Raw genomic sequence first — 132,174 nt, 5'->3', positions numbered from 1 at the left:
GCGAGCAGCTGCTGTATAACAACTTACGAAGTGGCGTTAAGATTAGTGTTTCAATAGCCTAAATGTACCCTGGAACACTTTCTTTCAGTTTGTTTGAAATCCTAAATGCTTGCAGAACGTAGTCACCCAACACACCAAGTACTGAAATTAAGAGGTCGCAAGTATCTCAGTGAAAAATTACTGCTCTATGCCCATCAGATAACTTGGAAACTCGCTCAAAATATTTTTTCTCTCTTTGCCGGTCTTGACGTTCTTTGATCTCTCGAATTATGTCATTAAGGCCATATAGCCGCTGTTGGCCGGGTTTTCTTCATCAGCAGCATTGAACGCTTTTCGATAGTGACTTAGAAAATAAAGCAACAAAAATAAAGCAGAAATGGAAAGCCTATCTGGCGGGGGAAACAAATCACGCAGTGGCGCCCCATGCTGGCAATAAATATATATTTCGCAGTGGTTCCACACGCAAAGGGAAGAGTGAAAGCGCTTATCAATAGTGTTGCATTGTTTCTTAACTAATGCGTAAGACTTTTATAAAGCGACACAGGTTTATGACAATTAACGCTTTTTCACAGCACACATCAAAGGGAATTTGGTGAAAATTACCAAGTCGCATAACTGACGGACGCGAAAACCAAAACTGCCCTTGTGTCGAGATTTCGGCGCCAGTTGAAAATACCCGGGTGGTCAAAATTATTCCGCAAACCTTCACAACGGCGCTCCTCAAAGCCCAGGTGTAGCTTGGGCGCGGTAAGCCCCACAATCAATCAATCAATCAATCAATCAATCAATCAATCAATCAATCAATCAATCAATCAATCAATCAATCAATCAATCAATCAATCAATCAATCCCAACTCACATGACGTAGGCGTCATTCATCGTGGCGACCGCCAGGCTAATGCCGGTGAGACCCAGACTGGGGGCGTAGGATTCCAACGTCCGGAACATTTCATCGAAACCATCGCAGTTGAAGGTGTGCAGCGCAAATTTCACATCGTTATCGCGTTCTCTCTCTACCACAGCCAGTGGTACCGTGCTGCGCAGGATGGATAGAACTTGGTCAAGTTCGAAGCCCGTCGCAGCTTTCCCAATGGTCAGCTTGTAGCCCACACCTGCAGGTTGGGTATAAAAAAAGAGAAAATGTAGGAAGTCTTTGGATTTTGTTAGCACTGAAAAGGGGATAAAAAGTTAGTTAATCTTTTTGTCACGGAAAATGTTGGCGGTGCGGTTGCGATATCTGTTCCGATGCTATTTCTTTTTGTAACCCCCATGCGTGTTCTGGTTTTTGAATAGTGATATGGTGTGGAGCTAATGAACGAGGAGACGAGGCGTCGCACGCAGTTTGCCCTAATCAGGCGGCGCGCAGCGATGCCAATTGGCAAATGGGCGTTAGCAGAGGTGCCTCGCTCGCTCGCTAGTCAAGGCACAATAGGCAGTTCCGGTTGTCATGTTACTGCTGGCGTTGGAGTTTTCCGCGATACGTATTTTTAGAAAAGCTATGTACTCCAAGCATATACTTTATACACGCGAACGCAAGCCCATGCAGCAAGAGGGATTTTTTTTAACGAAAGCTCTACTATGCTACGTATTTCAAGGTCCTTCACCACGTCCCCAGTGACCTCCAGCCGCCGGCGTGCAAGCTGCTCCTTTCGTTCTTTTAACTTCGCCTACTGGGAGCCTCCCCGCTGCACTATCACGTGATTCCGCGAGGCTGAAACCACTGCTTCTCCTACGTTTGATCACTCAGCGCGGCTGGGCCGTCAGTGCATGCACACATCGAGCGGCCGTGGTGCATGCATTCAGCGCAAGTAAACCACGTGAGTAGGCGAGGGTATAGAAGCTGCTGCTCCGCCGCTTGGTACCTGAGTTTTGCCGGTGATTGCGCGCTGGCTGGCCTGTCTACGAGTGCCACTCAGCGCTAGGTCAAGGCTGAATCCAGAGATGCAGCAGATTAAATAGGTGGCAGGATGCGAAATGTTAGGCAAACTTTCACCAAACACTGTGTACATAGTCCTGGGTTCCGATCGTCGCAACAAGACTTAGAAGGGTTAGACCTGAGCCATTGGTACGGTTAGTACTGTTCCTGAAGTGGATAAGCTGCAGATTCCTCCTTAAAAAAGGCGGAGTTTCGTAAGCAATAAAATATAAATGTTTAGTGTCAACTAGGGAAAGGTTTGAGAGTAGCCACTTACGGTATCATGTGATATTTAGTAATCTTTGTATATGAGGGCAGAATACCGCCACATGCCTTATGAACTAGGCACTGTAGACTTTTAGGATACAGGAAATGAAATGTATTAAACGCGGAAGAATGTGTATCTGTTTGCAGAATATTGCTGGAATTTCATATAAAGATCTCCGTGTATCAACGTTCTGATTATCTCAACGGGGCCTTGAAGACAAATTACAAGTTTAGTTCATCAAAAAGGCTACTTTCTTAAAAACATAAAAAAATAACGACAAAAATCAGACGGCCGCGGGATTATCTGCGACGTCGCATTGTCTCACTTCTTCGATTGAAGCCACTGCCACGAAACATGATTGGACGATTTCAGTGAGGCCTCTAGTTACACTTGGTATTTTTACTCCAATGTTAACAGGCAGTTATGTTTTTAGGGCTGTGGTTTTAGTGCTAGCCCATATTACCTTCATCCTGACAACTTTACTTCCCTCTAGTGCAAATGTTAGTGCAAGTTTCCTGCGTGTTTTTGGTTATGAAACATATTTCCAAGCTAGAATGTGGTTGTGGGAGTTACAAGAGGCAAGTTATTTCGTATTGAACAAATTTGTATATTACAAAGACCCGTCTGAGTATTCTGTTGCTTACTCAATACCGTGCCGATTTTCTCTGCGAATTCACTGTTGCAAAGCCACTGGATCGGCAAGAAAGACGCATTTTTGTTGCCGCAGCAAATGGCTAAAATCCAGGCGTAGTTCGTAGGGAAATATCGGCCAATTTAGGTATGTGGCAATTTGCCTCAGCAACGATCGTAGATCCTTTTGGCGCCCGAGTAGCTCCGCAACAGCGAATTCGCGGGGAAATTTGCACCGTATTGAAAGGGCTTAAGTCGTCCGGAGATTCACACCCAGTGCCGCATGAGACACGTGGCGAACGCTCACCGCACGCGTTCTTCAGAAAGGTCGTTGAGCCGCTGCAGATGACCCGGCCGGTGTGCATGACGATGATCCTATCCCCGACGGCGTCCGCTTCCTCCATGTCGTGCGTGGAGAGAAGGATGGTCACCTTGCCTCGGAGTTCGTTGATGATCTTCCAGAAGCTCTTCCTCATCTCGGGGTCCATGCCTGACGTCGGCTCGTCGAGAATCAGCAGCTGATAGAAGAGGGGCACATCAGTTGATCAGTACGTTAGCGTTGAACCTATAAATATTTCGACAACCACATTTAACCCTCTGGTCGATATGGCGCCCGTTATTTATAATTTTACTTATGTACACAGTGAACGAAATTTGTCGATAGCTTATTTTGTGGCTGACGTATCCGTCTAACTTTTTATCATACTATGTGGCGGTAGTCTAAACCTTTAGTTCAAGTGCAATACGTGACCGATAACAAAATGCGATCCGCTTTCGCCGCCACCGCTTCAGCTAACTGAACAACATTTCGCTACTCTGCTGTAAGCTAAGTTCATTTTGTTTCAGCCTTCGAAAACCATATTTTTACTCATGTGTTCCTTGAAAGCGACATTTTGTTTGTCCATAGACAGTCCTACCTGGGTATTCAGAATTTTTAATACTCCCATTTCAGGAGTAATAATGCCTTATTCATAAATCACTGATGCGAATAAACGCACCACATATTCCTCAAGATTTTCGTCCAGAGCTCCATATTTCGTCAAAACCATTCTCACAAATCTGGCAAGGACGGCTGTGGCAAATGATCGCCACTTTGAAAAACAATTTTGTAGTTATCATTTGTGTCGCTGAATTTTCACCGCCCGTGTTTATGTCTTTCTTTCCTGCTGTTCCGCATCTGTGCGCAGTTAGTTTTATGGTTGGGAAGTTTGAATAATTGCCAACAAGCGCCCCGAGGTAAGGCGTGTGGTGGAGTGGACGTAGGAATTGCAGCAGGGCCCCCACGTCATCCTTAATCACCCTCAAAGCCGGGGGAAAGTTGTCCGGAATGCATTCGAGCTTCAAGCTCACCTCACAGAAAGACCAGAGGACGAGACACCTCCGCCGCACATCACGTCATTACGTGCTTCGGCCCATCGGCAGGGCATATCAGCATCACCGCAACGAACGGGTAAATACAGCAGTCACCTTATCCTACAATTCAATGGATGCCGACCAGCTGGGTAACCTCCATAGCTTTATTTTGCTATTAACGCCGATAGTTTGTTTCTCTGGACCTTAGGCAGGCACCAATATAACGAACAAACTGACTGTCGTCAATACCTGTGCGCTTTTGGTCTACCTTTCTCTTTAAGGCGTTCGTTTGGGAGACGTTTAAAATGATTAGAACACGGTTTGCAATATTTGTACCGAGTACGACGACTTATACGACATAATTTGGGTGCATACCGCGTTTTTAAATACTTAAAACATGGCAACTGTTTTACTCATACTTTTTAAGGCCTAATTACACAAACTTTATTATTCACTGTGGCACTTTTAGACCATTTTATGTACGCTGCGTAATTTAATCAGCGCGGGAAAAGCGCCAAACTTCGTCAAGCTGACTATTAAAAAGTGCCTCCAATGTAGGACAATCTAACACTTATTTTTATTTTTCCGATGAGCTATATCTGTGAGAGAAACGTATCAAATACACCTAGGGCCATGGATCGGTTCAACGGGTAAGGCGTTGTACGGCTGACACAGTGCATTATATATGTGCCGGTAGAGGCATCTGTCATTTATATGAATGCTAAAACAACGCATTTTTTGGAGATTTCGGAGCTGGTTTAGGGCACCCGAGGGATCAAAATCCACAAGCCCGTAATTCAGCGTAGAATAGTGTTCGCTTTTTACCCTCTATTCAGCGAAGCAGCTTCCCCCACAAAGCTCGAATTTGATTTTAAAATATATCATAGAGATACCCATAAAAGCCAAGTGCCCGAAAGGACTTATCAAAGCCACCATACCTTTGGTGATGACACAATAGCTATAGCTACGCTGAGCTTTCGTTTGTATCCACCCGACAGCTGGTCAGGAAAATTTTCAGCTTTGTCCTTCAGCCTGAGCAAGTGCATCATCTTGTTCGCCTTCGTTATAGGATCGTTGACGCCTCTCAGCTGAAAAACAACGGAGACGGTTGCACCGTAATTAAACCCGCTGCAAATTCGTTAAAGGTATTTTGAAAAGTAGCAACACTGTTCGCGGTGAGAAGTTCAGCGGCAACACTCTTTGGACAGCTATATTTTACAGTGGAACACACTTTTCACGTGACATTGGTATTTTCTGGCCACGACAGAACCTTCCTTTTATGCGTCAGCGTTTTCACCCGCGGTGCAAGATATCGTGCCGTGCAAGGTGATAGCGGTCGCTATTGTCATCTTCGTCAGCATCGTTATAACGTCCCGTAAAAACCCGCGTATAATACGAGGTTTTTGTTCCAAATTTTACTATGTAAAATTTGTGCCTCGTGTTATATGTGGATCCCAAAGTTTTCACTACAAAATTTGTACTTTCGGTTTCGGTTTCAGCGGAGGGTGCGCCTTCTTACGGTGGCGTTAGCTGGCTGCTGCTTCTCTCAGGCGTCGCCATTTAGATTGTTTTGACCACGCGAAGGATCGGCACGTTCACCACAAGTCTATCACGATGTTGCGTGCACGAAGACAGTATTCGGCTGCAATGAAAAGTTATTTTATGTGCCGATACCATTAGGAATTGCGCCGCAGGACGGCAGTTCGGCGTCACCGAAGGCAGCATTCACGGGTGGAGAAAACAACTGGTGCTTCACTGCATAAAGTCTGTGTGGTGTCGGCGGCCTGGAGCACTATTGGGGGTTCCCGTCAGTGCTCGTGTTGGACGCCTTTCGCTGCCACCTGGCCGATTTCGTAAAGAAATTGTTGCGCGAACCCCGCATTGAACTCATTGTCATTCCAGGAGGAATGACATCCCAGCTGAAACCGCTAGGCGTTTGCATCAACAAGCCTTTCAAAGACTGCACCAGGTCCTGCTACCACGAGTGGTTGAGGTCAGAAGACCCGTAAGTGACAGCTACCGGATGGCTGACGCGGGCTTCTCCAGCGGTGCTTCGTGGCTGGATCGCGGATGCGTGGGCCAGCATCCCAGAGGAGCTCGTCAGTCGCTCTTTTAAGAAATGGGCATCTCGAACGCCATTGATGGTGAGAACCACTTTCTGTGGGAAGACATTTCCCACAAGGCGACTTCAGGAGACAGTGGCAGCGAACCTGACGATGACTGAACGGACGTCGGGGGACAGTACTAGCGTGAACTGACAATGACTGAAAGGTAACTGCAGTGCAAATAAATGTTTTCTGTGCTCTTTACCTCGCATTATATGTGGATGAAAACTTTTTTTCTGATTTTACTGTCCTCGAATTACACCTCGTATTATACGCGGGTCCGTATTATACGCGTGTTTTTACGGTATATAGCAACTTTATTGAACGCACCTTTAGCGCCGTCTGCCATCAGCAACTACTAGAACCTTAATCACTGCTGTTATCCCCGTCGCCATAAAAGACCGAGCAACGGGTTAAACAAAAGCTACCATAATTGCGACCCCGATATCAAATGGCGGGTAGAAAGCCCGAAGTAAACATCTTTTTGTTGCATTGCTCAACGCAAACGCGCTACGTGAAGACGCATAGCGTTTTAATGCACAGTCAGGTATGGCCACTGCACTCGAGGTAGCGTTTTCTTTTCGACCTTACTTCAACGCAGAAAGTTGGGCCAGTTGGTTAGAGCACTTCGACATCGCAAAAAGCGCAAAGAAACTAGAACACAACAAAAAAACTTACACCGGATGTTTTTCGCGCTTTTTACATGTCAAAGACCTCATTTCAATCGGTACAAGGTCACATGACTCTAGAAAGATTACGTTACACGATAGAAACTTTAGTTTGAGCGAACATAATGTGTATTTGTTTCTGAATAAGTGTATTTTTGCGGGCAATTCCGAGGCATTGGTAATTTTTTTACACAATTTAGCCGCCCCGCATTCTTCATAACTAAGCCACCTATGCCAGATAGCACATGATGTAGTGTATAAGTGTTTAGTAAAAACATTAGTGTGCCGAGTCGCTCTTTGCCATGACTGGATGACCAGTGAAATAATTTCCCCGACGCGGTGGCTCAGTGAATACGCCGGTGTTATACTGAGACCAATGACACGGTTTCAATACCGGCCGCAGTAGCTGCATTTATGATGGAGGCTAAAATCCAAAACGGCCTTTAGTCGAGATTTCAGCGCGCGTTAACAATACCTAGATGGTCAGAATCAACCTGAAGCATTCCACCACAACGGGCGTTATAGCCACAGGGAAGCTTTTTCGAGAAAACGTCATAATCAATAAAAAATGCATGATTCACAGTTTACTTTTTCAAAGCTGTACTGAACACGTACTTCTTATAGTATAGAAAAAGGAAACGTAGACCGGTAGCCACCTCTTCACTCGGAAAACCCACCTCAGCGCCGCCTTGCATACTTCTACGAAGCCGTTGGGTCACAAAAAAAAAGAGAAAAATAAAAAGCACGAAAAGGAAGTTTTATTTATAAATGGGACTTCTTTAGCGAGCAAGACATCCCAAGAAAGACATCGCTCAAGACGAAGGTAAAATTGCTCTAAAAATAAATATCAGCTAATTTTGGGCTGAATTTAATGTATGCTCTCCTGAACTGCGTTTGGAGCGCATCCCCAACGCACGCTACGCCGCATTGTTGGCACTAGTCAACTAGAAGTGAGGGGAGCATCCCAAGTGGGACCTGAGAAAACTCTCTTAGGGGCATTTAAAGATGACTATAAGATATTTTAGCAACCCAATTAGGGAAGCACCTAGTTTCTCCGCTTACGGTCCTTTGTGTTGGCATGCAACTGCAGTGCATTTATGCCACATCTGATAAAACCTGCGATCGTACGGCGCTGCTGGCAGAGATGGCAAATGGAAGTTCGCCAGCCGCTATAAAACAGGGAGGGCGAAGATCACACAATCGGAACGCAATAATTTTGCTTTCGCAGAATTTGCACAGAACTAGTGATTATGATTTCAACACACGATTCGCCGAGTGTAGCAAGCATTTCTATGCCACCCGGCGACGCTGGAGTCTCCAGTAATCCAAGGGTGCAGTGCTTGACTAACAGTGACTCAAAACGATACCTTGTTACTCATTCGATCACGTATTCGACTCCGTAATTTTTTGTAACCATTCTATAGCAAAGACCTTCGGGTTACTGGTGAGGGCGGAGTTGTCCTCGTCATTGCTGAGAAATCTATCAGAACTCACGCCCGCGTAGTACACCACATGCTCTTCAGCGGTGAGTTCATCGAAGAAAACGTCCACCTGTGGGCAGTAGCCCACCATTCCGCGGGCAGCATCGGTGTGCACGTCGTAGCCGGCCACGGTGACTTTCCCTGCGCTGGGCATGTATAGCCCTGTGCGACAGAACAGCACGTGTTAATACTACAGTGGTTAAAAAAAAAAACCTTCGAATTGCGAAAACAATACCGACAAAGGCACTGGTAGTAATGTGTTGCGGTGGAAAATCTGGTTTATAATTTTAAAGGAGGAATAGACAGTATTGTCCCATGTTGGACGTTTGGTATCATAACCCGTGCTTTGTTCTTCTAAATCAAATTCTTCGTTCGACGTGAAGATCAAACAAGAACAACAATGACTTTAAATAAGTATAGGCCCAGTAAGGGGCAAAACTGTTTCTTGAACCCACTCCGCACGCTTACTACACGCATACAATACATCGGCTGTAGAATACGGATACTGTAAGGGCTTAGGATGCAACATTGCTGTTCTTCTCATAGAGCCCCCCTCTCCCTCCCCCATGATCGTCAGCAGAAAATCAATCCATAAGTGACATTTGCAGCGTTCCTTCATAAAAAAACTCATGGGTGCTTTTTTGGGGGAAATGAGATACTACATCCACTGCAGGAAATGAGTAACGACGGTCGTGCCATTGCAAACGAAGCTGTCGTAGGCTTACAGCGCTTTAAATAAGAGATGTCACAAATCTTCAAGGGTCTAATGCAGCGCCGAATGGCTGTAAAAGAAAACGCCTCGCGTTTTCTTGCGATTTGGTGCCGACTGCTTTACCTTTTGCCGGTAGCCAGTCATACGTTGGAGCTGGACTCAAAAAAGCTGAAATGTTCACTTGGGGCATTCGAAACGCACGCGTTGGGAGCAGTCAATTCGTCACAAAGTTCTCGACCTGCGCTAGAAGCGCGCTCTCAGAAGCTCATTCTAGAGCGCATTTCAATAAGCATCGGAATTGTCTTTCCGCTGTACTTTGCTGTAGCTCCAAATGGGATCACATATCCATGAGCTGTTATATGAAACCGCGACGGTGTTTGCGGTTCTGTTCCAGCGTCATGGAGTGCTATTTGAAACAGGTATTGACTTGTTCTGCAGATCAGTTATTGCATCGCTGTCTTGTAAAAAGTCTTTTCCGAGAAATACGTCATAGGAAAAGTTAGGCAAAATGACAAACGGAGCAGGGAATGTGGTGCAGTCGGTGGTGACGTGCGATGTGAACTTTTCTCTTGGCGTTAGAAAACGGGCTGCTGCTGTGCGTGTGTACGAACCACCATACATAGTCCTAAGTTCCGCTTCTACGAGGATGATCCGCTCATTACTGAGTATTACGCTGCCGTGCCTATGAGGGCGACTACATTAAAGCTGCAGATTGGCACCTGGAAGTTGGACGCCACCTTCCTCGAGTTGCGGGTGCATCGGAGCATCGTATCTTGGCTTGTGCGTGTTGACTGTCGGGCATACGCGTAATCGTTGCCGTCTCTTAGCTGCAGGCTCGGTCATGTCGGGTACGCGTCATGTTGGGTTGGCATCGTGTCTGCGGGTGACGTTCGGCTTTTGTCGGGGCTTCGGTTTGAGGGCACGTCGTGAATCACGGTCTTCGGTGCCTCGTTGCGTTATTGGAGGGTTTACGCTTTTTCGCCATAGAGCAAGTTCAGCCCCAGAAGTTGCTGCTTATATTTTGTCCTACGCGTGCTGAAGGGTCTCCTGCACGTGAAGTCTGCGTTTTTCGACGGCGTGGCGATAGGTATGCGCAGGGCGACGGCGAACGGTTGAAGCGTGCTGGAACCCGGTTGGTTTTGGATGGGTATTTTTCTAGGTCAGTAGGGCGGTGGACATGTGAAGGGCCTGGTACATCGACGATGAACCCTGCGAACCGAGCCTCTTGTACGGGCAGCGACGGTAATTGCGGTCCGCCTCTCGGCTGTGGTAGAACAGCTGATGATTATCGGGGGTTCGCCATACGTCGCTCTTCCAGGACGTCTTGTTTTGTGTTACAGCGGGTGGGGCGGCGACAGCGTACGGTGGTACAGCGGGGCTTTCTGATGACGACTTGTAGCTTGGCGGGGTCGGCAGTCAGCTTCGGCGGAGCCCTTAGCTTGTGGCTCACATGGTGTTTCTGACGCCGTAGAAATCCCCAGTGCCTGTTGAACTTCCCGGACCATGTTTACCGGGGAGGCGATTTTGGGTTGGGCGTTGTTGGGAAAAACTTTCCGCAGTTCTTCGCGAATGACGGCGCGGATTGTTTCCCGTATATCGTCCGTCGCGAATCCGGGGGCGTTGGTGGGGATCGCCAAAAACGGGTTAAGTGGTCGATCGTCCAGTGTCGACCGCATGTTCAGAACTGAGGGACGGTTTGCGGAGGTTCCGAAGGAGTCCAGCGAAGAGATGTTTAACGTCTCACCCCACAAAGCGCAGCTTCTTGTCTGCCATTCGGTGTCACCTCGTCATAACAGCACATTCGTGTCGTCAACGCACACTAAAACGCCTTCGTTCGCGTGTTGGATTCGCATTTGAACAACAGCACAGCAAGATGTTTACGAAAGACCATTGTGAACGTTTTCAAATATTCTGTTTTCACGACGGTTCAAGGTGTTTACCAGTGGTCGCGATTTTCAAGCCAAACTGAGCCCCGTTCAAGCCGATTTCCAGAGGGAAAAAAACTTTCCTCGAGGTTTCTTCGTCATCCTACCGGTGGAAAATTTGGACGCGCTACAGCTTCTCCTGCCGCTCTCCGGTGTCTTCGTCGGAATACCGTCTGAATGATGTGGGTTCCCGAGGTTGCTAGAGAACAGCGGGAGGATTGGCTTGGCTGACCGTGGTGCTGGTCGCGACGTCTTACTTCATCACTTTAGCAGCTAGTACACAGAACTGGTGTGGGTGGCTTTGCTGTCGGTGTGTAAGGCTTGCTTATAGACAAAGAAGGTTTAGGGTGCATGTGCCCAGCTGCTCCACTATATATCACGTATCCAAAGAAGACGGAGGGGTCTTGAAGGAAAAACAAGTTTATTGAAGCGAACATTTGCTCTCATAACAACTCAAAGAATACACAGGCGGCGAGGTAGCAGACAACAAAGTGACGTGCGCAGGTGAGTATCGGGAGTGACATATCGTTGCGGCTGCCTAAAGAGCATCTATCTTGCGTCGCGGTTGTTTCTCTAAACATCTAATTACAACGAGAACACTGCAGATCAAAGAAGAATATTCGAGGCTAGTGACCCAAGGAGCAAAAACTCCCTATAAAATAAGACAGCCATTCCCTTATTTAAAAGAAACCAAAGGATACATGCAGTTGAAACACCCCATGGGAGGGTAAATATTAAACAGGAGTATAAAAAAAAGATACATGGTTCGCGGAATACGTCATCTTCAAGCTAAGCCCTGCCTGCTGAGTTGCTCATCAAACAGAAGGCTGCAGAGTTTTTTTTATGCCGTGGTGTTTCGGGATTGCACAGTGCGAGACTTCCACCCCGCTTGCTGCGCTAAGTAGCGGACTGGATGAAAATTAACGCCTCAGCCACGTACAAAAAACAAAACGCGCGCGTAGTTCCGAAACAATTGTGCAGTGGAAAGGCAAGCGATTTTTTATCCCAAACGAAAGTGCATCACTTCGAACACCCTAACCCGCAACGGGTTTGCTGATAGCGCACTACAACTTTCATAGTGTTAATGTTTAGATCTACCGGCCAGACGTGTCCCACCAAAAGAAATGCTTAGAACCACGACAGTGCGCCGTCGGGCAACACACTTTTAACTGCACGGGAAATTAAAAGTATTTAACGACTTGCCCCCGCTCTAAACAACAACTATGTGGGAACTTTCCTACGCCTTTACACGGCTTTTGAACCCCGCATTAAAAACGATGGAGTTATTTGGACACGTTACGTAGTATCACGTTTAGATACCATGCGTCGCCAACATTTGGCCTACGGAAATTTTAGCGCAACATAAAAACTCATTTCCATCCGTTTATATAGATATTCCTTGTGGTTACCCATTCATACAGAACGCCAGCTTCCTTATCAGCTTGATGACACATACTCCACAAAAATTGTTTGTTTGTTCCTTTGCACTCAAGAAGGAGGGAGACGGGACGCCACCAGTCGTTCCGGGAACATGACCTCCACCTCTTTGTTATATTTTTTTATTTGATTGTTTATTTCTTGGCAAAAACCAAGGGGAGGCTGAGACTAAAGGCGAACGTGACCTCACAGAGGCCTCAGCCACCCGATTTACAGCGTACATAACAACACATCTGTTCACAAATTTAAGCATGATAGCACTATCGTAATAGAGGAATAGCAGAAAGCAAAGTCATTACTACACTTCTTATGTATTATACAAAGAATAGGTCTCAAATTCACAAAGGGATCACAATGTACACATAAACGCAGTAATTCGTACGCATGAACTTTCATCAGGTACACTACTATGTCACAATTACGTATTAATATATTTTTGTTTGTAATTATTTTTATTTCCTACCTCTAGGGGAACATGTAGACACATACTTCGAACCCTATTTTATATATCAGTATTGAGAGCGTTCTGCTTAAGTAACACTTCTTTGGCCTGTTTGAAACTTAAGTTAACTGGCGTCAAATTATAATTTTTCAGCTAATTTATTTAATATTTCAGTTGACTGCTACCGGAAAATTGCTCACCATAGTTTGTTCTTACTTTAGGAGGTGTGCCGCATTGTATGCCTGAGATGGTAGCCAGAAGATTTATTGTTAACTTGATTGTGGGTCTTTTGCTTATAAATGGTGTGCAGAACCTTCATGTAATACATTTTGGTCAGCTCGAAGCATAGAATATTCAGTAAATAAAGGAATTGTCCTCAAATCTGCGTAATCTAAATATATGCGTAAAATGCTTTTTTGCAATACAATGGCCCTGGTATAATTAGTTCCAATTGTGGTCCCCCCCCCCCCCCCCCCGAAAATCCCGTAGCATAGTTTCGAATAAATGAGAGCATTGTATTAGTTTTGTTTCAACCATAGTGGTATCAAATGGCCGATTCTATATATGAGACCTATACTTTTAGAGAGTTCGGAGGACAGGTGAGCAATATGCGTATTCCGCGAAAGTTGTTCTTGAAACCAAACACTTAAGAACCTTTGTTCTGTCACTCGGTTTAACTTGGTTCTGTTGAATATAATGGGGATTTTTTTTCTCACAATTTTTATTGTACGGCCTAAATATCATGTAAGTTGTCTTTGTAGCGTTAAGTTGCAAATTATTATCTGATAACCAATTTGATAATTGTTCCAAGTGAACATTTACCATTGAGTGAAGTTTAATTGTATTAGCAAATGTGAAGAAAACGTTAGTGTCATCCGCATACATTACAAGTTCTTGCGGACCTTCTATATTTATGATGTCAGTTACATAAACTATAAACAGTAACGGGCCTAGCTTGGAGCCTTGCGGGACACCTTGTTTTAGCTCTAATATGTGTGATGCAATGGAGTTTAGTTGAATAAACTGCTTTCTTTGAGTCAAATAGCTTTTTTAAAGGTTACCTGCCACGCCACGTGTTCCATACCTCTCCAATTTATTTAGCAAGATATTATGATCTATCGAATCAAATGCTTTTTAAGGTCTAAAAACAGTCAAATTGTGAACTGCCTGTTTGCAATGTTTGCCAATATTTTATCTTAATGTACAGTATTGCTTGCTCTGTTGATTTATACTTTTGGAAACCATATTGATACTTCAATATTACATTGTGTTTAAGAAAGAAAGTCGATAATCTATTACATATTACTCCCTCAAATACCTTGGAAAAAACTGTCAGGACAGATATTGGTCTGTAATTTGATACATTGTCGTGTGCTCCCCTTTATGAATCGGCGTCACTCTAGCAACTTTAGGTTCCTTGGGAAAAACACCAGTGGATAGACATAGATTAACAATGTACGCTAACACGTCACTTAGTTCTAGTGCCACGCGCTTGATCACACTCGATAAAAACCCGTCAACTCCTGCCGCTGCATAATTATTTATTTTTTCGATAAGGTCCCGTACTTCGCTATCGTTCGTAAGTTCAAAAAAGGTAGAGCTGGACAATCGTGGAATGACAGTCGCGCTGCGGCCGCCGTTATCAGTGTGTGTTGGGTGCGCACCCGCATCAATAAAATGAGTATTGATACAGTTGGCTAGCTGAAGGCTCTCTACCGGCTCTCCCTTTAAATGCGTGAATTATGGCTGTGTTATTGTTTTTCTACTTGTTGTTTTGTTAAGTTTCCAGACTTTCTTGGGCTGTCCTCCTATGTCGAAAAATAGCCGTTCGTAATATTTGCTTTTCGCTCTCTTTAAATCGCTCTGCAGCTTGTTTCTATACTTTTTGTACGCCTTGCATATTTCGGAATCCTTCGTTTTTATAAAATTTTGTAACATAGCATTTTATTTTTTATGCGTTTATACAGATCTGGATCCACCCAGGGTGTCGCACCTTTTTGGTTCTTTTACTTGCAGGTTGTAGAGGAAAGGCTGCATCATAGCATTCTCCTATGGACTGCGGGAAAACAGTACAAGCGACATTCGCATCGCTCACCCGATAGACGATTTCCCAATCTAACGATTCCACTCGTCCTCGAAAATGTTCGATTGTGCGATTGTTCACCTCACGGAAAAGCGCGGTTGAGGGGATAGATAATCTATAACAGAATGAGTCTCGTTAAAAAAGAAAACTGGAAAATGTTCACTGATATCCACAGTCAGAACTCCTGTCGATACATCACAATCACAAAAATTCGATATACAGACATCCAAAAGTGTGGCACTGTTAGTGTCAATTCTAGTTGGTAGCATTATGTGATTAACACAACCATGACAAGATAACAAGGTTTTCAGTTCAAGAGACGCTCCTTTTTCCAAGGTCATATCGATGTTCAAATCCCCCATTATAGTGCACGATTCATTGCGTGAACAAGCATATGTCAATAACCGCTCGAAGAAGGTGTAAAATGTTCATTTGTTACCCTCAGAAGGTCTATAGATTACACACAGTCATTTCCCGTACGTGAAATGCCAAGCATTCGAAATCATCGGTAATTTCCGAAAATTCTTCAATACCCATCAAAATAATGGCGTCCTTTATGAAAACACTGACGCCTCCACCTCTTTTCTTTCCCTTCTCAGGTGCATTGAACGGTACCCGTCTAGCAGTGGTATCGGGTCACTCCCAGTCAACCAAGTTTCAGTAAGATATAAGATGTCTAATTTACGTGTAATTGAGGGTAATAACATATCCAGTTCATCTATCTTATTTCTAAGACTTCTGATATTGATATGCACACCAGAAAACGAGTTATGATTTGAAAATTCTGCGTTTAAACTCTTAATGTCATAATAATTACCAGTTTATTTTGAGCTTGTCATACCAGGTTGTGGAATCAGATGCTTAGCTAGAAATTCGCACGCCGTTACTTACTTGTTGCAGGGAATTGATTTTGGACTCAAGCACTAAACGTAATAAAGGCACCACTACGGCGACAGTTATACATAAAAAACAGTTGGACTATCCTAGGGAACCAACTTTGGAAGGATCACTTTGTAACGAAACGAAATTTTCCACGTACTGCAACGTACGTAGGTTATTCCTGCAATTAGGTGTGCACACGGGAGAATGTGAAGGGTTGAGGTGGGTTTCACAGCTAGGTCTAGTCGGTTCTTCGCTAGGGGAGCTCCATTACAACCAGGATGCGCTGAAGAATCTCTTTCTTCTTCTGGAGGTACACCGAGCACTGAATGGTATGGTAGGCGTCCTCTTCGGTCACGTCCGGCAGCTCAAGGCAGGAGGCACAGCACTCTTCTGCTGCATTGCAGTGTTTAGAGTAGTGGCTCCTTGCACACCGCACACAACGAAACTCTGCCTTGTCGGCCTGGCAGTAGATTTCCGTGTGTCCGATCCTTGCACACTTCAGAACACCTTGGTTCAAACGTATTATCGAAGACCGGACAGCGTGTCCAACCGACGTAGAGATGCTTCTTTTCATTCGTTTGCTCGTATGCTTTCTTTCCAGTTTTGATGACCGCCGTTCTTCGGAATTTTCCCTTCCACGTCTTCATGAGTTCAATGTCTTCTTTTCCAGCATTGATGTTGTTTTGGCCCACTATCCTTTCGACGATTTCTTCGTCTTCGATGTTATCCTCGATGCCGACGATCTTGAATTTCGGTAGTTGCACCCGTGGCTTTCTTGCTGATACGTCTCTTAAGTTCTTATCTTTGGTGATGTGCTCATCAAGCCGTTTCAGCCCTTCTGCGGATGTAAAGGACACAATCACTCCGTTCCTCTAACCTCTTCCTCTACACATGGTACCGAATATTCAGTGAAGGAACCGAATTTCATTCCCAAATTAGGAAAAACTGTAAACCTAAGAGCACTTCGTGTTCCCGCGAATGTTAGCGGGGCGGAAGCGTCTTGCTATTATTACCTACGTTTTAATTCACACTCAGAAACTTGCTTATTGGGATTCTTCTCTTCTGAACATAACTTCGCGTGGTAACTTCAAAGGTGCATCTTATTTTCTAGTAAGGGTTTGCTAAACTAACCAATTGTGACACTTTTACACATGAAATCACATTACACTATTCATCACCAGCATTATCCGGTCTTTTATTGAGGAATCTTATTTTCTTCAAGAGGTATTTTAGCCCTTTTTGAGAAGGCTACGATTTGCCACGCCATATATTAGGTCGAATTTAACTATATTTTAGACAAGTTGTGAATGTTTTGCTTACTGCAGAAATCTCTTTCTAGTGCAAATAAAAACACAGGCAAAAATGAGGAACCCTGGGAAGCATCTCACCCGTCATTATGCTGAACAGCGTCGTCTTTCCAGCTCCGTTGTGGCCGAGCAGGACGGTAACCTGGTCTTGGTGAATAGTCATGTCGACGCCACTTAGCGCGGCAAAGTTCCCGAAATACTGCGCAAAGTAAGCACAACAAGAAGCGCAGTGTCATTTCGCCCTGCTAATATCGTCTACCGGCGGAGCTGTAAACATCAAGGTACAAGACCTTCGATCTTCGAGCCACAGTGATACGTAAACTTCTGTGAATCACTCGCTGACTCTTAGTAACGATAGTCACAATGGCTTTGTGGTCGCCCCGATAAGCGGTGCTCGGATACATGAAGCTGCCTGCACATTAGTGGGTAATGTTTAATCGATGCAGGCATCCCTATAAGTGGTCTGTCATGATTAAGGGGGCAAAGATGACGTGTCATAGTAGAGCCAGAGGCCGACGAAGAGGAAGACGAAGAGAAGGCAAATTTCCCGCGAAGAGAGCCGACTAATCACGAGGCGACGCGACGGAGGCACGTGGAGAATTAACCAATGTGGTGGTGACCCGTGCGGCGGACACGGGCACAGCGAATGCAAGAGCGCCACGACGGCCGGGCAGAGGCTATTTAATCCCGGGGCACAGGCCGAGAGAGAGAGATCAGAAGAACGCCACAGCAGGAAGGTCAGGTGGCACGAGTCCGAGGAACAAGCCGGTGGTACGAGGCCACGCCATCGACCAGAGCCACGTCAGCCTGGGCCGGAGTGGACCGACGTTGCATCGGCTCCTACTTCCTCGTCGTACCACCAACCTGCGCTTTGGTAGCCCCAGCGGCGACGGTCGGGCGTCTGCGTACAGCGAGCACGCACCGTCAACTAACGCCTTGGAAGTCCCCACGCGGCGACGTTCCCGGAGTTCCCGGTGCTACCTGCTTCCACGGCGACGGCCCCGAGGCCAGGGGCTGCTTCCTGCTACGAGGGCTACCACGAGGAGTAGCTGAGAAGCGGTGCACCGTGTGACTACCACGCCCAACTACGTCGGTACCACCACCACCGGCACTGCGGCAGCGGACAACTACGACTACCAGCGTGTCACGGCCACGCTACGGGTACGACACGTCAGCGCCGGAGACAGCGGTAGACCCGTCCGCTAGGGACTTGGGTATTATATGACCCTCATTGTTAAGATTGTTAACATGGACGTTGTATAGAGATAAACTAGGACTGGTTGCATTATTAGGGACTACATTGTAGTGACTTTTGGTTTGGTTTGCTGGCTTTTCTGGGTAGTTGTTAGGAATTAGTATTTAGGAATTTATTTGGTGGAGTTCTTTGTTTGCTTTGTGTTTACTTTGCTTAGGGGTTGTAGTGTACAGGTGCCCCAAAAAGTAAGCGGAGCACAGCTTCGTTAATTTAGTATAGTTTCTATTTTATGCGGCTGTCAGCATAAACAAAAGATGTGCGGCCTGATTTTATTCCAGAACGACTTTCTTGAAAAATCATTTAGAGGTCGCTGGCTTGGCGTATAGCGGAGAAATTCCCTCAAAATCTTCAACCCGTGCTCCGTTTACTTTTTGGGGCACCTGTACATAATAAATGTGTGCTGTGGTAAATATGCCAACGACTCTCCTGTGTCCATTCTTCTGAGCTGGTCGAGACGTGCCACAAGACGTGACATATACTTGGCGAGCCTGCAAGGATTGATTTATCCTCAAACGGGATATTTCCATCGGGCCCAGTCACGTGTCTAACCAGCTTGGAGAATGGATTTGGAGAGGTTGTTGACGCTTGTTCAATCGCGAGGTTTGAACAAAAGGCAGTTTTTTTAATTGTTAGATGAAGAGAGTCGCCGAGCGGAGGAGGCGTTTGAGATAGAAAAAAGAATATTTGAACCGGCCGAATCAAAGCGGCGGCTGGTGGAAACGGAACGCACAAAGAACGGTGAACGCGCCGCACGTGAGCCTGAAGGCAAGCGGGTCGCTGACCTCTATGAGGCACGTGAGAAAGAAAGCGCGCAGATCGCAGACGGCGAAGGAGCACGTGCGCTTGAAAGAACGCATGTCGGAGATCGCGATGAAGCCGCGAGTAAAAATGAACACATAGAAAACGATTCTTTATTCAGACAGGAGAAAGGCGCGTTCGAAACGCAAGGACGCGAACAGACCGGGTGTGGCAGAATCGCAGGCCAGGCGCTTGGTGATGAGCGCACCGAGAACACGTCGGGCGAGGACAGCTTCCCGACGCCTGGTAGCGCTGGTGACTCAGATGGTTTGACTGACTTTGAAAGTTTAGTAATTGAGACTGAAGCACCTGCCGCTCCGCGCGCGGGTACGAATTGCATCCGGCCAGAAGGCAGGAATCCTGTTCCGTTGGAAATGCCTACGGTTAGGGAGAGTAGCCTCATCACCGAAAAGGCTAGCGCAAAGTGTTTAGAGAGTGAAGCGGGCAGCTCAGCATCTGAGATCGTAAATGTGGCGACGACTGCGCAGCCAACTAACGGGATTTCAGACCTGCCAGGAAAGCGCCCTCAGACCGAGATCTTTGCTGTCGATGAAGAGCCAGAATTAGAGCAGTGTGACAGCGATACAGGACAGGGGCTGGTTCAATGCGAAAGACAGTTGGAAGCGCCGAGTGACGTAGCTGAAACACAGGGGCGCGAGGAAGAGCGTGCACTTTTGTACAGGAATGGGAAGCGAATGAGGAAAAGGAGCTTAGCTCTTAGAAGGGTTCGCGGGCGTGAGCGAAGGTGTGCGAAAAGAGCTAGGGTAGTTGGAAAGTTAGCCGAATTAGTGCCAGCTACCAAGATGATGTGCAGACGGGCTAACACCCGTAAGAGAAACGGATGGCTTTATTGTAAGCACCCCAGCCAAGGTCGTGTGGGCCCCGAGCTGGGCATTGAGTTCTCTGGGAGTAGCCAAGGTGCTAACTTCAGAGGAGAGCGCAAGCGCAGATGGCCAAATAAGGCAAAATCAGAGAAACCGTGCGAGTCTCGTAAAATGCCGAGAAAGGGTGTAATAGGCAGAGAAGAGATACGTGGTTCGGGTCAAAGGTCAGAAAGACAAGTGAAAATTGGCGGTGATTCGAACAAAGAGGACAGTGGTGTTAAGGGTACTGAATGGTTGAGGCGGAAGAAGGTGAAGATGAAGACATAGCTCAACGAACCCGGTTGAAACCGTGGCGCCGACTTGGAAAGAAATAGGACCCTTTACGGAGACGAAATAGGTTTTGTATTGCGGTGCAGCATTAGTGAAATGAAACAGTTATTGATGAAGCTCGGATTGAAAAGAGTGGTGCCGAATATTCGACATAGAAGTGTTTGATGTGATGATGTGTTGTATGAGGATATGAGTATGGTGGTGTAAGTTCATATAGTGTAGGAATAAAGTAGGAAGCTCAGGGTAAAGGCGAGGTTATGAACTATAGATTGAAAAATAGCTTCAAAGTGCCGATTGAGGAGCGAGAGGAGAAAAGACGTTTTTGATGTGTATTGAGAAAAAGGGTTGTTGAATAAGAGATCATTGAGGTGTTTGATTTTTATGATGTGTTAGAGAAGAGTGAGTATTTCGGTGTTAGAGAAAGTGATGCATTGGTGTTAGAACTTGAACGGGATGTGCGCCGATGTGTGTGTTCTGTAAACATGAGTGAACTATAGAGAAGAGTTGAGAAAGTGATGGTGTGGTGAAGTGTGAAGCGTAGTGAAACGTACGACTAAAGAAGTGAGAAGGGGTGGTGAACAGCGGACTGCATGAGTAGATTGGTGTGAGACATGATTACTTAGGGGTTTGTAACGTGTTGAAACCTGTGAGGACAAAATGTATATTATGGTGTGTAGATAGAGTGAACTGTAGAGTGATGATAAAGTGAACGGTGGTGTGTGATAAGGTGGGTTGTGTGTGTGTAGTGAACAGTAGTGGTGATCTGAAGAGACATCGGCGACATGTGAGCAGTGTTTTGGGAAAAAAACTCTTGAAGAGGGGACCCATTGTCATGATTAAAGGGGCAAAGATGACCTGTCATAGTAGAGCCAGAGGCCGACGAAGAGGAAGACGAAGACAAGGCAAATTTCCCGCGAAGAGAGCCGACTAATGACGAGGTGACGCGAGGGAGGCACGTAGAGAATTAACCAATGTGGTGGTGACCAGTGCGGCGGACACAGGCACAGCGAATGCGAGAGTGCCGCGACGGCCGGGCAGAGGCTATTTAATCCCGGGGCACAGGCCGAGAGAGAGAGATCAGAAGAACGCCACAGCAGGAAGGTCAGGTGGCACGAGTCCGAGGAACAAGCCGGGGGTACGAGGCCATGCCATCGACCAAAGCCACGTCAGCCTGGGCCGGAATGGAACGACGTTGCATCGGCTCCTTCTTCCTCGTCGTACCACCAACCTGCGCTTTCGTGGCCCCAGCGGCGACGGTCGGGCGTCTGCGTACAGCGAGCACGCACCGTCAACTAACGCCTTGGCGGTCCCCAGGCGGCGACGTTCCCTGAGTTCCCGGTGCTACCTGCTTCAACGGCGACGGCCCCGAGGCCAGGGGCTGCTTCCTGCTACGAGGGCTACCACGAGGAGTAGCTGAGAAGCGGTGCACCGTGTGACTACCACGCCCAACTACGTCGGTACCACCACCACCGGCACTGCGGCAGCGGACAACTACGACTACCAGCGTGTCACGGCCACGCTACGGGTACGACACGTCAGCGCCGGAGACAGCGGTAGGCCCGTCCGCTAGGGACTTGGGTATTATATGACCCTCATTGTTAAGATTGTTAACATGGACGTTGTATAGAGATGAACTAGGACTGGTTGCATTATTAAGGACTACATTGTAGTGACTTTTGGTTTGGTTGGGTGGCTTTTGTGGGTTGTTGTTAGGAATTAGTATTTAGGAATTTATTTGGTGGAGTTCTTTGTTTGCTTTATGTTTACTTTGCTGAGGGGTTGTAGTGTACATAGTAAATCTGTGCTGTGGTAAATATGCCAACGACTCTCCCGTGTCCATTCTTCTGAGCTCGTCGACACGTGCCACAAGACGTGACATGGTCGGAAGGGCTGAAGGTCAGTCTCTCCCAAGCAAATGCACTGGAGCGCACGTATGGAAACCAGCATAAGCAGGCCATAACCGGGACACTCGCGCTCCAATGCCTCGCGCTACAGCGTTTCATCTCCGTGGGCAAAAACGCGTACTGAAAGGTCACCGTGAGACGCTCGTTTTCCTATGCCTAGTGCTAGAACACTTCGCGCTTGAAAGACACCAGACATTTACCGCAAATCTGTATGCCTCTACCCCGCACCAGTTCCATCTGCGGGGGTAGAAACGTCAAGGAGCCTAGAGCACATACACTGCATGCTTCGCCCCTCCTCGCGTTTCACGTTAGTGAAAACGGCCAGGGATTTTTCTCGGTTCGTTGTGGTCAGTCCTTGGCAACTCCCATTGGGGTAAAGGACACCTCCCGTGGTCTCGACTGTGTGCTTGGATAGGATACCTTTAATGCGAAATTGTTATTTTGTTACGCTCGCAAATGCACGCACCCGGATACCATCCACAGAGCGCCCGCCCGCCCAGGTATCTTCCGCAAGAAAGTGTCGACAGCTGCTAAGCCTACGCTAACGCGTTTCATTCCGTTCCTTAGATTTTATGGCGCGTGTACCTCCCAAAGAATACAATCCAAAAATATATTCAAAGGGCTTTGTTCTATGGCATAGATCAGAAAACATGAACAGGAAGAATCGCTTTGCGGGCAGAGTTGCAGGCTGCGCGTCAAAGTAAATAGGAAAATCAGGGAGAAACAGTAGGCGAGCGGTCAAGTGCCATTGGATGACTGCGCATAGCAAAATTAAAACTAAAAAACGAGCATGAATAAAAAATGTCTCCTGGAGTCTTGGTTGGCCTTCAGCTTCTGCGGAGGCCGTGTATCGGCCGCATGAAAAGTGATTTTAGAAAAGTAGCTTCGGTGAGTCCGATGCCTAGGTTGTAAGTTACATCCGTTTAGTCAGTACGACAAACCGAGCCCAATGAAATGTTTTCGCAAAAGAATACGCTGCAAGCTCCTGGAACATTTTTGCGTAGTACTTTTAGTGAACATATCGTACGCAATGGTATCGGTTGCGTACAGCTTAGCAAGCCTGGCTAGTGCACGGTAGAGGCAATTTGCTTTCACCAGGTTCCGTTGCTTCGGTACGGGTGCAGTAGCTCAAAAAAATATCCCGAAACTAACTGTGCTTCTAGCAGCAAGCATTGACCGTGGATGGCTGTCATACCGACGTTTCCCATTTGTTGGACTTGCAATCCACCTCGACGGAGCTCCTACAAGAGTGGCGCTCAAGATATGGCGAAATGCTTTAGCAGCTGGAGAGGTAGTCATCAATTAGTTCACCCTTCTCTAGAAGAAACATAAGGATTTCCACAAGAACGACGGCGTCTTCACGCAGACAACGGCCCTGTTACAGCTGCTCTTTAAGAACAGGAGCCTTCCCTGTGAATGCTTCCACGTACACAGACGATCTTCACGTAATAAGAAAGCTTCTAGACGGAAAGCGAAACTCGACAAAGCTTCGGTATGTTTAAACGAACGAGAATATGCGGAAATAAAGAACGTTAGTCGAATCAGGCAGATATGACAGCAGTGTGATTTGAACGTGCACATTAAAGTTTGGACAGCTATGAAAAACGTGTACACTTAGCCGGCAATTATCTTTGCTCGCCAGTATTATAGGTAGTGACCGGTAAAATGGGCATTGAGTGGTAAGACCGCTACAATATATTCGAGCAGGCCCACAGTGCGGTGGTCGCAGGCACACTGCGAGCGAAGCGAAGCTGCCGTCTTTGATGTTTATGACGATGCAGTGGTGCCTTTTCCTTTGAAGCGGCTGCTTGTGGATTAAACAGAGCCCCACCTGGCGGAGCGCGCCGTCTCTAAACGGCAGCCTATTTTCACCGTTCTCCTTTTCTACATGCTTTCGCAGCAGCCTTAGATTGACATAAAATGTGAAATATGCGTTTTAAAAAACAACATCAGCGGAATAGATGTTTAAGGTTTCTTTTGTGCACGCCGATCGTTAACAAAAATTTACGCCCACCTCTCCTCGCGGGAACCCTGGTGTGATGCGACGCTGAGCTAGCGGAGAGCGCTAGCGCTAGCGGAGAGCACCCGTTCAAGCGCTAGTGGAGAGCAACCGTCGACCGAAAGGCCGCCGGAGAGCGGCACACCGGTTATATGCTCAGCGCGCCCGAAGGAGAGGAGACCGCGGAGAGAGCGAGTACTGCACATGAGCAGCACAACGCGCAGCGCCGCCCACCGGCGGAGTGAGAGCGCGCTGGGCCGCACCCCTTCTCACCTGGGCACGCGCCAGCGCCAGTGCGTCTGCCGCGGCTATGACGCAACACAATCCAACACAATCCACTTTAATCCAATCCAATCCAAATCCAATCCAAGTCAAGCCAAGCCAATCCGAGCGAATCCAATCCAATGCCCCTCGCGAGAGAGTGTTCGCTATCGGAGAGGAGAGCGGGAGAGTGGCTGCGGACAACAACGGACGCACGCGGACAACAACGGACGCACGCAGGAAGGTCAGGGCCGCCGACAAGAGATGCTCTGAACGTCGCATCTAAAAACATTTAGCTCAGCAAAGTGTCGAGAGGGAAAATTCTAGTTCAAGAAGTACGAGGCAAAGAGGCGAGAAGGCAAGGAGCCCTCCAGACGCTGTTGGGTAGTGCGCGCTAATCCACCCTGTGTGGGTGGTTGAAGAGCGAAGTTGTAAGCGATACCCACAACAGTTACCCTTGCGACGCCACTTGAATTCACACGCGTGTCTCCACAAAACGTGAAAGCACCGACAAGTGAAAGCTCTTAACCACGCGCTTTATTTATTCAAGAAATATTCTTTGCTAAGTTTAAATCAATGCAAGATTCATGAACGGTAGTTGGCTGAGTTGTACTGGTGAATTAGAATGAGAGACAGTTGGGCGAGTTGGAATGGGTTCATATTCAAAATTTAACTGCGCGAAAGACGGATACAAGAAAGGACAGGAACGAGCCCAGTCTCACAACTGCAGTTTTATTGAAAAAACAGAACATATATATGCGCAGTCACATGACGCTTCATATGACGTTGTGGGTAACCGATCAGCCAAGGCCACTCAAAGAACAACAAAAAACAAAAAGGCACGTGTTCTACATACACTGGTCACTTGGCTTAAGCTTATTTCTTTTGCATCTACCGCGCAGGTAGACATACTCTTTATCACTAAGTACAACCGACGTATGGCTCACGCATGCGCTACCAAGTCTCTTAATATGAAAGGCCTCTATAATCTCCCTTTTCAGCTTGCTTTCTTCCCTCGCTAGTACAACAGTATCGGCAAACACAGGTTCACATGAATCGCAATCATGGCAATCGCGCCAGTGCGTGGCTAAGGACATCTTTCCACCGAGAGAAAACTCATGTTCACGGAGCCTCTTGTTCACACAGCGTCCGCTCTGACCTATGTACGTTTTCCTACACGTAAGAGCCAACATGTAGACAACCGCTACTCTACATGGTGCGTAGTGCGACTCGTGCATTACAACGCACTTTTAGCGATCCTCCGCAGTGTTACCCTCTATTTTTCTCCGGACCTCACCGCACACCTTGTGCAGCTTACTCGGTGCCGTGAACACCATCCTCACCCCGTATCGTGCGCCAGCGTTTTTCAGACCATGCGACAGATTATGCACATACGGTATCACAGCAATTTTTTTCGTTTTCTTCACCAAGTTCCGCGCGTGACCTCTGCATTCCACATTTTACAACCGGAACCAGCTTTTGGTACGCGGCATCTATCCCATATTTAGGATATCCGGACGCTGCTAACCTGTCGACCTGCTGGTTGAAGCTCTCTTGGATGCCGTGGGTGCAAGATATAAACAACGCCGATCGGATCACAGAGAAGGCTATGCCATTCTTAATAATCTTGGAGTCCGTGTCCTCGTCCGTGTCCTTGTATCCGTCTTTCGCTCAGTTAAATTTTGAATATAAAAAACTGGTGAAGCACATGAGTGCAATCAATATTTATAAAAATAGGAAGCCCAAATCCGGTGCTAGATGGTCTCATTTCTCTTCAGTATCTGTCGCTGCCTACGAACACGTCGAGATCAGCGGCAGAGACGGAGGAGATTTGAGATGCCATGCGTTGGTTTAGCTTCTGTTTCGTGAAGCTCATGTGGCATTCAGGAATAACGCAGGGGTTAAACACGCAGATGTGCAATGTGAGTGCACCGTCTGTCTTCCCGGTCTTTGCGGGTGTCTCACAGCTCAATCGGTAAAAGAACGTGCTCCCACTCAGTTTCTCCACTCCTCCGAGGTTCGATGCCCGGCGCTGCCAATTACTTCTTTTATTCGCCTCGGCGAGTTTTTTTTTTTGTCGGTACCAACGGCCGCAACAAAACCCTTGTGCGGTTGAGGTAAATAGCTTTGCTTTAAATATCTGCAGAAATTCATACAATTGTCTACTAATTCCTAGCATTTTTATGCCGCTTGTCTATATCGTGGGTTGTTTAAAGCCAATTTTTTCGTTTTTTAAATTCTGTTCTACCAATTGTTTTCATTTACGCTAATAGGACGAATTCAAGTGGAGCATTCGTTATATCTGGAATCTCGTGGAAATGCAGGGTGCTACAGGGTTCTCCACTTCTCGCGTTTTTTCCTATTATTCCTATTTTTGGTCCTTCGAAATATCGGTCGATCAATTACATCTATTTACGCTATTGTAACGATTCCAGGTGGCGCAATTGTCATATCTGCAATCTCGTGGAAATACAGGGCGCTACAGGGTTTGGCACTTCTCGCTTTTTTTTCTATTATTCCAGTTTTTGGTCCTTGGAAATATTGGTCGGTCAACTACATTTATTTACGCTATTGTAATGATTACAGGTGAAACTCAATCATGGAACTCAGATTGCCTGAATCATGATATTTTATTAGATAAAGTTGTTCTTAACGGTAATCATAGAAATCTATTGTCGTTACTCTGATCCTATTTAACCAATAGGGAACAACGGGTATGTATCGACGGCCATAGTTTACCCTTTCTACCCGTAAGAAGTGGTGTGCCGCAGGGTAGTGTATTAGGGTCAGTGCTTTTTAATGCATTTATTAACGACATAAACGACACAGAAGCACAATTTATATTGTATGCTGATGATTGCACGATACTGCTGTCTTGTGAATGCGTAGATAGTTTACTTTTAACATGTAATAGTGTTCTTTAGAAGTTGAAATTTGCGTGCAAGTCAAACATAATAAATAAAAACCCAGTTAAAACAAAAGTAGTTATTTTCCGAACAAAACAAAAACCAGTTAAACTAAACTGTGTAATTCAATATTTGAATTATACAATTGAAATTGTGCAAAAATAAAAATTTAAGAGTAACCTTTCAAGAATGCCTAAGCTGGGATAATCATATCAATAACATTTCCAAAAAACGTTCTTCAGCAACTTAGCATTAGCCCACACCCAAAGACTCCCCCCGAAAAAGTAAAAATAAAGCTATATTATGCATTGTTTTAGACCCACCTCAACTACTGTAGCTTAGTCTGGGCAAATACAACCATAAACAAGCATACTGAAAATTCGGAGTCCAGAAAAAAAATATGCGTCTAGTTTCAGCTACACATTATTTATGCCCAAACAGAGGCATCGGAGTCATTTAACAACGTCTAATTTGAGCATATGCACACGTTTTGCATATTGCGTTCTTTTTATTTTTATTTTTTTGCACTGCGACAAATCAATTTTTAATATCCACAGAGCAGCTAGAAACTTCGAATCATATACTAAACACCAGCAACACTGACGCCTAGCGCAACCATCCTTTTCAACCATCGTACTAACTACAAATTTCAATAATTGCAGCACAATTTTCCTGTCATTTTAAATACAAATCAACAGCTACAAAATTCTTCATTGAAAGAATGTCGAAATTATTTTTTGCGGTTAGTACTTCTATATGGTACTTGAATGATGTGTGTTTGTTCAGTTTAATAGTTTTTGTCATGTCTCTGTTTTTGGTAGTTTTATATTTTAGGTGCTAAAATTTCATCTATTTCCTGCTATGAGTAGTAATTACGCTAAAGTATATCTACCTAGTCCTTAGATGCTGGCTCATGTGTTACCTATTGTATAAATTTTCGCTATGGGGTATGTAAATTCCTGATTTTGTTTCTAATACTTTGTTACAGTATTGTCTGATGATATACTGAAATTTATTGTACTTGCTTGCTTTCCCCTCGGTATTCCTATATGAATTGACAGTTATAGAATCGATTGTTTACAAGCTACGCATTTCTGCTATCATTGAATTTTTCCCCCCTAGCATTGTATGTCACGCCATGTGTTGGTTCCTGGGCCTCAGTAACGCTGTGAATATCGGTTTTTTGCCAAGGAATTCATCTAGATATATGCAGAAAATAAAATGAATTAAATTGAATCCTTTTGTTCCTTCTGGCTTTATTTTGCGCGCAGACATCTTAATTGGTCACAAAGAGTGAAGCATGCGCCTCACTCGCCTACATTCTTCAGCATCCATCGCCCATGTCAAAGGTGTGATGGTGAAGACTTGTGAAGCAGCACGGACCGCAAAAACGCACTATGACCAAACGCTGCGGCATTAGATACGCGAAATCTCGAAGGGCGCGTAAATTTCTTGGCTGCCTCTGAGCTTGTATTTTAGATGAGCAGTAAGCAAGAGTTTGCCCTAATAAGCTTTGACTGCAACAATATTTTTGTGTCATCGTTGACTCATAACATAAAATTGCAAGTGCATGCATGCACGCACGTTCCCGCGTTTGCGTGTGCCTGTACGGGTGCATGTCTGCGTGTGCCTCTTAACCTCTCGAAAGAATTTGGGTTTTCAAAAATTCATTACAATACAATGAGTTGTAGTTTCCCCGGTTTTCGCAACAAGGCCTGACGCTTGGAAATGCAAAGCTTTTTTAGTGATGCAATACGAACGTATAAAGATACTACGACCATGTGGCAACAGCGGCTCACCTTTTTCAGTCCTCGACACTCTATAACGGCTGGATCATCTGGCGGAGGCTCGAAGCGCTCGGCGTTCAGCGCAGTCGCTGTCTCATCCTTGCTCAGCTGAACCCGCCATGGCATCCAGTACCAGGGCTGTTCAAGAAAGTAAAAAATTCAACAGCTGAGAGGGGAAGCACGATCAGCAAAGAATGAGGTATCTATGAGAAAACTCACCTGGCCCACGAAAATCAACAAGAACAGTGCCCTTCCCAAGTTTACCTGTCCTTACAGTTTACGTCCTTTGAATAAGTGTGGCAAGATGCGGACATGACCCAATACTCTCCTATGCCTACATCTGTCATCAAGGAAATCGGAATTTCAATACTTTTCAACTGGTTACGGCCACTGACACGAGCACCCCTAAAGTAGTTGCGGAGGATGTGGCTGTTTCCTTTGCCCTCGTCTGTTGAATAACTGCCCATCTCATTATATCCGTCTCGCCACATGAGCTACCAAACAATTCTTAAAATGTCACCTGATTACCTGCCCTCCAAATTCTTCAAAATTAACCGCCCACCTAACCAGTGGTGGTGCGGCGGACACCAGTCTGCTCCGGCATGCCCTAATCAGGCGGCCAGCCATCAAGCCAGAGCCTAGATGGTTAAACACGGCAGCAGTCTGCTAAAATTTATTTATTTATTTTATTTATTTATTTATTGCAAAATAACTACAAATGCCCTCCGGCGAACTCTATTAAATAGGGTGTACATCACATCACGATAGTAAAACAATTAATGAAAATGTGATTAAAACAAAACACAACGCAAGATGGGTAAAATAAGTGAAAGTGCATAACGTAAAAAAGAAACACTCGTAGAGAACACGCACACAAATAAGAACAAAAAAAGTCTGGGAGCACCATCTAAAAAAAAATTCCCCCGCATTTCCCCGAGGGGGAGAATGCACGGTTGTCGGCCCGCTTGCGGCGCTTGCGCTCGGCCCCCGCAGCCCATCGCCTCGCCGCCTTCTCTTCCATCTCTTCCATCGGGTTTGTAGTATCACGTGTACACCACGCAGTTATCAAGCCGCTATAACGCCGCCGAGTCACCAACGCACGCCGCTGACGACGTAGTTTGAATGCGTTAAAGATATAAGGCGCGTTTCTAACACTGATATCAGCGTCGCGTCCGTGGCTTAGTCGGTAGAGCGTCGCGCTGCGGCCGCAAAGTCCTCGGATCGAAACCTGGCGCCGGATGCTGTTTTTTTTATATAGAGAGGAGGACTGCGGACGCCGCCACCGCCGCCGGTGGTGGAAGGTTTGGGGTCGCTTATAAAGTGCATTCGCACTTAAAATTAGCACAGCTTTACAAGGACGTTTTCTAGCGTGTGGAAAGAAAGATGAACAATAAAAAAAAAGCCAAACATACATTTACAAATGACACAGTGAAATGGTGTTAGGTTTGCGTGTTTCTGTATAGAGCACCTGTAAATTGAGAGAGGTCGTTTTTAAGACAACGTGTGATGGCAGATTATTCCATCCTATCATGGTTCGAGGTATGAATGATTGAGCAGATGGGAGGGAATGACACCTGATGCGTTTGACTTTGTGTGACTCAGGACGTGGGAAGATGGCAGAAAGTTCACGCATAAGACCAATATGAAGAGACGCAAGATATTAGAGTTTGTCAAATAGTGTTAAAGGAGATGCACAATGACGATGACCTAAGGCTTTAATCTCGGAGCGATTTTTAATGCTCTTACACTAGTGTGACGGGAATAATCCGAATAGATGAAGCTTGCAGCACTGTTTTGCAGGGCTTCCTAATCAGTTATTAGGTCCCATATGGCTGAAGAGTACTCTATTTTAGGACGTAGTAGTGTTGTCTATGCCAACTTGCGTAAGCGTGCAGAAGCATGTTTGATGTTATGCTTCAGCAATCCAAGAGAACGGTTTGCAAATAGAATAATATGGATAATGTGATCATCCCACGTCAAATTAGTGGTTAGGTGAACGCTAAGGTATTTGTAGAAAGAAACCAGTTCCGCACGATTGTTGTTTAAGAAGTAATATTTAGATAGGGGGGTGCCTGATTAGTAAAAGATAATTTTATTTTGGCAAGGTTTAGAGGCAAGAGCTAGGCGGAATACCATGCGTTTACAGCGTTAAATTGGATTAGACGATGTCATGATCACAGTTAGAAAAAATATTGCGATATATTGTGCAGTCGTCTGCAAATAGCCTGATATCATACTTAATGCCGTCTGGGAGATCATTAATATAAATTATAAAAAGTAGAGGCCCCAGTACGCTTCCCTGTGCTATAACAGATGTTACGGGGACTAGAGATGAGTTGTGATTGTAAGCTGCTGTAAATTACATCCTATTAGAAAAAATTTCTTTTATCCATGAGACGAAAGCAGCCTCAATGTTCAGCTCACTAAGATTGTGAAAAAGCCGATCATGGTGGCAATGTGAAATGCTTTTGAACAATCTAGGAACATAATGTCTACTTGCACTCCGGCTTTTATCGATGACTATATGTCGTGAATTAAGCCAGCGAGTTGTGTTTCACAGGAATAGTTTCTGCGAAAACCGTGCTGATACCTAAATATGAGGTTACGTTGTTCTCGGTGTTATCATTTTGTGAGTACAATAAGCTCGGACAATTTAAAAGGGTGCGTATTAATTAAATGGGTCGATAGTTAAGGGGTGAGAAACGATCAACGTACTTGTAGAGTGGTACTACCTGGGCCGCTAATTAAACTCGGGGTATTACGCCTTTTGTTAATGACTTCGAAAACAACACCGAGAATACTGGAAAAATGCTTGGTGCGCAACTTTTTAGGACTGTTCTATTTAGGCCAGTATTGTCCGCTGTAGATGAAATATTGATATTTATAACGAGAGAATATATTCCAGAATCAGCAATTAATATTACCGTTATAGAAGAGGCAATGCGAGTGGTGATAGTGGCCAATTGTTTACGGGTGTTCAGGCGTGAATACCAATAAAAATGTGGTGAAATATTAGGGTTAATAGTGCTGAAGTGCGCGTATTACTGCAACAGATATTATCTGGTGGAAAAGGGTGAAACGTGTGCTACTTCTTTTAATAATGGTTTCCTTTTCCTGAATTCAAGCTTGTTCTTTCATAAACACCAAGAGCCACTCACAGTATTGGACTTCACGCGCATTAGATGGTGCTTGATAAGTATATCGGGCTTTCAGGACTAGTTGCAGGATCTTAAAACTCCAATTTGGCGTTTTCTATTACAAACAAACCACGATGAATAATATCTGCGGAAATATTTTCTACCTGCCGCAACACTAGCCGTACCTCTCTAATGAATTCCTCACTAATCTTCCTAGCTTGAAATATTTTGTATGGCATGTTGATTGCGCAAAATTCAGCAAAGCCTTAGATTTTCAAGAACTATCTGGAGAGAATCATGCGCTGCACGTTGTCTTGTTTGAATATAAAAATAGGCGAAAAGCACAAAGAACACAGACACTTTCAGAAAGAGCGTGCCCATCGAATACGGGGTAAGTTCTCTATGAAAAGGCATTCTTACACACACAATGGGATATTTTATTTCAGTTGTCTCAAACCTATATTTGTAATTTAAGGACCGATGTAGTTAAGCCACCACTACTGTTTTTTCTATAATAAAGGTGATCAAGTCCCCATTCCATGTTAGGTTGGCTTGCTATAAGCAACAAGAACACCATCTTCAAGGCCATCTTTTCAAGGGCTTCATGTAGAGAAATAATACAAGAACAAGAAATACGTTATAACGGCCGTATTTCAGTTCCGTTAAAATCTGGTACACTTTTGGTGAGAAGCTTGGGTTGAAGCATCGTCCTAATCTGGCAATACTGCTTGCTAATCCGCGAAGGCCCTGCTTTTACGTTCATACACGCAAACCTCCTGATGTTCTGACTGCAGCTTTTTACACGCAAGAACAAGCCCGAGGATCACCGCCTCCTCCCCTGGTCACTACCGATCCCCTCGTTCCTACAATTGCCTGAATCAGCTCACACGTGGGGCGCCTCCTACACACACATTCTCACTGCGCCGGGTTCTGGCGCGGACACTGTATCACATTGTTATCCCAATACTCCCATGCGAAGAATAGGACCTTGTTCAATTCGCTGCATGAATACTCGCGATAAATATTCGCCCTCATTCAGCCACCAGGCTCAAAGAAGCTCAAAGAAGCCACCAGGCGCAAAGAGAAGTACTAAGAAAAATTGACTGACGACAAGAGCCCTCGAGGTCGCCGAGGCCCTCAGGCTTCTACCGTCTCACTCTGACATCTCATAAAATGGGTTTTTCTTTTTATACTGGGCATACAACGATAGCTATGTAAAACGTATCTTCTCTGGTGAATGAACAGAAAGAAGTTAGCGTTGGTTCACCTTTTCCAATGCCCACTAAATCATGATCACCGAATTTTCATTCCTCCCTTGCCAATGTCTTATGAAGCCACCCGATACGGGAAACGAAAAAAAACTTATACGCTCTGCGCCACCAGCCGCACAAACGTTCCTACAGAATCTGAGAAACGGTTACACGACACCTGAGAACTCAGAAAGTAACGAGAAAAATCGGTGACATGCCAGAGAAACATACAGTGGGTGCTACGAGTCGGTTGGTCTGGTTGGAAGTTTAACAAATGCAATTGCAAAACAAATGTTTTGCCGCTTTCAAAGGCGGCCTTGAGTGTTCGATCGAGCGGCACTGCCAGGATCCATCCGTCTCGAAACGCTGAACAGCAAGGTATAGGGCGCGGAGCGTATAGGGCTACGTTACTCAAACGGCCTAGTATAAGTGGCACAGACAGAAATATTTCGGGTGGATATTATCGTCCGACATTACATAAAATAAAAATGAGCAGATCGTTCATTCCAACCGAAGTTTGGTCGCGTTTTCGACTTTGCTAAACCTACACCCTTCTTTTGTTTTTACATTACAGTATATTGAGTTGGTGTTTAAGGGCGTAGGTGAAAAAAAGGCCGAAAGAGAAAACGAAGGCGGGACACGGCACTCAGGGAATTCCATCGGGTGTTTTTACACCGAAACACGCCCCTGGCTACGCCCTTCCATAGTACAGAACAATCGGCTCTACCTCAGCGCATGCTACAAGGAAAGCTTTACTAAAGATCAGTTCATGCAAGGTCATTCATAGCGTCTGTTAAGCACGAGGACGTGGGTTCGATTCCCAGCTGTGGCGGCCGCTTTTTGATGTCGGCGAAAAGCGAAAACGCCTGTGTGTACGAGATTTCGACGCACATTAAAGATCCCCAGGTGGTCCAAATTAATCCGGAGCCCTCCCCAACGGGGCGCCTCATCACCTGCGTTGCGTCGGCGCGTTAAAGCATACAACCAATCATTGATAGCGTCATAATAAACGTGAGCCGTCGGAGGCGCAAATAAGGCACTGGTGGCGTCATGCCACGTGATCCCTTGCAGAGATGCGTCGCGGCTGATCCCGCAGTGGAACCTTGCCGCTGCGGAACCACTTGCGTACGCAAAGAATTAACAGCTGCTTCGCTGGCTCCTGGTCATTCCTCGCGCCCTTAATGGCTTGCCGCCACCGGAGCGGAAGTGTGGCAGGTGTTACCTAACTTTCATAAAACACTGTGTGCACAGCCTCTAAGAAACCGGAGCTAAATAGACCTTCTGGTTGTGATAACTGGATTTACAAGCGTTAAGCCTGACCCATTTTATAGCAATGGCATACTGACCAGCAGTGGGAACAGGGGACTCTGAGGAGTGGCCGATGTCCATGGCAGCACTTGGGACAGGTACCAGAGGAGGACAACGGCTGCCAGCGCCGTAGCCCCCATGACGCTCCACACTTCCAGGATGGTCACGTTGTCGCACCCAAGCGCGTGCTGCGCAATCACGTTCCATCCCACGTTCACTGCACCAGGGCACAGAGGTTAGGGAACGTCACCAGATAGTGAGGCTTCGTGTTGGCTGGCCTCTGGTGAAACACCTGCGTCTAGGCAATAAATCTTGCACAGTTTACCTAACAACCACTATGCTACGAGAAGAAGTGCCGCAGCTTATACTAACTGTTATGTACGAATCACACGTATTTTAGAATACAGTAATGTGGTTTAACGTATCCGTACAACGGCAGCGCCTTGCCCATCGGTGCGCTCAGACGAAGTTTGTGTCTAGTTCACTTCTTAATGCAGCTGAGGGACTTTCCCTTTAGCCAATAGCCGTTGTTCTTCTAGTCGCCGCCGGAATGAATCGGCTTTACATTGCAAAGAAATCTCTACGACAGAATTTCGCCCTTGTTCTTAGTGCGAAAACGTGTACAACTCGCAATATATATCGATAATACGTCCTTTGTGGGTCCGAAATATTCGAGTTCAATTCAGGGATTTAAAAAATTTCTCGGCGCATCAGCTGCCGCAGCTGCAAATGTCGAATGACTACAGTCTTTCACCGCCTCTCCCACGGAGCTGCCTCTTGTGTCTCATCCATCCAGTTCTCACACTATTCCATACCAGTCTTGGTCCACCTGTTAGAAGTTCCAAAAGTTAACTTTTGCCGCGTTAGCACTGCTTTCTGGCCATCTGCTGGGGATGTTACAATGTAGCGCTCGGGCAACGAGTGCGAGGCTCGGGTGCCAGCTTTGTAATTCCTGCTTAAAACACTGTTTTCGGCAGTTTTTTTTCTGTAAATTTCTCTCGAAAAAGTCCGCTCATATTTACCTTCATTAAAAAGACACTGCCTACACCAACGATCTATTGGTGTGTTCTCTCAAATATGGGGACTCTTACACTCTTAACGAAAATGCTAGCAAAAAGGTAGGAACGGGTTGTATTTACGAACTACTTACTCACTTAACTACTCCCAGAGTCGAACCTAGGTCCTACCACTAAGCATAAAACCTAAATACCATCGCTACTGCTCTAGATTGTACACCGAGTTACCGCTGCATGTTTGACACTAACATTTACGGATAACAACAAAATGCTATAAATTATTGAACATAATAACTACAGCCCTTTTCCCGTTCCGTATCACTTCTGTTTCGCCAATCTACATGCTGACTTGTACAAGCTCATATTTAAATGCATGATTCTAAACTTTTCGCTCAAAAATTTTATTTTTGCGGCAAGGGCACTGACCCTATCAGAGAACTTTCCCCTGCTGGCTATAAAAGCCAGAAGAGCAGATGTGTTTCTGAGGTAACTGAGGACGCTGAGGATGCCGGGTACACCTAGTGGATACTGTAACAAGTAACTGGTTAGTGTTCCCTTAGTAAATGCCGCGACTTTTTACTGCAAAGCAGTATATGTCTAACCCCGTGACCCAGCTTTTATTACGGTGTCACCGACCTACCCGGCGCCGCTCCGGGGCTCCTCCTCACCACCGCTGACAGCTCTGACACAACTATTTTCCCCTTCGCGTCAACCGATGCCCGTTTAGCAAGTTGCGCAATCGGCAGCTAACGGCGGTAGTGCGGTCATCTTATGATTGCGGAAAATAACCCGAAGCAAGAATGGGCGTAAAAATGCGCAATGACGATTACTACACTCTCTAATGTAAACTTTCTGTGCAGCGCGAGCTGCAGTCTTCTCGGTCGGCGCGCATTTCTGCAGCATCTCAGAACTCCTAACTCGCAGTGCGCCGCCGCCGCCGGCCAGCATGTATCAAATCGTTTTCGAGCATCCCGCGCAGATAACACGTGGTTCGGATTAGCCCGGCACAAGGGAGCAGCGAGCATGTTGTTGCATATCGTGTTTGCACCTCCCGCGGAAATGTCACGTGGCTTGGATTAGCGGATAATGAAACAGTGTCTGGGGAAAGTGTCAGAGGGAAGGCGCTCTTTGGTGGTGAAGCACGATACATGTGTGACGGAAGGACAGCGAGAGAGATGACGCCGTAGCCGCACGTGTCGTGCTCCACTTAACCATTTACCATACGTTCCTGTCTATTTTCATTCTTTCGTCACTGATGCGCTCACTCACTCGGTTACACGGGCATAAACAAACGCGGCTCCCGCGAAGCCCTGGTAACGGCTGCCAAAGGGCTCCCCCTAAAACCTTCGAAACCCGCCGTCCCCGTTTCCGCTCAAAGTCCACTTCGCCAAGTAGCTGCGAATCCCTTCCGGTAGAAGAGAAACTTCTCCAGTTGGAACGCCGTCTTGAGCCCATATTTCTTTTTCAGCTTGGGAGGCCTTCCGAGCGACATTTTCGCCGGTGTCGTTGACGCCTAAGTATGCGCCATCACCGGTTGCCGGTTTATGCGTGCACGGAAAGCTAGGCTTCACGTCACTACAGATAAAATGCCGCTTGTGCTAGTGGGCGATTTAGATGTCGAAATTACATGGCTTAATGCGGTTTGTCGGCTTTTTTCCTTAATCAAGTGGTTCGGGTGTAGGGTGATGTCTTACACAGACATCTTACACACCGAGTAAGATGCGTACGAGGGGGAAGGAAAACAGAAAGTCGCATGTTTGTACGCGCGAATAGCGCTCAAGGGCTTCCCGGTTTTAAATACTTATGGGAGGGATCACTCCTTACGAGGGCTTTCAGGGGATATTTTCGAACGCCTCTGTCACTTCTAAGCACGCGCACATGACAGGTCCCCGGTTTATGTGTGCGCAGGTTTCCAGTAGAGAATAGTGGGAGGGAAGAGAGGGGCGTGCACGCGAAGTTATATGTTTCATGCCCGTACTAATGGACGGAATGTTCGTTGAGGTTTAAACGCGAACGTTAAACAGCCAAATGGGACAGGTCCAGTGGTAGAGCGGATTGGTTTGGGTGTTAGGCTATGTTCAAAATACCGACGGTAAAGCCGTATAGTGAGCTGTAGACATAAAAAAGGGGCATGTCACGCAGTTCGGTTGGCTGAGACGTGAAATGACGTCATTCTTATGTTATTACGACAAGTTATCACGACAGCTGCGGCAGCGGTCTGAACCCGGCCTTACCCAAACAGTAAATTGCTTACGACGCGTAAGGGACACAGGCAGTTTCATGTTTATCTGCAAAAAGAAAGCTTGGGTCCTTCGGAGGTTCATTCCGATAATGGGCTAGGAAGTATGCTCGATCGCAAATTACGATAAAAATGACTTGTTTTGTGCACTTGGTGGACTGCGTCCAGCTTTATAGGTCATCCTTCTTCACAGAAGGGAAGGACACTCATTTTTTAAGGGTGTATTGTTTTGCTGAGAAAAGTGTGCAAACATGGATCAATTTTTTGCCTATAATATCGTCTCGCTCAAACATTCTTTCAAATTTTGCCGACGGCCGTATCGAGTGAGAGACAGACAGTAAAAGGTTCACCTTTTGAGTGGCCCAAGAACGACTGTCGTCTTTAAAAGTAACCCTCCCTATCGGTCCCCTAAATGCGATTTACGATTGTGAATTCGCTTTATAAATTTGCTACAAAATTGTTTTAAATAAATATACTAAAGGAAGAGGTTTCGCTCAGTCTCATTAAGAAAATATCTGCACGGAGATTTCGCAAGATTACATTCCGGGGAAAAAACGCAGGCTACAATGGTTTGCGCAAAGCCGTCTTCATTCTTCATGAGTGCAACGCAAATTATACACCCACACTGTAACTAATGATTCCACCAGAATCTAATGAAACATGTCTTCTGCTACCCTTTTCCCCCCAACCCTACCGTTTTCCTTCACGATCTTTTTTTCCATTGGAGTTACTGCAACCAACTGCAACTGTTCGGCTGAGTGTTTATTGTGCGTGTCATATTTTTCAATGTTACTTCTCTATTCTTCAACTTTCTTTCTTAGTGGTATTCGTTGTGAATAAAATATCATTCAGGAAACTGTGTTTGCAGTGATAACAAGTTTTGACCAGCACATTGTTTGGCCAGGATTTATATTTCGCTACCATAAACAGTTCCTCGCCAGGTTCTGACTGGATTAACATGCCCTTGTTTACCTCTGGCGAGCGGACATGCCCAATGCTTTCTTCAGATTTGTATCGCACTAACAACAGTGATGCAGCAGCAATGTCCTTCATTAAGTTCGCTGCATGCTGCTCCGAGATCGTACACGACTATGCAAAGACATGCGGCCTCTCCTGCTCGCGGAAAAAGTCAGAGCTCCTAATAATAAATCCGCGTAGAAAGAATTAGGAGCAAGCGAAGGCGAGAATTACTATTGACGAAAAGGGCATAACGTCGACGACGCAAGCTCGAATCCTAGGAATAATCTTCGAGAACAACGGCAAGGTAGCACCGGCGCTGTGAAAGATCAAGACCACCACGGAAACGATCACGAACATAATCCGAAGGGTCACAAACAGCCGAAAAGGACTGAAGGAAGACGACGCGCTCACGCTGGTCCAGGCCTTCGTGACGTCGCACATCTTATACGCGGTGCCATGCCTACAGCTGCTGAAGAAATACACAGATCAACTGGACACGATCATAGGCAAAGCAACGAAGACGGCGCTGGGTATCCCGTACCACTCGTCCACTGAGACGCTCATGGCCAAACACCATACGGTGGAAGATTTGCTGGAAGCCCACCTGTCTACCCAGAGAGTGCGGCTCAGTCAAACCTCGGCAGGCCGAATGGTACTGGCCACGCTGGGCCTGCAAAAGGCCGACCACAAGGAAACGGGACCTTTACCGAAGCTTTCGGCGCGGAAAATCAAAAACAAGCCCCTGCCCGGCCGCAACGATGGGCGCAAAGCGGCAAGGGTCAAGGACCGGATCGAAGCGCTACGACAACAAGAAAATTAAGAAGACGCCACGGGTTCACCTTGTACACGGACGCCTGTCTACCCAAGGTTTCGACGCGAGCCATCATATTGGTCACGACGCAAGATGCGCTGGTAACGTGTGCCTCTGTCAAAACGGCGTTCCCGCAAGAAGCGAAAGAGGCGGCAATACCCGTGGCGCTCATGCTGCCTAAAATGAGCAAAATAAACTAGGGCTCACAGAAAGCGTATGACAACTATAGAAAAGCGCTCGTGTCTCTGACGGCACTCAGAATACTCGAGGGAGGAAAACGACGTATACCCTAGCAGAAAGTCGAACTTATATGAACACCGGCTCACTCCAGGCTTGAGAGCAATGAACTAGCGCACCAGTTCGTAAGAGAACTTGAACACCGGGCCGACGAGCAAGACCGACATGCCATAACGAGTTACACGAAATACAGGAGCCACTACAGGGAAGGCAAATGGTGGTACCCTGAACCAAACAAATCGCTCAGCACAGCGTAGCTAACAATCTATAGGAAAATTCTAGCGGGATCCTTCTCGCACCCCTATCTCGAAAGCCTAATGTACCCCCAGAGATACAAGAAAGGGTAGCGCTTCTGTGGGCAGTTGGGCACGCTGCGGCACGTCATTGGAGAGTGCGATTTCATCGAGACCATCCCCCGCCCCATTACCCAACGATCTTTACCAGCCCCCATCCCTTACCAACCACCCTTTACCCAACCACTCCTTACCCAGCCCTTCCCACTCCCCATAAAGAGCGATGGGAGACCTTGTCAAGCAGACCCACATTAAAAGGTAGAACAGTTCGTCCTGATCTCCAGGGAGGAGGTGGATGCGCAAGCATATGTGTCCATGAAGAGGGAACCTGCCCATCCGGCACGTAGTCACCTTAGTTTTGCTTGGCTCAAAAAAATTCTCGCTCTCTCCCTCTCGCTTTCTCTTTCCAGTAACAAAACTACGGCGCCAGAAACGACAGGTTTTCTACGTAGATTTCTTTGGGTGCTCCTTTGTGCAACAGCGCACTTTCTTAAAGAAATATATTTATATCTGTAGCTTTTTCCATTCTATGGTTAGGTGATACAATGGGCAATTGCGAGCCCCAGCTGTCGTAACGAAGATCAGATAAGAAAAGTAATATTGGTGCCGCGGTAGGGAACTTTTTCAGGTCGACTTTATTGTCCTCCAGGGGACGCGGGATTCATGTGGGCTGCAGCACGGGTCAGATCAGGGGGCCTGTGCTGAGCAAATTTCAAGCTTTTTCCCGCTTGTTACCATTGAAAAAAAGTCGAGCAGTCATAGTTCTCAACGACTACTAACAAATAGAATAAGCGTCAGAGGCAAACTTAATGATTTCACATTCAGTTAACAGTACTCCGTTATTTATTAGACAGAGGTAAGGGAGCCCGCGATTCTCGCTCACATTCGAAGTCGGAGAAGATGCCAAATATCTTCATGATGATATCCATGGCCGCATTAGGGTAAACGCAGCGTCGAAGCTTGGTTATTTTGTCTTCTGCCAGGTAGCTGCTGAGGGGAATTGGAGAGAAAATACTTATGCTCGTCCGGTCGTAAGATGGCAGGAGCAGAAAGACGCCGAATCCGAGGAGCACGGCCCAGCGACCTGCGATAATGTATTAGGACAACAAGTAAGCAGGAGGGCTCAAGCTTGAAGTATTTAGAGCAGCCGCCTAGTTGTAGAATTATTGATTTATTTTTACATTCTGTAGCCTAATGGGCTATCACGGCTATCACGAAAGGGGGTGTGTGCATAAAACGCCCAAAACCCTTTTTCCGCCATCAACACAGTAATGATTCACAACACATTAAAACTAGTGTATGTTTCCGAGAAGATTAGACACACCAGGAAATAAAAATTCAAAAAGCCCAAATAAAATGTTGCAAAAATTCCCACAACACAACCAATTTAAATTTTGTAATTTTTGGGGGTATTTGATGAGCTAGATTCATTTGGTAACAACTGTGATTTTTCAAAGTATGGGTTCGAAATACTGCAAAGTTAAGTGTGTGGGTATTTTCTAGTAGATTTCCCGTTATCAGAAGACAAAAAGTTGTTACCTAAGAAGTAGCGCAGAGTGATCGTAAGAATATCAAAAGGTTTAAGACAGTCGCAATTAGGGTGTTCGGACAGGGGTTGTAATTCTATTGTAGCAAGGTGGGTTGATGGCGAAAGGCTTCAGTCAAAATGGAGGAAAATGAAACGTCATTTATTTTTTACTGATTCAAGCGTGTTCCTTTCTGATACATTAGAAGGGTTCCAGATGGGGCAGCGGTAATAACGATGGATCCTCGAATACGGCTAATGGTAATGCCATTTAAAGTTTTGCGATTTTTAATTAAAGATATATTTATTCAAAAGAAAAAAAGAGCATTAAAGGTGGCGGTCTTCATCCAAGGATTCGACTGGCCTCCAACGCCGATGAGGTTGTTTCTGTGAGCCATCCCTGGTACGAAGGAACACCGGTGCTTGGGGTGGCCTCCCACTGCTTCCTTGATGTGTTTCTGATTAGGTGTATTGGTGTGTACTGGCATGCCCATACCGTGTGCTAAGTGTCCAGCCTCTCCTGGCGAATATAAGCGAATATAGGGTGAGGCACCGGAACTGTTCCTTAGCCAGTGTGGGTAGTGTGTCTGTCTGTATTTCTTGAGAGGGTACTCTTCTTTAGTTAGGCTTTTAACCTGTAGAGGATACGTTCATTATTTGACCTATTGAGCCCTAGTATGGTTAAATGTTCAGGGGTTATTACATTCCCCCGATATCCATAGACTGGGGTTGGTACAAAGATGGGCCAAAAAAGAAGGGCTCGGGCTGTGGCATCGGCGGTGTCCTTTCCCTTTGGACCCATGTGTTCCGGCGTCCAGATGATGAGCACTCTTTCCGGTGGGTCTACAGAAGGAATTCGATGAGTGAGTTTGAAGACGTCCTGTACAAATGTGTGCAGGCCTCGTGCAAATCATTTACAATATTTCAATGTGTTGGAAGCGGGCGATGCCTGCATCTTCATTCTGGGCGGCGAATTTCGTGTTTACGGTAGCCGAGTTTACAACTGTTCGATCTGGTTTTGTGACTGCCGATACCATCTTTCCCTTTTGAGGTCCGGCGCTATTCACATATAGGGTGTTTCGTGAATATTTCTAGATATTCGGCTGATTGTAATTTTCTTTGCAAACAGTGTCGAGATTTTCGAGCAAGCTGAAAGATCACCAGGACGTTAAATTTATTTTGGTGCGTTACCCTACGGCGCGCCTCATAGCCCAGGTATAGCGTCTCCCTGGTAACATGAATAACAATCATTGTTTATTGTCAAGGAGTACATACAGAAGCAAAATAGGGCCGCCAAAGCCTACAGGTGGGCTTGTGCGGCGTCGCCCGGCAGCAAAGGCCTTCACTTCTGTAAAAAAACACTTATTGACAGTGGTAACTAAAAAGAAAGGTAAAAAAAAGACAAGCAAACAAAAAAAGGGGAAGAGAAGAAGAAAAAAAAGAAAAAGAGAGAAGGCGAAAAATAAAGAGAGGAAAGAAAAAAGGAACGTAAACCACAATCGGCCAACAGAAGAGACGAAGACAATGACAGATACAATATATCAACATGGGTTTGAGCTACATGGGTGGCATGTTCCTCATCCCAAGAAAACAATAAAACAAGAAAGAAATATCTATCAATCACCGCATGCACATAAATACTTCAGCATATTTCTAAAGCCAACGCACACGCAAGTGTTTCGGTGTTGTTGATGAGAACAATTCGTCAGGCAATTCGTTCAAGATAGCAGGAACAGAATATGACGGCGCTGCCGTTCCGTAATCGGTACTGACCCTTGGCGACATATATCGAGGTATGTGCCACGAAGGTATAGGTTTAACATTGGGAGTTCGGTAATCCGCACACCAGAAATATTTTAGCGTGACGATTTGCTTAAACAATGTATCGAATGACGGTAAACCACTTGCCTTAAATACACTGTCCGAATCCGGCACGTGTGACTTATAAAGAACTCTCTCGGCTATGTTTTTTTTTAAATACTGTTAACTCTCTTTTTTCATGTAGCGGATCAGTTGAAAAAAAAATTCGGCCCATCTCCCCGCGAGGGGGACTCGAGTAAATGCGTCGCATAGGGGGTGGGTGTATTGCGTTAACGTTTAGTGTTTGGGGAGTTGGTGGCAGTGAATGCGTTGTATCAGCAGCTTCTTGACGTAGTTTGAATGAGTCAAGGATATAAGGCGCGTTCGTAGCCTCCCATTCTGTGTAGGCTTTGTGTCGCAGTGGGTAGAGCACCATGGGCATTTCGTTCCGCCCGCAGTGTCGAGGGATCGAAACCAGGCGCCGGATAGTTTTTTTTGTATGTGTAGGGAGAGGTGCGGACAACGATGGTACGGACCACGACGGACGTCAACGCGGGTGACATCGTGAGTTACTGAAATGCTCTGCATTTAAAACAGCACATGCCATAACGAAGAACACTATAACCCAAAGATAGAGCTAGTATTTTTCGAATAGAGAAAGACACAAACACTTTTAAGTTGTACAGCGTACAGACAGTCGTTGTGAGCTTTTTACATATGTGAGCCATGTGTGTTCCACGAAAAATCCCCGTCAAAATGTACACCTAGGTATTTAACAGACTCGACACAGAAAATACGGGCACCGGAACAAGATGCACAATTTGATGAGTGTATGTAATGAAGCAGTCGTTCGGCACGGTTTTTTGCCGATTTCGGAAACAAACTAGCCCACTTGTTACAGGGTTGATTGTTATTAAATTTTCTTCGACCAATCCGCTACTCTTCTGGCATCGTCTTGAAGATTTGAGACATCGAGAGAATAACCAGATTTGCCAGATACCAACAAAGTGTCATCAGCGTATTGATAAATTTTCGAAGTTTTAACAACAGTAGCTAAGTCATTTTATACAAATTAAAAAGAAGAGGTGACAAGATAGACCCTTGCGGGACACCTCTCCTTAGTCTGATACTAATACTCCGCACCGATCCAAGTGACACCACTTGAGAACCATCCCGAAGGTAATTTTAAAGGGGTCCTGAAATACCTTCCGCCGATGCATGGATGTACATGTACCCAAATAAAGCAATGTATTTGCAATCTGCTCCCTAAAGAATTTTGTTAAAGCGATGAGTATTAGCTGAGAAATCGTAAATAAAAAACTGCGCATTATCGTCGCTCCGCGTTTCCTCCTCCTTTCGACTTACTCTCCGCTGTTGACGGCGCGCGAGCCTTGCCTCCCATGATGCTGCGCTCCGCAGCGGTGACGTACTTCCGCTATTGCGCTGCTCAGACTGTCGTCTGCTACGGGCAAGCTTTGTTGACACCATGAATCCCGCACTCCGCTCAAGGCTGGAAAAGCGAACGAAAAATCTGGCCGCATGTATGCGGCGGCCTGGCCTTGCCCTTTCGCGGTGTACGTTGCTGGCGGCACATGACTTTTTATCGGCGGCGAACTCGCAGCCGCACGGGGAGGGTTGTGCGCTCGTTCCCTTAATGCACCGCGCACTGTTTATCCAAAAAGCGCCGTATCAGATGTGGCCTCGCTGGTGCCGGGTCTTATTTTGCGGCGGTGGTAATTCCTGCCGGCGGCATGTGAAAAAGTCATATTAAACCAATGCAGAACCTGTGCACAAAACGCTTCAATCATGTGACCAGTTCAGCTTAGGGCGATGCGTGGTGGAGAGCGGCAACGTTGGCAAAACATGCTCCGCCGTGGCTCTGAGCTTTCTAGCGCTGGAGCGAGCGCCATTACTTTGACAATCTCAAACATCGGTGCCTTGGTAACAAGGCACAAACCACTCCAGAAGTCAGTTACAGTTGCATGATCCCGGTTCAGCTTGGGGCGCCACTTCGCGACATTTGGGCACTGCAGGCGTATCACTCATTCCTATTGGGAAGTGCGAGATGCGTTTGGCATTACAGGAGGCGATGGTGTGTGTGTTGTGGACGCCTTTGTTTCGCGATGAAATGCGACGTTGTGCTTCTGCGGGTGGATAGTGCTTCCCATGGTCTGGATTATCTTTCTCGAGCGACGTACGACTCAACCTCGCATGGGGTATGTGCAGTGTGCGTGGCTAAAAGCCATCGGCTTGTGCGCCAGAGTTAAGTGACTTGCTGTTCGTCCCCGCAAACCGCGCGAGGTGAGTACCGAATTTACGACGGGCACGAGGCAACCCATCCTCTGTCAATCGTGGTTCAGACTTTCAACGCATGTTGTGACGTTGTGTTCGTTAGAAACGCATCTCTGGATTGTTTTGAAGTTGAATAAAATGTATGCGTCAAACCCGGGCATTCGGCTCAGGGCGTTCTCTGCGATTGCACGAAAGAAGTGCCACGGGGCTTCAACGCTTTATTTATGGAACGTACTCAGGTAAGAGAATATCCATGTCGTGGTATGGCCGTGTTGCATTCAATACAAACGGTTAAGCGCTTGTTTTACACTTGCTTCGTTTGTCGTAAAATGCCCAAGCACTCCGGCACTCCGCTGGCAGAGCAGCCGGCGAGCCAACGCTGAGCAGACGACTCATCTCTTTGCCGGAAGTGCGTGCAAAAGCCGCCCAATAGCAGGATGTCTAGCTCATGACGAACATCTGGGAATCGATGATGTAGAAATGTGAAGATGGCGGCGTCCAAGAACACGAAGGGAAGGGTGAGAAAAAAACGACAAACTTTGCAACAAAAGTGTGTGCTTTCCGCTGCGCGTAAAAGAGTAATACTTGGCACAGAGGACGTTGACGACCCAATCTAACGGTTGCGCTAGTTCATTTAGTGTGCTCAAAATGCCTTTCAGGGCCCCTTTAAAGCAGAGATAGAAATGGTCCGCGCTAGCCATAACGATATAATTTGTACAGAGTATGCCATGGTTTACTGTATATAACGATTTCTTAGCATCAAGAAATAACGCAAACGAAACCTCATTCTGATCTATGCTGTTATGAAGGGTATCGGACAACTTTTTATGTAACATCTGCGTGCCCGCGCCGGAGATGAACCCGTATTGATGTTCACTCAGTAACTCATGTTTTGTTACAAAGGAAGTCATGAAACCCAATATGTGCTTTTCAAGAATTTGAGGAAAACAAGATACAACTCATACAGGGCGGTGTTGTAAAGGGTCCTTTTTTGCGGTTTTTATAGAGGGAAACCACGCGTCCGCACTTTAGACTGTCTGGCCAACAGCAATGTTCAATGAGGTTGTTCAGTAAAACAAAATAACAAATTTTAAATGCCCAACACCTATGCAGAGATCACCTATGTTTATGTTATGAAGCACTAATGATTTGTTGCGGTTTAAACTACTGACTATGCAAAGGAGATCAGGCTCTGTCAAAAACGGGATAAATGCGGACCATGACACAAGATTTGGTAGTATATTGTTACTTGCACACTAAACTCGATAGTTTTGTCCCAAAGAAAACGATTGACTGAATTTGTTGGCCAGGTCGGAAGTACCGGAACCAAAGTTGCGTTCTATTGTGCTTTTTGTAGACAGGCGTTCGTTACCTCGTAATTGATTTACTAAGGACCAAGTTTTAGTCATATTGCGACTAAACGCTTTGAACTGTTCGCGACAGAATTGCCTCTTTGACATACGAATCTGCGCGGTCACTCTCTTTCTCACCATACGGAACTGGTCGCGCAGCACTGTGTTGCCAGGGGCTCGGGACAGGGCCTTTCGCATGCCAGGGGCTCTCGCCCGAAGCATTTTTTTTTATTTTATCAGTGCGAAAACACCAGGGGTAATCCATTGATGCTCAGCCCTCCGTTTTTTTAGTACTACCGTTTTCTTACACGCCTCCTTCATCTGGCTTTACGTGCGAACGAAATTCTCATATGCAGTGGCATTGTTATTATCTAGAATGAAATAATTCCAGTCAAAGCTAGGAATTTGTTTGTCAAACTTTTTTTTATCTAAGATGCTGACAGTATGAGTATGATCCGATTGTAAAGTGTTGATTTGGTTAAATCACCCACAACAAAGTAGTAATCTGCTAATTTCTGCATAATTACAGCCCCGGCCGCACAAGACTGGTCGGATGATCGCACGTTGACATGATCGATACATGTGAGGGTGAGTATATTTTTAAGGAACTCCTCCCTTGTGGGTTCCCAGATAAGAGGCTCAATACCGAATTCGGAAAAGACGTTCAAGTATTGTTTAACAGCTGACCGCTCGCTTCGCAGCAAGTCGATGTTGAAGCTCCCAATTATGCACAAGTTTCCTGAGCTGAACGTTTTCCTGCGCACCTCCGCATTTCTTCTGTAAAACAAAGCGCACTTTTGGAGGGAGGATGATAAACAACTAGTAAACGAGTCACAAGATCCTTTTTGGTTAGATCAAAAGTCAGAGCTTCTGCCGATGAAAATGCAGTATTAATATTTGAAACTAATAAACTGTGAAACTGTGCCTAATGAACACGGCAATACCACCACCCCTGCTATTTTTGGCGGTGAGGAAGTGTTTGCTGTAGCCAGGAAGGCAGAAGGTGCTGGACAGGTCGTCAGTGACATTAATTTCAGCGAGTGCAAAAACGTCAACCGTGTTTGAGAGAAGGTTCGAGATTAGGCAAAACTCATCCCAATGTTTTCGAATGCATGGAATATTGACGTGCAGACCAGTGCATGAGCTGGAACAAAATGGTTGGAAAGCCTTGACAAAGGCATCAACATTTTGAAATGACATTTTTTTCTGCCTTAGATTAGTACTTAGAACATGCTAAGTGTCCTTTACAGCTTGCCTGGTTTTAGGTGGGTGCAGATGATGGTCGTGTAGGGTCCCCTCGAACGGTTTGAACTGACAACTTTCGGGCCACAGGTTAGGACTCCAAACACCCAAAAAAGTCATGCACCCCTTCGTCTAATGACGATGATGGTCAAACGCAATGCTTTCTCGTGACGGCCTCTTTAGTAGTCGTCTGTGCATCATGCACCCTTTTCCAAAACCGAACCGCTTCAGCCATGGCAAAATGAAGCAATCGGATAGACGCCTGTTTCACGGCGCGAGGGTGCGCAGGTTGAATTCCGGCCACGGAAAGCATTTGTTTCTACTTCACCTCACCCGTGATTATTCATCATCATCGTCAGAAAAAATGGCTTTCCTTCCGGGCGTTTTTGCGTAACAGATGCCGTCAGTTAAAAAACTAAAGCTTCGCTTTTAAATGGTATGTAGTGGTACAAAATACTGTACAGTGGAATCGCTGATACGGAGAGTTCCGCTGTCGGAACTGGCCATATGTACGCAAAACTCAAAATGTACTCAAAACTTAAAATGGACTCCAAACTCAAAGTGTACTAAGAATAAAAATGTACTAAAACTCAAAATGTACTCAGCACTCTTCAAACTCAAAATGCACTCAAATGCATAATTAACTCAGAATGAGCTCAGAAGTCACTCAGTCTCAGGCGTACTCAAACTCAGTCATGCGCAAACTCACTCGGGCTCACTCTGGTAAAGCTCACTCAAGCTTAAACTCACCATGCCACGCCAGCCCCTCGCTCTCTCAAACTCACGCGTGAGTTCGAGTCGAAATGAGTCTGAGAGTGGATTCATGAGTGATTCCGCCAAGCTCTGGAACTGGCGCTCTTACCCAAAGGCATGACGCAGGCGATCAGCAGCCCAAGCAACGTGTGGCACACGTGGAATAGGAAGAAGGCGACCACTAAGAGAGACGCGTCCAGGTGGCCCAGGTATGGCACGTCGAGAAAATCACGGCTAACGCGCACGTGTTGGAGCTTTTCGTCTGAGCCATCACGGTAGTCGCGTCCGTTGAGGGCTGACCACGGTGCAGTCATCCCGCGTTGAAAGGGGGCCCGGTACGTGGCCCGCCTATTGTAATCGGTAGACGCTGTTGTGTCCTCCTTCGGGGCTGCGAAGTCTTTGACGCTGAAGTAGATGATGCAAATTACCAAGCCACCTTGAACGAGGCCCAGTATAAGCGCCGCCAAGAAATGCCCCAGCCAGAACTGCAACAGGGATAGACCCATGAGGTGCTGCTGTTCCTGGAACAAAAAGTGCAAGATAAAATATATAAGTGCGGCAGCAAGACACTCCTGAATCCAACGTGGGCAATATCACACCAAGGAAAATACTACCGGCAGTTGCACAGGGTCTAACTCACTGTACGAAATATTGAAAATAGAGAATTAAAGAACTGCGTTGCCCCGTCTTCTGAATACTTCGTTCGAAGAACACTATGACCCGTTTAATCTGTTGACGAGCCACATTACCTAACAGCACCAAAGTTTGCTTCCCTTTCATGTTCTTTGGCGGTGCTCAAAATTTGTGCGGGGGATGTCTTGGACATATCTGGTAGCGTAACATGCGTAACGTAGCGCAGAGAACTCATCTTCAGGCAGTATTATCTTTAGGGTAACCTGGCTATAACTTCACAAACCATTGTTTAAACATCCGGGCTTCATTTTTTTATGTTTGGCGAAAGTATAACATAGCCAAAAAAGAAGTATGATTTCAGAGTAAAACGAAACGCAATAAACAGCGGATGAGGTGTTAATGTGTCCCCAACCCCCAACATCAGAATTTGCCTGCTGTATGCGGTTCGAGTCAAATTGTGTGCGATTGGAGGATGTTGGTGTGGTATGATTCCGTCGACGTTGTCGTCTGCTTTACCGACAGTTGTTGTTGGCCTCTTTTGGCGCAGTTTCACTGCCATTGCGCGCTTCCTTCGCACGGCTTGATTAACTTGATCGACAGTACCACCGGGGTAACCCGAACCCAACGGAATTAAGGGTTGGTTCGACAAAGATACGCTGAAGATTGCTTTGCACGGTGGGAAGAAAAATGTAGAGACGGCATACAGATATCTGGGCGCTAGAGAATCTCTACCTTTTGTGCACCGCTTGAAAAGAATGGGACTCCTTTTTCTAAATTGGTGCGTACCGATCGGTTGTGTTTTAATAGGTATTGCAAAAGGCCAGAGGAGCAGCTGGTTCTGATAAATAACGAATATAGGAGTTCCCTCAGCTGCCTTGGTATTCTCAAACTTACTAGAGTATCTTGTTTAAATCGGTATAAATGAGAACCACTAAGCTCACATGCCAACTTGTTTCGGCGCCTGGGCTTCTATCGCGTGGTGTTGTAGCCAGGAGCTAGCACATCAAGACCGGTAGGTTATGCTGTCTCACCATTCCAAAGACGCTCCTCTCCGTTTTCTTTCTGCTGACCCATGGCTGGGCTAAAGTGACGGCTTGGCTACAGCGATGGCGTCCGCCGTGTAGCCCGGCCGGGGCCGACGCTGCTGCGTTCGGGACGCCGCCCCTTCGAATTCCAGGTAACGGCTGCCCGAATATGTGTTTTCACCCTTGGCAGAGGCACGTATGTTATTTCAAGTATTCGCATGGGCAATGGTTGCGGATTCCGTTTAATGATTTGTTTTCCAGCCACCTTCACGGCATGAATTTGAGCCAATTTTTTTCTAGAGGGTTTCCAACCTGTATCGGTTTAGCTTCCATGCAAGATGTGTTTTTAGGAAAACTTTAGTAGAATTTTCAACAAGGATATGAGTTGGCGTGCAGTTGTTACGGTTTTTTTTCTAGATTTATTCAAACCAGTTTCGGTTTCAGTTCCGTGCACCATGTTCGTTTCTTTAGGGTAACCTTTATTACTATTTGAAATCAGCATATGTGCTGGTATGCAGTTGTGGCTTATTTTGCGACTATATTTCAAACCTGTTTCAGTTTAGGTTCGTTAAAACATGTTTTGTTTCTTCAGAAAAAACTTTCGTAGCTTTTGCAAAAAAATTTATCTGTTCGTACGCAGTCAGCGTTTATTTTTCAAGAGTTATTCAAGCCTATTTCGGTTTTGGTTTCGTACAACACGTCCATGGCTTGCGGAGTTATCTCTGGTCGCGCATTAGCGATACCTCAGGAATGCCCATGACCGTCTTTTCTCGCGATGTAGGTTGCAGAAATGGACTGAATATTGTCGCGAATAAAGGTAGAAGAGCAGTATTTACTGGGCTTAAAAGACCTACAGACGCCACCAAAGCTGACGCACAACCAGAGCTGCCATGGTAGCACCTTAGCCTCTTCGTCTTCTCAGACCCAATGTTCAGAAAGACACATACCCAAACAGGGAGATTGTTTCAGACATGCGGCATTACCCCCTCCCCTGAGAAAGCATCGTCCCGATGCATCGTGGTGATTGATGGTCCCGAGAGTCGTACGGCAAACAGCAGTTCAAGATTCAGTCAAGCGGGTGTAGTACGGCTTCATTCGCGCTACGCGGACGACGTCGGACTGTGACGTGGTGCGAGGAGAACTTACAGTGCCCTCAGGAAGAAATTCGTAGTTCACGTCGCTTGCCTGGCGGAGAACCTTCTAGGGTCCAAAGTAGCGACGCATCAATTTTTCGGAGTAACCCTTCCGGCGAACAGGGCTCCACACCCAGACGAGGTCTCCAGGTCGATATGTAACCTCCCTGTGACGCGCATTATACCTCCTGGCATCATTTCCTTGATGGCATCGAATGAGCTGGCCAGCCAGCTGCCGTGTGGCCTCTGCACGCTGTGCGATTTCTTCGGCGTCTGTGGTGACAACCGAGCAGTCGTCAGGTGAAAGCTTGAAGTCCAACATTGTCAGGACGTCTCCACCATGCACCAAGCGAAACGAGGTAAACCGTTTTTTTCCTGCGCCACCGTATTGTAGGCGAAGGTCACGTATGGTAGTATAGCATCCCAGTTCCGGTGGTCGACGTCAACGTACAGGCGGTCACAGAATAAACCGGACCAAGCGAGCGGTGGCCGAAAACTATCGGCGCGACACCTTCCGGCCCAGCGCCTGCTGTCGAGATAGCGGAGGGCGCATGCGTGTCCCTCCCTATAGTTTGTGCATGTCAGTTTCCTTGATTTCGGCTGCAGCACTTCGTTCCTGTCGAATGCGACGCGCGGCGGCGCCTTTCCCGGCGCACCTACCCAGCGGGCGTGATGCTTAGCAGCAGCCGGCAGCGTGCGACATGCGCTAATACCACGTAACTGTGCGTTCATCTGAAAACGTTTGTTCGGCGCTCTTTTTATCATTTTATTGACTCGAACGCTAACTGGCGTTAAAGAAAGGCTGCGATAAAGATTCACACATGACTGAACCAGTGCTGGTCGTTATGCGACGAACACACAGTTGATAGCAAGAACTGAAAACAGCGATGATTTATTCGCTTTCTGAAAAATAAACCGAATTACACAACTGTCGGTGTGAGTGAATTGCTATCGAAAAGCAATTAGGCGTTTCCTTCTATGTCACCCATTGGACAGTGATAGCTACGAAGCGTATAAAGCACGTAACCCGTCCTGCATGGCCATATTCGTGAAGAATGCCGTCCCGCGTCCCAATCGAGCAACGGAGGCACATCGTGCGACTTTTCATCGGAGGGACGACCCGTCTCCTCCCGCTGGACAAATGTTCAATAAAGTCATTTCTCTCTCGCTCTCTCTACTCAGCGGGAAATTTGCCGCCTCACCGGGAGGACTAGGACTTCTGTAAGCCGCCTGCCACGCAACTCCCGAGTCCCGCCTCCTTCAGTAGTCTTCGAATTGTCTCGCAAGAGACATTCAATGACAGCTCCTGTCGAATTTATTTTGCAGACAAGAAGGGATCTGCCACAGCGGCTGCGACAATCAGTAGTTCCTGCTCCTCACTGGTGACTTTAGGCCACCCGCTGCGCTCAGCGTCAATAAGTCTGCCCTGATCATCCCGGTAGACTTGAATAACGCGGCTTACAGAAGTCCTAGTCCTCCCGGTGAGGCGGCAAATTTCCCGCTGAGTAGTCCCTTCGATGAAAAGTCGCACGACGTGCCTCCGTTGCTCGATTGCGACGCGGGACGGCATTCTTCACGAATATGGCCATGCAGGACGGCTTACGCGCTTTATACGCTTCGTAGCTATCACTGTCCAATGGGTGACATAGAAGGAAACGGTTAATTGCTTTTCGATAGCAATTCCCTCACACCGACAGTTGTGTATTTCGGTCTATTTTTCCGAAGCTAATAAACCATCGCTGTTTTCAGTTCTTGCTATCAACTGTGTGTTCGTCGCATAACGACCAGCACTGGTTCAGTCATGTGTGAATCTTTATCGCAGCCTTTCTTCAACGCCAGTTAGCGTTCGAGTCAATAAAATGATAAAAAGAGCGCCGAATAAACATTTTCAGATGAACGCACAGTTACGCGGTATCAGCGCATGTCGCACGCTACCGGCTGCTGCCAACCATCATGCCCGCTGGGTAGGTGCGCCGGGAAAGGCGCCGCCGCGCGTCGCATTCGACAGGAACGAAGTGCTGCAGCCGTAATCAAGGAAACTGACATGCACAAACTATAGGGAGGGACACGCATGCGCCCTCCGCTATCTCGACAGCAGGCGCTGGGCCGGAAGGTGTCGCGCCGATAGTTATCGCGCGCCGCTCGCTTGGTCGGGTTTATTCTGAGGACGCCTGTACATAGAGAGCATATCGGTAATGGTCTTGTTTAGCTGCTCCGTTAGTCCGTTCACCTGCGGGTGGTAGGCGGTTGTCCTCCGGTGGCTTGTGCAGCTGAGATGTAACACTTCTTTAAGAAGTTGTACTGTGAACGCAGCTGCCCTGTCCGTGATAACAACTGTCGGGGCACGGTGACGAAGGACGATGTTCTTGATAAAGAACTTGGCAACTTCTGTGGCCGTGCTTCGGGGAAGGGCCTTTGTTTCACAGTAACGCGTTGAGTAGTCCATAGCGACGACGATCCATCTGTTGCCAGAAGATGACAAAGGAAAAGGCCTGAGAAGATCCATACCGATCTGCTGAAACGGTAATTTTGGAGGGTCAACCGGTTGGAGTAGACCGGGGGGCTTTTCGGGCGGCGTTTTCTGCGTCTGGCAGTCTCGGCAAATTTATACGTACTGCTTGACATCAACCGCAAGCTTCGACCAGTAATACCGTAGTCGTATGCGGGCTAAGGTACGGGCGAAGCCGAGATGTCCGGAAGGCGGTTCATCGTGACATGCTTGGAGAATTGCTGCACGTAGTTTTCTTGGTGGAACGAGCAAGTATGCGGTTTTCGTGGCATCAAATTGTTTTTTATACATGATGTTGTCACGCAGACAAAATGATGTATGGCCGCGTGCGAAAGATCTTGGTAGCTGAGAGGTGCATCCTTCGAGGTAATGGATAACTGGGCGAAGCTCCGGGTCTTTTCGTTGGTCTTGAGCAAGGTCAGAAGGAGTGACGCCTTCAAGAAAGCCGCCATCATCGTCTTTCTCTGTAGACATTTCATTGATTGGGGCGCGGGAGAGGCAGTCTGCGTCGCTGTGTTTACGGCCGGACTTGTAGGCGACACTGACATCGAACTCCTGTAGCAGGACACTCCAGCGAGCGAGACGTCCAGACGGGTCTTTCAGGTGGCCAACCAGCACAGAGAGTGATGGTCAGTATCCACTTTGAAATGTCGTCCATAGAGATATGGCCGAAATTTGGTGATGGCCCACACAACAGCCAAGCATTCCTTCTCGGTTGTAGAGTAGTTGGCTTCGGCGTGTAACAGAGTACGGCTCGCATAAGCGATAACCCGCTCTATACCATCTTGCCACTGTACAAGCACTGCACCTAACCCGATGATGCTTGCGTCAATATGCAGTTCAGTTTCAGCGTCCTCGTCAAAGTGGCCGAGCACAGGTGGAGTCTGCAACCGACTTTTCAGTTGGTCGAACGCTTTCACACTCTTTTGGGCCCCAACTGAACTGCACATCATTCTGTGTTAGGCGAGTTAACGGCTCCGCTATATCGGAAAAGTTCTCCACAAAGCGACAATAGTACGCGCAGAGGCCGAGTAAACGGCGTACTGCATTTTTGTCGCTTGGTGTTGGGAAAGCGGCGACAGCAGCAATCTTGTCGGGGTCACGGCGGACGCCTTGGAAGCTGACCAGGTGGCCCAAAGTGGCACTTCTCTGGTTTTAACGACAGTTGGGCGGATCGGATGGCCTCAAGAACTGCTCTCATATGCACTACGTGCTCTTCGAACGTTCTAGAAAACACTACCACGTTGTGCAAATATACAAGGCACGTCTGCCACTTTATTCGAGATAGAACAGTCTTCATCATCCGCTGGAAAGTGGCGGGGGCGGAGCGCAAACCAAACGGCCGGACCTTAAATTTGTGGAGGCCGTCCGGAGTAACGAAGGCTGTTTTTTTCACGGTCTCATTCATTTACTTCAATTTGCCAATTAACCACTGCGCAAATCAATAGACGAGAAAAATCTAGCATTGTGCAACCCATCCAACGAGTCATCAATCCGCGGCAAAGGATAGACGTCTTTCTTCGTAAGTTTGTTAAGCTTCCGGTAGTCAACGCAAAAACGAAGAGTACCGTCTTTCTTCTCAACACGGACGACCGGGGATGCCTAAGGACTTCTCAACGGCTGGATGACATCGTCTCGGAGCATGTCTTCCACTTGGCGACGAATAGGCTCGCGTTCTTCCATTGAAACTCGGTAAGGGTGTTGGTGAATTGGTCGCTCGTGTTCGTCGGTGATGATGCGATGCTTGGCGATGGTTGTTTATCGAACTTTAGACGTTTCAGCAAAGCAGTCGCCAAACAAGTCGAGAACATCGCGAAGCTGTTGCTGTTGGGACATCGGAAGGTCAGGGTTTACGCCAATTTTGGCGACCTTCTCCGATTCCTTCTGCGTGGACAAGCCTCCCAGAACAAGATTCCTTTCCTCGTCGCTTACTGCGTCCAGGTAAGCAACTGCTGTTCTGTGTGATCAATGCTGGTGTTCCGGACTGAAGTTCGTAAGCAGTATTTCTGTTGGTTGGTTGCTGATGTCCACGAGGCCACGGGCTCCGCAGACCTGTCGGTCGAGCAGCAGAAAAACGACTTGTTCGACGATACCGCCACTGACAGGTGATTTCTCGCACTCAACAGCAACGCACATACTGCTTCGGGGAGGTAAAGTAACAATCTCGTCGCAAATTCGAAGCGCAGGTCTGGAGAGGTCCCTCTCGTCATTGACTGACAGAGGGTTCCAAAATGTAACCAAAAGATCCCGCAAGTAGATCACGGCCCCGTAATCCCGGAGAAAGTCCAAACCGAGTATAAGTTGTTTCGAGCACTCCCGCCACACGGAAAAATATCCGGGGAAAGTTGAATCTTGAATTTGAATTCCGGCGGTGCACACACCAGTCGGCACAACAAGGTGGCCATCAGCTGTGCGGATTGCCGGTCCACACCATGGCGTCGTTACTTTACGCAGCTTGCACGCGACTGAGCAGTTAATAGCAGAATAGTCAGCGCCGGTATCGACGAGAACTGTTACCGAGTGGTTGTCGAGGAGGACCGGGATGTCGCCAAAAAAATTTCGTTCGCTTCAATAAACGTTCGATTTCGGTGGTCGTAATGTAGATGTTGTTGCGTCGGTGGAGGTTCTTGAGCTTTAGGCGCAGCGTCCTCAACCATGGAGGTCACTGGGTATAGTTTCCCCAGTGTGGGCTCGGAGACCGGTTCCCACCACATCGAAGAGAGCCGGGACGGCTCGGTGATGAGTACTTGCGAGGGGTAGGCGTTCGGGACGGATGAGTAGTGGGCGAAGTTGACGTCAGCTCGTAGGCGGAAAGGTACTCCTCGATTTCTCGTGGTGGATCCCCGTAGCGCGGACGAGGTGCGTTCGGCGAGACCCGCGAAGTCCCAGGCGGCGGTAACGGCAGTGACGGAACACGTGGCCTTCTTCACCACAATGGTAGAACAGGGGCCAATTGTCTGATGTGCGCCACACGGTCGCTTTCCGTTCGAGACGTCGTGGTTCTTATCGTGTGGCCGGGTTCCCCATGCGCCCGAACGGCTGTGTCACAGTTGGTAACACCTGGGGAGGTGCCGAGGTCAGCGTGCGCAGCACGTCCGTGTAAGTGCGACGTTCCACTGTTGGAGCCAGCATAGGACACACACCCGTGTACGTTCGAACAGGCCTTGCAACATCAGCCGGTGCCGTGGGTGCCATTGCTCGCCGAACTTCGTCTCCAACGACGTCGGTAAAGGCAGCGAAAGTTGGTCAACAGTCACTCTGCTGAAGAAGCCGCAGTTCCTCACGCACGACGCTCCTCACGAGCTCTCGGAGAGCGTGTTCATCGTTGACCGCTGAAGCGCAGGCGGCCACACTGGCTTGACGCCCGTACTGCATGTTGCGCTGCTGCAGGGCCCGCTTCATTGAGGTCGCTTCCCGAACGAAGTCAGCAACCGTTTTTAGCGGGCTGCGTACAAGGCCAGCGAATAGCTAGCTGTTCCTTCACACCGCGCATCAGGTTGCGCACCTTCTTTGCTTCACTCATAAGAGGATCAGCTCGACGAAACAAGTGCGTCATGTCCTCGACGAATATAGAGACGCTCTAGTTTCGTTTTTGCGCGCTGGACTGTAGAGCAATTTCCGACTTTTACTTCCGCTCGCTATTTTTGAAGTCTTCGAGCAATTGTCGCCGAAACTCCAACCACCTTGTAAATGTAGGCGCGTGGTTTTCGTACCACGTCTGTGCCGGCTCTCTGAGTGAGCAGTAAACGCTTCTCAGCTTACGTGTGTCGTCCCACTCATTGAACGCAGCGACTCAATCGAAATGATCGAGCCAGTCCTCGACGTATTCGAAGATGTAGCCGTGGAACGGCCGCAGTGTGTGCGGCATGCCGATGCACCACCAGCGGGAGAAGGCTCCGCTGCCCTGATTGGTTTCGCGAACCGTAGTGGTTGTTATGACGCGTGGAGGCTTCACCAGCAGGCCAAATTCTGGTGGTAGACCTCGAATACGGCGACTTGACTTGTGCACTGGTGTTGTCTCCAGAGGACGCTCGTGTGGGTCGGTAAACTCGCCTGGTTCGAAGTACATGGAATTACCCCGCACCTCCACCGCAATATACCTATTCCCGCTCCATACTAGTACCGCTCCTAGACAAGAGGTTTCAAGAAAATAAAAAGAGCGCAAAGGACGAGGACAAAGAAACACAGTAGACGGGACGCGCGCTCACTACCAACTAGTTTATTTCGAAAACCCTTCCCACATTTAAATGTCAATACATCAGGGGCGCGCCTGCGCACAGAAGACCTAAAAAAGGCAAGCCACATGCGCGCTACCGATTACGGCACAAAAGGCGGAACTCACTCTCGCGCAAATACACCGATGTCTGGCTGACACAATCTTTGCCCCTTTTTTAATATGGTATGCCTCCAAAAGTTCACGTGCCACCGTATCCCTGCTGCGGCCCAGTATCTTCAACTGATTAAAAAGAGGCACGCATTTACATTCTGCGCAGTGCGCCGGAAGGTTCGCACCGGAATCCTTTGTGAGGGACAGCTCATGTTCGCGGGCCCGGTCATTGACACATCGGCCGGTTTGTCCTATGTAGGACTTGCCGCAGTCCAGTGGCAACTCATATACTGCAGCCACTGTGCAATCCACATAACGCAGTGCGGGCTTTTTACCACAGGCAGCACCTTTTCTGGCATCCCCAGGGATGCGCGCGCACAACTTTGCCAGCTTTCGCGGCGCTGAAAAAACAACGGGTACATTGTGCCTGTTCGCCACTTTCTTAAGGTTATGTGTCACCTTGTGGATATATGGAATCACCTCGGGCCTCTCGGAGCTCTTTTGCCTTTCTTTTTCCCTCGCCGTGCCTTTTAGTTTCTGCAGCAGGGATTCCACAGTCGCCACCAAGATGATATTTGGATACCCTGACGACCGCAACCTCTGAATCTGTTGTTGAAAACAAAGGATTCCGGTGCGAATCTTCCGGCGCACTGCGCAGAATGTAAATGCGTGCCTCTGTTTAATCAGTTGAAGATACTGGGCCGCAGCAGGGATACGGTGGCACGTGAACTTTTGGAGGCATACCATATTAAAAAAAGGGGCAAAGATGGTGTCAGCCAGACATCGGTGTATTTGCGGGAGAGTGAGTTCCGCCTTTTGTGCCGTAATCGGTAGCGCGCATGTGGCTTGCCTTTTTTAGGTCTTCTGTGCGCAGGCGCGCCCCTGATGTATTGACATTTAAATGTGGGAAGGGTTTTCGAAATAAACTAGTTGGTAGTGAGCGCGCGTCCCGTCTACTGTGTTTCTTTGTCCTGGTCCTTTGCGCTCTTTTTAATTTTCTTGAAGCCATGAACCAACTCACCCAACAATCCATTTTATTAAGACAAGAGGTACCGTTGCCTGCAGTGACGAAGGAAATTCCGTCGCATACGCAGTCGCTGGACGCCCTCTGCACAATCGGGGATGCTCTACTGGTAGCGTTTTTCCTGTGCCTTCGCAGCCCGACTGTCTCCTCTCCGTAGTAACAGTCGACCCAAAAAAAGGCGCGCACAAAAGGTGGAGAATTGGTCGATTCGGGGAAAAGAGACAACGCCTGCCCAAGATCAAACCCGCAGTGTACATGCTACTAGCGTTGTGCTCCACACGACTGAGGTGAGGGAACCCGAATAGCCCGGTACTATTACTGGTTAAACGGGGATATAGCGAAGTTGGCAAAAATTCGCAATTTTCGGTTACACGCATGTCTTCGCTACATGCGTGTGCCGAGGTAAGGCTCGCGGGATTGATGCAGGAATGAAACTAAAATGCAGGACATAGTGAGGGTGAACTCACCCGTAAAGGATTTATTTCACGCTGGAAAACTCCCTGATGTCCGCTTGGTTCTCTACCACAACCTTAGTCACTACACGGCTCCACAAAGAAGCAAAGTCAGTACCCCTGCATTCACATACGTAACTTAGGTATCACTTTGGCGTTTTTACACTTTCAATTGCCTTAACCTGCTTCACGGAGAAAACTTATGCTGAAATGGTGGATTTTCGCGAAATTGAAGCTCATTTCAGCATTCGAAATTGTTTAGTGGGTGTTAGCTGGCATACTGTCTCGGGCAGCGGACTTCTTTCTCACCGGCGGAGACAGCATTTAAAATTGCGAGCTTGTCCTGAAAAGACACAACTTTTTGTCTCCTGGCAACAGAACTCATCATCGACAAACCGGCACCAGAGGAACCAGTGAAGACGCGTGACTACACGATGACAGCTAAGAGCCAGGCCTACTAGCATCTAACCGATACCGCACTCACACTACAAACGCACTGTATTTTGCCGTGAGGGCGAAGTTCAAATACTGCAGTTCTTCATCCGATTTTTCAGAGAATGTGGAAAAAACAATGGCCCGTTATCGTAGTGAATTCGTTACATCAATAATAACCGTGGCAATGCATTCGTTACATAGAAATCGCAAGCACATGGGTTTCAATGGGCTTGGCAATAGGGAGATGAAAATTTTCGTTAAATCCAGGAATCCTCTAAATAGAGATTTGTGACATCCAGGATTCGTGACATCCAAGATATTTTTTTCACAACCCATCAATGAGACGAGGCCTCAATTCACAACTATCATACCACTCATCACGCATTGATCACCAGCATAAGGTTGCCATTCCGTTTTCCCGCACGAAATTCTTTTCAGCAGCATTCTTACCGAAAACGTGTGCCGATTGGAACCACCTTCCATCTTCCGTTCTAACGATAACAGACCCTTTGTTGTTCAAGACTGCGATTTCTCAGGAATTTTTGTAACTATACGCAGTTTCCATTATCTATCTTTGTCTTTTATAGGCTTGAATTCTTATTACATACACATTCTTTTTTTCCAGTTGATTTATCTTGCCTTCGTAATTTGCGCTTCTCAGACTTGTTTCTTTTCTTTGTTTTTTTCCTTGTCTTTATTTCATTGTGTGTTATGAAATGTTGTATGCACACCCTCTGTAATGCCCTACGAGCCCTAAGGGTATTCTAATAAATAAATAAATAAATAAATAAATAATAAATATATAAATAAATAAATAAACAAATACAAAATAAATAACCGCTAAACTTACCGAGCCCTACCCTGTCATGTCGTACATCGCTCTTCTCTCGTTGAATTGCAGCACTCTGAGGTGCTAAGAGGAGCATCTCGTGAATAAGGCTTGTGCCGTATGCTTTCAGAATTATAAATGCTTTCCGGCTATGTAAATATCTGACCACCAGCGACTGTGCTGCAGACGTTCCAATCCCACCCCTCTCACAGTGCGTCATTACCTTCCGAGTGCTGCCCCTCCCGACTTCCCTCAATATTCCGGTGATCTCCCCCTTCCCCCGCTATATTTTTATTCCCATCGTTAATCACAAGGCCCTCAGCCAATAATCTACGTGCCCACGCTGCCCACGACGTTCCCACTGCAACTTAAACGCAAACGTGAAATTCTAAGGGTGATAAAAGATGATTGTCACGATGGACCATTATTCGAACTGCAGAACACTGTCATTGTGATCAAGCGAGAATTGCAATGGACGCCAATTAGGGAAAGTATGTACTGTTTTGTTGCGCATGTTATATCCACAGAAACAAATCCCACATCACGCGAGGAGAAATTAAAGGTTTTACCGCTAGAAGAGTGATGGTATTAAGTATGAGCGCTTACAAGCAGGCCTGAGTTTATTTCTTTGGCGACATCACCAATCCTGAAGATGAGTGGCAGGCAGAAGGCGATGGAAAGCGCGAAGAAGAAGGCATTGCGGTAGTCCTTGACATCCAGAAACGGAGGCACCATGGGCATCTCGCGGTACAACACCTATAAGGAGTGCAAATCACAGAATCGCCATTACTACAACAAAAAGACTTGAAATAAGGTAGTGCACGACATACGACACGTTTTCCTTTTGAAAACAAGACGTGTATCTAAGAGCAGATGAAAGAGCCAGTGTCAGTATGAGAACTGTTTAGGCATTCCGCCTCATTTATCCTTCCTTCGGTTTCAACACTGGTACTGGCAAAACATAAATATGTCATTAAAAACTTCATCATTCGCTCAAAACTTCACGCGAAACGGTACGGTATTGTTGAACAAGAATTATCGAAGCCGTCCAATTGTTTTGGTGTCAACATGCTCGGTAGACGCAGGAGATGCGGTTCCAAATGGAGTAAAAACAGGGAAGCAGCATTGCTCTCGCGGCTGCTGAGATGTTCTAATGTCAGACAATTTTGTAGCTATCACAGCTGGATAAAAATACATGATTCTGATAGGCTTTTTAACGTTTGATACTTGTAGGAATGCTCCTGAAGCTTTCAACAATAAAAAACCACGACTTAGCAACAATAATTCGTTGTTCACTGGGGTTAATGCGTTCGGGTAATAACTATTACGAACCCATTTGGTCACGTAACCCAATCTAATAGCTTCTGGAAGAACATCAGGCGGTATACTTAAATGGCCTATTTAGGGGGCACGTCACAAAGGGTGTTGCAAATAAAGAGGGAGAAGCGCTCCACCAGCTTAGTCAGTGCGAGGTCATGTCACGAGCGAGGCAGTTGCCTCGCTGGCATTTGGATAGCCGTGCGCCGGGCCTTGTGGTTCCTCTCGCCAGACAATTCCTGGTGCCGAAACCCGTTAGATCACGCCGTCTCGCGCCATGGACGCGCTTCTTCGGCGCCGCAATGTTCTACGCACCACCGTCACGAAGCAGATGACCGCCCTCTACGCTTTGCGGCAGAACGGGGCGGCACTGATCCTCGACTTACAGGCGCATCTCCACATTATTCTGGACAAGCATAAGACTTGGACAAGGTGGGCATCCAGATTTAGGCGAGCCTTACGGACGATGAGCTTGACGCTGACGTTCTTGTCAGGATTGAGAACGACAGGCGTATATACGACCTTCGAACGCGCGTGCGCTCCGTCACCAGCCCGCCGACCTCAGCCGGCAAAGCTGTGCCTTGCGGGTATGCAACCTTTATAACCGGCACTTGGCATCCGGTGTATGCTATGAAGGTGCACGAAACCAACCAAACAATCGGGATGGTAATTGTGCGTATACAGAAGGTCACCACTAATAACTTAGTGGCACGCTTGACACCGTAGTGCCCGAGATACTGAAGTGTTTGATGGGTCTGATAGGCAGTCGGGCAGATAAACAATCAACGGGTCTTTTCGTTGTTCAGCCAGCATTGAGTCGACTTCTAGGGGTGATGCAGAGGACCAGTCCTAGTTAGTTTTACTAGCCTCGTCTAGCGACATCGGAGCAACAGCGTCGTGATGCTAGCGCCCCGAGTGATACACCACGCGAATGACGTAGTGATGAATGCGGAGCGCCCACCGCACCAGTCGGTCAGATAGGTCTCTCCGCGTTCGTGAGCGTTCAGCTTGCGTATACTACCACCTACTCGTCGAATCCGGGCTTTCTTTGAGCGAGAACAACACCCAGGCCTACTCTACTCTCATCGGTGTGTATTTCGGTCGGGCCCACTCCTTCGACTACGAAGACACCCACCACTCCATCTGGCACTGCCCCACCCTGCTGCTTCTTCCACGACCCAACCTCCTACCCTCCCCCCCCCGACTCCTGGCTGTCTACCCTCGCGCGCTCGTACGCCCAGTCCCAGCGCACCCTGGTCGACAGCGCACGGGCCTATAGAGCTGCGCTTCCGCGTCTCCACCGTACGTACTAAGCCTGGCCAGGAATGAAAAGTGTTTCTCTCTCTCTCTCTCTCTCTCTCTCTCTGGTCGGGGCCGACGGATCCAAATGCCGAACCACAGGCGGGGACGTAAGCAAGGGGCTTAGCGTTGTATATGCCTTGTCGGAAGCTGCTCACCTTGCTGCAATTCCCGTTTTGTTGCTAACCAACAGCATGAATGGAGAAATGACAGAGGCGATGTTACGAACGAAGCGACGGAAATAGTAGCATAGTTCAATGAAGCTGTGAAGCGCTTTGATCGAGGTCGGCTTCGACAATTCCGCTACAGCCCGAAGCTTCACTGGATCGGGGATAACGCCATCAATGGACTCGACGTTACCAAGGATTGTTGGCTCGCGAACAGTAAATCGGCATTTCTTGAGATTAATTTGCAGTCCTGTGACTTTCAGACATGTAAACACTTGCCCAAACTGGTAGAGATGTGTCTTAATGTCGGAAGAAAACTTGACATCATCCAGGTAGCATAGGCAAATGTTCAATTTTAGACCCCGAAGAATGCCGTCCATCATGCGTTCGAACGTAGCACAGTCCGAACGGCATGACAAGCCGTCCAGAGTTACGAAAACCGTCTTCGGGCTATCTGCTTCCGCGATCGGCACCTGCCAGTACACCGAACGTAGATTTAGGGATGAAAAATATTCTGCTCCTACAAGACAACCCAGTGCACCACCGATGCGCGGCAACGGGTAGAGATCCTTGCAGGTTATTTTGTTTAGGCGGTAGTAGTCCACGCAAAAAAGATGGAACTGTCTTTTCCCGAACAAGTACAACCGGTGACGCCCAGGGATTGTTCGAGTGCCGAATGATGCCGCGCTGGAGCATGGCGTCCACTTGCTCGTCAATTACGCGCGTTTGAAAACGGGCGACGCGGTAAAGCCGCTGCCGTATAGGCGCATGAGAGAAGGGCCGGTTGTGTGGCTGACTGTCGAAGTACCGCCAAGCGCCGTCTGCGCACACTCGAAGGCCGAATGGAATTGATGAAGCAGTCTGGGAAGCATGTCTCGTTGGTTCTGCTGCGTAAAGTCAGCGTCGATAGCACGACCAAAAAGTTTACAAGACGGCGGAAATGGAGTGGCAGGAGGTGAGCAGAGTCCGTTGAACTCATGTTGCATTCGATCCTCGGAAACTTCGGCGGATACGGTGAACTCGACGTGTCCAACGCATTCTCCGCGGAGCAAGGAGCACGGGCTTGCCCCAGAATGGCAAATCAACATGGCAGTGTGACCATCGCGAACAGTGAGGACAGCATAGGGCAGCAATAGACATCGACGTTCGTACAACAAATGTGTAGGGGTGAAGAGTGCACTGACGTCACAAGGAAAATGGCAGAATGGGGGCACAAGGATGGCGCAGCATGAAGTAATAGGCGTTTCTGCGGCAACAAGAAGCTTTGCATGAAGCGCTGTAGATAAATATTCCAGTTGCGCATCACACAGCGCAGAGTACTCAACCTCAGCATGGGCGCAGTCGATGATTGCGTTGTGACGAGAACAGAAATCCCACCTCAAGATGACTTCGTGAGAGCATCAAGAAATAGCGATAAACTCGATAATGTATACAGCGTGTTGGATGAGCACCCGCGCCGAGCACGAACAGACGGGTTCCACGGGATGCGCTGAAACAGTACGTTATGAGAGGCCAGAATAAGTTGTCATAACCTTCTTAAAACGGCGACAAAGCTGCCAGCTTATGACAAAGTCCAGCTCCAGTATCGACTAGCGCGTGGATAGTGACGCCCTCAATGAATATGCCAATGACGTTCGTGGGTAAAACGTTAGGCTTTGGAAAGTTCGAGGATGACGCAGCTATTGCCTTCGGAACTGTGGCGTTTAGTTTACCGCTGCGTGAGTTGAGGGACGCCGGCGCATTGGTGACAACAAGCAGCGTCTTGGAGATTGCGAGTGACGGTAGGCGGTGTCAGAAGAATCGCTAGGGTAAGACTTCACAGGAAAACTAGGTGGCGCACGTTAAGTCGGCTGCGGCGGAACATGCGGGAAGTTCCAGGAATGCTGTTGTGCAGCCGTCATGGTCCTGTGACGGCAGTAACGCGCCACATGTCCGGCCATTTTGCAATTAAAGCAGGTGGGGTGGTTGTCCTGGGTGCGCCAAGCGTTGGTGGGATGGGAAGCTTCAGGCCGTGGCCCCGGGTGTCTCTGCACCACGTATGGAACCGGCAAAACCCTCCTTGAGCAATGAGGTCATCCGGCGGCCCCACCGTAGTGTCCTGGCATGACCTGGACGATTAGCAGGCTTGGCATAGCTTCTACAACGGGCCTTGTGACGGTTTCCGCGTACGTCAGAGGCCCGGCAACGGGCAGAGGTGGCGCGGTGGTCACATAAGAGGGGAGCCGCTGTCGGTAGCGCTATGTCGGTACCGATCAAAGAAGTGGCCACGGGAGCGTGTTGGCAGGAGCCGGGGAGTGCGTCTGCCACTTGCTGCTGTATAGCAATTCTAAGGGAAGGGGCAAGGCTGGCGTCAGGCATGGGTGTATAAGAGACCAAAGAAAGCTGACGACCAACTTCTTCCCGGATGAATTGCTGTATGCGCGCTGACGAGGGGCTGTTGTCGGTCTCAGCAGTTATGCTCGACCATGACCCGTGCTTGGCAACGGATCGCCGCGTCAGAACTCGCTGTTTCCTGAGTTCATCGTAACTGTGATACGGGGTTTATGACAACGGCAAACGTTTGTGGATTCTTAGCGAGCACCATTTTAAAGGCGTTGTAAGAAATGCCGTTGCAGATATGCTTGATTTTGTCCTTTTCGATCATCGTCACGCCCACCCTCCTGCACAAATCCAGAACAGACTCAGTACCTTGGTGAAATTCTCACCAGGCTGCTGTGCACGTTCGCGCAAACGCTGCTCCGCGCTAAGGTTTTGTACTGCAGGGCGGCCGAAAACTTCAGAAAACCTTGACTTGAATGCCGAGCACGTCTGCATGTGCGGGTCCTTTTCGTGGTTGCCGAACCTGCGACATCAGTCAGGGGAAATGACACGTTGTTGAGCTTCATCTTGTCGCCCCAGTTGTTGTGCGTGCTTACTCGCTCGTATAAGGCAGGCCAGTCCTCCACACCTTGTTCATCTGTGCCATTGAAGAAAGCTGGATCCCGCTGATGAACCAAACCGGCGCAGGTGATGGGCGTCGGAGTAAGGCAAGGCTCTCTCTCAGCCTCACGAGGGGCCATGGCTGTGGAGAGCGTCCTGTTGCGGAGCTCCAGCGTAGAGACGTCAGTACCACCGCAACCTCCACCAATTCTATGGGGTGTGTTGTTCAAAGCCGAAATATCAGTGGAGAGGCAGGAATCGAGCTTCAATGCGGAGCCGGTTTAAGCTAGTGCACTCATCGCTAGCGATGCTGAAGGCTAACACTCATCGTCGTCGTCGTGCACGCTGGTTGTTCACCTGAAACTCGTGATGCCGCTTGCGCAGCCACTGCTCATGGTGCACAGCAGTTCGGCTGTGACTACATTGTGCACCGTTCGTCCTCATTACAGTATTCACAGCCCTCAATTCAGCCTCCCGGCCAAAATATAAACGAATACTTCAACGCAAGGGTTACATAAGGAAACATTTTCCGAAACCACTAAATGCAGCACCATCTTCGTACTTCTGAACACTGTTCCGAAAGAAGGAAACATTAGGCAAAAGGTCAACACAAAAAAAATATTTGCAGGGTTCTCCTAAGTAAATAGACATGGCTGCTTTTTTCCCAGGGTATGAAAGAAAAATTGCGCGCTGAAAACAATGTTTTGGCGCCAAAATTCAAAAAAGCGCTACACCCGTTGTTCGTGCCTTGTGGCGGCAGTGTAAGTTGTCCCACAGTAACGGAAGGTTCCAGTCTATGGCGCGTGAGCAGCGAAACTCTGAAACATTGATTCACTAGAGCGAACCATCACCGTGTCTATCGTCCGAGGAGCCAGACGGGAGCGAATAATCCAGACAGGTGGACGGAGGAATAGAAGGGAGGCATTTACGTGGCAGCGGCGGCACGACGCTACCACCTTCGGTGACTTCTGCAGCAAAGAAACATACGCGGCCAACTTTCTACCACGAATAAACACCGCACACACACCTTGTAAGGCATAGACTCACTCTTCGACTGCAGCTTCAAGTGGGCCGAGTCGATGAGGTCCTGTGCCAATAAGACACTGTCTGTAAATAGAAACAGCAACGAGCGGTGAGCGCGTAATTCTTAAAACCTAATATGAGCCATTTCTAACTCTTGTTTTCGATCAGACTTCAGTGAAGAAATACAACTTTATTCTGTGCCGTTTGCGCTGATGTGGCACACCACAGACGTAATTACCCAGCTACTCAGCATTCTTATAAAACATACTCTACCGAACGCGATCTCGGCATACATTACAAGTGAGTTCGGTTCCAGTTAGGTCAGGGTCCCAGACATTTTAAAATAAACGCTAAGTTTTATGTTGGACAGAAGTCAGCAAGCTTGCTTCAGACCATTCCTAAAAGAACACTGATCAGACGTGTTTCCAGTGTTAGCAAGCATGCGCCACCATAATAAAGCAGACAGGAGGAACAATAGTACCTGTATGGAGACTGCTATCTTGTCCACTTAAAATGACATCTTTTCAGCCGCCATTTTTCCCCTCGTAATTCTCGATCAAACGCTCGCACTCGCATTACGTTTACTACAGCGGTACCGTAGTTCATAGGAGAAGGTAGCACCATAGAATGTTGTTGTAATAACATAGATCGCAATTATATATATTCCGTTATAACAACTATTTCGTTTAATGTGGCATCAAAAAAATAAAGCGCTAAATTCGTGAGCCCGAGCTTGAGTTCAGTTTGCTTCTAAATAGGGTTAGAGGTCTCCCTACGCGGACTTTCCAAGCGAGGTTGAAAGCACACTGAACGACTCCGGTCAATGTGGTTTTGCAGACGACTGCTTGTGGTGGAAACCAGCAATCCTAGCCTCTTCCGCACTAAATTCCCCCTGTCGGCGCACCATCTTAGCCTCCTTGAGTGTGCGGCCTGGGAGCACCCCCATTCCCGTTAGGCGCAAAAAACAGACCCCGATGCGGAGGCTGGCGATTATAGCAGTCTTTCTACCATCGTCTGCTCTATGGTTTCTTCTTTACTTTAGTTTCGAGTGCTCTAGAAGAAGCCAAAAACTGCACTCCACCGCTAATAAATGTTTCTAATCAATTCGATTTTCTTGAGTTACCATAAAACCCCCTCGCAATATCCGAGAGAGCTGATCTAATCCCTTCATTGATATTGGGTACAAGTTGTATAAATCTTTACACGGGTATAAAAAACGTATTTGTTTTGTTGCACCTACTATTCGCTATTCCGGACTTCGTTATAACCAGTGTTCGTAGCAAATGTCCCATTAACAAATTTAGTAGAAAAAAAATGTTACCGTGAAGCTTTTTAGCCCGAGTATTATCCGTCTGTCGCACAAAAAATGTCGAAGTGTGAGGGAAAGTGTTGGGAGTGCACGCCTTAAAAAAACTAACACCTTTTCTCCCGGGAACCCCTGTGTAGATGCGACGCATAGGGGGTTCACGTTGCAGCGTTGGACAGCGGAGGAACGGCGCTGGAACGATGGAGCGGAGCGGCGCAGGCACCGCGTTTTATATCGCGCATAACGGTAAGTGGACGCCCCGGCACCAGTGCGTCTGCCGCGGCTATCCACTTTAATCCAATCTAATCCAATCCAAGCCAAGCCAAGCCAATCCAAGCCAATCCAATCGAATCCAATCCAATGCCCCTCGGGAGAGAGCGTTCGCTATCGGAGAGGAGAGGGGTGACCGGCGGAAAGCGGCGGAAAGCGCAGCTCCCGCGGCGAGAATGGGGAGGGGCGGACGCCGACCACAACGCCGACGACGCCGGATGCAGGGACAAGGCGAGTGAATGAGATGCAGTCGCATCTAAAAATCAGCGCCCTTCCACTCTGTGAAGAAGGACTTGTGAAGCTGGAAGCCGTCCACTGAATGAACGAAGCAAAACAAGTTCGTAATTTGCGATTGAGCATGCTTCCTAATCAACAAGCCCCGCAAAACTGGGAAGGACTGGATATATATTCTAGCACAAAAGATGATCTATCGTTTTGCTTCTCACTTCTTAGGCAGCTTACTATCTGTTGAACCACCCAGCTCAATCCGCTTGACCACGGAGGATACTGGACAGGTCGCATTAGGGCGGTTTTACGTACAAGTTTAAATCCCTCCTGCACAACCGAAATATCATCAGTGAGGGTACAAAATATATAGCTGGCTTGCAAGACCCTATTTTTCCTTTCATTCCCAACATTTTTACGCATAAAGCAACAGCCGGTTATTTGCGTGTGTTTAAAAGGAAAAGCTAGTGCCGAAGATGTCACTGGGAAAGATCGTCCGGCCGAACAAGAGATCTTGGGTCACGTCGGCGTTCCAAGACTTCATCCAGAAGAATGCGCAGCTGCTCTACGAACTGGAACTTGCAGCGACAACGTCGGTGACAACGGTTTTTTTTTTGTTTGCTTTCGCGCCATTTTGCCCATCTGTTCCTTGAGACGCTCCTTCAATTCCCGGTGTTCTTGCTATGAGCGAACGAAATACGTATGTTAAAACATGAAACGACTTGAGTTTTTTTTCTACGGTGCAAACATGTAACCGTTAGTTTCCCTTCGCGTAGCAGCACCTTACTGGCGGTGTAACACACTAACCCAGACCAAAACCGCTCGACCCTTAAGGACAGCCGAAAGGTAGCATTGAGCTGTGCGATTTCCATGTTTAAATCAACCACCAGCCCAGGGGCATGTCATCGGGAGCGGCATGAAGCCTGTTAGTGCACGCTCCCTGTTTCCTTCCACCCCATCCCATGCACGCACAAACCGGCAGTCGGTAATGGGCGCTTGCTAAGGCGAAAAATACACGGGTGAAAATGTAGCGCGGAAAGTCTCTCGTGCTAAGGTACATTTATGGGCTCACGCCGGCATTCCAAGCGGGCAGGTTGCTCTCGTAACGGCTCGTAACGCCGCTAGCGCCAGTCAACCAATTGCTCAACTTATAAAAGAGGCATCGGTGTTGGCCAAGGAAATAACAGTTTCGAAAGAGGCGTCGGTGGTGAGAATGAGAATGGGTGCCGTAGCGGCGCCGAGTAAAGCGGCTTCACCGGAATTCAAACGGGGGGGGGGGGGGGGGGGGGGAGATTTACTTCGCCATGAAAATTGTTCGCGGGTAGTAAGCGTGCCCTACGCTCATCGGATTCGTAAACTTCGTTTTGAGCACGACATAATATGCTCGTTTTTTTCGCGCAGTGGTGAAGCGGGTCCACACAACCCACATCGCTTTATTGCGCGTGATGCAGCATTGCTTGCCTGCTAACCGGAAAACTCACGATAACGAAAAGCCCGCACCACCGATCGTGCACCTCTTCATCACGCATATACACACCCCGATACATACTGCCAAGGGTGTCAGGCGATGTGTTGATGCATGCTGCTGTAGATTTTTTTTTCATGTGAAGGCATTGAATGGTGGCGCTCGCTTAATTTAAGCGATTTTGGCGGGAAAACGGAGTTGGAGCCGTTGGACACATTGGCTGAAGAAGGCACTTGGTGAGTCGTGCCTGCCTGCCATTCAAGTGTGTACAGTGCGGAGTTCAAGCTAGTTTTCTTGTGGTGCAAACGTGGTGGGTAAAAAATACAGTGATGGTTAATTTGACATCGACTGGTCCGCGTGGTGCGCCGCACTGCCGTTGCGAGAGCTCCGAGTATGACTGCCGGAATTTCTAACGCGACAAGATGCTCTTCAGTGTGCACTCCATCTTTCCGACCGGATGGTCTTCTTACAGTGGGTAGCACACTCTCACGCACGGCCCCCTTAGATATCCAGGTAAGCAAATTAATACCGAACTATTTTCCGAACAACGACATTTTTAGTGTATTGGGTAGAGATTTCTTAACCTCAGGAATTCGGATCATTGTCGGGCCCAGTCATCTATGTAGCGCCTGTTCGACACGGGTCATTCGGTCGACCGGGAAAGATGAGGAGAAACACGAAAAGAGTGCGTTTCTCGTTGTCTCGGCTCTGAGTCATTCCTGTCTTTCGGCGTCAAGTGTGCGCCTGTTCCGGCGTCTTGCGCTCGGCATTTTTAACTCATTCGCAGTACATTTCGCTGCCGCGCTCGCAATTTGCGTCGGTGGCCATTCTCTGGGGCGGAGGCGCAACACCGCCTGTGATGGCGCCGCCTGCTGTTTCCGTCCTAGGCAGGATGAGGAAAAATGAGGAAAAATATTGCGTACCTTAAATTTACGCAGCCGACGCGCCGTTTATGAAGCGCAGAAAACTGCTTCCCAATCTACCCAACTTCCGCTTTAGGGCGGCAATACGGCCAAATTCCAACTTTAAGGCCAACTTCAGCTTTAAGGCCGCGTGTGCGGTGCACATAGGGGCTGAGGTTCGCATTGTTCGCCGGTGTGCACTGTATTGAGCGACGCGACGCAGTTGGTAGGCGGGAGAACCCAGAAAAATTGTAAAGCTGCAATCGGGCGCGTCGCTGAAAAAACGTTGTAAGCGCGTGCGTGTGTGTGCGTGCGTGTGCGCGCGTGTGTATAGCTGTGTAGGTGCGCGCGCGTGAATGTGTGTGTGTGTGTGTGTGCGGGTGTGCGTGCTTGCGTGTGTGTGTGTGTGTGTGCATCTGTGTGCATGTGTGTGTGCGTGTGTGTGTGTGCGTGCGTGCGTGTGTGTGTGCATGTGTCTGTGTGTGTGCGTGTGTGTGTGTGCGTGCGTGCGTGTGTGTGTGTGCGTGTGTGTGCATGTGTGTGTGTGTGCATGTGTGTGTGCGTGCGTGCGTGCGTGTGCGTGCATGTGTCTGTGTGTGTGCGTGTGTGTGTGTTCGTGCGTGCGTGCGTGTGTGTGTGTGCGTGTGTGTGCATGTGTGTGTGTGTGCATGTGTGTGTGCGTGCGTGCGTGCGTGTGTGTGCATGTGTCTGTGTGTGTGCGTGTGTGTGTGTGCGTGCGTGCGTGCGTGTGTGTGTGTGCGTGTGTGTGCATGTGTGTGTGTGTGCATGTGTGTGTGTGTGCGTGCGTGCGTGTGTGTGTGCATGTGTCTGTGTGTGTGCGTGTGTGTGTGTGCGTGCGTGCGTGCGTGTGTGTGTGTGCGTGTGTGTGCATGTGTGTGTGTGTGTGCGTGCGTGTGTGCGTGCGTGCGTGCGTGCGTGTGTGCATGTGTCTGTGTGTGTGCGTGTGTGTGCGTGCGTGCGTGCGTGTGTGTGTGTGCGTGTGTGTGTGTGCGTGTGTGCGTGTGTGCGTGTGCGTATTAGGAGAAGGGCGTTTCCTATCCGTCATCGTTCAGCAGTTGCTAGAATACGTTCCCATAGCAGTTACACGTGATGGTATCGACAAAATTCCATAGGCGTAAAAATACCAAGTAATTTCTACAGGAAAGTACCCTTTGTTTAAAAAAGGGCATAGCAGAGTTTACGTGCTGCTTAAATAGGCATCAAGATTTTCTTAGTAGCCTCTTCTAGAGGTCTTGTTTTTTTCTCGCATTTCTGCATATGGAAACATTCATAGATGCAATTGTAATAAAATGTTTAACTCAAAAGGAAAATTCACCAACAGTTTCCCTTCTGCGTTGCCTCTGTGGTTATATTCAATATTCCAACCTTTGCCGCAATGTTCCAACTTCACAGATTTCCTCACAATTTTCTGACAAACATATGTGCAGTGGTGCCGTAAAAAATGCACATCACAGGCTTAATTCCATAGGTATCGCTTCGTTCACTTGCAAAATGATTTATGAACCTTTGCGTTGGATTGACTTCAACGGCACCTGGGTTTGCCTTAACCGAAGTTAGGAGGCAATGGTAAACCTTTTATTCTGGTAAATCTGCTAAGTTCGGGGCCGTATATAAAGAAGAGATAAAGGCGCAATCACATGTGAACCTTGCTGATCCGTGACTGCCGAACTTGCTTGCGCTTAGTGAAGGTGAAATAGAGGATTCACACTCACTTGATGCGGCATTCTCCAGCAGTGTGTAAGATGCATGTCAGAATTCTTTTTTTTAAATGCTGAAAGAACACACTATTCACTGTGCCGTATTTACGTGCTGAGTAGCATGGAGCAGCCACCAAACCTATAAATACGACACAGCAAACATTGCCTTTTCCAGCTTTTCTTTTAAATTATTTCTGTTGCTCAGGCAGGCGTTTTATACACAGCTTGAGAATGACGTATCAAGTAAGTACAAATTATCTTTTCCACCTTCACTACTAAATTAGGTAGGTCGCCAGTCGCGGATGGAAAGCATGAGCAGCTGGGCGTGGTCGCTCACAATGATCAGAGCGAGCGTGCAAAAAATATCCTTTCTGACGCTTCGCAAACGTTACTCATCGCGCGAGTGACACTTAAAGAGCGTGATTTTTTAGCGTTACAGCACATCACGCTTGGAAGCAGCATGCAAAAAATCGTCGACACTCACACTCGCTAACTCCGAACAACTTTAGAGTTTCCAAAATCACGCTTACCGATCACTCGCCACTGAATACTGTAGCCACTCTCTCCAGCCGAGTCGTCACCATACTTGGCGAAATACGAAACGACGTCCAAAAATGCCTCGTTCGGGAGGAACGCCTTTGGAGGCATGTGATTGACTAGGGTGTAGGACAGGCTGGCATTGCCGGCCTGCGTGGAGTGTTGTAAACTAGAACATCTGTTCGGTTCTCCGATGTTTCCTGATAGCTGACCGAGCGGTAGCTCACCTTTTGTCCCGTGAAATACACACACATGACTTCGGTGCTAGAGTAAGGTTCCTTCCATGCTGAACGAAGCTGCACGAGGCACTCCTCGGCGACTTTCTCTATGGTGGGCAGCGCCTCAGGGAGTGAAACTGCAAGTAGAAGTTTGTGTGAATATTCCACGCTATAGCTAAAACAGCAAATACCTGCGCTTGCTGTTCAACTTTCGAAGTCTTGTGGTGTTTTAAAATTCTTCCAGAAACCTTGCGGTCTAGAATGCTAATGGGGCCATCATGTTTGCGCTCTTAAACGTTGGCCCTAGGGCTTTTCAGCCTATCAGCAGAAGCCTAAGGCATCACATCCACTCGGTCATTACAATGGCTCGTGAACCATTAGCGCAATTACGAGCTGCAATCCCAAGCTCTCCAGCTCAAAAATCAGCCGCTCAGGAACCTAGCAAAACCAGAGCACACATGCGATATTTGACACGAAGCAAAGTATCTGCCTAAATGCATACATGGTGTACCGGCCAGCAAAACCAGCTGCGCGCGCACCTTTTCTTTTCGGCCCTGTGCGCCTTGATTCTCCCTCTCTCCCCCCTCCGGTTACCCTCTCTTGATGCCAACGCATATAATCACGCTTCTGAGAATAAACGCCGTGGTTGACTGGCCTACCATCGTCCATGCAGCTGCGCTGCACACGCCTGTGTTACTACAGTGGCGACGAGCCCAGAAGCCGCCCATGCTACCTTGAAAGTTGAAGCCAACGGCCTGCCGAAACAAGTACCGACGACCATGACCAGCCTCCAGCTCCCGGTCTTCGACTACACAAGAGATAAGTGGAAAGCGTACCTTATTCGGGCTGAAGCGTATTTTGAAGCAAATGCTATTACTGACTCCAAAAGGCAGAGAACACTTCTGGTGGCAGCACTTAGCACGCCGACTCTGCAAGTGCTAGCGGGGTAATTGCACCTCGGATGCCGACCTTACTTACGCTGAAGCGGTCGCAGCCTTAAATGACTACTACGATTCCAAGCGTCACGAGATAGCAGAAAGCTACAAGTTTTTCGCCCGGTGTCAACAAGGACAGTCGGTGCACGCAGTCCTAGCTGAAATACAGCGCATAGCAGACAATTGCAACTTTGGAAGTGCGCTAGACCGGATGTTGAGGGACCGGATTGCTTGCGGCACAGGAAAAAAAAGATTTACAGGAAAGCCGTTACAGGAAAAAAGAAAGATTTAACCCTCGAGGAGGCTGAAACAATGGCCATTGCAGCCGAGGCAACCGACAGCGATGCGGAAGATATAAGTGCAGAACCAACGACTGTTCTAAAAATGCAAGCCCATCATCGCTCATGCTCTCGAGGTAACCGTACACGTTGCAGGTCGCATGACTGCGGCCGATGTGGAAGCACGAAGCACCACGATAATGCCTGCCGCTGGGGTAACGCACGCTGCTATCGCTGTGAGCGACGCGGTCATTTGGCAAAGAAATGCTGCAGTGCTTCCACTGATGCAAAGATTGGAAGGTGGGCAGCGATTCTAAAGGCGCTTACAGTTGAAAGCGCATCTAGCAACGACGACATGGATAGCGCACTCGTGTGGACGTTGATTTCGGGAAGAAAAAATGGTTTGGAACCACCCATACGCCGCACGTTTCGATGAGGCGACGTAAAACTGGCCATGGAAGTGGATACTGGTTCCCCGGTGTGCGTCGCATCGCGCCAAGTGTACGATCGACACCACGCACAGTGGCCGCGCTTACAACCACCACGAATCAAGCTCTCGTGTTACGCGGGACAGCTTCCGGTGTTGGGTGAACTCGAACTTCCCGTGAGGTAAAAAATGTAACTGTGCCTTGTCCGCTGATCGTGCTTGACTGTGGAGGACCCAGCCTATGTGGCCGCGATCTCATCGCTTTGCTTGACAAGACGGGCGTTCCGATTGGAGACCTGACTGCGCTGGACCTTACAACAAGTGCGGACCCAAGCGACCATATGCTGAACCAACTGCTCGGCGAGTTGGAGGATGTTTTCTCAACATACCTTGGACTAATCGAAGGTCCACCAGCCATCTTAAACTCAAGAAGTCGGCGACACCAATAATTCTGTAAACCCAGATCTCTTCCTTACGCCCTCCGCGATAAGGTCTCTCGTAAAATTCATCGGCTGGTGTCACTTGGTGTTCTATCGCCTGTGCATCATGCAGAATGGGCAACGCCTATTGCGGTCATTTTGAAAAAGGACGGAAGCGTGAGGATATGCGGGGACTTTAAGGTCACCCTCAACCCGGCATGTGAGGTAGAGAATTACCCTCTTCCGGTGATAGAGGACATGTTCGGAAGATTAAACGGAGGTGAATATTTCAGCATCTTGGATTTAAAGGATGCATACAATCAAGTGCCCCTTGACGAAGCGTCCAGCGGGCTGTGTGTCATTAACACGCACCGCGGGCTTTTCCGGTATAACACACTTCCATTTGGAATAGCTTCCGCACCGGCTATTTTTCACAGAAAGATTGATGCAGTACTCGGCGGGCTGCCGGGTGTCAAAGCCTACCTTGACGACGTGCTAGTGTCAGAAGGCAAGATTGATAACGGAGAGCAGCTGAAGAGACTGTTAGATCTGTTCCGAGAGCACAGCGTTAAACTTAGGATTGACATATGCAAGTTTCGGCAACCTTCCGTCTCTTACCTTGGCCATCGTATAGATCGGCAAGGCCTCCACCCCATTGAAAAGAACGTTGACGCCATCATGCAAGCGCCGCGCCAACGTAACGTTAGTGAATTGCGCTCGTTCCTTGGCATGCCTACGTTCTACGCCCGTTTCCAGCCCAATATGTCGACTGTGCTCAACCCCTTGTATCAGCGCATGGAAAACCGAGCCCGTTTGCAATTGCGGGAACCGCAGCAGTCAGCGTTCGAGAAAGCGAAAGAAATGTTGACGAATACGCAACTTCTCGTTCATTTTGATCCCAAAAGGAACAGAAGCTAGAATGTGACGCTTCCCCGTATGGCGTGGGTGCTGTTCTGTTTCACTCTGAGGGAAATGAGCACAGACCAATTGGGTTTCGTTCCAGAACGTTAACAAAAGCGGAGCGGAACTACTCTCAGCTGATGCGAGAAGCATTCGCACTGATTTTTGGCGTTTCTCGCTTCCGTGACTACCTCCTAGGTCGGCAACTAACCCTGGTAACCGACCGTCAGACACTGCTGGGACTGCTCAAGCCTGACCACCCAACTCCGCCGATGGCAGCCGCGCGCATTCAACGATGGGCACTCTTCTTGGGAGGCTACCAGTACAAGCTACAGTACGTTCCGGGGAAACAACTACTGACAGCTGATGCCCTTATCAGACTACCAGCCCCGACGGCAGCGGAACCGGTAGCTGAGGGGACCCTCCCGAGTACGTACTGTCGTTGGAAGCCGTTGACTAAGGTATAGTGATGACGCACGAGTTGCAGGAGCTCACTGCCAAAGACACGCATTTAGCCCGTGTCGCGGAATACATCTTGCATGGCTCTCCTCGAACCACAAGTGGAATGGCGCCCGACTTGTTGCCGTTTTTTTATCGCAAAATGAAGCTGTCGATGGCTCACCGGCTGATCTATTGGGGCAACCGAGTCGTCATCCCACGGAAAGCGCAGGAAAGGATGTTGCATCTTCTACATGAAACACACCAGCGCTCCTTGTCAATGAAAGCGGTGACGCGGTCATTGTTTTGGTGGTCGGAGATGGACAGGGAGATTCAGGAATTGTCGGCGCAGTGTGTCAGCTGTGTAGAAAACCTGCCCATGCCTGTGGCAGCACCACCAGTCAGTTGGCCGAAAACGGCCGAGAGGTGGTCCCGGGTCCACGTCGATTTTGCGGGCCCGTTAGCCGGCAAGATGATACTTGTGGTGGTAGACGCTCACACGAAGGGGATTGAAGTATTACCCATTTGGCATGCGAACACAGCGGGTACCATTCGCTGCTTAAGAAGTATGTTTTGTCGGTTCGGTGTGCCACGCACAATCGTGTCCGATAATGGCACACAATTCACGAGTCAGGAGTTCGCCACGTTTGTAGCAAGAAAGAATATTGTGCGCCTGCGTACAGCGCCTTTCCATCCTCAGTCAAACGGAGCAGCAGAAAGAGCAGTGCGAACCATTAAAGACGGCTTGCGGAAAATGCAAGATGTCCCACTGGAAGATAACATCATGCGCCTGTTATTTCATTACAGGAGGACCCCGCAAAAGGAAGAAAAGTCACCCTCGGAAATGCTTCTCGGCTACCAGCTCCGTTCCCGTCTTGCCACATGCCTGCCGCCCAGCGATGACAACTTGTCGCCGGGCGCTGACGACTGGACCATCGCACCAGGCAGCAGCGTCTACGTGCGGAACTACGGTGTCGGCAAAAAATGGATGCCTGGACGTGTAAAATCTGCTTCGGGGGCGAGAATGATAGCAGTGGACACGCCAACGGGGTAGTGAAGCATCATATGGACCAAGTCCGCCGCAGTCGCGAATCGACGCCGGAGTCTGCATCTGCGGGAGCGACTGAAAGCGCAAAGGCTGAAGGTGATCCTGACAGCGTGACTACTCCTGTCCCGTCTCCTGCTTGCAACGCACGTCCAGGCGGAAGGAGCAAGAGCGAAGCCCAGAGCTACCGGCAACAGATGGTAGGAGTGGGTTTCCCACACCAGCTGCTACGGAACCTCTAGTCGTTACGGGCGAACACCCTCCTGAGGCGGTCCCACATCAGCCGACGCTGAGGCGATCGACCAGAGTTAGGAACCCGGTACAACGGTTCCACTTTTAGGAGGAAAGAAATGTTGTACTCGTTCGTTTTGTACAGGGTTTCTACCAGCTGCAGCGCACCTTTTCTTTTTGGCCCTGTGCGCCTTCACTCTCCCTCTCTCCCCCCTCCCGTTACCCTCTCCTGATGCCAATGCATATAATCGCGCTTCTGAAAATAAACGCCGTCGTTGACTGCCCGACCATCGTCCATGTTGCTGCGGTACGGGCGCCTCTGTTACTACACATGGTAAAAACGTTATTCAGAACTATAAAGACTATTTGTCTAAACCGTTCTCCGCAGTTACTGTTCATACATCTTCATGAAATAGTTTCACCGCCCTGGAACGTGTTAAAGCAGTGTTATTACCTTGAAGTTACGCACACGCCAAGATTTCGGCAATAGCAGCTTTGCAAATATTCATTGCATTTGCCTAAATAACTGCGGAATAATCACTTCTAAAGTGCTGCGATGAGCCGGAAAGCTGCACAGAGGGATTGTATATGGAGAACAGTCGTAATACGGGTCGGTTGACCCGCCTTCGTTGAGCATAACAACGACTTTGTGTTTGTCAATTACGCGCTGCCTAGTGACTGAGAAAAAAGCCCACGAAAACCAAAAAGGGGTCATGCGCAGCGCTGACTTCCAGCTGAATGCATACTAACAGGGAAACCCCTGTTTACACGTAAAAAAAGTCGTAACAATATATTACAGAAAAGAAACAGAATAATGCGCAGTACAATTAATCTATGCGTGGGTGTCGCGGGGCACCCACACGTGCTTTGTTCAATTGTGCAATCTCCGTTGTGATCAGCGATACAGATGCCGCCCTGTGCGCCCACACTCTAACCAATGGGGCACATGTAATTCTTCGATGCATTTGCGGAAAGAGATCGAATGAGGCCAAACGGGAAGTTATAAAAGCAGAGAAGATTATACGTTCAGCTAGCGATTCTGTTAGTGTGGCTTCTCATTCACGTACCGCAAAGGAGCTTGCATGCTTGAACGAAGCGCGTGTGGGCGCACGACGGCAGCGGCTGACGAATTAACCAAATGCGGCGTTTTTTAGATGCCGAGCATCTTGTAGTCTGGGCATGTCCCGTGTCCGCGTCCGCACTCACACTGCGCATGCGCCAATCTCCTCCTTCTCTCTCTCCTACAGCTGCGCGATGTACTACCGCCACTTCTTCTCTCGTACCAGCTGCGTGCACTTCGCTTTCGCTTTTCCAGCGTTCTCGCTTCTGCTTTCGCGGCGCATGCTCGGCGCTTCCGCATCTCTCCTCCTCTCGTCTCCTCTCCTTCAACCTTGAATGTAAATCGGGTAGCGCGCTTCGCGCGTCCACTTCAGCGCTTGCTGTGGTTGACTCCACTTCACTCCGTTCTTCCGATGAAGTTCTACGAACACAACGGATACACAACCGAAACCCGATGTGCTCCGCATCTACTCAACGTTCCCTTCGGGAAGATAGGGCTAATTTTTTTAAAGCAAAGCTTTCTACCTCTACCCCCCAAGGGTACTTTCGCGACCGTTGGTGTCACCAGAAAACTCCCGCAAACAAATAAAAGAACTTACTGCACCGCCAAGAGTCGAACCTGGAACTAACAGGGTAACAAAGCAAGAGCCCGTAGTCTTACCGATTCAGCTACGAGCCCACGCGGGGACGGGGAAGACAAGTGGTGCACAGACCAACCACATCTACGGGTTTAACCCTTGCATTCTTGCTAAATGCCACGCGATAGCGATAAAGGAAGCTGACACCAACCTATGGTATCTCACTTCTAGTACGCCAATGGGCCTGTGGCTTCCAGCGTTTGCGTAAAAAATATCTGCTCCTTGTAGTCTACCCTCACGCCAGACAATACATCAAGGAACACATTCAAATGCTCCTTAATGGCCAGGCCATCACCCCAAGCCCCAGCATCAAAATTCTGGGCCTACATCTTCAGGCCAACACCAAGAGTGACATATCCTTGCAGTGCCTCAAACACAGCATCAATAAATAAGACATATCATCAGGTGAGTTGACGCTAAGAAGCGAGGCCTCAAGGAATCCGATACCTTTCGATTAGTTCAAGCTTTCGTCCTCTCGATAATTACGTCAACCCCCTGTCTTCTTCTCGGCAAGGAGGAAATAAGATGCTTTGTATAATGATTAGAAAGGCTGTGGAGCAAGCCATTGGTCTTCCCATGAGTGCGTCAACATAGAGGCTGCTTACCACAGGGACCTACAACACGGTGGAAGAGCTGATAGAGGGTCATCTTTCTATCCAGAAGCTCCGAACGAGCAGAACTGCGGCGCGTCGCCGCATCGTTCACCAGATTGGCTGGGCAGCACGGAAAGTCACTCCGCTTGATGTACTCCTGGGCTTTTGGCGACAAGAAATAAATATGCTCCCTTTGCTTAGAAGGATGAAGCCCTCAGAAGCACGGCAAGCACGGGCTCAAGCGCTCAACACCACTCTCGGTGGGTATCACGCAGTTATCTATACAGACGCCTCCAAACATAGAATGCGGCATTACGCCATCATCGTGGCTACCTGGTCCTCCCGCTCCTCCTCCGTCTGTGCCGCCGGGCCAGTAGCCACCACCTGCGATGCAGAGACGGAGAAGTGAGATCGCCTGACACCGGGTTTGAGCTATAATTTTACAAAAAAAAGCTTCCACTCAGGTGCTACACCAATACCACTCGACCAACCACCATTCATGCATCATGCATTATTTTACCCTGAGCAATAATATCGCTTTGAAATAATAGAGGGTGTGGTTAAGTGCATTTCACTTCTCTCTGGTTTCATGATTTGTAGAGCGACGTGAGTGAATTTAAGTGTTATCGCATGGGTAAACGTGGGTGCCGCTTATAGTTTTGCTTTCCAACCCCATTCGCAAAGTGGATTGGCGCCAATTTTTTTGTTTCCGTCTTTTCTGTTGCGCCTTTTGCTCGTTTATAACGGTTTCTTTGTCATTACGTATTCATTTGGAAGTCAGCGCTGCAGATGTCCCATTTTTTGTTCTTCGTGTGTTTTTTTTCTCAGCTGTAGTGTAGATAATGCATACGCAACTGCGTATCTCTCATTTTGTTTGCTCTTGGTTTCATGTCTTATGAATGAAGCCTCACGGGTCGTTTGCCATGAATATCAGGAAAGTTTCTCATTTGTGGGGTACGGCACCCGCCTGTAAGATTCGTTAATTGGGGGCTCCCCGATCGTGCGGCGTGGTGGTTCCCGTCACGTTTTACTACCGTATTTGAAAGGACATTTCTAAATATTTCCCCTAATCACTCCACTTCCACAAGATAACATCACAGCTACGGCAAAAACAGTCACTTTCCGGGCGTGCTGAGTCATAAGGTCTTTGCCTTAAAAATTGCCTAAGACAAAATACGTTTACATCAGAAAAAAATGGCTTGTCCCTATAGCAATGATATCAGTTTTGTCTCAACCTTCGAACAAATAAAAGAAATATTTAGGGAAACAGCGGCAGAAGTGCCCACTCCTATGACACTTTCCCGCGATTTCTCGATGAAGTAACAGAATTCTTTTTGTGCGATTAACGTGCGCCCAACGAATTCACTGCCAAGAAACATGACTGGGAGATTGAAGGGGGCTATACTCTTGCTCGACCGTGTCACCAAGGATGACTTGCGGTTAACACGCTGGTCGAATTGGTTTCGCTGGGCCACCTGACGTACTTCACAGGGAGGAAGTGACATGTCACTACTTCGGGAATGTTTGCAAATATTCTCTCCGTTTTCTCAGTTAAACAGCATTTTTTGGGGCTAAAATAAAACTCGCTACGTTACCGCAAGCCAGTTTATTGAAACCTAACCAAGCTGTGTTTGGCCTTCACAACTCCTCTAAAACTGCAAAAACTGTGTGCTATGTAGTCCCGGCTGGAACAATTCCTCTATACAGATGTCACAGGATGCTACTTTCTGTGGCGCAGCGGTATTGATCGTGCTACTGTGCCCAAGGACGCGGGTTCTTTCGCAGCCGCGGAGGCTAGGCTGCTTTTTTGATAGAGACAAAAAGCGAAAACGCCCGTGTGTTCGAGGTTTCGAGAAACCTTACAGATCTCCAGGTGGTCAGGATTCTACCGGAGCCATCGATTACGGCGTGCCTCATCGCCTGTGTACCGTAGGCGCGTTAAATCAATCGAGGTTCTCTGCGGGAGAGGAACCCTAGCGGCCCCTCTGCTCGCACGTCACATGTTGGGGCAGCCACTTACAAAATTGGGGCAGCCCCTTACAAAAAATTTTTCTTACGTTTGACGCCCCCAAGACACCGGTTTTCACGCTACACAGACCCTTAAAGGGGCGCCTCACCGGCAGGAGAAACTTCCGGCACATGGCTCGTTACACTCAATCTACAGGAGTTGCTGTCGATTATTTATCCTTTAGCTTGCCACAAACGTGAGCATGCTTGCGCCAACTTCCATTCACTTGTCAGATTTAGTTCACCGTTGGGGTATAACAATTCAGAGATTCCTTCAGCAGTCAGTAGAACTAAGTTTACGGCGAAAAATGATCGCATAAAATATCTGCACTCGAGCTTTGATGGAGTCAAAGCGTAACAAATCCAATACAGTGCGTACCATTACTGTAAGTTTGACACCTTTTCATAAGTAGTTTGCCACCGTGGAGTCTTAGGCAACTACGAAATCCTATCCGCTCTCTATACATTGGCAGCTCCTGTAGGAGTATGGTTACAGAGCATGGCTGTGCCTTGTGTCTTTGGGGAACCATCTTGAATAAATTTACTAGTCGTTGGATTCTCAACCAACTACATAAACATTGAACGTTTCGAGGCAGCACATGTAATTGCTAACCATCTGTCGCTGTTTTACAACGCGTAATATTTAAACCGCCACTCGTCAGCCCCTCCATCATCATCATATTACGCGCGCACCTGCAGACGCACAGCCCCTTGTTTCTCGGCCAGGGCGCAAATGCGTTTCTCAAAAGTTTAATTAGAAAATTAACTTGGACGTATGCTAAACTGGAACGAACAAACAAGCATGCCTTTTTTCTCGTACGCTTTTGGCCAGTGCACCAGACAGCAGTGTTTTGTTTTTTCTCTTGCTTGGCTTTGCTGTGCAATCACGTGCATACCTTGAGTTGCATACGTTTCCTAGTTTGTTCATAAATGTAGTAAACCAGCGGCCAGAAATCTGAGACAATTCTGCAAAGTGGTTGTTCAATGCCTATAAAGATATTGCATGGGTGCATGAAGTCTTCTATAAAAATATGCACATAAACTTGGGTAGAACGACGCGGTGGACAGCTATCCATCCCAGGGTGTCCTAAATTTCTCAGAGCATGCATCAGTGTATTGTCACTTTTCCCGCTTATCGCATTTACTGTGTCACGTCTACTTCACCAGTGCATGGGCAGAATTTGTTTGAAAGTTACCGGACGAGAAAATAACTGTCATCATGGAAATATAAGTTCATACTGTTTTCATGTAAGTGCTATTACTCTTCCGTATCGCGTGAATAATGGTGGCTGCTCCGTTTTCTTATCGTACTGATTGGCACGGAGATAGGCGTCTGGTTGTGTCGTTTTGTACATGTATCCTAGAACTATTTGGCTGGGGCGACAGTTTTCTCGCCTGTCTATCGCGCACATACCACCCTGTACTTTGGAACTTTGGCTTTGCATGCCAATCGAACACTCCGCTTGATATTTCCCTTCTTCTTAAAGGCGCAAGCGATATTGAGGGTCCCTGTCAGTTGGTAGTTCATATTTCTCGCAAACCAAAAAAACAAACCGCGAACAGAGTAAAGGACCACAAAAAAGCCTCCTTGAGTGCCCGTTTGCGGCCCTTTACCAGGTCTGTTGTCTCCTTTTTGCGATGTGAGAATTAAAGCAGACAGAAGAGCCCTTTTCCGTGACACCTAAATGTGTCGGAACAGTGAAGTGGGTGATTTCGTCATTACCACCAATCTCGTCTATGAGCTGCCTGGTGTAGTTGCTTGCCGGGCCATACACAACAATCGGGATAATGTCAGGATTGGCAGGGGGTCTCGGCTTCTCTTTGGGTGAAGTCACGTTCTGGTCCCTGTTGAGCTTCTTCACGTTCTCGGGGTCCACGTGGTCGTACGTGAGCACGAAGCCGAAGGAAGCCAGTACGAACAGGACCTCTGCGGCGAGGAAGAACGGGTGCCGACACACCGTCTGCAGGTACAGCCGGCGCTTGGCCACAAGGTACGTGTTTGTGCCCAAGCTGCACAAGCACATGGCCTTTTCTGCGTGTGGAAAAGTGTTGCTTGCCTGCGAAAGAAAAGAGTTGCGATGGTTAGCCCGTTCCTGAGACAGCAAGTGGCAGATGAGCAATTGACTGCTCAGCCGCCAGTGGGATGAGGAGTGTTAGCGCACTCGATACAAAAACAGCGCTCAAAATGGGACACAAAGAAAGAGGCAACACATACACAGCGCTCACAGCGCTGTATCTGTGTTGCCTTTTCCTTTGTGTCCCGTATTGAGCGGTGTTTTTGTATGAAGTAGGAACCAACGAGCCCAAACACTTCCATTGGAAGCACTACACATTGGATACTCCCTTTTTCAACAATTTGTGAAGTAAAATGTACGTTTATCACGGACACAATCACCACTACGTCTATCAGAAGGTATCCGGCAAAGAGTGCACGGGCCTGAATTTAGGGTGCGAGCCCGGCCCGAGCCCGCTTCGCGAAGCCCGAGCCCGACCCGGGCGCATAACACCTAGCCCGAGCCCGGCCCGGGCACGGGCATTCATAAGTTAGATTGGCCCGAGCCCGACCCGGCTCCGCCATCTTAAGCCCGGGCCCGGACCGGGCCGGTAATTTATTTTTTTGGCCTAGGGAGGGCCCGCGGGTGTGTGACCAGGCCCGGTCTTTGACGCTGAAGAATGTGTGTTTATTATATTCCGGGCAATCAGACGGAGCATCTACAGGATTTCCCGCTCAATATAATCCAAATGCCAGTGTATATAATCCCAGCGCCAGTGAATATAATCCAGGCGCCAACCAATATAATCCAGGACCCACGCAGTGCACAACACATGACCGCGCTTTGCAATTTAGTAGGCAACTACTGCAAACCCGGGCGCAGTGCATTCTCATCCAAGTTACATGAACTAAGTTACGCGACCAGTTTAACCAGACGACCTAAGAACTGCGCAATAAATCAGTCACGTGACTATCTAGCACTCTCGCCTAATTACTATACTGAATATGAGGATTGTGTCATGGGTATGAATTATCGCATTTAAATTGCTCGCTTAATCGAAATTTTAGGGAAACTCTCGAAACCAAATACGGGCACGAACGTGAGACAGACAGGTGGCGCTGCTGGCGCCGTTCAACAGCGCCACCCGCGGAAGAAAATCCCAAAAATGGTAGGGACTTGCCCTGGCGTGTGGGCGTGGAGAACGCGTGTTTCCATGCTGTTTAAAGGGTCAACCTCTCGTTACCCTGATGATGTTAGTCATACGAAACTCACTTTTTTTCTCAGAAATTAGGTACGAGCAACACGCGTTCTGTGTAATTAATTACCTCATACATGTACTTAATTCATTATTTGTTAGCCATTGATTTGGACAAAAGTCAAATTGATGTAACCAGGACTTGTGAGGTGCCAAATTAAACGTCTCGATAAGGGGAATCACGTGGGAGAAATTAAAAATTGCTTCCTGCTTATAGTCATGAGACAGTCACGTAAGTCATAGATGGGGTGAAATGCCACAAGGGCTTGTGAGGTTTCAAATTAATGGTCTCCAAAAGTGGTATCACGTGGGGGAAATAAAACATAGCTTCCCGGTTGCAGTCATGAGAGAGTCACGTGAGCCCTAGATTGGGGTAAAAGTCAAAGTGATTGGACTAGGGCTTGTGAGGTATCATATTAAAGGTCTCGATGAGAGAAATCCCGTGCAAACATTAAAAATTGCTTCCTGATTAAAGTCATGAGACAGTCACATGAGTCATATATTGGCTTAAAAGTCAAAGATATCTCAATGTGGCTTGTAAAGTATCAAATTAAAGGGCGCGATGAGCGGAATCATGTAGCACAAATTAAAAATTGCTTCCTGGTTTTAGTCATGAGATAGTCACGTGACTCACAAATTGGGTTAAAAGTCAATGTGACGTCACTAGGGCTTGTGAGGTACCAAATTAAATGTCTGATGAGGGGAATCACGTGGGACAATTTAAAAATTTCTTGTTACTTAGTCATGATAACAGTCCCGTTATCACAAAATGGGTTAAAAGTCAAAGTTGCGCCACTAGGGCTGTGTGGTATCAAATTAAAGATCTCGATGAGAGGAATCGCGTGGGACAAATGAAAAATCGCGTCCTGGTCATAGTCACGATATAGCCACGTGAGTCATAGATTGGGTTAAAAGTCAACTTGATGCCGCTAAGGCTTGTGAGGTATCGTATTAAATGTCTTGATGAGGAGAATCGCGTGGGACAATTTAAAAATTGCTTCCTTGTTATAGTCACGAGATGGTCACGTGAGTCATAGATTATGTTAAAAGTCAATCTTAGGCCACAAGGGCTTGTGGGGTATCAAAATAAAGGTGTCGATGAGGGGAGTCACGTGGGACAAATTCAAAATTGCTTCCTGGTTATAGTCACGAGATGGTCGCGTGCGTCATAGATTACGTAAAAGTTAGCATGATGCCACGAGGGCTTGTGAGGTATCAAAATAAATGTCTCGATGAGGGGAGTCGCGTGGGGTAACTTAAAAATCACTTCCTTGTTATAGTCATGAGATAGTCACGTGAGTCATAGATTGGGTTAAAAGTCAACTTGTTGCCGCTAAGGCTTGTGATGTATCAAATTAAAGGTCTCGATGAGTACAATAGCGTGGGGCCATTTAAAAATGTCTTGCTTGTTATAGTCATGAGATGGTTACGTGAGTAATAGAATACGTTAAAAGTCACTGTGAGGCCACAAGGGCTTGTGGGGTATCAAATTAAAGGTCTCGATGAGTAGAATAGCGTGGGGCCATTTAAAAATTGCTTCCTTGTTATAGTCATGAGAAGGTTACGTGAGTCATAGAATACGTTAAAAGTCAATGTGAGGCCACAAGGGCTTGTGCGGTATCAAAATAAAGGCATGTGACCTGTGCAAGCACCGGAAAACCCCTTTCCTTGGGCCCAGCCGGACTGCTCCAACCGATAGAGATTCCTTCAGAACCTTTCTTTCGGGTCGGTTTCGACCTGCTCGGCCCTTTTCCTCTCTCTCGTTCGGGAAATCACTGGATCGCTGTTGCGACCGATTGCGCGACCCGGTACGCTATTACGCGTGCTCTCCCCACCAGTTGTGCCACCGACGTTGCTGATTTCTTGCTTCAAAACGTCACCCTTTCTTTCTTTCTTCCGTATATTTAAAAAATATATTAACTTCATTAACTGTACTAAAAAAAAAGAGCCTAACCACACCCCTATGCCTCCTTTGGCGTTGTAGACTGCCGACTTATGTTTCTGTATTTCCCTGACGAGCCCCTCATTTCCTTACTATATTATTCCGCGAAAGCCTAGCGAGGGTCTCGATTCTGGCAGCCTTGATGCCTAGGTAGCATAAGAGGGCTTCCCGCCAGTTACCCACTCATGACAGGCTGTAGACATTCTAGTCACGCCCCGGGGGTTGAAAAGAAGGTCCCCTTCTCCCCGTGTAGTCTGAGTGGCGCTGGCTACCACCCTCAAGCTTCAGATACACTTCTAGTAAATATAAATAGCCCAGAAAGTGAAGGAGAACACAGTCGCCCAGATAGCCGAATTGGTAAGGGATTCGAGATCTAATCGAAAGGCGTGGGTTCGGTCCCCACTCTGGGCGCGTGTTTTTCTTTCTTTCTTTCTTCCGTATATTTAAAAAAAATATTAACTTCATTAACTGTACTAAAAAAAAAGGGCCTAACCACACCCCTATGGCTCCTTTGGCATTGTAGACTGCCGACTTATGTTTCTGTATTTCCCTGACGAGCCCCTCATTTCCTTACTATATTATTCCGCGAAAGCCTAGCGAGGGTCTCGATTCTGGCAGCCTTGATGCCTAGGTAGCATAAGAGGGCTTCCCGCCAGTTACCCACTCATGACAGGCTGTAGACGTTCTAGTCACGCCCCGGGGGTTGAAAAGAAGGTCCCCTTCTGCCCGTGTAGTCTGAGTGGCGCTGGCTACCACCCTCAAGCGTCAGATACACTTCTAGTAAATATAAATAGCCCAGAAAGTGAAGGAGAACACAGTCGCCCAGATAGCCGAATTGGTAAGGCATTCAAGATCTAATCGAAAGGCGTGGGTTCGGTCCCCACTCTGGGCGCGCGTTTTTCTTTCTTTCTTTCTTCCGTATATTTAAAAAAATATATTAACTTCATTAACTGTACTAAAAAAAAGAGCCTAACCACACCCCTATGCGTCCTTTGGCGTTGTAGACTGCCGACTTATGTTTCTGTATTTCCCTGACGAGCCCCTCATTTCCTTACTATATTATTCCGCGAAAGCATAGCGAGGGTCTCGATTCTGGCAGCCTTGATGCCTAGGTAGCATAAGAGGGCTTCCCGCCAGTTACCCACTCATGACAGGCTGTAGACGTTCTAGTCACGCCCCGGGGGTTGAAAAGAAGGTCCCCTTCTCCCCGTGTAGTCTGAGTGGCGCTGGCTACCACCCTCAGGCGTCAGATACACTTCTAGTAAATATAAATAGCCCAGAAAGTGAAGAAGAACGCAGTCGCCCAGATAGCCTAATTGGTAAGGCATTCGAGATCTAATCGAAAGGCGTGGGTTCGGTCCCCACTCTGGGCGCGTGTTTTTCTTTCTTTCTTTCTTCCGTATATTTAAAAAAAAATATTAACTTCATTAACTGTACTAAAAAAAAGTGCCTAACCACACCCCTATGCCTCCTTTGGCGTTGTATACTGCCGACTTATGTTTCTGTATATATATACATATATATATATACATATTTATTTATATATATATAGCCTAGTAGTCATGACAGAACTGTCATGAAGAGTTCTACATTTGTGTGCTTTCAGCATTCGCGAAACCAGGCCCCTTTTGCCCTTTCAAATTGATGAGCCTGAAATCACGCACTCTAGCAAAAAAAGAGTATTTTCACAAATCACGTGAAGAAACCATTTAATAGCGTTATATTGGATATATAGGGTGACAGTACGCGTGCCGTCATAAGACTCATGGTATGTCACATTACATATTCATGATAATTAGGAACCTTGGCATATCATCTGTAATCACGTAAACAAGAAAAAATTTTGACATCACATAAGCAGCAATTGAACAGCATCTATTTCATACCTATGCTGTGATTCCTCGTGGTATAATAACCTTACAACTCCCATAAAAAATTTATGATCCATAGGTGTGATGTGAGTTCTAGGGTAACATGTTCACAATAATAATCTTTTTCTGCACATCACCAAAACAAGCAATTCAACAGCATTTATTTGACACTCATTATGCCAGTACTCGTGATGTAATACACCTCATAGTGTGTCAAGTGACTCATTCATAATACATTGGAGTCATGCGTCATTATAATGAATCATATTCACTATGACAAGTTTGTCGTACACATCTAGCGTGTGTTTTTTCGCCTCTTTTACCTTTGTCTCTGTTTAGTGTTCGCTAGTAGGATGATTTCCTTAGTAACCAACTCGCCCAACTTACCGCCTTAGTGGGCGTACACATCTCGAATGCAACTAATTAAACGGCGTTTTATTGACACCCATGTTGTCAATACTCGTCGTGTAATAAACCGCATAGTAAGCCACGTGACCAATTCATGATCCATAGGAGTCATGCAACATCAAAAGGGGACATTTTCACTATGACAAGAAGTTTTTGGGCATCACGTAAAAACCAATTCAACAGTGTTCTTTTCATACCCTTGATGCAAATGCTCGTGATGCAATTAACCTCATGGTAAGTCACGTGACTAAATAATGACGCATGGAAATCATGCGACATCTTTGGGAATAATGGTTGTGAAGACAAATTTTTCTGCACGTACCACAAACACGCAAATGAAGGACAATCATTTCATATCCATGATGCTTTTACTCGTAAAAATAAACGTCAAGGTAAGTCACGTGACTGATTAATCATCTGTAGGAGTCACTCGACATCATAAGAAGTCTAATTAACAATTTTTCAACACACCATAAGCGTCTTTCTCGCATATGTAACTTTCTTTATTCATTCGCGTGGGCGATAACCAAGCTCTAAGGCATCACTTTGACTTTTAACCCAATCTATGACTCACTACACTATCTCATGCCTCTAAACAGCAAGCAATATTCAATTTGTCCCACGCGGCTCCCATCATCGAGATCTTTAATTTGATACCTCACAAGCCTTAGCGGCATCAAGTTTACTTTTAACCCAATTTATGACTCACGTGACTATCTCATGACTATAACCAGGAAGCAATTTTGAATTTGTCCCACGCGACTCCCCTCATCGAGACCTTTATTTTTATACCCCACAAGCCCTTGGGGCCTCACATTGACTTTTAACGTAATGTATGACTCATGTGACCATCTCATGACTATTACAAGGAATCAATTTTTAAATTGTCCCACGCGATTCTCCTCATCGAGACCTTTAATTTGATACCTCACAAGCCTTAGCGGCATCAAGTTGACTTTTAACCCAATCTATGTCTCACGTGACTATCTCGCTACTATAACCAGGAACCCATTTTTAATTTGTCCCACGTTGCTCCCCTCATCGAGACCTTTATTTTGATACCCCACAAGCCCCAGTGGAATCAAATTGACTTTTAATGTAATCTATGACCCACGTGACTATCTCGTGACTATAACCTTGACGCGATTTCAAATTTGTACCACGCGACTTCCCTCATCGATATCTTTAATTTGATACCCCACAAGCCCTTGTGGCCTCACACTGACTTTTAATGTAATCTATGACTCAGGTGACTATCTAATGACTATAACCAGGAAGCATTTTTTAAATTGTCCCACGCGATTCTCCTCATCGAAACATTTAATTTCATACCTCACAAGCCTTAGCGGCATCAAGTTGACTTTTAACCCAATGTACGACTCATGTGACTATCTCGTGAATATAACCAGGAAGCAATTTTTAATTTGTCCCACGTGACTCGAGACCTTTATTTTGATACCCCGCAAGCCCCAGTGGCATCATACTGACATTTAACATAATCTATGACTCACGCGACTATCTCATGACTATAACCAGGAAGCAATTTTTAATTTGTCCCACGCGGCTGCCATCATCGAGATCTTTAATTTGATACCTCACAAGCCTTAACGGCATCAAGTTGACTTTTAACCCAATCTATGACTCACGTGACTATCTCACGACTATAACCAGGAAGCAATTTTTAAATTGTGCCTTGCGATTCCCCTCATCGAGACCTTTATTTTGATACCTCACAAGCCCTAGTGGCATCATACTGACTGTTTACGTTATCTATGACTCACGCGACTATCTCATAACTATAACCAGGAAGCAATTTTGAATTTGTCCCACGCGACTTCCCTAACCGAGACCTTTATTTTGATACCCCACAAGCCATTGTGGCCTCACATTCACTTTTAACGTAATCTATGACTCACGTGACCATCTCACGCCTATAACAAGGAAGCAATTTTTAATTTGTCCCACGCGACTCCCCTGATCGAGACCTTTTTTTGATACCCCACAAGCCCTTGTGGCATCACATTGACTTTTAATGTATTCTATGACTCACGTAACCATCTCATGACTATAACAAGGAAGCAATTTTTAAATGGCCCCACGCTATTCTACTCAACGAGACCTTTAATTTGATACCTCACAAGCCTTAGCGGCAACAAGTCGACTTTTAACCCAATCAATGACTCACGTCACTATCTCATGACTATAAAAGGAAGCGATTTTTAAGTTACCCCTTGTGACTCCCCTCATCGAGATTTTGATACCTCACAAGCCCCAGTGGCATCATACTGACTTTTAACGTAATTTATGACTCACGCGACTATCTCATGACTATAACCAAGAAGCAAATTTGAACTTGTCCCTCGCTACTCCCCTCATCGAGACTTTTATTTTGATACCTCACAAGCCCTAGTGGTATCATACTGACTTTTAATGTAATCTATGACTGACGCGACTATCTCATGACTATAACCAGGAAGCAATTTTGAATTTGTCCCACGTGAGACCCCCCCTCATCGAGACCTTTAATTTGATACCCCACAAGCCCTTGTGGCCTCACATGGACTTTTTAAGTAATCTATGACTCACGTGACAATCTCGTGACTATAACAAGTAAACAAATTTTAAATTGTCTCACGCGATTCTCCTCATCAAGACCTTTAATATGATACCTCACAAGCCTTAGTGGCATCAAGTTGACTTTTAACCCAATCTATGACTCACGTGACTACCTCATGACTATGACCAGGACGCAATTTTTCATTTGTCCCACGTGATTCCCCTCATCGACACCTTTAATTTGTTTCCTCACAAGCCCTAGCGGCGTCAATTTGACTTTTACCCCTTTTTTGTGATTCACGTGACTATTATCATGACTATAACTAGGAAGAAATTTTTAAATTGTCCCACGTGATTCCTCTCATCGAGACCTTTAATTTGGTACCTCACAAGCCCTAGTGACATCACATTGACTATAACCCCATTTTTTTAATCACGTTACTATCTTATGGCTATAACCAGGAAGCAATTTTTATTTGTACTACGTGATTATGCTCACGAGCCCTTTAATTTGATATGTCATAAGCCATAGTGCCATATCTTTGACTTTTAATCCAATCTATGACTCACGTGACGATTATGGTGACTCTAAACAGGAAGCAATTTTTAGTTTCCCGACGGGATTCCTCTCATCGAGACCTTTGATTTGATACCTCACAAGCCCTAGTACCATCACTTTGACTTTTCACCCAATCTAAGGCTCACGTGACCCTCTCATGACTGCAACCGGGAAGCTATTTTTATTTCTACCACGTGATACCACTTATCGAGACCCTTAATTTGATACCTCACAAACCCTTGTGGCATTACCGTGACATTTAACGCAATCTATGACTCAGGTGACTATCCCTGGACTATAAGCAGGCAGCAATTTTTTTTATTTCTCCAACGTGATTCCTCTTATCGAGAACATTAACTGGTACTTCACAAGCCCTGGTTACGTCAATTTGACTTTTATCCAAATCAATGACTAACGAATAATGAATTAAGCACCTGTATTACGTAATGAATTAAACCGAACGCGTGTCGCCCGGACCTAATTTCTGACAAAAAAAGGTGAGTTTCGTATGACTAATATCATCACGGTAACGAGAGGTTGAACCTTTACACAACACGGAAACACGCGTTCTGCACTCCTACACGTTAGGGCATGTCCCGACCATTTTTGCGATTTTCTTCCGCGGGTGGCGCTGTAGAAAGACGCCTGCAGCGCCACCTGTCTGTCCCACGTTCGGGCCCGTATTGGCTTTTGAGAGTTAGGCAATCTGGCAGTTAGCCCGAAAATTTCGGGTAAGCGAGCAATTGAAATGCGATAATTCATACCCATGACACCATCCTCGTATTCAGTATAGTAATTAGGCGAGAGTGCTGGATAGTGACGTGAATGATTTATTGCGCAGTTCTTAGATCGTGTGGTTAAACTGCTCCCGTAACCTAGTTTACCCAACTTGGATGAAAACACACTGCGCCCGGATTTTATTGGTTGCCTACTAAATTACAAAGCGCTGTCATGTGTTGTCCACATCGCGGTTCCTGGATTATATTGGTTGGCGTCTGGATTATATTCAATGGCGCTGGGATTATATTCACTGGCGTTTAGATTATATTGAGCGGGAAATGCTGTAGACCTTTTGTGTGACCTCAATGCACTAAGTCGTCGAAAGAAAATTGACGAATTTAGAGGAGACCTTCATGAACTAAAGTATACATTTTATATTGTTGCTTTTTCTAAAACTTTGTACTCGTAATATGCCGATATCACCCAGTTGGCTTTTTATTGGGCGTGTGCGAATATTCGAAACTTGCGAACATTACCCGAATACTACACATGTTTTATTCGTATGCGCTTCGCAATCTATGAATTCGAAACATTTCGAATATTCGGAAGAGTTTGAGTAATCGGCATTTATCGAATTTTAGGATTGGTTACTTGAAGGAGGGGACGCGGCTTTCTACTTTGGAAAAAAAAATGACCAAAACATGTTTTTTTTAAGCCACATATTTGCTTCGATGTTTTCTATCCTCTACGTTTGCAAAGCTTTCCCGCCGGAAACTGCGGCAAAGTGGCTTAAAAATACTTTTGGCAGCAGCGGTGACAATATGTCAGCGCAAAAGGGTAAAAGAATGGCAATTCTCGGAGCGCTGTATCTCCGCTAGGGTGCCACCGGGCGCGGCCATTTTGGTACCATTAGATTGGCCGACCACGCGGAGTTTCATACTGTATGTTTCATGCTCATGTTCTTTCTGGTCCTGGCCGTCTGTTTTATCTTCGCTCATTCCCGAACGCACGCACGGCAGAAAAATTGGCCTTCCGGCCCTCCTGATTGGGCGTCGCTGCGGCAATGCAAGGTGGCGGCCGCCTCAACTGCGTAGTTCGCTTTTGTTAGTTCATTTTCGCAGCTTCTCTCGGTCAAGTTTCAGTTCAGTCATTTTATCTGCTGTGGTGATCAACACGGACCTTATCGCGATGGGAATGCCTGGGATCACAAGCCAGATTATGGGAAGTTGCGTGGCTCGAAAGGCGAAGATCATCGAACGCTTCGGGGTGCACGTGACTTTATCCCGGAGGGTGAAACGCGGGATCCGCGCTTGTGATAGTGGCAGTGTTGTACGGAACAGCGTTACAAGGAACGGCGTTCCTGGAACTAGTTCCTTTTTGGAGGAACAGAGGAACGCCGCCCTTCCATTAAGGGTCGGTGGAACTGTAACGGTAACTCGTTAGGTTTTTGAAGGAACGGCAGGAACGGCGTTCCTGCCGCTACATCGGTAGGATTTGGCTGTTTTTGATGCCAAGGCTCGCGTACAAAAATCCTCAAGTCACTACTGCGTTTCTCTTCCTATAAGCTGGTCAATGTGCCCGCCCTTCAGCCGTAAGTGCTTCCTCGAAGGTCAAAGGCAGAAGAATAACCACGCAGCAGGCCGCAGCTTGTGCTTGCTTTCATGCTGGTTGAACTTACGCGGCCTTCGAAGGGTGAATAGCGTAGCCGCGAGAATGCTCTTTACCTTTCATCGTTTGCCTGGGGAGGCCAGGACGCGCGTCTGGCCGATATAATTGGTCCCTGGGGGGGAAAGATTGTCTAATACGGTATCCGGAGATTTCGGTGTCGGACCTTTAGGTGCAGCACGTTTCAGTGCGGACATTTCTGTGCACGGACATTTTGGTGCACGACGTCTTGGCGCAGTCATTTTGAACCACGGATGTCCCAGGCATTCTTTGAACATTTTAGCTTGAATATTGTAATTGTGTGACTTGATATGATTTTACTTTCGAGACTAGTGCTCGCGCCGCCATGCGTGGAAACTAACGCTAAACCCTCGCGGAGCATTGCCACGTAAAACCCAATTTCTGTAGTAGTTGGTAAAAATTAACGTTTTTAATTTGCAGGCGTTCAACCTTTTTTTTTTATTTTAACATTCCTCTGAACAACCCTAATACTTTAAGTGTTATCAAAGCGCTTTGCTTTCATTTCAAGCAACGGTGCAAGACGCTGCTACTTTTAGTCCGTCCTCCCCCCCTTCTTCCCCCCCCCCCCCACACACAGCAAAGCATTCGCGAAAAACAGCAACAGAAAAACGAGGTAGTAAGCGCGTGTGCATTCCGTCTTATTTATTTTCTCCGTCAATGTCGTATTCGTTACATTCGGTGTCCGTTCAACTTAAAGCTAACCAACCAACGATCGCACTTACGGTGGCGTTACTTAGGGGAGGGTAAGGCTGAGCCTCGCGGCTACAAGCCCCCTTGGTAGAGAGAGAGGGGTGTCAATTGTGGTTCACCATTGCGTCAACTGGACTTCGAAAACTTGTAACAAGGTAGCGAATTGGGCGAGTTGGATAGCGTTCATGGTGGTCAGCGCGAACGAAAACAACACTCAGAGAAGAGAATAGACGACACAGGCGCTGTCTAACAACTGAAATTTTATCAGAAGAACACGTGTTATTTAAGCAATAAAGAAGAGATAAAAAATTAATGAAATCATACACGAGTCACCACGTGCGCACTTTCCACACACGACTTGTCAAGAAAATCTATTTCCTCATCTGTTAGTGCGACAGACGGGTGGCTCACGCACGTGTCGCCGCTTTTTATAATTTTGTACGCTTCCGGAATTTCCCTCGTCCGCTGGCTTCTGCTTCTAATCTCCACGACTGTTTTTTCAAAGTCGGGAGCGCAACCGCATTCCTTGCAGTGGCGGGACAGGTGTGAGGACGACACTCCCTTGAGAGACCCAGCATGTTCTCTCAATCGGACATTTAAGCACCGCCCCGTCTGGCCTATGTGTTGGCCACGGCATTGAAGCGGCGGGATGGAGCGCACAAATCCGCAGATGCATTTGGTGAAACGCTTTTCGTGGTTTATCGAGCACTTATCACCACGGGCTGCTCCCCCGTCCTGCCCCTTTCTATCAATGCTGGCACACACACTCCCCAGACTGTTGCCTGCCCGAAAGACGACGTTCACGTCGTACTTCCCGGCAATCTTTTCAGGCGGTGTGAAACAGCATGCAGATGGGAATAACGGCGAAGCGTTTTCTCTTATCTGAAAGCGGTGCTACCACCTACTGGCCAGTGTTTTGTTCTCGCTTCATGCGATGAAACAGTCTTTGCGACACAGAAGCAAGAGCCAGGCGCGAGAAACCTGCCGCTTCCAATTTGGCAACTTGGCGCAGAAAAGCTGCTTGCATGATATGCGCACAAGACTGCTTTAGTGCTGCGCGGAGACAAGACGTGACCAACCCATTCTTTACAATTTTTGATTGATTCTAGGGTTTAACGCGCCGACGCAACGCAGGCGATGAGGCGCGCCGTAGTGGAGGGCTCCGGATTAATTTTGACCACCTGGGAATCTTTAACGTGCGCCGAAATCTCGTACACACGGGCGTTTTTGCTTTTCGCCTCCATCAGAAAAGCGGCCGCCGCGGCCGGGAATCGAACCCGCGACCTCGTGCTCAGCAGCGCAACGCCTTAGCCACTGAGCCACCGCGGCGGGTATCTTTACAATCTTTGAGTGTGCGGAATGAAAACTTAACGGAACATCTGAAGTTCCAAAAAAAAGGATGTGTTGCAATTCCTAGACTTGTCCTTGCCGTTCCAGAAGGGTCTTGTTTGCTGGTCATATCTCCCCCGATCTGTAAAGCCGTTGTGAAGTTTTCATTCCGCACACTTAAAGATTGTGCGAAATTATGTGGCCATTGTGTTCTCAGCGGCTTTTTGGGTGGCTTTTTGTTGCACTTTATACAGGTTTCGTGAGCTCCTGATAAATGTAAAGCTTTTTCCTGTATCACTGCGGTGAGGCTTCGGAGACCGTGAACTCCGCCACGCCTGTAGGATTTTAAGGGGAAACCGTATACAATATGACTGAAAAAGAAATCTGAGATTCGAGCGTGCAGGTGGAAAGGGGGGGGGGGGGGCTAGGACATAGAAATAAAATGTGGTGAATGTAGGCATGTAAACATAAAATGAAGGTTGGTTTTGCAGAACAGGATGGGTGGAATTTGTATGCACAACCCGTACGCCCTTAATCAACATTTAGGACATTAGAAGCTCCGGCGGTTTTCCAAAAGGCCCGTTCTTCCTCCCTGGCAATATCCTAGACCATTGTTCACAAACTTATTTTAGCTAGGCAGCCCAGCCTAAGTAATACCCTTCATAAGGTTTTCTGCATTCTGGGGGGCTAGCTAATGTTTACGTTTTGGTTATTGAGAGTGTGCATGTAATTTATGTAATTTTGGGGGTGTGTAATTTTTAAAAAATACCAAAAAGGCGTCCGACCATCGTAAACACCGGTCTTAGCTAATAAAGAGCGAATATAAATTAACAATCATTCGTAAATGAAAAAAAACGTCTGCTAAAGAAATAAATCGGCTGCATAAAAGGTGTCCCCAGGAATAGGTATTAAACAAAAATCTATAAATGTAGAATTTCTAAACATACCTGGGAAAGATCAAACATGGCATCAATCAATAAATAAATTCACCGCTTCAGATTGTTTTTCATCACCCACGTTAAACGGAAACAAAAATGTAACGGCTCTTGCAAACAGGCAAGCACCGGATAATTTGGTCGCCGAAAAGTTTGCAAACCGAAATGTCCACACACCGAAATGTCCGAGCACCGAAACGCCCGTTCACCGATATGTCCGTACGCCGGAATGTCCGTACACCGAAATTTCCGCACCGAAACATCCTGCACCGAAATGTGCTAGCGCCATCTGGAGTTTGTCCGGTGCTCCCTGAAAAAATTCGCCTAGGAGATTTTCTTTTGATTATTTCTGTCTCGAGATAATCTGCTGCCGGCAGTGTTAATTAATATCCGTATAATATACGTAGTTCGATGTGGGTTTTACAGTTCTCACTTTATTTCGCCCCAAGAATATCCGAAACTATATTTTATTTAAAAACCGAATTGTAACGTTAATGTAACACCACATTCCGATTTTCGAAGTGGAACTGGAACGCGTTCCTTTCGCAATAAAAGAACTTGTAACGGGAACTCGTTTCAAAATTGGCAAGGAACGAGGAACGAGCTTTCGTTCCTATTTTAGAGGAACGTGTACAACACTGGATAGTGGTGGTTTGGGAACCATAGCTCAGTAAAACGGGATGCCTCTCACTCACACTCACTCAAAATATATATTTATCCTAACGCACTCACTCGCACTCGCACTCACTCTCGCCACTCCGCCCTTACTGCTCACACTCACTCGCGCTCACGCTCTCCACTCGTCCCCACCACTCGCACTCACGCTCGCCACTCGGGCCTTACTATTCGCACTCGCTCCCGTTCACGCTCACCACTAGTCTTCAACACTCGCACTCACTCGCCGTGCGAGCCGCAGCTTTTGAGGCGTAGGTCGTTTCTTCCCCAAGGCTAGCGAGCCTAATGTCAACCTTAGCAATAACTAAGCGTGTTAGCATCGCAAATGAGACGAAAAGTTCCCAATAATGTCGGCAAAACTGGATGCCACTCTCTCACACTACCTTAAAAAATATATTTATCCTAACGCACTCACTCGCACTCGCACTCGCCCCTCCGCCCTTACCACGCGCACTCACTCGCACTCACACTCGCCACTCCGCTTTTACTGCTCACTCACTCGCTCTCACGCTGGCCACTCGCCCGCACCACTCGCACTCACTCACGTTCACGCTCATCACTCCGCTCTCACAGCTCGCACTCACTCCTGCTCACGCTCAACCCTCCACCCTCTCCACTCGCACTCACTCCCGCTCTCCACTCGTCGGAACTTATCGCACTCACTCCCCTGTTCACGCTCACCACTCGTCGTCACCACTCGCACTCACTCGCACTCACCCTCGCCACTCCGCCCTCACCACTCCCACTCACTGCCGCTCACGCTCGCCACTCGTCCTTACCACTCGCACTCACTCGCGTTCACGCTCACCACTCATCCCCACCACTCACACTCGCTCGCGCTCACGCTCACCACTCGCACTCATCCGCGCTCACACGCTCACCACTCGCATTCGCCGCTTACACTCCCTCACGCTAGCACTCACCGCTTGCAATGGCCACTCACACGCACTCAATCATCACTCGATCCTCCACTCACACGCACGTACAAATATTTTCGGTCATGAAATACGTACTGATTTGAGCAAAAATATACCTTTCTCAGGAATGGGGTCTCCCTTTTTTAAATGCAGAGCATTTCAGTAAACCACGATGTCACCCGCGTTTTCCCGTCGTAGTCCGCACCGTCGCTGTCCGCACCCCTCCCCCTACACTGTATAAGAGAAAATACTATCCGGCGCCAGGTTTCGAACCCTCGACCCTGCGGGCGGAACGCAATGTACATGGTGCTCTACCCACTGCACCACAGAGCCGACACAGAATGGGACGCTACGGACGCGCCTTATATCGTTGACTCATTCAAATTGCTGCTGACGAGCGCTCTCTCGTCAGCAGTTGCCACAAGTGCAACAACATTAACGTAACGCAAACTACTTAACGTCGTGCGCCCCCCGAAATGCTCTGCATTTGATCGTGCCCCTCGCGAGGGGGATGTTTATACAGGAACTCCTACTTCTAGCGTACTCCTGGCGCCCTCTTTCTGCCATTGTAGAGACTATAAGGTGGTCTTCGAAGGCGCCAAATATGAATTCTACAAAATTTCTAAGTTGTTATTCGGTTATTATAAGCACATGTTTTGATATGTCACTTTCAAAGCGGTAATCGTTGCTGGACTCTTTTACAAAATGAACAAATTCTCGCAAATTTGCTTGAAGCCATTCATTAAAACTTTTTCCTATGGTCTATGCTGTTTCGCTCAGATTCTACAAAAGAAAAGAACGCTGAAAATTTTCACAGCGGCGGCAAACGTAAAAGGAATAGCCCAGTTCGGAAGAAAAGCTTATAAAAGCTGTTGCCATTTGTCAAAATACCAGCTAGCGCGCAAATATTCCTATCTCGAAGCGCGCTTTCCGCGCCACTAAAATTGCGCAGTCAAGCTGCTCTGGACAACCATCCAAACCGTTTATTTCAACAGTAATCCCAGGTGAAAAGGGCGCATAGCGAGGGTGTCCAGCAAAACAACGCCACGAAAAGATTGAAAACGGCAAGCAGGGTGGAGGAAGGCTCCTGGAAAGTTTGGCTTTGAGCGCTTTGCAGAGGCAAGCCGAGCGAGAGAGGCGGCGCCGCCTGGTCGCGCCAAATCGGCACATTTAGCGCGGGCGTCCTCGTGGAGACGAGTTGCCTGGCGCCCGCCTCCTTTCCCCTCCCCCTCCCTAAACGGCGCCAGCCTGCGCAGAGCAAAACAGCAGCTTGATCCTAAACTACAGCGTCGTGCGCGCGCACCGGGAACTGAGACAAGTTCACGTCGAACGTTTATACGAAATAACGGGGAGAATAAGGATACACACACGCACACGTACGCACTCGCAAGCACGCTCGCACGCACACAAGCGCACGCATGTACACTCACACGCGCACGCAAGCACGAACACGCACGCAAGACAGACGAACACATACACGCGCACACGCACACAAACGCACTTGAACACGCGCGCGCACGCACACATACGAACTCGCACGCACGCGCACACGCGTACAGACGCACTCCCGTGAACACGCGAACGCACGCACGCACTCACGTACTCATTCACTCACTCACCCACTCACAAATTACGCTATCCGACTGCCGAGAACGCTTACTATTCCTCACACCACTGAGGAGTCACAGTACCCGTCCGCCATCGGCACGCGGACGACGACGAAATCCGCGTGAAAGCGAGTATCATAACAGAGCGCCGACGTAAAACGTAATGACAAATACTGATACGCTTAATCCGCCAAGGCCTCGAAACACAGCTACGGCTTCCACAACACGCAACTCGCCCTTTCAAACCGTTTCGCCCTCCTGATACGCGAATCTGTGAAAATCTGCGATACGTTTTCAGACCATTACGGGCACTCCCAATTTGCGCTTCAGAACAGCCGGCCATTTGACAGCTGCAGCAAGCGGGCTAATTATGCACACCAAGTACTACGGCACTAGACCACGGTGCTTCCTAATGCCTCCACCGCAGCGATCAGCGGTAGGGAAGTGCAAGCGCTTTATTGCGACGACTTTACCGACACTAATTCCGACACAAAATGCTGCCAGCCAGAAACATCATTCGGCGAGAGTGCGCCCAACAGCCGTCAATGAGTCATGACAGTGAGAGTGTCAGCGCATTATGGCATCAGACGTCCATCTAAATCGTATTCCCCAATCAACAGGTCACTGGAGAGTTGGTTACACGGTGCCTTAATTATAAACGGGTGTAGCCACGTATTCCCGGAGCTAAGGGCAGTCGTTCCATTAACTCGTGGCTTTGCGTACTAGTGGATACCGCCAGCAGCAATTACCACAGCATGCGACTCCTACGACGAATGCCAACAGCGAGTGATGCTCACCGCGGTAAGCCCCGCACATAGCACAAGAAGCGCGTGTTCACTCGCCACTCATGAGTGGTGAGCGGAACTCGCCGCGAGTGGTGAGTGGGGCTCACCGCGAGTGCAACTCGCCCTCGCGAGTGGTGAGTGGGGTTAAGCGCCAGTGCAACTCGCACACGCGAGTGGTGATGGGGGTTCACCGCGAGTGGCTTTCACACTCGCGAGTGCTGAGCGGGGCTCGCCGCGAGTGAAACTCGCACTAACGAGTGTGGAGTTCCACTCGCCGCGAGTGGCGCTCGCACTCGCGAGTGCTGAGCGTGCCTCGCCGCGAGTAGAACTCGCACTCGCGATTGGTGAACGGAGCTCACCGTGAGTGGCACTTGCACTCACTCGCACTCGCACTCGCACTCACCAAGCCAAAACGACGGTGAGGCTCACTCACCACTCACGAGTGAGTGGTGAGTGGGGGGTTTGGGAGTGCACTCATGAGTGAGTTTGCCGACCATGAGTGGGCTTTCCTGTGTCCATCTCTCTGAGCTGGTAAAGACAACCTCACCATCCGTTCACGTGACAATAAAAACAAATGGTGAGCCCGGCAAGAGATTTATCCTCACCCAGGATATTTCAATCAGGCCCAGTTACATGTCTTGCCAGCCGCGAGAATGGATTTAGGAAAGTGGTTGATGTTGGTTCAAACGCGAGGGTTGAACAAACAGCAGCTTTTTCAATTGTTGGATGAAGAATCTTGTAAAGAAGGGGAAAGATTTGAGGCGGAGATAAGGAGGATTGAGGCGAAGAAAAGATATTTTGAATTAAAACTCGCAGAGTTGGAACGATAGCATGTAGAATTAACGCGGCACCTCTAAGAAAAATTACACCATCTTCCCGTGGGGAACCCTGATGAGGATATGAAGAATCAGGGGGGTTCCGTGTGGTTCCATTTTGTTGCTGTTATTTTGAGTGATCTGGTGTTTAGTAGCGCCGGAGGGAATTCCGCAGCCGGGTCCACACCCGTGACAAAGGCACGCAAGTACTGTTGTGTTACGGTGAGTAGGCGGTGGTTCTCGAGACGCCGAAACTCGTCCATCATGTTCTTGTCGATGTTGTCGTCTCTGTGGTAGGATCGCTAGTCTCCGTCAGCGTTGGTCAGGTAAAGGTTGTTGACGTTGGTGCACCGGCTGAGAGCAACGTACATGCCCTCCTCGTCGCAGCTTTGTCTTCTTCTCCTTCTTCTTCGGCGGTTCCCCTACGGGAAGATGACGACGCTGGTTGAACATGAAGCTATCTCGTGATGGATTCTTTGGTTGGCCAGTCCCTAGGGGCATCCCGCCACAATCATCATCAGAGGCGCTGCGGACGGGGAAAATACGCGGGGCATCCCCGCGAGCAAGAGATGCTTCGCATCTAATCTTGTTCTTCTTCTTCAGCGGTTCCCCTACGAAAAGATGACGATGGTGGTTGAACGCGAAGCTTTCTCGTGATGGATTCTTTGGTTGGCCAATCCCTAGGGGCATCCTGCTACAATCATCATCAGAGGCGCTGCGGACGGGGCACGGACGCGGGACATCCCCCCGAGCAAGATATGCTTCGCATCTAAAACAATGTGGAAAGAACAGTGAACGCGCCCAAGAAAAAAAACTTGGAAACAACGGTGAACGCGCCGCACGTGAGACAGAAGGCTCCCGGGTTGCCGACCTCTACTATACGCGTGAGGTAGCAAGAACGCAGATCACAGTTCGCAATGAGGCCGCGAGTAAAAACGAAAACAAAGAAAATTGTTTCTGCAGACGGCCCACTGACGAGAAAGGCGCGTTCCAAGCGCGAGGGGGTGAACGTAGTCAGTGTGATACGGTGGCAGAAGAGACGCAGAGAGATGAGCGGTTTGAGATTAAGCCCGACCAAGAAGTACGTGCGGTTGAAATTACGCGCTGGGCCCATAACGAGGATATCAACGAAAAAATAAAAGAATAATGGCTCTCCCAAAATACCCCCCCCCCCCCGGCGGTATTTTGGGAGAGCCATTATTCTTTTATTTTTTCGTTGATCTCCTCGTTATGGGCCAAGCGCGTAATATCAACCGCACGTGCTTCTTGGTCGGGCTTATTCTCAAACCGCTTATCTCTCTGCGTCTCTTCTGCCACCGTATCACACTGACTACGTTCTCCCCCTCGCGCTTGGAACGCGCCTTTCTCGTCAGTGGGCCGTCTGCAGAAACAATTGTTTTCTTTGTTTTCGTTTTTACTCGCGGCCCCATTGCGATCTGTGATCTGCGTTCTTGCTACCTCACGCGTCTAGAAGAGGTCGGCAACCCGGGAGCCTTCTGTCTCACGTGCGGCGTGTTCACCGTTCTTTCCATGTTTTTTTTTTTTTCTTGGGCGCGTTCACCGCCGGGGGGGGGGGGGGGGGGGTAGGTACGTGTTCCAAGTGCGAGCAGGGGCCGAATTCTCTAAAAAATTGGGCCCATCTCCCCGCGAGGGGGACTCGAGTAAATGCGTCGCATATGGGGTGGGTGTATTGCGTTAACGCTTAATGTTTGGGGAGTTGGTGGTAGTGAATGCGTTGTATCAGCAGCTTCTTGACATAGTTTGAATGAGTCAAGGATACAAGGCGCGTTCGTAGCCTTTGAATCTGTGTCCGCTTTGTGGCGCAGTGGGAAGAGCATCATGTACCTTGTGTTCAGCCCGCAGTATCGTGGTATCGAAACCAGGCGCCGGTAAGTATTATTTGTTTATATAGTGTAGGGGGAGGGGTGCGGACCTGTTGTTGAGAGCGAGGAGGGTAGTGTGATGCGGGAAAGGAGGAGTGGGGGAGAGGGCGCACCTGCGCGCTGAGCTGTTGCGGACGGACGGCGGACGCTACATGTGAGTTAAAGAAACGCTCTGCATTTAAAACGGGCGTCGCTTTGAAACTACGTTGTAGCGCCATGCGAATGCGTGTGTTCTGGGGTTGGGGCCGTGGCTTTGAGCTGTTTCCAGACGGAACTGAGCAGCCGAAAACAGTGCGGCAAGGGCGCGAAGCTACAAGCAGAACGACGGGGGGCAGTGGGCGTCAATTTGCGCCCTTGCCACACTGCTTTTCTGCGGCTCAGTTCTGTCCCGAAACCGCCCAAAGCGACGGCCCCGACCCCAGAACACATGCATCTGCATGGCGCTACCACGTCGTTTCAAAGCGACGCCCCGTCGTTTTACAGAATTCGGCCCATGGTAAATATTTCCAGTTGTGCACCGTTGCATGCCTTGCGAGAGGATATTAAATATTAATGCGCTAAGGATTCGACAGGCAAAGGCCGGTTGTATCCCCCTGGCGCCTTTGACCCATTTGATTTAAAGGTTTCTCAAAGAACACTAGTTGAGTCCGATGTTACTGCCGCTCCAGGAACTGGTACGAATGGCGGCTGTCAAGAAGGTTTTAGCCCTTTGGAAACGACTATGGCTAGTGAGAGTACCGTCATCCTGTCAGACAGGGAAGCAGGCAGCTCAGCATCTGAGATTGTCAATGCGGCCACCAGTGCGCAGCCAACTACCGGGATTTCAGACCTACCAGGACAGCGCCCTCAGACCGATATCTTTGCTGTTGGTGAAGAGCCAGAATTAGAGCAATGTGACAGCGATGCAGGGCAGGGGCTGATCCAATGCGAAAGACAGTTAACAGCGCCCACTAAAGTGGCTGAAACTCAGGGGTGCGACAAAAAGCGCGCACTTTTGCAAAAGCATGTGAAGCGAATGAGGGAAAAGAGCTCGACGCTTAGGAAGGTTGGCGGGGGTGACCGAAGGTGTGCGAAAATAAATAGGGTAGTTGCGAAGTTAGCAGAGGTAGCGCACGCTACCAAGATGACGCGCAGACGTGCTAACACCCCTAAGAGAAACGGATGGCTCTGTAATGAGCACCCCAGCCAAAGTCGTGTGCGTCACGAGATAGGCATTGAGCTCTCTGTCTCTGGGAGTAGCCAAAGTACTAACTTCAGAGGAGGTCGCAAGCGCAGACGGCCAATAAGGCAAAAGCAAAGAGACCGCGCGAGTCTCGCAAAATGGAGAGAAAGCCTGCGATAGGGAAGAACTGTATACAAAGCTCGGGTCATAGGTCGGGGATACAAGTGAAAATTGATGGTGTTTCGAAATGAGACGACAGTGGTGTTAAGGGTGCGGAATGGTTGAGGCAGAAGAAGGTGAAGATGAAGGCAAAGGGCAACTAACTCGATAGAATACATGGAGTTGGCTTAGACAGAAATACGGCCCATAACGTTAACGAATAGGTTTTGCATTGCGGTGCAACATAAATATTGTAGTACGGTGAAAATACAATATTAGACAAATGAATGAGTTAGTGGTGAAGTTCAGATTGCAAAATAGTGCTGTTGAGTATTAGATCATTGAAGTGTTTGATTTTGGTATTGAGAGAGCAAATTGTATGAGTAGTTTTTTGCATGTACTTAAAGCGTAGATGTAACAGGAATAGTTGCAATGTGCGGTTGAGAAGTAGGATGAGAAAAAACGGTACTTTGTGCGGATTCAGAAATAGTGTTGTAAAATAAGAGATTATTGAAGTGCTTGATTGCAGTGATGTGTTAGAGAAGAGGTTGAGTATCTCGGGGTTAGAGAAATTCATGTAATGGTTATAGAACGGGAACGTTGTGTGAACCAAGTGTGTGTGATCTGTACACAAGTGAACTACAGACAAGGGTGAAAAAAGTGGTGATGTGAAGTGTGCAGTGAAAGGTGCGACGAAAGAAGTGAGCAGTGGTGGTGAACAGTGGACTCATGAGAAGCGAGCAAGGGTTGTGGAACAAGAAGACCTCGACGGCAAGATGAAACAGTTTTTTAGAAAAAAAACTCTTAGAGCGGGGGGTAATTGTCATGTGTCAGCTCACCCCCGGAGAGGGAAGGCACCAACCCCCCCTCCCCCCCCGAAAAGGGAAAGAAAGGAACAAAGGAATGGAAATTTAAAGTGCGCGCCATGAACGCATCAATCAGATAACGCCAGCGCCGAAACACCGAGGCATCATAGGAAAATAGCAGTGCAGTGGTCATCCAGTCAGAGAAGGTCGCGCAGGAGACCAGTGGCGTCATTGTCATATATGGACATGGAAAAGGCAAGAAACCAATGAGAGTGCGCCACGAGAGAGCCCAGAGGGGATAAAAGCAAGGCGCACAAAGAGGAGGGAGGAGGCCACAAACCAGGAGTCAAGAAACCAGGAGGTGGCAGGAGCAATTGAGCTTCAAGGAAGGAGCCAGGGGGACGCGGCCGGTCCATCGACCACGCCATCCGAGCATGGGCGGTAGCGGGCCGACTTCGCATCGGCACCGCCATTTTTGGTGCACCACGAACATGTGTCTTCGTGGCCGCAGCGGCATCGGTCGAGCACCAGTGGCCAACATCCACGCTCCGTTGACGTTCGTGTCGTCGGCCCCGAAAGGCTACGTTCTTGCCAAACCTACCTGGGACCATTAGCGGCAGCGGCTACCAAGTGGTAGCCACCGAGGAAGCACGCCGCCCAAGGGATGACCGCGCGCGTCTAACGCCGGCATCAAGGACCTCGAGCGGGAGCGGCTACCAGGGGGTAGCCACAGAGGAATCAAGTTAGGACGTGCGGAGCCCACGCCGGCTAAGGAGTGGCCGCGCGCATCGAACGCCGGCACCGAAACGAGACGAGGACGGCTATAACCCAGTCGCGGCCACGCAACGGGTGCGACACGTCAGCGCCAACGACCGAGTAGGCCAGTCCATTAGAGACGCAGTTGTAGTACACAACTAAGGAGTTGTGCGAAAGGCATTAATTAGGACATCAGGTAATAAGTGACTGTGGACTAAGTGCGTAGAACTTTGCTGTAGAGACTTTTTGGTTTTGGTTTCAATTGCACTTTGTGATATTTAGTTTGAGGTTTGATTGTTATCGAGTTTTTGCAATTGATTTATTAAGTGGTTTCCGCTTGGATTGTTTTGAGTGTGCATTAAATGTCTATGTTGTTAAACACGTCAACGGCTTTCCTGCGTCCATCTCTCTGAGCTGGTTAAGACAGCCCCACCATTCGTTCACGTCACAATAAAAACAATTGGCGAGCCTTTCAAGATAGATTTATGCTCACCCAGGATATTTCCATCGGGCCCAGTCACGTGTCTTACCAGCTGCGAGAATGGATTTGGGAAAGAATCTCGCAAAGAAAACCAAAGGTCAGAGGTGGAGGGAAGGTTCTTGGCAGAAAAAAGAAATTTTGGGGCGGAGAAAAGAAGCATTGCGGAGGAGAAACGAAGGATTGAGGCGAAAAAGAGAGAAAAAGCTTGAGCTATGGTAGGTGAATGTGACACTTATACACCACGAGGGGAAGAAAAAAGTAATATATCGTTAATAAGTTCATTTTGCGTTCTGGCAAATACATGAAAGGTGGGGAAAGCATGGGAAGAGTGCTGTAAGTCCCCAGTAGTACGCCTACACGGACATGGCCCAACACGCATGAAGTAAATGGTAGCCGTCATAGTCCTGTCAGCCCTCTTTTCGTCAACACACACACACACACAAAGAACGAAAGAAATGCAGCACAACGTTGCGCGTCTATGCACTCTGCCACTTATAACGCAGGAAAGACGCCACTAAAACGCACGCCTGAGGAAACCAAAATAATGAATTCTGAAGAGGCGCAGCTTACCTAAAACAAAAATTCAAGAAAAGACGTAGAATGGCGTTATTTTTTCCTCTCATAAGGCGTGGAAGGTAACGCAGAAGTTTCCATCCTTCTTATCAGCGCGCCTTCAGTTTATTCGTGTTTTTCTTTTTCCGGGAAGGTTAAGCATTAAAGGGGCACTGACACAAAATTTTGAAGGCGAGATAACGTCGGAGATAGATTGGTGGGAACACATATACATCATCTGCAAAATATCAGCGGCGAATACAGCCTAGAACATATTTAAAATCAATTTTAAAGTGTGCGAAACGCAACCGAGCAGCCAGCAGAGGACCACGCGCAATCGACATCCCGAGGATATTGTGTAAATAAACAACATCCAACACGTCACGAGTTTGTGTTTGCCGCTTCCGCACTGCCGGCGTTTTTTTGCCGGCTCGCCCGGCTCGCCGCTCCAATCGGAGGGCCGGAGGGCGGAGCTTCTGCTCTCGAGAACGAACGACCCGATCGTTGGCGGCAGAGGCGCCGTGATTTCGTCAGCTAATCGGTCAGCTGGCTGCTACCAAAGTTCTACAGCGATTCCAGGCACTCTGTTTCTATTACTGTTTATTACCATTGGATGCGACAACGCGCCGGAAGCACGAAAAGCCCACTGAGCTAGCCGCACGGTCGCTGTGCAGGCGGCGGCCACGGCCGCGAAGTGGCCCAGGCCGGCGCAGGTAGCTCGAGTGATAGTTTGTTACCGCTGCACGAAATTGTCCCCAAGTCCCGACCATGGTGGCTTACATGAGAAAGGAGTTAATGATGCGATGGCGGGTTGCATTAAAAATTGTCATCTGCACCGCTTACGAGAGCGGCACTCGAATATCTGCCGCAGTGCTACGCCGAACACATCTGTAGGCGGACCTGTAGGCAGACCGGCCGGCTGCTCCCAGCGCGCGTCTTGCCACCCACCGTCTCGAGCGTCGCGCGTCGTTCTTTAGCCGCGGTAGCATTTGCACTCGCAGCACCTGCGTCACATCCACGGTCGCTTTTTAATTAAGCGCCTCACGAGATCAGTACGTGGGGGCATTCGCAGAAACTGCCGTCGATGCCGATTCGACAGTGCTACAGCGGCTCTGCTCTGTGATATATCTCCGATGGTCACGTGGTCAGCTTTGTTCACACAAAATCCACAAAATCCATCGTTTCGCGGCACTCGCTGAAACCGAAACTGAGACTGGCCGCATTGAAAATGCCTCTAATTAAACAACCGTCGCACGCTGAAGCAAATGAGGTTTCTACAGGTTATAAGTAGGTCACTAGCTACTTATCGCAACAAAAAAAGCAAGATGCAAAATTTTTGTGTCAGTGCCCCTTTAAGAGGCGAGTGAAGCACTATTCAAAATCCACTCGAGGCTCTGTTTGCTTCCTTCCCCGACAAAGTTTCGAGAACCTTTTGTCTTCGCACTTTTAACCCCAAGACCTGGGAGAATCGCTTCGGGCCGAGTGAGGCTTAGCAAATCACGAAAAGGGGGCCGGGTTCGAGGGGGACGGGAGCTGAGTGGGTATGCAGTGAGAGATGCGCGCAACAAGAGGAAATGCCCGCAGTCGGCGCGGAGGATGTAGGCCTAGCCGGAGATCGATACATAAACATATCACTGGGGGCGTGCCCAAGCACACACATGAGAATACAAACACACCGGAGCCAGAAGAAAAGTGCCTACGCGCGCGCGCTCGCGCTTGCGTCGCTAAGAACCCGATAAACCCGGCGAACTTTTCACTCCCATTACAAGGAGCCGTGACGCGCCGAGAGAGAAGCGGCAAAACTTGGCGCCACAAGGAAAAAAAAGCAGCATTTCACAAGCAATAAACATCAATCTTTCGGAAATTAATCAGCCCCCTTTTGGCACGATCTTGTCATGGAATTATGACTCGCCTTTTTCAAAATATTATTTCAAGCCGACAGTGCGGGAAAAGGTTACAGCAAACATCCCCCTCTCACCAGGGGCACGATCAAATGCAGAGTATTTCCGCGGGGGGCGCGCCTGCAAGTCGTATGGATTACGTATTGGTTGTTCGTGCTGTAATTGTTGTCTTCAAGCATAGACATTGTCGATGAAGTCGATGGTGAAACGTGAAACGTGCCGTGAACCCCCTGCCGCTGCTATGACGCAACGTTGCGCGGCTATGACGCAACACAATCCAACACAGTCCACTTTAATCCAATCCAATCCAAACCAATCCAAGCCAAGCCAGGCCAATCCTAGCCAATCCAAGCCAATCCAATCGAATCCAATGCAATGCCCCTCGCGAGAGAGTGTTATAGCGCCGAAATCGCGCCACCACACGAACGCGTGATGTTGACGTCACGATCACGCCACAGATGTTAGCGACCGGAGCGCGCGCGAACGACATATGTGGTTTAAGCGCGAACCGACCGCGGCGAGAGAGCGCGATGCCAACGCCCCCGCCTGTTCTTGCGCGCGAACCGACTGTTGCTCAGCGCGAACCCAACGCGGCGAGAGAAGGTGTTGCGCACTTCCCCACCTGTTGTGCGCCCGAACCGAACGCGGCGAGAGAGGGTGTTGCGAGCGGAAAGAAGATGAGGAGGACGCGGGAGAGAGGGCGCACCTGTGGCCGACGGTTGAATGAGTCAAGGATATAAGGCGCGTTCGTAAACTTCCATTCTCTGTCGGCTTTGTGGCGTAGTGGGTACAGCACCATGTACCTTGCGTTCCGCCCGCAGAGTCGTGGGATCGAAACCTGGCTCCGGTATATAGTGTAGTGTAGTTTTATATAGTGTAGGGGGAGCGATGCGGACTACGGACGTCAACGCGGGTGACATCGTGAGTTACTGAAATGCTCTGCACTTATTTGCATTAAAACGGGAAGAGTTGCAATGCGCGCATCCAGAAGCAATGCGGTTCCTCGATGAAAGGGAATGCATAAGGGCTCGATGAAAACATAACGACAAACGCGCCGCACGTGAGACCGAAGGCACGCTGACCGCCGACCACGATGAGTCACGTGCGATAGAAAGAACGCAGGTCGCAGATCACGATGATGCACGGGAGATAGAAAAAACGCAGGTCGCAGACAACCGCGAAGCGGCAAGTAAAAAGGAAGACAAAGAAAACAATGATTTGTGTGGACAGCTCGCTGAGGAGAAAGGCGCGGTCGAAGTGCGAAGCAGTGAAACTGGCTTGGTGTGGCTTAATCACAGGCCAGGCCCTGGGAGATCGGAGCACCGAGAACACGCCAGGCGCGTACAGCTTTCTGCCGCCTAGTAGCTCCAGTGACTTAGTTGATTTTACGGTCTCCGAAAGGTTAACAAGTGAGACAGGGGTGACTTCTATACCAAGCGCTGGTAATGGTATAAGGACAGAAGGCTCTTTTGGTGGTCCTTCAGAGCTGCGTAAGAGTAGTGAAAGTAGCCTCATCTCCGATAGGGCCAATGCGAAGTGGTCAAACAGTGAAGCGGGCAGCTCGGCGTCTGAGATTATCAACGCGGACACTAGGGCGCAGCCAATTACCCGTATTTCAGACCAATCAGAACAGCGCCCTGAGACTGGATGCTTTGGTGTCGACCAAACCCAGCGAGAAAAGGAATTGAACAGGGGTGCCTCTAACGAGAAAGTGGGCGCAGACGACAAGCTTGCGCGAGCCCCCAGTACGCAATATCGCACGCACATCGGCGAGAAAGAGCATGCATCCCATAGTCAGCTTTCCGAGAAAAGGGAGGAAGGCTGCGTGAGGCGTGGACGGGATAGAGTGCGTGAGCGTAGCCCTGCTGAGAAAGGCAGGTTGAGCAGAAAAGTGGCCCAGCTAACAGCCAAAGCTAGAAAGTTGAGCAGGCGATGGGCCAACATTAGATAGGGTATTAAGAAGGCCCAGAGTGTAAAGGGCGTGCAATGTAGTTCCCCGCAGCGAAAATGGGACGCACGAGGAGACTTGCGACCTAGAAGGTGTCAAGGAAACGCGCCTTGTGGCACGGTGGGAGCTGAACTCGCGAGGCTTAGAGCCTAAGGCAACCATTAAGCCAGGCTACGTGCGACCGGCACGCAAGCGGTGCGGCTAAAGTCGGTTGTCATAACCTAGGTGATTGTGTAGCGAAATGTGCTGAGTGGTTGAGGCGGAAGAAGGTGAAGGTGAAGGCAAAAGGCAATTAACTTGATGGAATACATAGAGTTGACTTGGACAGACAGAGCATTCATCACGGTGACGAATACATTTTGCATTGTGGTGCCGCAGAAATATTGTAGTATAGGGCAAAGACAATATTAGAGAAATGAATGAGTTAGTGATGAAGTTCAGATTGAAAAATAGTGCTGTTGAATATCAGATCATCGAAGTATTTGATCCTGGTGATGTGTCTGGGTGCAGACTGTATGAATACGTTGCTGCAAGCGTCAGAACTGCAGACGTAAAAGTTGGGGCGTAGTGCGGATTGACGATAAGGGGGAGAAAAAACGTTTTTTTTTTGTGCTTGGTTTGGGAAGGAGTGTTGTCGAATCCGAGATCATTTAATTGTTTGATTTCGGTGACGTGTTAGAGCAGAGCATTTGTGTAGACTGGTGTCTGATAAAGAATGTGTTGACAATAGAAGTGGTAAAAATTGTGGGAACACTACGTGTGGTTCCGTGAACGGAAGTGAACTAACAACAAGTGATAAAAGTGAAAGAAATGGAAGTGAAGCGAAGTGTGAAATGAAAGGCGCGACGAAAGAAGTGAGCAGTGGTGGTGAGCAGTGGATTCATGAGAAGTCAGCAACGGTGGTCACCGTTGATCACAAAAAGATACCGGTGGACAAGATGAAGCAGTTTTTTTTTTTTTTTAGAAAAAAAACTCTTAGAGCGGGGGGTAATTGTCATGTGTCAGGGCACCCCGGAGTGGGGAGGCACCAAAACCACCAAAAAAAGTGAAAGAAAAGAACAAAGGAACGGGAATTTGAAGTGCGTGCCAGGGGCGCACCAATGACCAAGCGCCCGCACCGAAACACCGAAGCATCGTGCTGAAATATGGCAGCGTACTGGTCATCCAGTCAGAGAACGCCGCGCAGGAGCCCAGTGGCCGGATGGCCATATATGGACATGGGAAAGGCAAGCAGCCAATGAGAGTGCGCCAGGAGAGAGCCCAGAGAGGACAAAACTGGGTTGTAGGAAATAAAATCGGGACGCGCGGAGCCCACGCCGTTCAAGGAGTGACCGCGCGCATCGAACGCCGGCACTGAAACGACACGAGGACGGCTACCACCGAGTCGCGGCCATGAAACGGGTGCGACAGGTCAGCGCCGACGACACCGGAATAGGCCAGTTCATTATAGGGACATAGTTGTAGGACACAACTGAGGAGTTGTGGTAGGAGAGGTTTTAACTAGGAGTTGATGTAATGAGTGGATTTTGAATAATTGGGTAGAAATTTATTGTGGAGACTTTTTGTTTTTTGGTGCGAATTGAATTTTGAGATGTTTAGTTAGGGGTTGAATTTTGAATTGTTTATTGGCTGAGTGCAATTCGTTTATTAAGTGGTTTGCTTTAGGGGTTTTTCAAGTGTGTATTAAATGTTCGTTGTGTTAAACCTGTCAACGGCTTTCCTGTGTCCATCCCTCTGAGCTGGTAAAGACAACCTCACTATCCGTTCACGAGACACGCGGTTGGAGGCGAGGGGCGGGCCGTCGCCAGCCAAACGGGGGAGGGGTACACACAATGCTTCACCGCGCCGACACTAGATGTTACAAAAATACAATGGTAGGCGGATGGTCGGTTGCTTAGTGGACGGACGAGGCAATTTTGGTAGCGTGGAGGGAAGGTGCCCGTTTCCAGCAGCTTAAGGCGAGGATGTCAAAAGGGTGGGATGGAGGTGGTGTCTGCACCACCGGGGTGCTGCCCACTGGACGGTAGGCTACATGTCTGCCTGCCACAAGACTGCGGAGAGGATGCATTAATTGGAGACGAGGGGGTCGGTAAAGGGAAAGAAACACAATGCGGTACCACGGCGCTTCCGTATTGTCGTGTTTTAGAGCGCAGCTCTTAAAGGCCAACTGCACTCAAAATTTCGACCGCGTGAAATCACTGTTCCTGCATAGTATGACTAAAAAGACCGCGATGTACGAAGTATGACGCCTAAAATGTGCGTAATTACGCCGCAAGCGACCAGCAAAAATCAACAATTTTGAAAACGAAACTGGGCAAAACACGGCCATTACGGGCAGGCGGAAGTGACGTACCAGCCGTCGGCACGAGCGGCCAGACAGTCTGGATAGAGTGTACTAGAAGTTTTAGAGTGGACCCGCCGCGGTGGCTCAGTGGCTAAGGCGTTGCGCTGCTGAGCACGAGGTCGCGGGTTCGATTCCCGGCCGCGGCGGCCGCTTTTCTGATGGAGGCGAAAAGCAAAAACGCCCGTGTGTGCGAGATTTCGGCGCACGTTAAAGATCCCCAGGTGGTCAAAATTAATCCGGAGCCCTTCACTACGGCGCGCCTCATCGCCTGCGTTGCGTCGGCGCGTTAAACCCTACAATCAATCAGTTTTAGAGTGGCCCGACCAGCCGCCCGGAGAGGTGCTCGTTTCGCGCAGAAAATAGCGGCGGCGCTGTAGTCAACGACAACTGAAAGCGAAAGCAGCGGCTGGCCGCGCGCGTAGCCGCGCGCGGGCAAGGAAACGCTGCTTCTTTACGCGCGGAGCGCTCGAAATTTGTTCTGCGGGTCGTCCAATTGCTTAAATATACTGTAGGTACAGTGGAATGTGGGTAACGAAATGAAAAATCAACGCTGCAGCTCATTTAGCGTTAGTTTTGCCTTTACCGCTCGACAACAAGGAAAATTACGGATTTTCCTTTGCAGCATTCGTAGCGGATTGTAAATAAAGTAATTGCAGCGACATCTTCGCTATTACAATTTCCCACAAAAAAGTATTTTGCGTGAAATTGCCTGGTATGAACCAGTTCATGATTGCTTCATGATTGTGTCCTTATTGTGCTGCTTGGACATAGTTGGTCGACGCAAATGACATGAAAAAATTATGAGGACTGAGATGATAGCTTTTCAGAAGAATTTTTTATTTGTTGTCTTGCAATTTGCGCTCGGACTGCAGTTATGTGGGTTAATATCATAAGTTGCGTTTGTTTTTATTGCGTGAGTTGTTATTATAGCAGTATTTAAGCAGTGGCCCGGTTGGGATAATTACGGGTCACCGTGGTGGCCGAACAGAGAATGACACCCGCAAGCGAGATATCTTTTTAACTAAAAATGAGTTAACCCAGCGGTTAGCTTAGTTGTCCCAATGACCGTCTTTCATAGAACTATTCCCGCAACGTTCTATTAATCGCACCACCTTTCACCTGATTCGGTCAAGAAAGGAGTTGAATCAAATTAACACAAATTTAATTCACAAGTATGCTGATGGTACAATTACAAGCACATAAAACAAATGCAAAACATAGATAACAAAATATATTGACCGCAACAAAAATGAAATATACCCAGCCTACTATAGAGGTAAAGGTTCAAGCACGCTAACATGGAGGTTCAAATAAACGGAACCGGAACAAAATACACATTTTGTTTTCATTTTCAATAGCCGAGAAAATAAAATGTAACAAGGGAAATCATTCACAAAGTCTACACCGGTAAAGGTTTAGGAATAACGCTAACATGGAGGTTTAAATTGACATTTTTGGCCAACGCATTTTCATAACTCGCCCTCGATCATTAGCGACGGCTAAGTTTAGGGTGTTGCTCCCACCTTTACATGTAATCACGGAACTTGATTAAACCTTTTATATAGAAATAGATATAGAAACAATGTATACCTAACCGAACCACATTTGCTGTCAAGGTCTCCCGTGGTGGTCGCAACCAACGCCGTTAAGGTGTTTGCTGTGAATAAGGGCTACGGCACATCCATAACGCTGTCATGGTTGAGCTCCTTGTCGCTCAAGCAACTGGTAAAAACGTCCTAGAGATGGCTAATAAACTTTCAAAAATGCACGGAAGGACTTAGAAGCCCCCCCCCCCCCCCCTCCCCCCCCCCAAAAAAAAAATACAAGAGGTAGTAAACACAGCGGCATCTTCCACTGGCATGCAGGATTCGTCATGCAGACTTGGCACTTCATTTTCAGTACACAGTTCCTTACCAAGTGCCTGCAATATGCGACATAGCAGATTAATAAAAAAGAAAGCCCACTAACGACAGTACAAGCATCAACGGCTGGGGTAGCCCAGAAGAAGGCTCTTGGTATTTTCGTTCTAAATAGGAACGTAAAAAAGACAGTAAACTTTTTGCAGCCTATATAGAATGTGCGCCCACCGCTTTTGCTTCATGCGCAGAATCAAGAAGGGGAAGGGAAAAACATTCCTGGTGCCTGTCTGTCAAATTAATTCCTCGTTAACTCGAACTCTGCTATCTCAAAATATCTTCTCTAAACTTCTTCTCGCCGTGTGTTTACCTCCCAAAGGCGCTACGCATTTGCCCGCTTTATCTCGAAACGTTTTTTCGGAGGACCACGGATGTCTCGAAATCCTGGCAGAGAGGACACAAGGCAAAGTTGGCTGCTGGCAGCTGATGAGGTCCCCGTTCGAATGATTCCTCCCGCCGAACGCGGTTGTGAAGTGCAAGTTTACGCGGACTGCGCGTCCCCGTTACTGGAATGCTGTCTGGCGCGTACATAATTGCTGTGGACGACGCAGCTGATCATGCGGACGAGGAGGAGCCTCCAGAAGTGCGTGTTTACAACGGCAGAAACAACATACATGCTGCGTCTGCTTTGTAACAAGGTAAAATGTAGCGGTGGCGACCACCAATCAATGCGATGCATTGAGAAGCTCGGGTACACTTTTCTGGGGTGCAGATGCCAACGCGAAACAGCCGAGTGCGACACAGTTCGTTCTTCTGCAATAATAAAAGTTTCTTTTCCCTGCGAATTATTTTACCTTTATTACAAATCTCCCCTGTGCAATAGTGCTTTTGTTAGCACCACTAGCTGTTATTTCAGGTACCTGGCTACAAATTTTCTTCATTTGACTTAACTCCAAACTCTGCGCTTATCTCAAAATTTCCAGCTAATTGTACGACTTTGAGTTAACGAGAGGTTACTGTATATCAACAATTAACGTTTTCATAAAACGCATAAAAAATGAGAAAGTGTCGTTGCAGGGGGGTCTCAATATTTTATGTCGGGTCGTACTCATTCAAAGTTTGCTCAAGCGGAGTCATAACGTTTCTGCGGCTACTTTCTAAATCAGCTGACCAAAGGCGCAGGTTTTATTCCCTGCCGCGGCGGGGCCGCTTTTGTGATGGAGGATAAAAGCGAAAAACGCCCGTGCCTTCGACGCGGCCGACGCGGCCGGCTCGGCCAGCCAGGAGGAGAGTGTGAGCGCGCGCGTGTGGGGATGTGGGAGGCACGCGGAAAAGCGAGCGCTTGTCTTGCAAACACGATGCTATTCGTGCGCTCCGACACCAGCACACCGCGTAGGCCAGGCGTACCGGCGGCGCGAAATACGAGTTCCCTGGATTCTCGCGCTGCGAGGCAGGCCGATCGGCCTGGACGGCTGGCATGTCACTACCGCTAAATGGCTGTTTGCGCGACACGCCGGCAGGTCCTTTGTCGTCTGCAAGGGCGTTATTTTGAGTGCCTGAAAGCGAATAACCGCGCATTGCACAGAGCTACTGGTCGCGTAGCAGTAGTTCTCATGGTACCTACTACACATTTCGAAGGCATTTAGCCAGGGTGAAATTTGAGTGCAGTTGGCCTTTAAGCACCCGCTGCTTTCGTTTTGCGTAGACCCTCAGGGTCGGCCTCCTTGTAACCGAGACAACGAAGAGGTCATCCAAGATAGAGCAAACAGGAAAGTGGAGGATAAAAATATGGCAAATGTGTGAGGGGGGTAGCGGTATGCCGAAGCCGCGCGTAACATTCTCCCCGGCGGCCGCGCTAAGAGGTAACGCGTGAGCCGTCGTACGTTCGCTGATGACGCGATAACTTGCTTACACGCAGGAGCTATAAGGCAGCGCCGAAAAGACTGCAGGATGTGATTCGCTCAAATTTAACATTAGGGAGTATCGTAATTGTCTGTCAACGTTTTTTGTTTATGAAACCGCGAGTTTATGAGCCGAGAATGAAATCAAATCGAATTGCATAAATGACCTAACAAAACTAATAAAAAGAAAGTTGCGGTCATAAACATTAATTCTTCGACATTCACACATACAAGTAGCCTAAATGTCCCTGTGAGCCTTTTATATTACTTTAATTAATGTTGTAATCATTGAACACCCATAGGAAACGTTTTGCAGTTGCTTGTACAGTTAAAGGAAGTCTGCAAAACTTCCCATAAACCTTTTCACTCTTTCCTTCGCGTGTGGAAGCACTGCGAATGCTATAGCTTAGCAGAACGGAGCGCCACCAGCTGTCTGCATTCTGCTGTCTGCTTTCGATACTCTATCCGTTTCTGCATTGCTTTCGTAGCTTTGGTTTAACAACAGTCCTGTTGGCGCTTGAGCTTGGTACGGTGGCGCTAGCACAAAAAATTCCAAGAGCAAAATCTGCGGCGCCCGTAAATATTGCAGCCCCGCAGAAAGGATTTTATAACACTGAAGCCTGCTTTTACGCCTGCTCGAGTGTGAGCACAAGGGGCATATGCTTACACACACCAGTTACTATGCAATTTGAAAGGCGATAGTTTTTTCAGAGATTATAAAACGGAAAAAAATGGCGCAGCTTGTACTAGTGGCGCATGGTGCTTCTTCCCTCCTAGGGTCCGCTGTCAAAGTGGGAAACCTACCGGAACGGGGTTGTAAAATCCGGCTAAGCTTGGCCTCAGCCATCAACACTTAATGTAGCCTAGCAAGAACATCGTGAAAGCTTCAAGGATAAGGAAGCCCTGCAAAACATAGGAACATTTATCAAAATCAGAAGAAGCTAGACTATCCCTCAACTCCGCTATTTGTCCAGCCTCTTGCCACTAGTTTAAGCTGCACCATTTTGCGGCTGGCCGTAATGTGTGCGGCGTCAATAAAAAACACCACGTCATAGTTACTCCCACCGCTTACCGCGCACCCGAGAATATATGCGCCTCACGTGGAGAACCCGACATCGTACATTGGCTTGCGCAAGGCGCTCGGAAAAAATACCGAGGAAGCAGTTCACGCGCGTCCACGCCTCAATGGGGGAGCACAAGAGAGATCGCGCTACAGACTCACAGTTCGCAATGCCAGTGGCCGCCGGTTTGAGCCCGTGCTTACGCGTTCCACTTTCAGAAAGATCTGAAAGCGTGCGAGGGGGACTATGGCTATGAAGATGGTTAATACTGCCACAGTGGAACGCGACGTCGGGACCTGTAAACAAACAATTTCAAACCTAGTGCAATGCATGGTGGTGTGTCCTTCAGTGTTTAGACAAAAAGAAGTCTTCCAGCTTCGCTGGGTTTCAAGCCTTGCGCGTCTTATAGAGTCGAAGCGTCTCGTATTTTATGCGTACCAATTCTTTGCCGATACCCCCCCCCCCCCCATACAGGACCGTGTAACGCCCTGCATTCCCACAAAAATGCAGATATCCCGGAAGTTGCACCTGTAATTGCTATAGCACCACAAGTGGAGATAACTGGTAGCCAAAAATTTTGATGAAAAGAATAACCTAAATTTTAAAAAATACCAAAAATAGTGAAACGTGCAACTCCCTGTATTTCCACAATAATGCATATTTCGCGAAAGTTCCACCTGCAATGGTTATAATAGCGTAAATGGGGATAATTTTTTGAATGATAATTAGAAAAATTAAAAAAAAGAAAAATAAACTAATTCGGGATAATGGCGAACCGAGTAGAGCCCTGCATTTCCGCAATAAGGCAGATTTCGGGAAAGCTCCAAATGTAATAGGTGTAATACCGTAAATGGAAATAATTGTTCCGACAAAACTTTGAAAAGGTAAACAATAAAAAAAGTAAACAATGCGGAAAATAATAAAACGTAGAACACACCGCATTTCCACAATAATGCAGATTTAGTGAAAGTTCCACCTGTAGTCCTTATAATAGCGTAAACAGAGGTAATTGGTCGAACGAAATTTTTAAGAACTAAAAAATAAGAAAAATATACTATAATTCCTGAAAAGGGCGAACAATGTAACACACTACATTTCCACAATATTGCATATTTCGCGAAAAATCCAAATGTAACCGTTGTAAAGTGTACATGAAGATATTATATTGGTCGAACAAAATTTTGAAAAACCAAAACGTCAGAAAAATATTAAAAATCACGAAAAATGGCAATACGTATAACGCATGGCATTTCCACAGTAATGCGAAGTTCCACCTTTAATAGTTCGGTCGAACGATATTTTACGTGGCTAATGAATGCATTCTTTGCTGCAGCTGGAGGAAAGCCAGCAAAAAGCTGATCCGCCACTGTAATGACATAATTTCGGGGATCGAAGAAGAAACAGGAAACTCTTTTGAGCAAGTTACTACGTTATACGATGGAAATAGAGCAGTAATTTTTGGCTGAGGGGCTTTGCGAACCCCTAATCTAAGTATTGTAGGTGTCGGTTGACTACGTTGTGGACGTATTTGGGGTTTCGAAAAAAAAAGACGAAAAAAGGGTTCCCAGCTCTCTTTGAATCACCCAAATGAGAACATTTGCACACAAAAAACCAGCAATATGAATTTCTTTTATGCAGACGCTACAATAAAACGAAAACGCCGCACTAAGAAAAAATTAACACAAGAAACACTCCTCCTCTTTTTCTCCGAACCAGCTTGAATCCTTTGAATCGGTTCGAGCCGAAAGGGAATCGTGCTTCAGAACCGAACCCGGAACTGAACCCGAAAAGAACCGCACCCGAACAAATTATGGTTCGGCACCCTGATGCCAAGGAGCTTTCCATGATTCAGAGCACTTCGGTAATGCAGCGTTATCTAGCACAAAAACGTTTACACCTCAGTTCCCAACGTAGCCGCAACCTGCTTGCATTTTCTTGCTATTCTACTGAACACACGAAACGGCTACCTGAAGGCTTCTTGGTTCAAACCAGAAATCAAATTAGTTTGTTTTTTTTAGTAATGGGACCTTAATACCGCATATGGAATCCAGTTCCACCGATACGTTTACGCTCAAGGCCTACGGAAGGGCAAGTGAAAGACGAACAGCACAGCGCTTCAAACTCTCCGTACGACTGCTACGTGGTGCTGATGGCAACCATACCTGGTACACGCGACGCACACAGCAGCTAAACAAATGGGCGGCAAAAACTTCGCTTACCAATTACCAACGAAGCAGCCTTGGAAGACGGCAGGGCAGATCGGAGATCGGCAGCGCGGCGTGGCACTTCTTCTTCTTCGTCTTACAACGAGCCACCTCACGTGCGCACCCAGCAAATTAAACGCGGTTTCGTTGACACGTAGAGGAAACACGCACAAAGCCGCTTAAGTGGGGCATGGAGACGAAGTACAAGATTCGTCCATTAAGAGGGCTTCAACCCGATAGCAATGATATGGCAAACTTAAAGCCAATAACCGCGATCTGAAAAAAGCCCATGAAGCAGGGGCGCTTTCCGCCGATTTTTTTATGACGTCACAGAAGCTTTTTCTTGGAGGCAGCCGGCCTAAGCCAGCGCCAAGAAACAGAACTGGGCCATTTGAGGGGGCCTCTGAGTTTGGTTTGATCGTATCACAGGAATGGTGGCGTGGACTGGACTTACCGATTACTAATTTATAACTGATAGGCCATATTACGTCGCTCATGCCCATATTACATCGTTGTTGCGTGAAAAAAAAAACACTCTTTGGCATTTTTGTGTTAAGAAAGGTGTTCAGTCGCTAAAATAAAAGAACCAAGGGCAACCTATTTCAAATTGTACAGCCTTATTTTGTCCTCATGGCCCCATTTAAAAAAATAAGCGCTTCACGTCGTCCGAAAGTTGAGCAAAATAAATTGTTGGGAAAGAACTATCCATCGATAAAATTTAAAATCTTCCACAGATTGAACCAAATGGTAATGCATTCGAAGAAAAACTTCAATCACGCCACACAACACACACGCCTCTGTGTACACGAGGCCTTTAAAAAAGCAGGTTGGGGCAAAAACGATATATCTTTCCGGAATGTGAAAAGCAATATTTACTCGAGCGCCTTGCTTTTGTTGACGCTAACTGAAGGTGTCGATGAAAGTGATCTTTATTTTTTACTCCCCATTTTCTGTCACCGTCTTGGTCACAAGAATAGCCTTTTTGGGCAATTTAAGGCGCCAAAACTTGTCGATCCACAGTAGATAACCATGTAATAAGCGGCTGCTGTAGTGAATACCTAGGAGAATGTACTTTCGCATATGCAGCCGTAAATTTGCTTGGCTGATTTCCTGAGGTCGTGGTACATACCCACGTAACAAAAGGTCGAAGGTGCTTTCTGCACAAATCGGTCTAATACCGACGTTAAATGTGCATATAAACGCAAGAAGGAAAATTTAACTGAAAAAACACTGGAAAGTACTAGAAAAGCCACGAGGAAAAAATAATGTAACAGAAAAGCTGCCTAGCAAAAAAAAACCGGCCAGTGACCGCAACGAAAGAAAGTAGGGCGGTCACACATTCGTTAAGAAGCTTCTAAGCGCAAGGCAGACATAGCCAGCGAGGGAAAATGCCAGTAGGGGGTGGGGTGTGGTCGGTGTGAGAACAGCGACCGAAATTTTCTGAGTGCTGCATTCCGCCACACTTTTCAGTTCTTTTTTTGGCCCATGCGATTCTCACACTGCTTCGATAAAATGAAATGACAAAATGAAAATAAAATCGCCGAGGGCAAAGGACAAGTAATAAAGCAGCCATAAACACAAACTGCAAGTTTGATCAATTCGAAAGATTACCCCGTCAGGATAACACTGACACCACTTTCAACGCAAACTAAACCAAAATAAGTGACATAGTGAGAAAAATAGAGAACACGCATGCGACACCCAGGCTACTGCGCCTATAACGTGTTATGGGCAGGTCGTTGCAATTGGCTGAGGCCGACAAACTCCAACGCAAATCAAGCATATAAACTTGCAGAATGAGCTATGCGCGCTTACATTTAGTGCACATTCCAGTGACCGAGTTCCAGCGACTAGGGGTACCAAGCAACAAGCTGGAAGACTTCCTGTTTTCCACGGGATGGGGCGCTTTACGACGGGAGGTCTTCCAGCACCTCCTCAACTTCCTAGTTGTGACAGGACTAGTTCAGCGCTTGTAGCCGTCGCGCCTTGGACGAAACGAACGCTACATAGACTGTGCCCCACTCTCTTCCTTCCTTCCTCTTTCTCTCTTTCTATCCTTTGAAACCCCCCTTCCCTTCCCTGGACAGGATTGTATGAGGGTGAACTCCCTGACTGAGTTCAAGAATATGCCCAGCTCTTTTCTCTTCCCTTCTTTCTTAATAAATCACTGCCACCGTGTTCGTCTCGTGCCGGCCCAGGAAGACACCGGCAACACTGTCGCTCCAGGAGCGCTTAAAGGGAAGATACCACCGGGCGTTCAGCAAGCCGAGCATGCACCGTAGGGGTGTGGACGCCGCACAGTGAAGGGAGGGACATAGCCCCGACCGTGAGATGCTTCGCATCTAAAAATGGTTCATTGGACATCGAAGGAACACGGAGAGACCGACTGGCAAACTGCTCCGGTCTGTTAACTGTACACGATGTCCGCGTGTCCTTACCGCCACTAGCCGAATCTCAAGAAGCTTCTGGGGCGCAAACAAAAAAAAGGTGAGGAGTGGTGCTACTGTATATATTTTTCGTGTCGTGTTGTGACATCTGCATATTTGTGATTATGTCGAAATCTAGCAAGAATGAAAAAAAGTTGTGCGTCTTCAGTTCAAAGTTCAGACTGGCCTTCGTACAGGTGACGCACCCACTGAAAGGGAATGCACCAATGACGTTGTCGGCTGCCTTTATAAGTTCACCGCCAATTGAGACACATCGGCGTGGCTGCGATTACAACATATCTACCTATGTTTCCGCATACCCATCGTGGGGATTGGTCAGCCTTGTCAAAGGCGGACAGCTTTCTTTTCATTTATACAATGCTTTCTTTGCTGGAGCACGAAAATCCCACTTAGGAGTCCACACTTATTTTTGCGCCTCCTGAAACATTTATTGCTTTCACAATAAAAATTGGTGGGCCCACCTACTAGTATACTGACAACCCAGCGTAACTGCTTCGGTTTCATTGTGTTGCACACATTCTAAAAGCGAACATGATTGACCGGGGCACAGTCCGAATGAGCGCAATAAACTGCTACGTTTAGTGCTGATTGGTGCGGGAGCGGATGTGTCGTGTTCTGTACAATTATCTCCCCCGTGCACCGTGTTTCCTCTGCTGCAAAGGTCACCTGCTGCGGCTGCTGCACCACGCCCTCTCCCACTCCTCGCTGCGGCCTTTTCTCCTCTCCATGACTCTGAAGATGAGAACGTCTCGCCTAAGCCGCCCTCACCCCACACTTCATCGAGAATTTACTGTTGCCGCCTTGCACCTTCACCCCATACTAACTTTCAAAAACACGAATGCGTTCTGACTGACTGAGTGACGGACTTATTCACTAGCTGACTCAGAAAGATTTATTTACAGAAGTTCTTACAGGGAGTATGGGGAGCGGTTCCTAAGGTGCCGTCCCGTACAAACTCTACGTGGGATCGCCCTCATGGGAGCACATAAATGCGTGGTATATTCGGAGCAGCTTTGCTTCAAGTGCAAGTTCCCCAGTTCTAATTTTTGCCTGGCCGTTAGCTAGTTGCCACCTTTTTTGGTTAATGTCCCATATCGCCTATAAGATCCTAGTCTCCACTGAGGAACTTTATTTTTTTAGCGAGACATTTCATTTTGTTAGGGAGACCACAGTTTTTGTTCACGTTTCTTGACTGAATGTACGGAAAATTACGTTCACAAAAAAAGTAACAGACATACACTGCCGTTTAGTCGTAGCTTGAAAAGGCAGTACGTTTCGCGTTGGTCAGTTGCATAATGAAGAACACAGTTTTTCTAAGGAGGCGCATGAACGGCACTTGTGGTCAAAAGTTTAGGCCAAACGATGGCTTGAAAAGAGCAAAACTTCGGCCATATGCGGCGCATGCATTTGCGGCCTTCGAGCGTATATTTGCTTCGCTCCCGTTCAGTATTAGAACCTCTAGCTACCTTTTTTTTGGTGTCTGTCCTCCAAATTGCCTGGCATTCTTGTCAGACAGCAGTGTCAACCCACTTTTCTTCCAAGATCAGAAGTCTGAATATTCAACTAGAGGCGTACGCTTCGACGCCGGGCGGAAAGAGACCTCCAAGGCTCTATCCTGTATTCCATACTGCTACATCTGGTGTCCTCCGCGATGATGATGATGATGGTTTACGTTTAATGGCGCAAGGCCGACATGGGCAAAGAGCGCCAAACACAAAGTTATTTAATGAGGCAAAACGAATAAAGCTAGTTATGAGCATGGCTGGCGTAAAGGGCCAGGGTGAAATCTGGTGTCCTCCGCGTAATGGTCGTGTGGTTTATTATTTCTACAATCGCGGGAGGCACCCAGACCATTTCTCTTCCTGACAGATGACTGACTGAAGCATGCTGACCCTAGCTGCTTGCTGACGCCTCACATGGATTACTCGGTGCCCCCATGCCAAGATTTTTAAGTGGCACCCATGTTCTTCGTGGAAGCCTCCCAAAGCATACACGGGCACTTTCGGCACTACGCACAGCCTCGTCACACTTAGGTGGGTGAAGTACTTGGACGGCTTCTTGGACGAAGCGGTGGATTCCAACTTGCTAGGAAAGAAACCCAGGTTCACGTTTCACGCCTTGATACCAAACCGCATGAACACGCAATTCTAAGCCGAAAGTTTCGTGAATACTCTCGCCGAGCGAAACCTTTGACGGCCAACGCTCCCACCGCCAAATGGTTCCCTCGGCGTTCTAATATACATAGAACTCAACTGGCGTCAATAACCCTGGCTGACGCTGACGTTGCACACAAAAACGGGAGTGAATAGGGGCACGATACGGATACTACTGGCTTACGAAAATAAGGACGTTCTGATCCACTTGGTGATAAATTACTTCCGCCAGCAACGCCGTAACAATTACCATCATTACACGGTGATGCACTACAAAACCTTATACGGCAAACTAGTAACCGCTCCTTCAGCACAACAAATTGATGCCAGCACCTCGTTGTTCAACAAAAGAGTCGTAAAAAATCTGCTGGAAGCGACCACGGAAGAAACACATACGGTGTCTGCAGACCCCATCTTCTCCAATCGCGCTTTACACATGAAAGCCACGATCCCCTCACTGGAAGTATCAACTAAATGTTCAGGTGAGCCCTGGATCAACGTTCACAGGCGAAGACGAAGTTTTTGTCAGTGACAGGTTTCTCCGTGAAACAATCGGACGGTTGTTTAGCGAGTGCAACGACTATGAACTTCTCGGCGAAGTAACGTGGGAGTTTGATGAGGCGCACATCGCCATTTTCTTTGCAGAGACCGTGGCCTTGACCTTTGGCCGAAAGCTACATCCGCGAAGAAATTTACAGGCCTCTCTCGGCTACTAGTAAACGTAGCAGGTGGCTCAAAAATATGAAGACTTGTCATGCCCAGATACTTACGAGTGACAATTTACTCGGCGACGCGATTTCTTTGCAGTTGATTAAGCAGAAGAATATTCCTGCCGCATGGTGCGAGGGGTGGTTACTTAAAGCGAAAACGTGTACGTTCCTTCGTTCACCATATATTTGGAATACCACACGAAAATTGTCAGTTGAAGTTGAAGTTGCAAGTTTATTCATCAAAAAGTAAACTGTTACAAAGAAAGTTTACAGACAATGGTCCCGAAGTCAGCGACTGCACTGGGAACACACCCAGAAAATCCCCGGCCATCTCCACTGACGTGGATTAGGGGGGAAGCATACAGTGTATAGCTTCATTCTCGGCGCCTTGAAGTTTTTGTCCACGGAGATTAAACCTTTAGGAGTAGAGGTATGCAGCTTTGTTTGAAATGTCTCGTGTCTTTGAATCACGAACCGTTCAAGCGCGGGGCGTTGAAAAACGAAAACGAGTGTTCCGTGTGTTCTTTTAGTACGGGTTACGTTCTAGCGTGAGGCGTTGAAAAACGAAATGCCGGTGTTCTAGTGCTGTGACTACATGAGACGACGACGACAGAAGACGTCGTCATCCCGAGACCCTAAGTGGCTTCGCTACTAAAAGCAAGAGCCTTTTTATTAGTATACCGATGAAGGTCTCACGTAGATTATTAACCATTTTAGTGGAGGAGACAAATAATAAACGTCATGGGTGGCTCAAATATATAGAAACTTGTCCTTGCGAGGTATTATGAGTGACAATTTTCAGGGGTACGCCAGTTCTTCAATACAATGAGCAATGTGGGGTTAAGCGCACAAGCCCCATCATATTACATTTGATACGCGGTGTTTGAGAAGATAGAAAGGGAGGAAAAATCGAATAAACCCGAAGTCAAAGGCCACAGCACCAGTTTTGATAAACTTACACAGTTTTCTCATTTAATTGGTTCTCAAGGTGCCGCCAAGCCACAGGTGCGCTGGCAGCTCGAGAAATCTGACATCACGCGGCGGATCGTGTGGGGGCATCGAGCCATCATCATTTTACCCAAAAAGCTGTTGTGATACAGGTTGTTTTGTGGATGAGGAGGTCAAGTTTAACTGGCAGAGACGAAGCGAGGCACGTGACGTCAGACAAGGACAGACTCTATTCACGGGTCAGAATTAGAAAAATACACAAATTAGAAAACTACACAAATTAACTAGGAGCTAATCTAATCCAAGGAATATATGTCCGCCAAGACAATGTTCTTAACTAAAAAAAAAGTTCCCGCTCACGGCTGGCAGTACTTGGTGGCAAGGAGCTGTGGCGGTACACTTGACTGGTGTGATGTCTGCAGGCGCTGTCCCCTTGACGTTGGCGCTGTCCGCCGCAAAGTCGGGTCCCGTGCGCTGGGCTCGGGGCGCTGCCGCGGTGCCCTTGTCAATGCCGGTGCTGCGACTGTGAGCGCTTCGGCCCGGGTGCTCCGTGGCCAGTCTCGGCTGAGCTGCCTCGATATCCGCGGGAAAGATGCGGCTCGCAACGTAGGTTCCCCGAACGTCTCGGGCTCGTAACGGAGGTTCCCCGAACGTTCTCGTCCGGCAGGTCGCTCCTCGAACCTCGTTCCTCCCGCTCTCGTTCCACGATCCTTCGGCTTCTTTCCCCTCTTTCTCTACCGCGCCCTTCTTCGGCCTCCGCCCACACCTCGTCGTCTTCGCTTTTACATGCCGACTCCTGTCCGGTGAGCAGCGCCTCCTCACAGTTGCCCCCATCGGAAGAAGTGTTTTGGGGGAAAACACTTCCGGTGAGCAGTTGGTGGACTGGTACCAGTCCCTGGGGGTACGGGTCTGTTGGCCGACGCGCACTTCACTTGCAGTCACTAATAACACTACCCCACTTCCACGTCCGACACTCACTTTGATCACTATCACAGTACATAGGAATGACTCAAAATGCACAGAAACACTTAAATTACACAGAAATACTGACAAACAACAGTTCTAGAACCGGGACCGTTCCATGCCCTCATTGAAGGTGGCTCCAGTAGTCCGTACCCACATTACTAGTGTAAGACTTAAAACGCAGAATTCACTCAGTTCTGATTAGAAAAGGCTCAAGCCTAGCATCGTTGTATACATACGGCGAGCAATATTCCGACAGGGCAAAAACTGATGATGCACCAGTTATTGGCATTGCGCAAAACAGTTCTGGTTCAACCTCATGTCGCGAAAGCTAAGAAGTCGTTTCACGTCCTCGTGCACGTCTCGTCTATAATATTCTGTCTTAACTGTGGATTCGGTCTTTTGGGTACCTTTGCGACACGCCAACAACCTCTCCCATTCGAATCGATTCGGTTGTTCTCGATGTGGCTTAGGCAAGACCAAGTGGTTAAGCCTTTCCCCGGAAGGTAGTTTGCGTCCCCCGAAGAAGTCTTTGCGTGTTGTCAAGGATCTTGCCACTGGTATAGGTTTCGCGATGAATTGCTTCCGGCTAACGTCAAAGCAATTTTCCATCCCATTCGTTGGTTGTTCTTTGAACGATTTCACCTGATCAGGTTTACCACAGCCTGGTTTAAGCATACCTGACCTAAATGTGTCAGGTTGAGGTACATCCTCCTGGAATGTTCGTTTGTCTTCTTTCGTTAAATGGGCCTGATCCCTTGTCGTGTGAGGGCGAAGCGTCATTTCCACACAGGAGCTAGACATCGACACACCCTCCACATTTCCTATGACCAAGTCATAGAGAGGATCTTGCATACATTTTGCGGTGAGTTTTCCCGAAAAGAACGGAGTTTCAACCTCGATGTCTGCTTCCGGAAGGAACTTGATGGTTCTGTCTAGGAGGAGGACAGGGCTAATTTTTCCTGTGAAGTTTTTGGCAGGAACCAAGTTTTTTCGGACAATCAC

The 132,174-nt window shown here is 47.8% G+C and overlaps 1 protein-coding gene and 1 pseudogene across 1 annotated transcript; one reads left to right on the top strand and one right to left on the bottom strand.

Annotated features, from left to right (window-relative positions):
* Nucleotides 1–16,154: 16,154 nt before the first annotated feature.
* Nucleotides 16,155–81,047, bottom strand: LOC144180059 (uncharacterized). The gene is made up of 11 exons (XM_077708467.1): nt 80,961–81,047; nt 75,230–75,357; nt 74,996–75,152; nt 68,584–68,663; nt 62,461–62,610; nt 49,597–50,008; nt 41,407–41,607; nt 35,006–35,184; nt 29,285–29,410; nt 17,290–17,407; nt 16,155–16,294 (listed from the first exon to the last, which is right to left on the bottom strand). Exons 2-11 carry the CDS (start codon nt 75,254–75,256, stop codon nt 16,155–16,157), a joined length of 1,590 nt encoding a protein of 529 aa, XP_077564593.1. The 5' UTR covers nt 75,257–75,357; nt 80,961–81,047.
* On the top strand, nt 75,866–77,314 carry LOC144179455 (uncharacterized; annotated as a pseudogene).
* Nucleotides 81,048–132,174: the final 51,127 nt, after the last annotated feature.

The sequence above is a fragment of the Haemaphysalis longicornis genome, unplaced genomic scaffold, assembly GCF_048455015.1.
Source record: "Haemaphysalis longicornis isolate Haplotype H1 unplaced genomic scaffold, Haemaphysalis longicornis Haplotype H1 scaffold_4, whole genome shotgun sequence".
Taxonomy (NCBI): Eukaryota; Metazoa; Arthropoda; class Arachnida; order Ixodida; family Ixodidae; genus Haemaphysalis; species Haemaphysalis longicornis.
Note: the sequence above shows the minus strand (reverse complement) of the source record. Positions and strands in the feature narration are given on the sequence as shown.

Bases quoted from the DNA above. Each gene is read 5' to 3' on its own strand.
- LOC144180059 (XM_077708467.1), bottom strand. From the start codon at position 75,256: ATGTGTGTGTATTTCACGGGACAAAAG. The intron at 68,664-74,995 runs GTAAGCGTGATT...TTCTATTTACAG, and splicing joins TATTCAGTGGCGAGTGATCG to ACAGTGTCTTATTGGCACAG. The intron at 35,185-41,406 runs GTGAGCGAGAAT...GCCCTGGTGCAG, and splicing joins CATCTTCTCCGACTTCGAAT to TGAACGTGGGATGGAACGTG.